The sequence below is a fragment of the Lagopus leucura genome, unplaced genomic scaffold (genome assembly GCF_019238085.1).
Source record: "Lagopus leucura isolate 7727_CA_CO unplaced genomic scaffold, USGS_WTPT01 Super-Scaffold_100001, whole genome shotgun sequence".
NCBI classification, from domain to species: Eukaryota; Metazoa; Chordata; class Aves; order Galliformes; family Phasianidae; genus Lagopus; species Lagopus leucura.
This window is the reverse complement of record NW_024962262.1, coordinates 66,670,199-66,808,489: the sequence shown is the minus strand read 5'-3', so window position 1 is coordinate 66,808,489 and position 138,291 is coordinate 66,670,199. Positions and strand designations below refer to the sequence as shown.

The window sequence follows — 138,291 nt, the reverse complement described above, 5'->3', positions numbered from 1 at the left end:
AGCGATTCTCCTTTTGTTCCTCCTGGAATCTCAGCAATCCACTCCCCGCCCACATGCCTGCCATCTGCTCTGGGCTTTTTGATGCCGTAGCTGTACCCACGTCAGAACAACTGCACACAGCTCATCCTCAGAGACTTGTTGAATGTTGCTTTCTTTCCAGTCTAGAAGGAGAAACTGTGGGAAAGGTGTGGAACTCTCTCCTTTTTTGCTCTCTGAGAGTTTTGAAAAACACCTCTTCTGTAATGATACACAGAAATCATCAGGCTTACAAAATCTTCTTCTTCTTCCTTCCTACACATACACCCCTTTCCCTGACTTATTTAGAGAATACAGCCTATTGTTAGTGCTCATTGCTATTGTTAGTATGTTGGTATTGTTAGATTTTATAGTGTTTCTCAAGTTTCCTCCTCATTCCATTGGTGGAAAATCATAGACCACTTCTCTGACCTTTTGAACCGCTGGCTTTTCTTAGCTATCAGCGTAAGTCCATGTGCAACGCATAAAGAACAGCGGGAAAATGTATGTGCATGTTGGTTTATGAAAGCAGGATCAAGTGGGTGAGAGAAAAAAATCACATGAATATACATATATGTATTTGTCTTCATTAGGCTTCATTATCTTTTCTGCACGCTCGGCTCCACAAGGGTACCCACTTATCCTACACAGTGCCATCAGCACTGCTAGGGTCTCCACAAACTTTCATTGCACTAGTGGCTTCGACTCAAGCTACCAGATGGATAGCCCATCTCTGCAAATGGGTCATTTTTCATTTTTTTTTTTTAAGTTAACCCATGCTATTTTAAAAAACTTTTCTAATATCAATTACAATTAGCTTACCAATAGTATTTGTTTTCAAAACATCATTACTTTAGAGTGGGAACTTTTTGTGTTTGGCACGGGAAGGAAGAAAGGCATGTTCTCCCTGCAAGAGTGTCATAGCTCACCTGGGGTACTTTCCATTGCCTCAGTTACTTGGAAATTGCATATTTCTGCCTGGCAAAAGGCTGAAACTACAGAAAAAAATATGGAAACAGAAAAGATAAAAGGTAGAAATACCCTTTCTCCCCTCCCCCAAATTCAATCACCTAAAATGGCTTTTGAAAAGCTTTTCAGAAAAAAATCCCTTCCTCCTGAGACTACGTTACAGGAATTTCTGACTAGGAGAATTATTCTGAAAGTTCAGAATTGAAATCACAAATTGAGTAGAATATCTCCTGCAGACTTTGCAATGGAAATATTGTCCCCATAAGTTAATAACATATTTGTCATTGCTTCCTATCCAGGCCGAAGAAAAGGAAGAAGAAAATAAAGGAAAAGAGTGGGAACAGAAAGCTGAAGGCTTTTTTGTAATACAGTGTTGTGATTTTCCTCCTAACTGCCAACAAAAGCTACAGTTTGAATCTTGTCTGATAATTCAGCTTCCATTTCAAAGCAGCTTACAGATTAGCAGAAGTGCCACCAAAACATAAATAGTAACAAAGAATAAGAAAAACAACAGAAGGAGAAGATGCAAAATCTCTATAAGAAAACATTGTGCATCTCACTGGCAAACAGCTCAGCCTTTGAAGTACAACAGTCTGTTGGTTACCTTTGTAGCCACCACACCCAAGAATCACAACAGTTCAAGAAAGTGAAACAAGATCTGAACTGGGCAGATCATTTACATCACACCTTTTCTAGCAATACTAGGAAGCAGAGCTTTCTGTGAGCTCTGGCCTTATATTGCAAAAGGCAGGAATAAAAGAACTAAGCATCTTTTCAGTCTTTTGTGGTGCTTCATCACATATCTTGTAGTACCTCTTGTATGTTGAGACCTGCCTTTTGTATTTGTTCATTTACACCTGTATTTATGGCTTACCTCATCCTCATCTTTGATCTTCCCTATCTCCAGCACCCAAAATAAATTCACTGTTGCGTGATTCAAATCATGTCTCCATGGTTCCCTGGCCAAGTCTTCAGACACAATTTTCTGTGGTAATCTTTTTTTTTTTTTTTGCAGGTGCTCTATTCTGCATGGGATGAGAGGAAGCAGAGGATAAAATGCAATACAGTTCATCTTCTGTTGCTTTTGCAGCTTTTTTATCATCTTTAGAATAAATTATTATATTTTCCTCTTAGATAGTTTAGTGTACATTAAAAAAAAAAAAAAAGAATGCATTTATTATAAATTCAGAGATGGTATAGGCATGGGGACCTAGTGGTCCCTAAGACTATGTCTTGAGGCAGCATCTTTAAAAATCTTTTTGACACCTAGGGAATCTTCAGTTCTATCTTAAAAGAGCTCAGTGATACTTCCTCTGCTTTCCTTTTGAGAGGTTCAGGAGGCAATAGGAAATACATGTTGTTTTCATTCTATGCCTAATATGGGAAAAATCAGAAGGCATAAGAGGGTTTGCCAGAGCAGATTTTTCTCAGCTCAAATCAGTAAAAGTGGGAAAAGAAGACATGGCTTTGCTACTGCCTGCCGGGTCCGTTGTTCTTCTTTGTTAGCAAACTACAATATCAGTGTTCATAGCACAAGAATGCAGCCAACAAATCCTAGACATACCATGTATTTCATGGGTTTAGCAACCCATAAAAGTTGAGAGTATCATCTGATTTATCTCAGCAAATGACTCCAGCTGTTCTTGGGAACACGCTCTTTTAATCAAAAGAGGTGTTCCCTAAATTAAGTCTTGATTTGAATCTCCTTCCCAGAACTATGTGTACAATATTATCTACTTCTTAAAAGCATTTTGAATGCTTTGTTAATGCAGTATGGTGTGACTTTCCTGTAATCACTATTTCTTCCCACAGGAATCTAGCACGCTGATTAGTAATTGCTATATTGTCAAAGAGCACACAAGCTCATTTTCTGACCCGAACAAGCTATTAGAGTTTCATAATTGCTGAGCACTGTGCATTATTTTACTATATTAACCTGTTGCTAAAGAGACCGCTGAGGAGAGAATGACTGATCCATAAAGGGACAGATGAATATTCATTTTCCTGAATTATTTTACTTGCTGCTGTGTGTGGCATTGCTTCTTTCAGGTACGAATGCCATGGAGGCCTGTACCACAATACACTAATCAGGAAATAATGACAAATAGTGATGTCGCCCACACACATGAAGTTCAGTTTTGCTTGGTTTTAAACAAGGAATTCAGCCTTCGCTGCACTGCAACAAACTCGCATGGCTGTTCCATGGTTCCTCTCTGTTCCCTTTCCTATTAGCATTCCTCTTTGCTCCTCAAGCCTAAGCCCTATACGAGACAGATATAAAAAATCTTCAGGCTTGTCTCCAATGGAAAAAAAAGCTTACTGGTCTCCACAAGCTGCCATAAATCACTAGATGACCTTCCTTCTGCCAAAAAGGAAATCAAAGAAGTAGCAAGACAAATATGTATTGTTGACTGGTTAATACCCAATCTTAACTACTAGGTGAATGTATTGAGAGAGCAGAGTAGGGGTTTTTTTAGAGCAGGTTTTTGTTTTTTTTTTTTCCATCAGAAAATGCTTGTTTGACAAAACTGAAGTTTTCTACTGGTACATATGGCTCTCATTAAAATATTTGCAGAAGATGCTGAAATGTTCTGTTCTTACCTTTTTACTACAGCCTTTATGTTACACTGCTGTTCTACATAAATGCAAAATGAAACCTAAATGAGTCAGTCCAAAGGAAACATCTTGTCCTCAACGTTTGTATTTCTCTCTGTGAAAAACTGCGTCATAATTGCTTTTATTCATAAGTTAGAATGAAACTAAATTTTAAAGACGTGCAGCTTCTCAAGGATGAGATATCTGGTTCCTGGCTGCTCCTACTTTTGGTGCAGTCATGAGACAGACACCAGTGAGTGCTGAGCAAACCACAGGAACAGGTCTGGAGGAGCACAGTGTATGGCATGGCCTGAGATATCTACAGTGTATCCCAGCTAGAAAGCGCCACAACAGCTCCATTCTGCAGTATCCTAGGAAAGGGACCTTTTAATCCACTGCAATTGTTTTTCATGTTTTTAATTTATGATCTTTTTCTGTTCCAGGGACTTTTTTCACAGCCTTGGCTTGCTTTCGCTTTTTGGTCTCTTAGATGCTTCAGTGAGTGAAATGCTCTCTGTTGGTGGTCCACATGTAGGTTAGAGAACAAGAAGGGATGCTTTGCCCTTGCCTAGAGGTTGGTAGACTGCCTCAGATATCTTTGCAGGAGACATATTCAAAGCCCTGCAGGAAGGTGAAAATATAGATGATATAAGACTAGCTTATTTCATGGTTTATAGCTTTTATCAGTATGCAAATGAAATCTGGTGAGTACCTCTTTCAAATATTCACAGTAAAAGTATTCATTTGGTCGCATTATAAAAAAAAAATCAGTAATGAAAGAGATGGGTACAAAGTAGTGAGAGTCAAAGACAGATGTGACAAGTGTAAAAACTGTTTCACCTTAACCTTATGGAGATCAAAAACTGAAACTCGGCAAGTGGATTTCCTTCCCTTTGAGATGTCCATGGTCAGGGGTGGCCATGTAAACCCTGCTGTTTATAAGCAAGAAGGGGACTGCCTTCTTGCACGGTATTAGTGATAGGGTAAGAGGGAATGGCTTTGAACTTAAAGAGGGGAGACTGAGGTCAGTTGTTATGAGGAAGTCCTTTCTCCGGAGGGGAGTGAGGTGCTGGCACAGCTGCCCAGAGAAGCTGTGGTGCCCCATCCCTGGTGGCTCAAGGCCAGGTTGGATGGGGCCCTGGGCAGCCGGAGCTGGTGGGGGGCAGCCCTGCCCACAGCAGGAGTTGGGGTGGGTGGGCTTTGAGCTCCCTTCTGTGGTTTTACGTCTCTATGATTATTCTTGCTGAAGTGCGTGTTTGTGCCCCACCGCAGGAGCTGACAGGGCTAACACAAGGCCCAGTGCCAGAAATGCAGGCCTCTGCCACCAGGTGAGAGGGGCTTGCCCTGCCACTCCTCTGCCTGAAAAACCTGGCAAACCCAGCCGGCCTACGGTGTCATCTGTAATGTGTATTTTGGAAGCAATACCATTTCCTTTTGATCTAGTACATGGACCTTGCAAAAGTACTGCTGAGGGCCTAAACCACTGTGCTGTTCCTTTGAGTACACATTTGCTTAAACAAAAATAGTCTTGTTTTTTTAAATTACAGCAGTGGTCAAGTCATGTGGGTGCCTTGTATGTTCTACTAATGAAGATTTTCAATCTCTCAGTGCCTCTCTAGTTGCTGTTTCTCATAACTGTGCATAGCCACAAAATCATTACATGGCTCACACAAAGAACAAGAATCTCTAAAAATTATAGTGTCACAACAGAGAAAGAGAAAGAAATAGAGAACATAGGCAAGACTCAGATAAAAGCCCCTACCCCTTCTATCTTTTCTGTGAATTATTATAGAAGAATAGAAGTCTTGAAAAGATTTAATAGAAACGTCTTAGCTTTCAAATAACAAACCAGTATACTAATGTGCACCCCAGGCCAAATTCAGCTCTACATAAGTGACTGGAAAACTCATGAAGTCAGGAAATTCATGGAGTGAGACTTCTGCCTAAATTTGGCTTCGTGTGTTGTATGGGCTGCTTCATATTTTTTTCCCTTGGAGTGAAGATACAGACCTCAACTCAGATCTGTTACATCCCTTCAAAAATAGTACACAAATTCCCTGCAGTAGAAGCTCTGCTACACCAAATAGAGCTTTATGCAGTGCTCAAGTGAAAAAGAATAAAAAATGCTGTAGACCTAACACAAGCAGGAATGGATATGATGCATATCTGATTTCTTGTTTGAATTCAGCAGGCTTCTCTATTCTAAGAGTACAAATGCATCTTGCTTCCTCAAGCATATGGCAGCAACACATGCAATTTACATCCCATATGGGGTCTCTTTCAGGCAACCGTCAGACTATAAAATGTCATGAAAAATTGCTTTAGATCCACATTGTATAGTGCAGATACTTAGCATTCCCCTTTGTAGCATTGTCCATAGCTCCGGGAGAAGTGCTTTTAATGTAATTGCTTGTCCTGCATTACTACCTGGGAGTTAGGGAGCCCTGAGATGCTTCTGCCAGCACACTGTGAAAAATGTAGGTTTCCTTCAGATGCCCGTGATCTAATTTAGCAGCAGTTGAAACCCATTGGTGTGATAAATAATGAGAAAGAACGGGACAAGAAAAGTGACACTGTATGGTTATTACATACTGCACTTTATCACATGGTCTCAAAGCACTTTGTAAACAGACAAAATTATCCCTGTTTCAAAGATGGGGAAACTAAGGCCCAAGCAGGTAACTTTTTGGAGCACCCCAAACTAGTGGCAGAGCTGGAACCAAAGTCAGATTCCCAAGTCACAGTCATCAAGTACCTACTCTCACTGCCTCCTTCTCACATACTTTGGTCCTGTTTAAATAGATCACCATAAATAGCTCAGTCACACACACGTAAATATGTGGGGGAAAAAACCACCCAGAACAGGCCTTTTTATTTCCTCAGCTGCCTGCACAGTCGTGCTTAATGGGCACCACTGTATAGGCACCGCAATAAAAAGAAAAGTTCCTAGCAAAATGATCAGATGCAGATTTTAAAGATTAGTATCAGAGAGACCTTCCTTCCCTGATGAGGACTGCATGTGTACAGTCAGTGGGAAACTAGATATCCAGGCAAACAAAGCTGAAATTTCTGATGCAGCAGAGGATGCAAATCAACAAGGCATTAAAGTAAATAAACAGAGGCCTGGAAAGTGAACAGAAAATGTTTGTGCTTAATTATAATGAAGACAGAAGCGGAAAGGGATAAGACAGGAAAGGAAATTGCTTTATCAATGCACAGGCAGTATCTTTAATTATTTTTGATACTAAGAAGACCAGGAGGAGGAAGTAGTCTGCTACAGTGAACTATTATGAACACCATGTTGGGCACAGAAAGTAACTCATGTTGTAGGAATTCACCTCACACAGACTCGGAAATAAGGCAGTCAATAGCTGGTGATGTCTGAGAGTAAGATACAAAGGAATTAAAATTTTTAATTTAATAACATGACTTCCAGACTAATGAGTTGCTCTTATGACTGCAAAAGGATACACAGGGTTAAGATGCAGACAGAGGTGACTGGAGTGTTACAGAATTCTCCTTTCAGAAGAAGAAGGGAAAAAAACAGATGAAACAGTTTACAAGCATTAAAGGAATAGCCAGAGGAATAGAAAGGAATCTTGAGGAAGGCAGAACTGCCAAAGCAAAAGAAAGAAGTTGTTTCAGCTAGGGGTGCAAAAATGGATGGAACAAAAGTCGGTTAGGAGGCTTAGGATCTAAGGAAGATGTGGGCTGGTATTTGGGAAAGAAGTGATAGCATCTAGTGTAGGTGCCACCCTCCAATAAATGTATGAGCACTGAGCCATTGTTTTTCACATTTCACAAGAACAGAAGAGATTTTTAGTTGCACAGTAAAAGCCCTGACTTGAAGGATGCTATTTCTCTTCACAAGCCGAGCTTTTATGATATCTTTAAACCATCCCAAGTGACACCACCATTAGTACAGCTGTCTTGACATGGCAGTGCCATAAAACTGAGATAATTGCACAGTGAAAATCCAAGTGTTTCACTATGGCATGTTACTTAGCCAGTTTCAAGTCAGTCATTTGCCTGCTGTAGTATGGCTTTGCCGAACACAAGGCTGGTCAGAGACATACCAGGCAGAGTTGCTCACACAGGCTGCATAGAGAGAGAAAAGCCTGCAATAATGGCTCATTAGCAATAATTTGCAAAGATGTCTGGAGAGCTGAGGCTGGACAGGAACATCACATCCATCTGCTCTGCCCACTACAGCCACTGAAATTCCTGCAGTGATTAATCTGATATACTTCTTTTACCTCTGCTAGTTATCCCATTCCTTCTTATTGAACCCATGTATTAATTTACTCTAGGCCTCACCTTCAAATTTGCAGTCGGTAAGTTTCTGATGCATGTTTTTAATACATTTTCTTTAGTTCACTCAGGCAATAACTTCCCCAGTGCCAGACACCTACGCCCAAACCGCTGTCTGCAGGAGAATTTCCACTCACTCCAGCGAGCCAGGTCAAGCCACTGTCAAAGCCTCATTCCTCAGAGGCTCACACTGGTTATAAAACTGATAATGACAGGAGGAAAGCAAGCCTAGTGCTCAGACACAGTAATTGCGCGACAGTCCATGAGAAAAATATTCCTACTATATAGCAGAGCAGGCAGCATGGGCTGACTGGAGAGTCCAGAAAGACAAACATTGTTCTCCTATGGAGACCTATAGATGACATCTCTTTGCTTTAGTCTAGACTGGAATTAACCTTATGAATTCAGGTAATTATTCTCTGTCCTGACTCTCGTGTGAATGGCTGTAGAGAGCCTTCTCCCCGCTGTCTCCAGCAAGAGCAGATTTCAGACTTTAATTGAAAGGGAAATGTTTGCCAAAGGTCAGTTCAAGTGGAAGAAAAGCCCCTTTTATTGTGGCTGGGGGGTAGAGCTGAGCAAGTAATTATCCCAGGGGAAGCATGGAGAGCCTTGGTGATTTATTTCTTAGGAGCAACCAGTGAATTTTCTCCCTCTTAGTTATTTTTGTTCAGCCTCTTTGAAATCAACAAATTTCTAGCTAGAACATACCTCATTTCAGTACTTACGCAGCAGTTCTCAAGGTCATCCTTCTTTTTCCACACTTTTGCACATGCATGATATGTCACTGTTCATAATTTTGAGATCTTTGCGTGGATTAGTGCGCAGTGATTTTTGAATAAATGGTTGGAGCATTTCATGTCACTTGTTGATGACAACCAGTCACTTCAAACACAAAATGGCATTCAGAGACCTGAAGGGAGTTGTTCTTCAATTTTCCTCTGAAGGCGCAATGTTGTTTTTGTGGCTACAGGCAATGGGCTAACAGTTTATATTCATTTCTAAAGAATTGTTTATATTTTAAATCACTCATTTGAGGCTTTTGTTCCACACTGTATTCCACTCCAGTGTGCTGAAAAGCTGGGAGATGAATTGTGCTGCTGAGACTAAGAGGTGGGAATGGGCAGAGGAAGAAAAGTCAGTCCATTTGACTGACAGTTTTCATAATTCCGACCATTCTGAGAATGTCTGAAAAACAGAAAGAAAATCATGGCTACTGGACAGTCCCCTGACAAGCACTCAGTGGCAAAGACTAGAAATGGCTCTAGGCCAATGATCAGGCCAGGAGCCCAGGGTACCAGGCAGTTGTGGACTTGGATGCTTAAGGAGAATCTCCAAGGTTTGTAGGCTCTCAGCTCTCAGTATGCTCACTATGTGAACACCTATCTTAAGGGATATGTATGCAACAGTAAATGCTGCTGGCTGCCCAGCTGGAAAGTGGCTTACCAGAAAAAGATTTGGGGGTCCTGCTGGACACCAAGCTGAACAAGAGACAGCAATGTGCCCTTGCTGCTAAGGTGGCAGAAGAGATCCAAGGAATGGAACATCTCCCCTGTAAGGACAGGCTGAGAGCTGAGGCTGTTCAGCCCAGAGAAAACTCCAGGGACACCATCAATATCTAAAGGGGATCTATAAGAAAGAAGGGAACAGCCTTTTTAGCAGGGTATGTTAGGATGATAGGACAAGGGGAAATGGCTTCAAACTAAAAGAGGGGGATTTAGACCAAATGTAAGAAAAAAGATTTTTATAGTAAGGATAGTGAGGCACTGGCACAGGTTGCCCTCTCTGGTGGAAGCCTCATCATTGTGAACATTCAAGATCAAGCTGGAGGGAGCTCTGAGCAACCTGATCTAACTGTAGGTGTTCACTGAGGGGGAGCTGGACTGCATTACCTTTAAGGGTCTCTTCCAACTCAAATGATTCTATGATTTTACAATCCTTGGCTGCATGAGGCAAAGTATTGCCACTAAGTGAAAAAAGGTAATCCTTGCCCTTTACTCACTAATGGAGGCTCTAATGGAGCCTCCCAGAACACAGGCACAGACATAGGGGGGGGAGTTCAGTAAAGGGGCACTAAAGGACTGAGGCGTCTCTTATACAAATGAAAGTGGAGATGTCCAGACTACTGAGCCTGTAGAAGAGGAGAGTCAGGGGGATCTTATCAATGTCTATAAATACCTGATGGGGAGGTGCAAAGAGAAAGGAGCTGGGCTCATTTCAGTGGTGCTCAGTGCCAAGACAAGAGGCAGTGAGCACATACCAGTACACAGGAGGTTCCCTCTGAACACCAGGAAGAGCTGCAGGTGACAGAGTGCTGGCACAGGCTGCTCTGAAAGTTGTGAAGTCTCTCCCTTGGAGATTTTCGAAAGGGAGGAGTAAGAAAATTCATCGTGTTCCTGAGTATTAGCAACACAGGGAAATAATTTTATTCTGTTGCAAAATGGGACAAGCTCTAAAAGTTGCAAGTGAAGAAACTAATCTGGCTGACCAGCAACAACCTCACAGAACCACTGTTGTGGGAAGTTCCCACAGTCAGCTGCACCAAAGCAGCACTGATATGTCTTGCTGCAGAGAAGGGAATGCAGAACAGGCGACTTCTTGATGTAGTCAGAGCTAAAAACCTCAAATAGGCCACAGCTTGCTGCCCCCATCATTCAGAAATTCAGAATCCATTCTGCCACTGTATAGCTCTGATTTGGATTGGTATCACTACCCTCTCAGACTGCCAGAAATGCTTTGCCTGGGCAGAACCAGTTATTCCTCTGTCATGTGGATACCTAAAATCAATGTGTGTGTGGTCCATACAATGCAGTGTTTCAAAGAAAAAAATTTTTAATGCTTTTCTGGAGCCCTTGATTACAGTGCTGCAAATCCTAGTTACCACCTTTGCTAAATCAACAGTATTGTTGGAAGAATAACTATAATTTCCTGGTTTCTTATTCCCAAGAAGGCAACCGGTAAAATAGTTCTACTGTACTGCAACTTCCTATAGCTGTTTTTGATTGCATTTTCCTCCCTGGTGCTACAATAAGAATTAAACTCCTGTCTCTGGTGCAGTTTTCAGCTGCTCTCCTGCTGTGAAGTGATGCTCTGAAATGCCCAGTGATTCACAGCTCTGATATTTTGTGTCTAATGGAATTATTTCTGGATGGAATTGTTAGCTTTCCTGAGAGAGAGGGACTCATAAAGCTGGCAGGAGACAAATTATACGTGTCTTCCTTCCTCCATAGCACTTCTTAAAATCAAATTACTTGGCTACACTTTTTAAAATTTCTCCTACTGCATGAATGCAGAAGTAATTTAAAGTAAAACATAGGGGCACTGCAATTATGCAAAAGACAGGAAATTTGGGGTTACAAATGGACCTGAAAAAGGCCAAGTTGTATCCCAGCACAAAGGAGTAAGAGAAGGGGATCTCAAAGATCTCTCTGTATAGATTATGCTATCAGCAACTCTGTATTGTAGGTTTATTTGTAGCCTACAAGGTGTATGTGATCGATTGAGCCATGAGGTGTGTTACGTAACTGCTGAATTGGGATTAAGACGTGTTATTGTCAGTCAGACTTTAAAATGCTCCAAATTCCTGCTGCAGTCCCTGCCCCTGCTCCTGCCTGAAGTGGCTGTGCCCTGCAGGAGCCCTCTGGAGAAACACCCTGAGAAAGTTCTTGAGGCATTCTCCAACAGGGCCTTGTGCTCAGAAATGCCCCCCAAAGAACTGTGGGACTTAACTCAGAAATCTGAGCTGCGGGGTGGGCCTTGAAATCTGCTGATGACTCACTCAAGTATTTTGAAGCGCTGGGAGGCATTTATTTTCGGTTAGTTAAATCCCCAAAGTAAGCTAATATCCCTCCAGTGATATCAATTAGGATATCAATTACCTTCAGAAATGGGTGCTCACGCAGAGGAGTGGTGGGTGCTGTGTGATGTTCCCATGGAAGGGCTGGGAGCTGCCCACATACTATGTTCCATGCATCCCTGCCAGCAATGGTGAGTCGGGGCATGTGAGCAATGGGGTAGGCATGGTAAGCTCTTTTGCATCCTATCATCTAGACTGTCCAAGAGTGGGAGCATATGATGTTCTATGAAGAACATCTACTTCACGTTTAGTCTTTGAGTGTTTCAGATGAGGACATGGAAGACAGAAGTCAGCCAGATGAAACACCATTGAACTTATTGGATCTTACCTAGATCCAACTTATTGGAGAGGGACCCATGAAGGCGCTCAAGGCTGGGTTGGATGAGGCCCTGGGCAGCCTGAGCTGGTGGAAGGCAGCCCTGCTCATAGCAGGGATTGGGCTGGGTGGGCTTTGAGTTCCCTTCCAACCCAAATCCGTCAGTGATTCTGTGATTCTATGGTAAGTTCCATGGTTTGTGCTAGTGAGCAGTTTAGCTTTCTTCTTCCAATGAACATTATTTTGAGCTTAAATTGCTAAGTTCCACCTGCACCCCCCCATCCACTCTTTTACAGCTATTGCTGCAATTCCTCACAGCTTGACTTAAGTCTCAGCTGAACTCATTAACTTTGGCCAGCAAAAGTTGCAACTTCAGTGCTCATCCCTCTTTCTGGATATATTATGTTTATGTTACAGCCTACTATGCAAGGGTGCCAATCCCCTTAAAATAGGCCCTGAGCAGCTGAATTCAATAGTCTTCTAACATGACAAGGAGCTTTCCAAGGCACTTGGCTGTGTCTATGTGGTTGTGAGAGATCTGCTTTCTGAATGTAGTTGTATCAGATTGCTTGCCCCTAGGGAAAATCCACTACAGACATAGGCAGGAAGGGGTCATCAGCATTTACAGAGGCCACAAAAGTTTGGAATTTCTTCAAAGGGCTGGTAATAAGACTGTAAGAACTAAACAGCCTGGCAAATAGCTGTATTTCACTAGTCATGATAGTAAGTGCTGAGCTGAGTAAAATGGTTCTTAAGGCTTAGGAAGTGTCTATGAAAACACAACCTTGGGCAAGACCCAGAAATTTTCGTCTCTGCATTTGAAAAGCAGCTGGTTAAATAGCTGTGGCAAAATAATCAAGAAATAAATGTTTATTTACTTAATATGTTAACTGAGCGGTTAACTAAGTAATGGGAAACACAGAAGAAAGAAGAAACCTTTCCCCTCGTGTGCAGAGCAGCATTTTTCAGCCTTTCCATGAGTATTACAAGTTCCTGGAAAAATGTCCTTTCTAAGCTTACTGTTCCACATATTTTTAGAGATATTAATTATTTGTAAATGCATTCCGTAGGCCTGCTGTTACAGTGCTGTGTGTCAGATTTGTAATGGAGAGAACAGGAAAAAAAGTGTTCTTATTCTTTGAAAAAGCATTTTTACTCTTTCCCCACTGTCTCATGAACTTTCAGATGATGATGTAAAAGTGACCAAAGAATCCCAGCACTACTGGTAACAAGCTGCAGAACAAGTGCTTACAGTGCATAAACTGCTAACAAGCAATATTCTATTTCTAACTCTAGGTGTAGGAGAGGAGTAATCATTTACTCTAAAGGAGCATGAATATACAGCAGAAGCATGTAGGGTGAAAAAGTATAAAACTCTGGAGCCACTCGAGGTAAAATCATAGAATCATAGAATTGTTACAGCTAGAAAAGACCCCTAAGATCAGCCAGTTCAACCAGCAGCCCATCACACCATGCCCACTGCCCATGTCCCTCAGTGCCACATCCACACGGTTCTTGAACACCTCCAGGGACGGTGACTCCCCTTTCCCCCTGGGCAGCCCAATATCCCACTTGATGTTGTATGTTCTCCTTGCTGGCCCAGGGCTGTTACCAAACAAAAGAGAGGGGCTTTGGGTGAAGGAAATTTTGGGCTATCAGGAGACAGGCACAAGACTGTAAAAAGAGAAAAAAAGAATACCCTATCTTCCAAGTGTGCACAGCAACCAAAATGGCACTTCTACTGATTAAGGTATAATAAATGTAATGAAAAACCCTGTAAGCTATTAGTGGCTGCTACTGGTTACGCATTTGTTTTAAGCCTTTTGAATGCTGGTAACTCTTCTTTTCCCTGGAAAAACTTTCCACATTATTACAGTCATTCCTTTAAACACTGCATAAACACATAGCATAATAATGGTGCCTCACACGCTACTACAGCTACCACATGTCAATCCCCGAATGATTAAATTGTTCAGGTGGGTTAACCCTCATAAAGATGTTCTGATGCTCAACAAAGAGTGTGAGATCTTTCAAGCAGAACAGGAAGACTTAAGGGCACTGTATTTCTGGGTCCCTGCAGCAGAAATGTGCTTGCCTTTTTTATGCCAACCTGACACCTCTAGGGAGTGTCAGAACTACTCAACATGCACTATGCAGACAGTCTGCAGTAAATTTGACCCTAGGGATGTGCTGGCTCTCAGCACCCATCACAGTGACTGTATATTGCATGTGCAGAAATGGGTAGTGAGCTCAGTGCTTCTACAGGACAGTAGATGCTCTGCACATGTGCACAAAGTCTGCCCAGTACTTCCAAAACTATCAGAATAACTGAGGGTGGGAGTGGTTTGTGCAAGACAGAGCAAGGACTGTCATTCTTTCCTGTAGATGGAGGAATAGAATGATATGAAATGCACTCCCAGAATCACAGAATCACAGAATGGCCAGGGTTGGAAGGGACCTCAAGGATCATGAATCTCCAGCCCCCTGCCACATACAGGGCCACCAACCTCCCCATTTAATACCAGACCAGGCTGCCCAGGGCCCCATCCAATCTGGCCTTGCACATCTCCAGGGACGGGGCATCCACAACCTCTCTGGGCAGCTTCTGCCAGCACCTTACCACTCTCATAGTAAAGAATTTCCCCCTGACATCCAACCTCAATCTTCCCTCCCTCAACTTAAAACCATTTCCCCTTGTCCTGCTGTTATCTACCCTTGTAAAGAGTTGATGCTCCCTGCACACACTGGTTTCCATTGTTTATGTGCTATGCAGTAGATCTATACATGTGTTTTAAAAATTGCAAGGGGATTCAGATGTACAGTAACCTGCTCACATTCCTTAGCATAATGCGAGTTTAAGAGTTTGTGGTAACCCCCATAAACTTTAGCTCTAATTGGAGAAGAGAAAGGCGAAAGAGTGCCAGATAATTCTTCTGTTCTCTGTAAAACATGTAACATAGCAACTCTGTTACTATAAATCTGCCAGACTTCACTGATAGCACATTAATCAACACAATAAAACTGACATTAATGTCTTTTTTTTTTTTAATGAGGGGACTAATAAAGTGAGTTGTCTCACTCTCAAGTAGCATTAAAATCAGGCTAGAAATGTTATCTACAAGTCTAAGCACTGGAAGTAGTTCATTGGCTCCAAAAAGACTATGTAGTCTTTCATAAAGCAGGATCTAATAATCTAATACAGCAAGAAATACAGCATATTGCATACACCTTCCCCCGTATGCTAAACTGGAGAGTAAAATATTGATATTTACCAAATCCCCTACTCTTCCATCCTTACTGCAGCTAGATTTCTGCTGAAGTGCAAGTGATCACTTGAGTTATTGAAATACTTGTGATGTTGTGAATGAAAACGTTAACAAGAGACACACAAATACTTGTAAAAACCACAGATCAGTTATAAGAAAAAACAAATGCATTTTTGTTTTTATTTCAGTGTTATGTGTGGCCCAGCAGTGGCCTCCAGTTTTGAAATGAATTAAGTAGTGTTTTGCAGACGATCAGGAAAGGGAATTAATTTGCAATGTCTCAATTTTTAAAAAATCACAGTAATTGAGTATTTTAGCAAGAAACACACTGACATATACTTGAAACTATTAGTGACAACAAAGGTGTTTTTAAAGTGTACAAAGCATTAGCTGTAATATACACGCGTCCAGCCACCATCAAAACTACAAACATCACAAATCTGTTCACTGCCAAGAGAGATTAGCTGAAACGTGTGTGATGTTCCAGCACCAAAGGTGAAATGCGGCAAATTCTTTCCACAAAGGAGCAGTATACAATGCCATCATATGGTGATCCTCAGTCTTGCTTAGAAAAAATAAGCTGAGAACTTGATATTTTAACCTAAATTCTGTTTAAAGAGTGATTGTTTGAGGGAAATGAGCAATAGAATCAAAATCAAAGAGACGTTAATGTCAGAAAAGACCCCTAAGATCACTCAGTCCAACTACCACCCATCACACCATGCCCACTGCCCACATCCCTCAGTGCCACATCCACACGGGTCTTGAACACCTCCAGGGATGGTGACTGCACTGCCTCCCTGGGCAGCCTGTGCCACTGCCTCACTGCTCTTTCTGAGAAGCAGTTCTCCCTTATATCCAACCTGAACCTCCCCTGGTGCAACTGGAGGCCATCCTCTCTTGTGCTATTGCTGTTCCATGGGAGAAGAGGCTAACCCCCACCTCACTACAGTTCCTCCCAGTCGTTTTTCTTTGCCACATCCAACTCTGCAGAATGTGCTCTGCAAGTACTGCAGCAGTATCCTCCTGTGCTACCCACAGGAATGCCACAGAGGAAGGTGATGCTCATGGGATCTGTACATTTTCTGTGCCAATCAGCAGAGGGATTTGGAGGTTGGCTGGAGGACAAAAACAGAAGCCAGAGCACCCAAGAAGTGTGGGTAGTCAAGGCAACAGTAAAGCACTGCTGGCCTGTGCACCCTCCCACAAATCAGCCATTATGTGGAAAGGTTTCAAGAGTTTATGTCTTTCATATTACACAATGCTAGCTCTAACACATCTAAGACTACAATATATCCATGATGCTGGCAGAGCCAATCATTAAAGTGGAACCCAAAAAACTTCCAGTGATGCTGATCACTGGAAAGGTATCTGAGAGGCTCTAAATGAGAAGTGACTTTCGCTGTGGAGTTTATTGCCTCAAACATTTTCACAAACGTAATACAATTCTGCACACTTCAGCAAAGCTAGCCCTACAATTTTATTAAAGAATCATTCGTTGCCTTGATCCTTTCTGAAGAGGATCGATGTATATGCAGACCAGAATATTCTGCCAATGAGGAACATTTTTTTCTTGGCTGGGATCCAAGCATCAAAATGTAGGCTTTTGTAGCTGTGGTGAGTAATCTGTCAGCAGGGAAACCATGACAGCCTAGAGGAGGTAGAAAGGAAAAAAAAAAAAATCCAATCACATTGGAAACAGATATTCCATAAAAATAAATAAGGGAAAAAGTATTTTCTAGCTCTGGAGTTTTGTGTTGAGAATTATTGGCCTGACAAAAAGTGCACACTTAGATTTATTTGCTAGAATTTCTGATGAAAAATCAGGAAAGAGCTGAAAATCACTTAGGATGTCCTGTATTGCAACTGATAGATTTTCTCAGTGCAGACAAAATATATTAATGGATGGCCAAGCAGAAATTCAGACAAAGCACACTTAGAGCAAAATCTGAGGCCTTTTTGTTGTGCTATCTTGTATCCTCAGCTTCACCTAGAAAATGAGGTAGGTACCCCAAAAACATACAGGTTTGCTTGCAGACCTTCCATTCAGCAGAAGAAGTTCAGCAGAACTTCCATTAGCATCATCAACAGTCATACCTGAATAAGGACTTGGAAATTTATCCCAGTTTAGCTATACGTTCTGCACTAAAACATGAAAAATCCTCACTGAAATTGAAAGTGTGTCATCTACTCCTCCTGCTTTTCCCCTTATATTCAATACACATTCCAACAAACCTTTCGTATGGCCGTGAAATGAGAAATGGGAACATCAGGTGAATAAAACAGTGATGAAGCAGCTTTGTTGTGCTCCTCATACCTGCACACGCCACAAGCTGCTGTGCTGGCTCAGTTTTGACAAAGTCTTACCTGGTTCACACTGTTATGATTTCACAGCCATGTCTAACTATAAATCATTTTTTTTGGTCCAGAACTGGATTTGCAAGGGCCCTCCATGGGTCTTTCGTATCCCACCCGCACTGCTCAGTATGACAGGTAGACCCAGGCACACAGTGGGGATGGAACACAGCCGTGCAGCCCCCACTGCCACCCATTTCACAGCTGCTCTCAGCCTGGTTTGAAATTACAGCTGAGCAAATAATTCCTTTTTCAGTTTGCTAGGTGAGCTGAAATGGGTAGAAAATAATATATAAACAAAGCCCATACATTTTGGGTTGGTTTTTTTTTTTAGCTTCGTAAGTACGAGTGAGTGATGTGGCTTAATAGCACTGAGGGATGTGGTCAGTGGGCATTGTGATGATGGGTTGGTGGTTGGACTAGGTGATCTTAGAAGTCTTTTCCAACCTTAATGATTCCCTGATTCTATAATTGTGACGCTTCTCTTATCCAAACAAAACGTGTAGCTTGAACCCAAAGTAAAAGCATTTTTTGTTTGTTTTGCTTTTTAGTGTTTCAGGGTAATTAAATACTGTAAAAATTTTTTAAAATATGAGCACTTTTCATAATTTTAAGGCTGAAGATCATGCATGGAATCTTTGAAGAATTATTTGTCAATAATTTTAACTGTGTCCAAAATCTGAGGTTTTGGTACATACAGTACTCAACTACATATTCACTTGGAGCACACCCAGAGTTCAGCTGAGAGCTATGATTATGCCATTTCCATTTTGTTTTTTTTCCATCTCAAAGTTTTCACTAGCTTTTGTCAACATGATGGTTCTAAAGCCAGCAGTAAATAACAGGCTACTGAGATCTGGAAGTGGTTTTGTGACATTCCAGAAATGCTGTGAAAAAAGTTATGGCTTGTGTTAAATGTCAAGTGTACCCTGATGGTTCCCATGGATCACACAGTGTCACCCATACCATAACTTTGCAGGCTCCTTCAGAGCTTTGCTCTTGCAGTGCTTTATCAGGGAAATTTCCTATTGTTTTCAGTGGAAGTATTCTTGAGAGAAAACTGCAGAATCTCTAGCACTGTCTTCTCCAAGTGCTTGGGAAACTGCTGTTTGTATGTCCAGTCCCTGGGACCTCAACTTTTCACATGCTTTAAAATGGAGCAGCTAAGTTCATTTATGTAAACCCAGCAATTCAAATACAAAAAAATAGTACTAATAAAATTCAGTTCATATTGAAGGTTTGCCTTAATGATAAAAACTGGAACAAACAACTGCAGATTATTATCAAAATAGATCATATCTGTGTCCAGAAGTATTTGTTCTACAAGTGTATGTTGCCTACAATCAATACTGTGATGTACCGTGGAGTGCATTCAAAACTTATGCACTCATATTTAGGGTTTATTGAAGGACCATACTGCGTGCAAGTCTGTAGTGTAAGGCAGAACAGAAGCTGACCCTAACCTCCAAATATATATATATATATATATAATTATTTTTTTACCATAATTGTCCATTTTCTGTTTTCTGCCTCCTGGAAAACCAGTGATCTTGGAGAATAAAATACTTCATCATCAACTTCTTCGGGTTTTCTGGGTAAACAATGTAAAAATGTCCAGTTGGAGGCAGCAGATTTCACAATCTGTAGATCAAGGAGAATAAAAAATTAAAGAAATATGCTAGTAATTAATGAAACCTTTAACTGGTAAAAGAGTTAACAAAATTTATATTATCTTCCACTCTAGTGACTTTGAAGATGAACTAAGAATAATTCTGCTGACTTCAAAAGACCTGCTCATATGTGAATAAGAGGGGAAAATCCCCATTTAAGTCAGTAAGAGTTCAATGCTGACTTCACAAAAGCCAAATTTTCACTCCTATTTCTCTTGCTCCAGTAGTAAGAAGTAAAAACCCTGGTGACCTCGTGGATCAATAAAGTGCAATTTATATTCAAGTGCCATACAATAATGTCATACTATTGATAATTCCAACGAGAGCACATTAAACCATGATTTAAAAGGCTGTGATATTTTTTCTTTTGATATTGTTCCTCATAACACAGTGATCTAATATCAATGAACAATGAAGTTTTAAGCCAGTTCAGAGACTTACTCATTAATAGTATTTTATGAACTTATGTTAAAATACAGTGAATTAAACCAGTAATTCTATCAGCAAGGAAAATGTCCTTTTTATCTTGGATGATTTACGACTTTACATTTTTTCTGCTTTTGCTCTGACAAGCATTTCAATGAGATGATTTTTAAACATATATAATCAGTGCTTTATACACTGGCAGACGTACACAACATTGCCTGAAACGCTGCCCAGGTTATGGACTTTACGACAAAATCTGTGAGTTGGTCATCCTAAGTAAAATACAAAGAATCTTTTCTGATGCCAAACAAGAAAGAAGTAAAGGATTAGCTAAACCTGCACTGGTCATGTTCTGGAGCTAGATCTCATTGCAAAGCTCTGAGAGAGGCTAGGACATGTGACATAGATAAGTTAGCTTTGTTATTTTTGTGTATTTTCTGGCTGAAGTGGTGTTTGCATGTGGTTTTTCTGCAGCTCCCTTCAAAGAAATACCAAACCCACGTTTTGCTGATGTTGATTCTTACAAATCTGTAAAAGGATGAAGCAAAGATGTAATCTGAATTATTACCTGCATCGTAATCTGATAACCTTGAAATGCCTTCAGTCTTCTTCTCTTTTCTTCTTCTTGCCCCATGCTTATCCATGTATCCGTAACTAAGACATTGGCAGTGTTTGCAGCTTCCAAAGGATCTGTGGTGAGAAGCAACCTGGTACCATACTAATGTGAATAAAATAAAGAAGATCAGGAAATCATGAAGCTTCAATTATAGCAAAAATAAACTATTTAAACTACCATGCCAGGCTGTTTATTAGGGTCATACCTCTTTGGAGTACTGCTCAGTTATTTTTGTTATTCTGAGGTCTGGCTCAAAGCCCTGCCAGAAGAGATGATAGATTACACCATGGAACATGTGTAAGATCTTTAATGACCATTAACACTAATTAGGAACATACTGATTGAAACATTTTCTGTCAGAAGAGACTGTCTTTCGGCACTGTAAAGCTTCAAGAAATTAGGTAGACTTCATTGCAAGTTTACTTTGGAGATAAACTGGTGGACATTATTCTGATAATGTAAGGAAAATATATGTCAGTGGTTACAGAATACAATACCTATGCATGGTTTAATTTTTTGCTCTAAACCAATTCTTTGTTTAATACTCTATATAGCATTACAATGCAGCATTCTAAAAAGCTGCACCATCAATTTGAACCAAGACGCAAAACTTCTATCAGTCACAAATGGCTCTCACATTTGTGGTGGGAAGGGGATTTTGGTGCCTTTGGAATATTTTCTCAAATTGAATGATCATCTTCTGCAACTTACAGTACAGTCGAGAATTCTCCTCACTCCTTCTGAAGTTGAAGTGAGAATTACTCCTGTTTTGCATCAAAACAACTGAATCACGATTCTGAACCTTGGTTCTACAAGCTGACACTTGAGATACAAACACTGCTAAGTGAGGCCCTTGGGAAGCATCGAGCTGGCTGAGATGGGATAGGCAAAGTTTGCCTTAATTTCTCCATGTGTGCAGTTTTCATACCTTGGGAGTTGCAATGTGGAGATGCATTCCCAGCTTTGCAGCACTTGTCATGATGGAGTGGAGGACATTGTTTCCATCCCCAATCCAAGCAATGGTGAGCCCATTCAGACCACCATAGTGCTCCTGCCAAAAGAGTCACACATTCCTGGTGTTATGTCCTAAGAGAACAGAGCAAGGCGATGCCATGGGGAGGAGTGGTTGGTCAAATTGGTCTGGTGCTAAGACTGACTGTTTCAATGCTAGCTGCTGTTAATATAAAACCACAGGTTTAATTGAACCTGCTACACACACAAGATGAATGGTGAGAGAATGCTCCCCATGTCTCAGAAGAAACGCTGCAGCTTTCTCTGATGAAGAACACATTGACATGTACGCTGTATGGTGAGGCCTAGGCTGGGAGGCACAGCAGTAAATTCAGCACTGAAGTGGTATAGCTATGGCTTAGTGCTCGTAAATATTGGTGAACATTAGAAATTCAGGGGTTTGCTCTCAGCTGTACAGCCAAGGAACACAATGATCTTTAGAGTGTGTATATTACCCTCACCTGAAACAGCCCCACAGTGTCGGCTGGAGCTTTGCCTAATGTCACTCACAGCCTGTACATGTATGGCTACTCTGGCTCTCAGTCACCAATGGATAAGGCCTAAGGAGGAACAAGAGTAACAGCAGCTCGTATTTCCAGACGAGGATAATTTGAAGCCTTTCAGTAAGGCTTGTTCTGTATATGCACATTTACATGTACTTAAATTAACATCAGAAACATTGTGAAGATATAACCAAATATTTCTATATACCTGGCTCTGTACTACTCCACCTCAACTTGAAACACTGAAGGCATGATGGAGAGCCTTTTATTCTTAGCTCAAAATCGGGCCATGAAACTGTTGCCTTGTATGAACTGGAAGCCAGACAGTGTTTCAGCACTTTGTGTGACATAGCTCAATGGCTGTCAGCTGGGATAAGCATCCACACTGCAGAGCTGTAATGACAGGTTACCTTGCAGACAGACTCAGCAAAAACGCCAAATGGCTGAACAAGAAGAGGGCTGAAACTGCACTCCCCTCTCCTGGCAGCAGCTTCTCCTGAACAAATAGCTGTGAAGTTGTTCCAGAACAAACTTACTGTCAATTCTGCCGGTCTTAAGTCAAAAATAGTAGCATGTGAAATATTTAATGACATTAAATGTAGTTGAGATCTACATCTGAGTCCTGTGCTGCCTGCAGTTTAACAACTAAAACTATTGTATGGTAAAACAATAGGTTTTCTTCATTGACAGGTTATTAGACAGCAACAGTCTAATGGGCAGAGCTGTGATGCAGGGGCATTCATAGGAGAGAACAGCAAGACCTTGTGGTCATGGAAGCTGTGATAGCATAACAGCTCTGCAAGCCTTTATGAATCTTTCAAAATCTTTCCACATCTCCTATCAGTGATGCTCCTAGGAGAAGGCAAAAGTAAGGCATTTGTTTAAGGAGTTGTTTCCAGCTAGGGGTTAGCGATAGCTGAGACACAAACCCACAGCCAAGAGCAAATGAGACAACCCTCAGTTCTTCTGATCTCACTGTTTAAAAATAGGCATCACAGCCTGTAATGCTCAAAGCACTGAGCAGTGAGTCACAAATATATGGCTATGTTAAATAACCTCCACCTTATTACCAGCTGCTACCCTGAATTAAAAGAAGCACAATGCATATTAAATACTTTTCTGTTTTCCCAAACTACTAGCTGTTATGGATGAAATATGAAGAACTGAAGATGTCTGTGTAACAACCCTCAAAATCTGTACTGCAAACTGCAAATCTACAACTGCAGTGACTGCTACACAGAGTGTGCATAGCTGAGCTAATCATAATGAAGATGTTTAGCTAATGGAGAAAGTCATAGCCCAGGCAGAGTCAAGCTGTGTGTGTGCTTGTGGAGCCTATTTTACATCCCATGCTAAGCTCTCTGCTGCCACTGTACACTGCTGCTGCAATTCCAACCTCTTCATTTGAAGTCAGCTCACTGTGACTGTGACTGTGATGCTTATCCTCAGAGCACACATCCTATATTGCATACATCCCCAGCTACCAAGAACATGAGAAAGATAAAATAATTGTACTGGCTTAAACCAGGAGGCTTTAATGCAATACAAAAACTGCTGTATATGAGACTTACTTTTTGTTTTTCTATTTTACAGTATAGATTTGTTCAACCACACAGAGGAAATCCTGTTAAAAGAGTTTTGCCATGACCCTAATGATCCAGGTTAAGCCATAATCTGTACAATACATTCAGATCACCAGAGCCTCTGAAGATACTTTTCCCTTGCATCACTCCCAAGGTTTTCCAAACTGTGTTATACTGATATAGGCATTTTACCTTCTTGGGTGCTCTACACTTTCTCTTCATTTTTGTAACCTGACTTTGAACTTCTAGTAATGCCACACAGAAATATTTAGAAGTTCTGGAGCTCCTCTCCCTTATGAATGACTCTTCAGCAAGCTGGTCACTGTTGATGAAGTGGAAAAAAACTTGGCTTTGTTAATCTCGAGGAAAATCCCTGCTAAATAATTAATGCCCATTTTAAAGTCAATTTTCTCACTCTCACGCTTATTCTACTGTGTTTCATTCCGTTCTTAACCATAGTTGCAGTATATCAGTGTATCAAATCGTGGGGTAAAAATAAGCATGCTCACTGTTGTATATTTAGAGAAGACTAGTTTAATTAATGAGGGACTTTCATGTCTGACTCCACCTGGAATTGCTTCCAGCTGGACTGAAACTGACAATATTTTAAGTTATCTCTGAAACATTTGGCTTCAGCAGTTGTAACGACCCTCAATTAAAACAAGCTTTTGAATGATGAATCAATAATCTGTCAAAATATTTTAATGGAAAGCTTGTCAGAGCTTTAGCCCTTTGGGAGACATGTATGATCCACTGAATGAAAAATGGGGCCAGGTCTGTTGGCTCTCAAACTGAGCTGAAGGCAGATGCTGCGTCAGTTGTCTTATGTATTCTTAGCTTGGTGTTTGGCACAGCATACTCTAGAGAATCAGTCTGGATCTTAGTTGGGATTCCTAATTGTGAGAATAATTATGATGAATGGTGATGAATTTGAAAACTCCATTAACTAGAGCTCTTTGTGTTACAGCTTGAGAAAAGGCTGAGAATGTACGCTATCTTTCTTCAAACTGGGCAATGCTGCAATTTGTGACAGTATTTAAAAAGGAACCATTGATGTACTTATTATGTTAAATGTTTCTCCATGCCAACCATTTCTTTCTGAAAAAGAAATTTCCCTTCAGACCAATGACATAAAAGCTAGTGGCATACAGATCCACTCTAATTACCAGTCTGGCTGTCCTGCATTCAGCTACAAGTTAGCTGATTTGGCCAGTGGCATTAATATCAATTGAATCAATGTCAATGCATGGTGTGTCCCCAGAATACAAACTGTGTGATGCTGCAGGCCAGCCAAGCTTTGCAGAACAGAAATTGTGAGTCACAGGTTCTGCCCCGGAGACAGAGTGGCAGCAGGCAGGATTGGGAAGCAACTGGTTCACCCCTTCAGCACAGTCACAGGCATAAAATGACTCTCCAGGTGCACAGCAACAGCACATCAACTCATAAGCTTTAAGAGCCACATCCCCACACTCTCCCAGTCAGGTTGCAAAATGTTCACAACCATTTCTAGTGGGCTATAACTCAAGAGCAAACTCAGCACAACCAAAAATTTTAGAAAGCAATAAGAGGTATGGTAAGGAAAACATCCATGGGATTCTAGAAAGCACGTGGCAAAATTAATGGGATTTAGGAAATGGAAGAATAAAAATGTGCTAAACATGAAAAGGGTCAGTGTGTACGTAGAGCTCCAGTAAGAAATACAGGGGGATAAATAAGGAAGAGAAAAAATTACATTTGGGGTAGGTACTGACAGCACAGAGGGATCAGATCCAGATCCAGGCAGGAAAGAACTGAAGAAGATAAGGAAGAGATTTTTGAGAGAAATAAGCTTCATAAATTCTGCAGTAACATGTAAATTTGGGGCTATCAGTCTGTGTCACTATTGCATTTTGCATGTATGCATAAATCAAATAAATTGCCTTTGCATCACAGAAAAGCAGTCCAAATGTTATATGTGAACTTCTAACTGATTTAAAGAATCAGTGATACTATTCAACATCCCCATGTTAATCTTCTTGCAGGTTGTGCTCAGATAACATCTTTCTACCCTGTAGAGAATCACATGAGAAGTTTGATTGCGTAAGTAACAACCAGACCCCATGACTCCTGCTTCTTCAAGCGTTCATTCTGCTTCTGTGAACTGGTAACGTTCATTATATGGCTGAAATGCTGTTTTACTGCGAGCAGCTGGCTGTAAAACTAGTCTACATCTCAGTGTGCTTTGCAGAAAAGAGCAAAGTTGGCATGCAGTGCCAACACCCGTGGTGTGCTGCTGAGAGGGCCTGCCTCCCCTCTCCTCTCCTTCCTGGATAACAAAGTGAGGGTGGAAAGCAGATCCTAAGCCAGCAATGCAGCACGCCCACAGCAAAGTGGGGTAGCCATGCAGTTGTCCTCTAGAGAGCTCTTGCCAGGAGCTAAAGAACATGATGGAAGGGCCAAAAGTAAATCACTCCTCGAGATCTATGTCTGCAAATGCTCAATTCATCATGATCCCTGTTCACGTTGGATGCTTCTTTTGTTTGAGCACCAACTGTTAAAGTCCTGTTTTCATATCATGTCCAATAGGCAGAAACACTGTTCAAAGACTCCTTCCCCAGTATTTGATGCAATACAGTCACTGCCACTGCTGCCACCCTGGGTATTTAGACCAGGGGAAAATCCAGTTTGGATGTTCACCTGGAGTTTCTACCACAGCCTCCCCATTCCAGGACACAACAGAGAAGCTGAGGATGCCTATCACAGGGCACCTACTCATTCTGCTAATCTCAACAGTTTTCTCCCTGTTGATCACTGGAGAAAGATCAGTGGAGAAAGAGTTCCATCCCTGGAGGGTAATTGAGATGCTCAGCAGTCTCTTTTCATTGACTAGAGATGTGGTACTTCAGTGCTGTAGTCAGTGGCTTGGAGCTATGTAGGATGAAACTACGTTTGTAGGCAGATATCAGTAGTTACGTAGATTATGAGTCATGATTATGAATGAAATCTGCTTTTCATAATTGTGAAAATGCTAATAACCCAGGGGTAAATGCTAATAACCAAGGGGTAAATGCTAACAAGCAAGGTAAGATAGAAACCTCCCAAAACACAGCCGTAATGTACTCCTGGTTTATAATTGCACACAATGTTGAAATAAAAAGATGATACGTGGTGTTTGATGATGATGAATTTCTCATTGTGGTTTACCATCTTACATAGTTGGAACAGCTCACTGAAGTTGGCTTAATAGGATCTCCAAGATGTACCATATCTTGAGGGATGCAAAGCATTTTAGTCTCAATTTTACTGTTTTTTGCTGGTCTCTTCACTTTTTAGCATTGAAAATTGTAAGACAAGCATGAATCAAAGTAACGAGAAGTAATTTTCTCTAAACATATGAATGTTTCTGTATTCACAGTTTAAGGCATGAATAACTTGTTATTTCTACCACAAGATCTTTTCCACATACCAAATGTCCCATAGCGGAGCTGAGAAACACAGCTGAATGAATCACAAAATTATCCCAACTGTCCTTTTTTCAAGCAGTATGATTTTTGTTCATTCAGAAAGTAAACAAGGTCAGAAGAGTTCATCAAAATTGTTAACCAGCCCTGTAGTACACTAGTCTGTTTTAATAAGCTAGTTCCTTGATTGATTGTAACACACCGTTGTCCTTCCATTCACAGATAAACATCTGGCAGTCTATGTGTAAAATGCTATCTACATGCAAAATGCTACATCAAACCAACATATTATTGGATTAGACCTAAAAATATGATCTTCATTATCTATTCTTTTATGTGAGCAAAGGTTAAATAGGTTTAAGAGCCTGAATATAAGGGATTTGCACTTGTAACATTAATTGGCTTTTGGAAAAACAAGTTTGATCAATTTCCTAAAATATGGATAACGATTCCTTTTGTTCATGGGCTAGGGCAGAATCAAGAGTGAACTACTGAGCTTTTTAGAGCCAGTGACAAAATTCCTGTTGGCATTAGTTGAGCCAGCATCTTGCCTTTATCTTTGTGTGTAGCCCTCCCTGCAAATTTTCTGAATTGCAGCCTAATTCCAATGAAGTATTTAATTTTATGCTTAACTTCAGTCCCACTACAGTTGATAGAGCAAAGTAATTGTTTTAAATTAAGCAGGTTCTTAATTACATTCCTGGATAAAGATCTCTTTAAATAACAAGTGTCATGTAATTACCACTTAAAAAAACGTGCCACTGAATAGTTTTGAACCCGATTTTTCCAGCGATGTTAAGCAGGAATTGTATTGGTACCTGAAGGGTTAGGTAATCAGCTAAAATCTGGAGAGGATGGTATAAATCAGACAATCCATTGATTATTGGAATCGTGGCTTCTCTCATCATTAGGTCCAGATCATTATGCTTATAAACTCGAGCCAGGATTGCATTTGTCATGCTGGACAGCACCCTGGGGGATGGCAGAAAATATCCAAGTCAAACATAATAAATACATCCCCAGTGCATCCTTCAGAATGCAGCATATAAATATTAATGAAAAGTGGTAATGAATCAGAAATGTTCAGCTGTCTGAATTATTTATGATGCCCCCATAACACACTTAAATGCAGATATTTAACAAGCTGCAAAAAGTAAGCAGTTTTTCTTATTAAGAAACTATAGCAAGTAAATGAAAGCTCCTGATATTTCTTCTTAGCTTTTGACTGTAGCTACAGATAGAGCATCAATAAATACTAAGGTAAATGAACTAGGATAAGAGATTGTGCAATATTGTAATATTTGAAGAATTTGATAAGTTTGAATAAGATTTCTTGAGTCTTTTACCAAAGGTAAAGATGTTCTGAGTGTGTCTCTGTATGATATCTTGACCTTTGTGAGGATTAGGACTACGGATTTGTCTTAGATTACCACAATTACTTACTGATCTTAACAAAGATAGAAACAGAAAGCTGACAATACCAGCCTGTTCTTCCTCCTATCTGCAGAGCTGCACACTGATACACATGGTCTCAGAATTACAGTAATGTCTGAGTTTGAAATTCAGTATATGGATAGGGACAGGCAGGAGTCACTGTGACACTCTGGCTTTAGCCTCATTTGCCAAAGTGTGACAGACTCAGAGATTAGCATGGTGGATTAGCATAGCATACTTAGTGTGCCCTGAATTCTTTAGATAAATTAAATATGGATAAGGGCTCTGCATTTCTCTGCATTTCTGTTTTAATCAGGCCCCGAAGCATGACTTTGAAGTAGCATTTTGTGTGCGTTAATGTTATCTCTAATAGGACCTTAAAACAAAAAAAGGAAGAGACTGGATAAGAGAGTGTGAAAAAACACTGCAGTATCATTTTCTGACTAGCCAGAAAGGATTCTGAGATCTCCTCTTGTAGAAATATAGCTTTTAATGGCACGGCCTTTACACACACACATCTCCTGATGGAGTAAATCAGTAACAATTTTTTTCTACTGACATCAGTCATGCCTCATACAAGCAAACCTCTTATAAAATGTTACAAGATTCCATGCAGACCTCTCTCTGAAGACTGCTGGTAGCAGCCATGAGTGAAAAGAAGAAACTGAACAAAGTATTTACTGAAGGTAAGCTATCGGAATGATTGTGTGACTGTTTCTCTTCTTAGCTCACAAGTGCTGTCATTTTTATTTGTTTATTCTAGCTTGAAGGATGTGACTGTGGAAAACCTAAACTAGACATCAGAGATGAGATGTGTGGCCCATGTTGTTACCATCTAATAGGTGGCTAACTAAACAAGGTACACTTAGTCCTGCATCATACAAGAAAAAGAGGCAATTACATTAGAATTATCTTGGACGTTTTTAGGTCTGCTGACTCCTATCTTACGACAGATAAAGTATTTTAAGATGTCCAAGTAGTGAACACTGATGGATTTTCTTCTTACTCTAGTAGCTACTAGAACTCTTGGATTCTTACTAGCAAGTTCTCAGTCTTTCTGCCAGCATTTCTAGATGTCATATTTTATAGTAGGAAGTCCAGGTGGAAAGTGAGTTAATACTATGCAAAATCAAAGCCAAATTCAACTCAGATAGAAATCAAACCCTCATCTAAGGACATGAAATCACTTGTAATCAAACAAATTTAAAGGAAACCAAGGCAGGGATTGTACAGGGAAAAAAAAGATGTGGCTAAAAAAGTCTTTAGAAAAGATGAAGTTTTGGAAGGTGAAGAAGAGGCTTATTAGGTGACTATGGATTTGATGGAGTTATCAAGGTTCCTGTATTATCATTAACTACAAGTCTCTCCTCTCCTCTCCTCTCCTCTCCTCTCCTCTCCTCTCCTCTCCTCTCCTCTCCTCTCCTCTCCTCTCCTCTCCTCTCCTCTCCTCTCCTCTCCTCTCCTCTCCTCCTTTCTTTTTCTTTTCTTGCAAGATCTTGAGCCTACAAACTTAATCCTCAAAATCCCAGAACTTGGAAATACATGAGTACATTGGAATGCTGCATATGAATCTTTTCAAAATAAGTTTCATTTCTACCAATAAAAGCTGTGAAGTTTTGCTCAATATCAGTTAAGGATTTCAAAAATAAAGGCAGTAAGGTCTTTCAGCGTGGTTGTCTCTGTTTTTTGTTTGTTTGTTTGTTTGTTTGTTTGTTTTTAGCACAGCACTGTGATTTTAGGGCATTTGCATTCATTTGGGGTAGAATATTCCTATCCAGAGTTTGGAGTATTCTATGTAATTTTTGAAAGTATGTATTAATTCTAAAGGTTTAATTATCTGAAAAAACTGTTTCATTGTGATTGACAGTAGTAAAGAGGCATATCCCCATAGATTCAGATGTTCATCCCCTAATTATGCTCATGGGCTTGTAAAATCATCCTAGGAGTTCTTCAGTACTGAACCTTATGGCCACTGAGCTATCATGGTGCACAGTGGAACTTCTCAGTGGAACTTCTCTACAGTAGAAAACACAGATACAGTACTTAGGTATTTCATTTCACCTAGGATATTAGATGTGCTAAACAGCACTGAAAAGATACTTAATGGGTGGCAATTGCTACTGTGTTGGTATACACATAGACATCTTGTGAAGTATGGAAAAGCTGTATCATGACCATCTAATAAACGAATAAAATATACTCACAGAAGAAATGCTTTCCACTCTTACATGCAGCAATTATGATAAAAACTGAGGACTTTTACGAAGTCCTGTGTGCCCTTTGCTGAAAGTCTCAATCTTAAGTACTTCTAAGGCCTTCAGAGGCCTAGACACAAAACCATAGATATTTGAAATACTCTCTGGGGTTACTACAAGCATTCTTTCATCATTCTCACCTAAACTGAATGAGGATGGCATGTCATCCTTCATTCACATGAAATGCCAAGGAATTAATAACAGATTGCTATTGTGGGTAAACTACTCAGTCTTGGCTATGCAAAGTCAACAATAATTCTTCTAATGAGAGCAGGAGTGAAGCAGAGTACGTGGGGCTCTGTAATGACTTTGGAAAGCCTTCACTCCACTGCAGTACACAAGTGATGTGACTCAGCAGAGAAGCAGAATCCCTAGGTCAGGATCTTGAAAGAAGCTTGATCTGGAAGAGGAAGCTGTCCCAGAGAATTTGGGGTGAGGTCTTGCATGGAAAGTTGGTATTGCAAGAATCTTCTCGACAGAACGCAGTCTGCTCTGGAATGGCTAAAAGAGTGCTTCTTTTTGCCTTATTTCTTGTGTTTCTCATCTTTCTCCTTTTCATGTGCACAAGCAAAGATCATTCAAGATACTGCAAACCAAAGACTTACTGGCCTTTTATTATCTTATTTGAGAAAAAAGAGTAAAAATTCGCCTACAAAAAATATGTCCTTCTGTGAATCAGAAGACGGCTGGATTTGCCATAGCATTGAGGTCTGAATAGCAGAGAGCATTCAGACAACAGTGCTGCACATCTGGTAGGATGGTGCTTGGTGAAGTTGTAGGGCAGCACTGTATAAGGACCCTGACCACATCCTTCCTCTTCCTGAAGGTTTGCTTGATGGTGCCCAGGGTCCAAGAGATGAGATCGGCCCCTCATTGCTCTGATATTAGAGGGGATGGGTTGACAGTCAGCACTGCCAAGAGCTTGCTCACAATGCAGGCTCTACCTCTTCTGTCCCAACCTCCCATCTCCCTGTTACTGCACTCTATCAAAATCCCCTCTTACCCTTCTCTGCCAAGAGACTCTTGTGTTGCAATGATCCAGTGAAAAAGGAAGAAAAGGGAAAATTTTGGAGAATAATATTTACCTACATCACTTTGGGGGAAATATCTTTAGCATATTTTCCATTTGTCTTTAATCGTAACCATTATATATATTTGACTGGAAAAATCCTGCAGTTGCCCTATCCCAGTTGTAGCTGGGATGCTTGTGCTCTGAAGCTTTTGAATGAGACACTTAGATGAAGCTGTAGCTACTCTGCTTAAACTGGGGCAATATGTCATGAAGAATGAAGAATCTCTTTGAAGGAAAGTATTTCAATCCCCTGGCTGTCTGTGAGCTCTGCTGAACTGGCAAGGTGGGCACACTGAGTTCAGACTCTTTGTTTAACTGTGGGTCCTTTGTAGGCTCATGAGTTTCCATGATTTTTCAATCATTATTAAACACGTAGTTACAGAAACAAGGAAATGGGTCACACTTCCTCTGAAACATCTGAATGCTACAGTTGCAGCTGATTTTGGTATTGGCAGTGTAATGTATCTAACAGGAAGTCAGCATGTTTAAGCTCCAACAGACTGAAGTTTTTGACTTTCTGCTATCAATACCCATATGTCCTCCACTTCAATAGTTAAAGACAGGAAAGGAAAACTTAAAATGTTCAAATGTTTTATATTTTTCTTACATTTTCCTTGTGTTTCATCAGAGAAACACATCATTCATCTGGTGTACAGAGCTATGGATTCTGTGAGCTGACCTGTAAATATTTATGAAATTTGGAGTGCTTGCTAACATTTTCCATAAGGAAAATATTATCTTTCAAGAATCTTCAAGACAAGTTTCAGACTGATCAACTATTTCATTAAACATCTGCCAAATATGTAGCAATCAGTTAAATAACATTTACCAACCTTGCTGTATCTGTGAGACTCTCATTAGTGCCCAGGTGAATGTCTTGTTTTGTAAGGAAGGAAGGGTGTCCTCCAAGGAGAGCAAATCCTGTAAGGAGAACAATAAAAAAGAAATTAAGAACCTGCCTCTACAACGAAGACTCAAAATAATTTTCATGCAGTAAAACTCAGCAGGGCATCCAAATGTTTCAAATGCTCAAAGTCTGACACCACGAGATGCAAATAAATAGGACAAAACCACTCAAATATGACGCTTTGCTGAAATATTTAAGCGTGAATTGTGATCTCTGTTAATAGAAACAGCCATTCAAGCTGCAAGACTACATATTGTTGAACGCATCACCATGGCTCCCTGCTAAGTTAGGTAACCCATTTATCATGCTGAATTTCTACAACATTTACATTAATGGACTTAGTGTCACAGAACTACAAAAGACCATCTGAGTCATTAAGTCTAATTCCACATCCTTGCAAAGATGCATCGAGGATATTCACTCGGATAGAAGACTCCAAGTTTCCACACACATCATAACAACCCTAAGCTTGGTCACAAATGACTGAGAGTCTTAAAAAACTGCAGTGTGTCAGAGAAAGATGGAATGATCTCAGACACTGTCGGTATCCTTTCACCCTGCAATAGTAAGGAAATTGTACGGTGAGCCAATGTACTGAATGGATTAGGTCTGAAAAATGAAACACATTCTTGAATGGGAAACCAGGGAAGGATCCGAGCACCATTTAAGAATATAAAACATTTGGTGCAACTTAAAAATTGCCTGATGGATATTTTGGACAGACAAACTTCTCACTAAAGGCAAATCTCGGATTCTGTCCTGACTCATTCCTATTGCACCTCCACAAGAAAGCTAACACAGGCAACCAGCCAACACAGAGAAGCAAAGATCTTTTTTCACCACACTTGAGTCTCCTTGCCCTAGCCTGGTTTAAGTGTAAAGCCTCCCTCCTCTAAAACTCTGTGTAAAGTCCATCGTGTCCAAATACTGAGAGGGTGAGCCATGAGGGGACTGTCTTATAAACTTTCACAACTGGTTTAGCAATGGATCCCACACCTGGGAAAGTACGAAGCAGAGGATTTGAACTGGGCTATAGGTAGCCCTGTAGCGTTTGCTGTGCACTCAGGGATGTGGTGTTAACAAATTTCCTGCTGTTACAAAGGTGGGAAAAAAGCAAAAAGGAAATTGAAAGCTGCTTGGGCTGGTTGCAGCCATCAGATGGCACTGAAGACATCGTGAGGAGTGCAGCTTCAACAAACACGTTGTTGAAGGCTCCTGGAAAATGATTAAGTCGATCCTGCAGCCACCCTTCAAAGAATGATCAAACCAGTAAGGAACAGGGGAGCTTTCAGAGCTAATGGCAAGCGGTGAAGCTCAGACTGCAGGTGTGGGCCCTGCTGCTGGGCCCCGAGCACAGAGCAGCCCTTATGGCATTAAGTGCTGTGTGGGCACCAGGGTTGAGGTGAGGTGCTCCGTTTTGGATCAGTTCAGTCTTTAAAACGAATACCATCAATTCATTGCCTTTTGACTGCCTCTATTTCCTTGGAAGTAGGATTAAAAAAAATAATGATGGTTCATAACCCCACCTGAAGGGCAATTCTCTGCTCCATCCAGCCAATGTACACTCATTCCAGTGAGTGGGCCTGCCCTTAATTTCCGTTTGCCATCATTAGAGATTGTCCCAAGTTTCAGAGAGACCAGATTCAGATTCAGAGAACTTCTAAGGTGGAAGAAGTTTTTCACACAGAGGGTGGTGACGCACTGGAACAGGTTGCCCAAGGAGGCTGTGGATGCTTCATCATTAGAGGCATCCAAAGCCAGGCTGGATGTGGCTCTGGGCAGCCTGGTCTGGTGGTTGGTGACCCTGAACATAGCAGGGGGGTTGAAACTAGGTGATCATTGTGGTCCTTTTCAACCCAGGCCATTCTATGATTCTGTGATCCTGTGATTCTTAGACATTTCCTGTCAGACTTCGTATGCCTTTTATTTTCAAAGTTCTATGTGATTATGTCAGTGATTTATATCATGAAGTTCCACACAAGACAGCAGCTCTTCACTTCAGGCTTTTAAATAGGGATGCTTCAATAGGTGTTTCACACTCTGGGCAGACTCCCAAGGACTCATTGTATTTTTCTGTAAGTGATGCCCAGGCAGAAAAAAAAGGAATCTGGACATTTATTCAGAACTGCAAGATGTCAGGCAGCCTACTTGGAGCTACCACCTTGGGTCTGTATATATAGCAAGGTCCTAATGTGTTGGTTTTCTGTTCATGAACTGGCCATCTGTGCAGGGCCCGGGAACGTACTTCCATCCCAGACTTTCCATCTGGAAATACAGGAGCCTGTGCTCTAGCTTTGTGTACAGTTACAGGAGAAGAATCTGTTTTAGATTATTTCATCCAGATTATCAGTATAAAAAAAAAATAGTTGGTGACTTTTGAAGATATGCAGGCACTTACTCAGCAAATTAGTGCATACTGGAGTGCAATGTAAAACTGGAAGATGTAATCCTCTTTGTTGTCACAATCTGGTGATTCCCAAAGCCACATGCAAAGTGTCATATCAATCCTGATATCTTCAGCAAACTGTATCAGACATTCATACTAGAGAGACAGAATAATTTACTATCTCATTACCACAGGTTTCACTCCTGTTACGTTTTTTCTTTGTTATTTTTTTTTCTTGTTGTTTTTGTTTTTCAATAAATGGACCTCAGGCTGTGGCACATTATTTATCCTACTTATGCAAATTCTTTTATTTAGGTCATCAATTCTGGTGGTTATACAGACCTGAGTTAAACTAAATAGCACTAGTAATTGCAAGGAAAACAAAGCATCCTCTTTATTCCTGTCATGTGATACTATACCCACTGCATTAGAACATGGAAAGTAATGCAGTTATTTCTGTGGCAGTAGCCTTCAGGCAATTATTTCTTCTTCCCTTCATCCCTATGGTAAGAAGAGTGAGCTGGCAGTAGTTCTGCTGAAGCCAGTGGCTGTGAACTTCTGTAAACCTGTCAGAATCTTCTGTATTTTGGTACATGAGGAAAGAAGACAGACAGAGCTTCTCTACCCGCAGTGTTCCATTTCCATTTCTACCTGGTTATGTACTGTCTGCATTCAGCATTTGTGTAATCATCTGGCAGGACTTGGGAAGAGACTTCCACAGAGATCATATGTGGCAGCAATCTCCTAGACACTGCACAGAGCAGATGTTGAAACCAGTGCTTTTCAAGTCTCCTTTAAACTGGAATACATTAATTTTTATCTAATTGTTACTGAGACCTGCAAAGCTTGTTCACATCAATCTGATCACCAGAGCCACGTCCCACAAGTGACCTATTTCAAGGTCTTGAAGGTGCAATGCTTGGGAAATGCTATTTGAGATGACTCCTGGATTCTATAAGCAAACACTCCAATCTGCTTCAGTGTACACTTTCCCTAGACATTAGAAAATTGGCACAAAATTAGCTTATTCAGCTAAAAGGAACATGTGTGACCCTACATTTGTTTTGAGTTATAAATTCCAAGGGAGAATTTGTGTATATTAAAAAGCAGCTGAAATATATAGAGTTTCCATGGACATAAAAAGTTTGAGTCTGCCTTTGAAACAAGCTTTAGGCTTAGAGGACTTAATACCAAATAACTGAAGGTGTGAAGTTAATGTACAGGAGTTAACTCGCATTGAACTCCCTTGTGAGCACTCTCACTCAGAAGCAAATTGGTTTTATTTCATTGGAGAGTAATCCCTCTTGGATGAATTTATGTGCGCTAACTCCCATCCTTAAGTTTATTCATTTGAACTTTCCTGAGCTTCCCTGTTCCATAAGCCTTCAAAACCAAGGACTAAAAGTGTTTGCCTTTGAATACAGAAGCAAGAAGGATAAACAGATTCAGAGAATTCATGTGTACCTGCCCATGTAGGAATATGGCAGGCAGCTGGAAACTGGCCTAAAAACTCCAGTATTAAGAGGTGGGTTGCCTTAACAAAGAGAGAATGCAAGATAGAAACACACTGATAAGTGCTGCTTGATCGGGAGAAATGGAAAGGAAGAAATCCGTATAAAGACCAGGATCCGCAGACTGTGTCAGAGGATATAAAAGCAAATTCAGAAGTGGTTGCAGATAGTCTATATACCTCTTCCTTGCTTTTTTGTTTTTGTTATTTTTTTGTTTTGTTTTGTTTCTTACCTTTTCCCTTACATCTTGTAAAAGAAGATGCATATTCAACAGGTTTTCTGTCACTTAACCAGGGAGAAGCTTCTCCTTCTCCCATTGAGTAAAAAATGCACCCATAAGACAGTCACCAGTTCGTAGTTATTCCTGAATTTCTTGGTGACATGCAAACACATGAATAATTGATTTCAGTGGTCTCATTGACTTCAGAGCAACTTCTATGTAATTAAGGATATGCATGTGTTCCCTGTGTTTGTAAGATTATATCCTAAAAGAATAGTGTTCCACTTCTGATCTTATTAGGCTAATACCCTGGAGTTTCCATCAAGTTATCTTCCTGTGTAGGTAATCATGTTAAATTTCTTCTCTCCCTAATTTACATCAAGGCATTACTATGATTCCCAGTCTAAACACATACTCTGAAACGTGACAATGGTAATGCATAATACATTAGAAAGACATTTGTTAGGGCTTGCACGAGATTAAATTAGTGATGCTTACTAAAATACAAGCTTGCAGATGTGTATCACGGTGGGAAATTACATCAGCAACACTTTGGCCTGTTAGTTTATTTCTGATCTACCATGTTGGAATGGTCTGGTGATATTTCAGAGGCCGATGTTCATGTGACATTAATATGCAAGGAGAAACACAGTTGGCTACCATTCTTTTCCTATATTTGCTTGAAAACTTTAGGCATCTCTTGAGTAAAAAACTGCTAACTAGAAAATTACATAGTGTTTTTAAGTCCATACTCCCAGTGTACAATTTCAAATAAAATGTGACTGTGCCATCCCTCCAATTTACCTGTTTCTGCAGATAATCTTGTTCTTGTGCTTCTCTTCTCAAAAATCATGGCCAACGATTTTCCTTGCATCAAAGGCAAATACTGGACAACGGGAATGGAAGGCATTTCAATTTTATAATCATTACATGATTTCCAGTGTGAAATACTTCTTTCACATATTGATTCAGCATTAGAAAAGTTACACTTGTTAAAGATTAAAGAGAAATAACTAATTCTAATGACAAAAAGCAACTGTACTTTGGCAGATGATTGGAACTAGCATTAAGTAGAACTCTGATGCTAATCTTATTCCTATGCAGAACAGATAACTGTTTTCAATTTCCTACATTTAATGGGGCATATACACCACATGTGAATGGATGGGGTTGGCCAATAACAGGGAGTTACGTGTGCAAAGCTGTTTAATTTTTTTCATTTCTGTAGTCCTCTGTATTACTTAAAGAATACTTCTGAACGTTTTACAGGAAGGTTTTTTTGTTTTGTAGTGTAGAATCATAGAATCACCAAGGTTGGAAAAGATCTCTACGATTATCCAGTCTAACTGTCCCCTATCACAAATATTTCCCACTAAACCACAGTGCATGGTATACAGGATTTAAGAGTTACAGTGATTATATTTAGAGAAAACCATTTAAACTGCTGATTTCCAATATCTTTCAGAACAGTATTTCAATATCTGAGTGACTTAAATATAATTAAAGCATTTTACCTCTCCTTTGTCCTTTATCCTCTGTTTCAAATCTGAGGCCACCCATAGCAAATACTTCAGTTCATCTGCTGTGTAGTTCTGGAGAGTAAGAAAGTCACGACCTTTCAGACAAACATTCATTTGATTTGGTGGCCCATGGCTGTGGCAAAAGAGAAAAAAACATTTTGGCTTCTAACGTGAAATTGTACTCATGCAAAAGTCAATAAGCAAGCAGCTGAAATCTGTCCCACTCCCCTCATTTGACCCAGCTGGATCAGCTTGCTGAATTGCTTTAACTGGCTTTGCTAGCTTTCACAACGTGCCACCATGCAGTATATTGATCACACTGTACTGTAGGCCTTCTGATGTGTGTATGGCCAGACTGTGTGCTGCTTAATCAGACAAAACCAAATGCAGAGCCATGAAATTGCATGTAAGTAGACTATAAACTGCCCTTTGAGGTACAGAACATGGGCAAGTGCTTTGTGGATGGGTAGGACACAGACCACATTCCACTCCCATGTACAAAAATCATGGCAGTCCTATTTATGTTTCTTGATTACTTGAGGGACCTTGGAAGAGGATAACCAAATCACAGAATCACAGTGTTGCTGTGTGCTCTGGCCCTTCTCCTGTCATACCAGAGGCATTCAAAGCATACGCTGTGCATTTACTCAAGGAGTGCACGGTGCCTCCAACTAGATTTATGACTTTAGAATCACATGAAATGGGATGTTGATGATCACCCAGAGTACAATTTCCACTATTTTAGATGAGATGTATTAATAAAACGGTTGAGTCCAAGCTCGTGTTTCCATGAGCTTAAGATAACAGATAAAGTGACTGATTAGCCCCTTCTTTTGCACCATACCGATAGCCATCCTTTGCATAGCACACTTTGCAATGCATTCTTGCTAAAGCTTTGGACAGGTACAAGCTTACTATATTTTTTAAAAGGTAGCATTTTTAAACTGATCAGATGAAATGGAGTACAAACCAATGCAAACATCTGGTTCTGCAGCTACTGGTTCTATATTTCCAGGTGGGTGCCTCTTAAGCTCTTAATCTCAATTACACCACCTACCCACTGTCATCTCCCATTAATTTCTGCACGAGAAGACAGTGAAGCACTAAAACTGGTTACTCTGAGAGGATTTGGAATTATCATCCTTGGAGATTTTCAAGACCTGGCTAAGCAAATCACAGCTGACCTGATCTGCTCTTGTCAGGCTACAGGAACACTGGACTATGGATCCCTTTCTGATCTCTGTGTTCCTATCGTGATTCTGTTTTACTGCTATGACCTTCAGAAATGTGTTCTCTTCCCATGGCCACATCTTCAGAAAGAGGGGCAGAAGTAGACAAATAAATTCCAGACAAGAAGCACGAGACAAGACACTGAAGTTAAAATATAACAGGCAGAAGGTCAAGTAGTTGGCATATTTCGTTCTGACCAGGGAAAGAAATTACTTTGGATTACTGGCATATAGTTTGATAAATATTAGGTTATCTTGTAGGATCAACCACAGTGTGCTTAACTTATAATATTTGTAAAACAGTGATGATAGATAGCTTATACCAATGTTACAATATAGTGTAAAAAATCCCTAAGAATTATATAACTGTTATATAGAAAGCTTAGTAAATCAGATTATTCTATTTGAAATCTAGGTTTACTGCAGTTGTTTTCCATACTTGCCTTTCTATCATCGCTACCAACCAGATAAAGTTTGCACCAATTGCCAGCAGTGAAAATTCATAAATCCACAAAAAAAATTATCACCCAGGCTTCAGGAACTCTTTAAGACTCTCACAGATAAGAACTTGGAAAACATTTTTTTTTTTTTTAATCAGAGGCAATGTAGAAATGATGAATAAAAATGCCTCTACATATTAGGCTGGGTATGTAAAATTCCTGTGTATTGCTTTCTAACACTAATTGTTTGTTACATAATGCTGTTAATTCCATTCTTACTGACACCGACACGAAAATATAGGTGGGTGGAGAATTAGATTTCAAGTCTTTAACTTAATTTGACTCTTGACACGTGACAACTATTAGAGGTGTCTTTCAGAAACACTGTCATATGGGTACTTATCTGAAGCCATGAGGGATGGGCAAGTTGATGCCCTTGAAGAATCAAAAATCAAGTTACATAGACAAGTCTCCTTGGTTACCTGAATGTTATATCAAATAATGCTTTTCCTGCATGACTCAAGTTTAAGTAGAAATAATAATAATTAATAATAAACAAAACAAAACAATCCAAGAAAACACACTGAAACTGAGATTCACCTTGTAGCTTCAAAGAAATAATCTCCTCCCACTACTTGTCAAAAAACTGCTTAAATACATAAGGATTTTCCATACTTCATTCAGATATTAATCAACTGCAGTACCTGCAAGTACACTGAACTCAAGAAGGAACATTCATTCTCAGTGGTGCAGCTAAATCCCATGGAAAGAATTAATAAAATTTCACAAACATTAAAAGGAAAATTCCTCTAGTCTCAGCACTGCTGCCTCAGAAGGAAAGAAAAGGGCACTCAAAATGCTAGAGAAACCTTTATCTGAAACTGTCACTCCTTCGCAAAATTAAATTGCTTTTGTCTCCAGTTTTCTGATTAAATGTCACTAAATGCCAGACAAAACTAGAAGATAAGCTTACCAAAAATGTCGTGGCAGATGCTTGTTGTTCTGTGTTAATCTTGTAATATGGTAAAAATTCTTCAAATTGAAAAGCATCTTCTTGCACAACTTTTCTCTCAGTCCTGTAGACAGAGCTAACAGAAATGAAGTTGCGTGGAGCAGATGAGTTGTGCTGCTGTGCAAGCAAGTGTGGTGCAAAGAACAGACAACCTTATGTTTGATTTTAGCAGTGTGGGCTGAGCCTGGTTGGGGCCAAAACTGAATCTTTCTTTGGTCAAATTCTACAGATAAAGACTTTTCACAGTGACCATTACACAACTCTCAGTTTGTGCTCTTCTGTGTGAAACCATCATATTACCACTGTGTCAATATCATTTTGCAGCAATTTGCTGTTTGTGAAATATTTGTCCTAGGAGAAAAAGGTGAAAGAATTGTCATAGCACAGCGAGAGCAGAGTAGATTGGTGTTGGGGGCCAGGATCATGAGGGAAGTTGGAGGAGTTGGAGTTGGAAGGAGGATGTGGTGAGGTGGAGGTCAGCCTCTTCTCCCGGGCAAATTGTGCCAGGAGAGCTTCAGATTGTATATTAGGAACATTTTCTTCTCCAAAAGAGCGGTGAGGTAGGGGCACAGGTTGCTCAGGGAGGTGGTAGATTCACCGTCCCTGGAAGTGTTTAAGAACTGTGTGGATGTGGCACTGAGGGACGTGGGCTGTGGGCATGGTGAGGAATGAGTTGATGGCTGGACTAGGTTATCTTAGTGATCTTCTCCAATCTTAATGACTCTATGGTTCTATGATTGTGGTGGCCAATGTGAGGAACTGCAACACGCACAGCCTTGTCTTTGCTGACAATCTGAATCTGTTCCTGCTGACTTGCACCCAGCTCTTCATCCAAAAGTTCAGCTCCAAAGCTCAGCCCCTCACTAGCTCCCCTCACTAGTGAGATGCCTTCACTCCCAAATCTACTTTTATTTTAGAAATGGTTAAAAGAAGGGAAGAGATACCTGAAAACCAGTGAATGGACGTACTCTGACCCTGAACTGATCTGGGAGGAGAATTTCCGTTGGCAACTGACTTTCTCTGCCATCTTTTACGAATGTAAAAAAAAAAAATTGCTTTTCCTTTCTTCACTGTGTTTGAGTGACTTTCTTGTAGAAACTTTACTGCTGAATCCTTCGAGGAATATTGAAAATTTTCATATTGAAGGTGAACCTCACTGCTTTAAATCTGGCTTTAGCTTAAGACATCATTTTAATGATGATTTTAAGAAATAAAAACTGAAAAAATAAGAAAAAGCAAGGGATTCCATCAAACCTGGGCAGCTTGGTCTAATGGCTGGCGATCCTGCACATAGCAAGGGGGTTGAAACTAGATGATGTGGTCCTTTTCAACCCAGGCCATTCTATGATTCTATGATTCTATGATGAAATTGTAGCAGTAGAAATTCCAGTGGTATTCAAAAGGAGTACAGTTGAAAAACTCATAGAAGTCACAGTTTAATAGAACAGATGAGTTTACATTTGTACTGGATGACAATATTGACACGATTTCTGTATCCAAATCTACTTTTCTCTCCATCAATATCAGTTTACAGCACTTTATTTTCACTTTGCCGATATTTCTCAACCCATGTGCCCTGGAACACAGAAATCCCAAATCAGTGACCTCGTTGTCTTCTTTACGTTGTAACTACAGACTTGTGTGCCCTGTGACGGGCGCTGCAGACAAAGAAGATCGCGCTTGAACTCTGGTTTGCACGGGACGGCAGCAGCGAGCTGCCGAGCCACGCCGCCGCACCACCGCCGGCCGCTAGGAGGCGCTGCTCCCCACCCACCGCCGGCGGCTCCTCTCGTCGGCGCTCTCTATGGCCGTTGCCCGTGGCAGGACCTCTGTTTACTTCCGGCAGGCCGGAGCGGCTGCATGGGGCGCGGGGCCGAGCACTGGCTTCGCGTTGCTATGGCCGATCCAACGGAGGAGGAAGAGCTGCCGGTGCCCGGTAAGTCGAGGGATGGGCCTCTCCTCCCGCTGCTGCCGGCTGGGCGGGGGGACAGGGACACCTCGTTCGGCCGGTGCCCTTCCTCGTTCCGGCCTGCCCGCCGTTTCGGCCGCGTGCTGCCGTCCTGTGAGGGGAGGACGCGGTAACGCTGCCGACGGGTGACGCTGGGGCTGCCTCGTTTCCTCGCCCGCGTGGAGCGGTGACTTGGTGTGATGCGGACTGTTGCGTGCTCAGATGCTGACCGTGGCCGGCTGGCAGGCTGCAGACTCAAAACTAAGTATCGTTCTTGTGAAGGCAGCCTGAGGGAGCCGGGCTCGTTCAGCCTGGAGAATCTGCAGGGAGACCTCATTGTGGCCTTCTGGTACTTGAGGGGAGCTTAGAGCTCGGTCTGAGGGTGACAGAACAAGGGGTAATGGCTTTTAACTAAAAGCGGGGAGGTTTATGTTAGATACGAGGAAGAAATGCTTTTCCCAGAAGGCGGTGAGGTGCTGGCAGAGCTGCCTGGAGAAGCTGTGGTGCCCCATCCCTGGAGGCGCTCAAGCCTTCCAGGTTGTATTGCAGGACGTGTTTGGTTGTTTCTATGATAGCCTTATGATCAAAGGCAGTTGAGACAACCAGTGTTCTGAAGGCTGATTTTCGGGGGCCTTTTTTAGAACATACGTATCTTTTTGAGTGTGAGGAAGAGACGTCAGTTCTTTGAGTTGCCACTTTTTTGCAGTGTGCGTCTCGCTCTAATTCAATTTGGGAAACTTGATTGAATTTAAGTATAAACATAAGTGAGAATCCTTTGTCTCAGCTTGCTCTCAGGATGAGCTTTTTATTTTACTTTTTGGGGGTAGTTTTTCAAATTTCTTTTTCCTTTCTGTACCTAGTAGTTTTTGTAGAGGGAAGTGAGAAAGTGCATTTACTTTCAAATGAATTTGTATGCCCTTAGAACACAATAACACCTGATATTTTAAGAAATTTGTGGGGGCTGGGAAGAATCAGAAGGACTGAAATGCGAGCATAAAAATCATGTAGCTATGGTGAAGCAGAACACTTCTGCCATTATTATTTTATTAAAAAGAAAAAGATAGGTTACTAAAACAACTGGATTAATAGGAAATTGCTATTTTAAAAGGTATGAGGTGAAATTTACTTTCACTAAAATCACCACTGGCTATCTGTGTTTTTAGAATCAGGGGCTGTTTTTACTTTTGGAAAAAGCAACTTTGCAGAAAACATTCCTAGCAAGTTCTGGTTCAAAAATGACAAGCCGGTCTCTATATCATGCGGAGATGAACACACTGCTGTTGTTACAGGTCAGTATTGGAAGTAGCATATTTGATTATACATATAATACATATACAAATACATGTTTATACATTTGGACAGCTTGGAGAGCTACAGTATGTATTTGAATTCTGAGGTAATGTGTAAAATGGGGAGAGGAGAAGAGACTGCTTATACTGGGGCTGTTGGATGCCTTTGTAGTTAATGTGAAGTCCAGGAGCTGTTGTGAGTGAATCTGTAATAATTGAATACAGCATATTGTATTTAAAATAAGCACGACTTTGTTCACCTTGAGTGTTTCTTGTAAGTCAGATGGTGTCCAGTGAACAATCATAAATGTACAGGTTTGTACTGTGGAAGTGAACAGTGTCTACTGAACTCAGTCAACAAGCTCACTAGGAATCTGCCTATAACAATCTATAAAGTTGTTTCTCTGAAAGGAAGTTCTAAATGACTGGTTTACTGTCAATTGAAAATAGCCCTTGCAAAAATAACACAAAGAACTTCAGAAAATCCTACTAAAATAAGAAATAAATTGCAAAAGTATTCAGAGAAGCTCAAATGCAATACATTGAGCAGTCTTTCTGCGTGTTCCTTTTCATCTCTTTGAAATGCTGGAAGCAGTAGTCATTGAAGAGTTTGCTCCATTTGTTATATGAATGAGACTACTCTTTTGTGATGAAAACTTGTTAATTATATTGATAACTGACTTCTGGTAGAGAATTAGACTTTATCTTGAAATTCCTGTGCACGCTTCCAGGAATTCCTTCTTGAAGTGGATTTACTATTCATCAATGCTGTGTGCTGGGCGTTGCCCAGGATATATATATTATATATATATATATATATATATATATATATATATATATATATATATATAAATAATTTCTTATATATGTAAGTAATTTCTTATATATATAAATAATTTCTTGAGGTTTTCTTGCCGTGTCCCCAAGTAGAGTTGAAAATGCTGGATTTTCTACAATGAATAATTCCAAGCATGATAAAAAAAAATGCAGATTTCATGGACTGCAGTGCAATTTGAACTGAAATTATACAATGAATTTTTCAAGCCTAACTTCACAGGATGCATGAATAAATTATGTTTTGAACAAAACTTCACACTTCTTTTTGGATTGAACCTATTCCGTTAAGTTGCCTGTTGCATAAAATTAATCAGAACGTAACCTGGGGCACTGGAAATTTTCCTTTTTTTTTTTTCTTCTTTTTTCAAGTATCCTTTCATATGCCCACACCAGTACGTGCTCAGTTCAGACTGGTCAATTGAAATAGCCCCCTTAAATTGTCCCAGCATTCACTCTTGCCAGCTCTGTTAGCCCAAACAGCAACAATCCTCTAATTCCTGTGTCCCTGTAAATGACTGCTGCAGTAAAGCTTTAGAAGGAGTCAAGTTGCATAGGGTTGCATGCAGTACCGTTTCTCTGCTAACTCTTATCTGTTCTCCCCAGTACTTCAGTGTATTCTTCAGATGTTAAAAATGTGTCTGTAGCAGGCCTTTGGTACTGTGGTATGCAGATAAATCGTGAGGGGTGCATCTAGATAATAAGTGCTTCGTTTTCCCAGAGCATTTGTGGAGAAGGAACTGCATAAGCATAAAATAAATAAAGAAATCCTCGATACCAAGTGTTTTTTTTGGAACATTGAGAGTAGAACGTAGAGGCAAAATTGAAGGTAAAATATTGTGCAAAACTGAACAAAATGAGAGGAACTGCACGAGTCATGCAAAATGATAAAGACGGAAGAGAGGACATCTATGACCCTCATTTGTTCTTCACAAGTATGCATGTGCACCACGCATTTCTGCTGTCAGATGGAGTTGGATGATAGAATGGAATTAAAGCCTTTTGTGAATGTCATTGAACTGCAATAAGACCTGGAAATAAAGAGCTCCAGAGGTGCGTGGTGGTAATGAGTTTGCTGGAAGGATGCAGATTTGGGGATAGACAAGGAGCTCCTTGAAATCCAGCTGAACCTGACTGGAAGAGAGAAAAGTATCTCAAGCAGGTGTGTATTAATGCCTACTTCATTTTAATTTCAGTCTTTATTTACCAGTGGCATTTCCCACACCATTTTATTCCTCTTCTGGAGGACATGGTGGGAACTGTGTATTTAGAGGACAGAGATAGATTAAAACAATAGAAATGTGTCAGATGTACACTAACGTGTTATACTAACATGCCTCAGTGGTCATAAGTAAAACAGTCATGCAAGCTTATTCAAAACATTCCTTATAACTGGTTTGGGATGGGAAAGACAGCTGTATCTAGCACTTCATTGAAATGAAAATGAAGAAAATGTGCAAGAGGTAATATGCAGCATTCTGATAAAATATTCAGAACACTTCAAATACTTCTTTCATGTAATCCAACATCAGTATTCCCCCATTGACTTTTAGAAAGAAAAATGTAAACTTAAGCGTAAAAAAAACCTCTACTGCTTGGCTTTTCATGACAGGAGTTACAGTCCAAAATAAGTTCTATTGACTCACTGTGGCTGTGTGTTGGAATAGTGAACCAGTGATCATATTTCTTGCCCCCATTCCTATATTCTTTGGCCTGAGAATACTGTTTACTTCCTGCATCTTTTGTAAGTGCAAGTTTTGGAAAGCAATTTATTGATCCTGTTGGGAGATAGTGTGAAGTAAGTGACGTTAATCATGTTTTTAAGAGTCTTCCTAATGTCATTTGATTAATAATTTTCTACAGACCTCTTAAAATTAATGCCTGTCTTATCGTTTATAGGCTTTGATTGGGGCATACGAAGCGGATCGCCCACGTTTGATCAAAGAGACCAGTTCTATTCACAGGGAGGAAATGGGGGAAGGTGCATCTTCTGGACTCAGAACTCTGGAGAGAGTTGAAGCTCCCAGTGCAAGAGAGCACAAGGAAAGAGATTCATGTGGACACAGAACGAGATAATATGTGCATAGTTTCAAGTTATGTAAAGCACTAAATATTCAGCAATGTAGACCAAAGAGACATTGGAATCTCTCTGGGTCTTTAGACACCAAACTCCATCTCTTCTCCCTACCTGCTGGCAAGCCATCAGAATATGGTTCAGAACCTTTTACAGTTAGCTGCAAGAGGAAAATAAAGAATATCACTACATGTTTGCATTAGTTTTTGGTGTGCATAGGAGCAAGCAACATACTGCACTGCTTTTGTTTGTATGATGCTAAATATCTGAAGCATGACTGTTCTTACCTCTCAGTAAAACTTTTGAGAATACTGTGACTTGTCTAAGAACACTGATATCATTCCCATTTTCATGAGCTGTATTTGAAATGTATATGAATTCTTGTTTACTCGTGAAATAGCACAAATAAAAAAAAAACCCAACGTGTTGTTTGAAATTTTCTTCAGATAAAACTTCACAGTAGAATCTAGAAATAACTATTTGAAGTCGCTGTGTACTCTACCTGTTTCAGCTCTCTTGCACACATATACCATGTAGAAACCCAGAGGGAAAATGCATGGAGCACAGATGATTTAAACAGATGGCTGTCTGCCATTATCATTGAGTATTTCAGCTTCCTCTGAATTCCTTAACTTTTAGCCTGGCTTCATGGACCGGAGCATCATGGGACAAATGGAGTTGTAAGCAATCATGGTTGTGATAGCAGCCACCATATGGACTATTTACTAGTTAGGAGATGCTCTCTTTCTGAAGTCTCACAAAATTCTCTGTTCTGAAAGATGTAAGCATCTAGTGGCTTCTCTTAATATATCCAAATTAGTGTTGGCGAAACATCCACTGGTGATGTGCTTATGTCTACATGCTTTGGGGAGGTAGCCCAATCTTGCATCTGGGGAGGTGCAGACTAGTGTTAGGTGTATGTTTGCATCACCAAAACAGTCCAAGTAGTTTCTTTATATCTTGCTGCATCTGTTCTTTTCCCTAACTTACTGTACATGTCTTCTGCCCGCTATACCAGGTGGCCACAATCTGTACCAAAGTAGATGCAAGAATCACAGACTCTTGGAATGGCCTGTGTTGAAAAGGACCACAATAATTATCTAGTTTCAACCCCCCAGCTACACGCAGGGTCACCAACCACCAAACCAGGCTGTCCAGACAGAGTAATTTGAGTTTGTAAGGTTTTTAAATGATCCTTGCCTATTTGCTGCTAACGTCGTTCCCTTCAGTACGTCTGTGGTGATGACTGCAGATAACTCAGTACTCAGTTATGAAAATAGGGCATTTTGCAAAGCTCTACAGTGTTTCTTGGCCTGCTGAGATTCCATCAAATGCTTGTTTTAAACCTGTTTTGCTATACAGGCCTAGAAACACTGCTTCATTATAGGTGTTTGGTAGGGTTTGTGTGTAGTGCCTATTAGTTTTTATTCACTGTCTGAATTGCCTACTTCTCAGTTTTCTTTTTTCTGTTACGCTGCTGAGTGCTGAAAGCCTGAAATTATCAAAGGCTGTCACTCAGCTGGTAAAGAATATAACAAAATTCTGGTCGTCTGTTAAGCTTCTTGTCTTATAAAGCAGTGTTTGAGAACTAAAAGATTGCTATAAGAAACAGCAGATTATGGGATTAAAAGCGTGACCTGCTGGAATTCTGAATGAGTAAAAGAGAATGTGATTTAATTGAATTATGTCAACTTGATATCGTACTCCCACATGAGTTTACAGTGCTCGGCCTTTAAAATGTATGTAGTAGAGCTACAAAGATGCATATGACAGTGTAGGATGCCACTTGCTGATAAAAATTCTCCCCCTTAAGATGTGTTTTGTTTTCAGTGATATACCTCTGCATATGTTTTGGCATGGTTGCATTACCAAAATCAGGGTGGTGATATAAATGCTATTAGTGAAATGTGGTAAGCGTAGCCTTGACCTCAGGCTTTCCTCCATTTCAGCTTTACTGGAAAGACATAGTGTTGACATGTAATTGTCAAATCTAACAATTTGATTGAGATGTTAGGTAAGAGTTACTGTTTGATTTTTTTTTTTTTTTTTAATTCCTATTTTTATTTTAAATTTGTGGTAATATTTGAGAAAACAAATGGATTTTTGTAACTGTTCTTACTATGTTTTAAAAATCTCAAAATCATATTTTTAGGAGGAAGTTTTTCACCCAGAGGGTGGTGACACACTGTAACGGGTTGCCTAAGGAGGCTGTGGATGCCCCATCCCTGGAGGCATTCAAGGCCAGGCTGGATGTGGCTCTGGGCAGCCTGGTCTGGTGGTTGGCGACCCTGCACATAGCAGGGGGGTTGAAACTGGATGATCTTTTCAACCGAGGCAATTCTGTGACTCTATGATAGTTCAAAGTCTGTTTAAATCACATTCAGAACATTCACAAGGAGCCGATGCTAAGGAAGTACAGACTTCATATTTTGGTATTATTGTGTGGAATTGCTATTATGCATTGTGATAACTGATGGCTAGGGTGACTGAAATTTTATTTACGTGACAACTCCATGATGGAATCTAACTCACAAATGCAGAGCATCAGCAAAAGTAGATGATCTTGTTTTAACAGTTATAATGGGGATTTTGGTTTTGGATTATTTTTTTGACAAACCAGCTTCTGTTGTTGGAGGTGGGATTTTGCTTTTGGATATGATGTTTGCAGTTTTACAAGAGCCATTAATTTAAAAAATGAAGTGATATGAATAAATTTAAGGTATTGTTAATGGTGTGATGTGACACTGATCTGCATGCCCAAAGAGAAAACTTATCTGTTCATTTACCTTCCTCTTGGAAAAGTGAGTTATTCTGAATGAAAACAATTCACTGCTTGTGATGTCAAACCTCAAAATTCAAAATAATTCCAAGCATTATTCCTGTTGAAGATTTCTAATCTCATGTTTTCATATAGGCACACACAAAACTCCCTGACTGCATGGTGTTTTTACACATTCCTTCTTTATAGACAGAGTACCAGATTAATCCACAATGAGAGATGCAGAGAAGAAGAAAGGCTCTTGTCGTAGACATATTTGTCCAAGGGAAAACCCATCTAATTTGTGAACACATTTGAAAATTTATCATAAATTATGTTGTAAAGAACTGCAATTTGCAGGTCATTTTAAGACAGGACATTTAGCAATTGAATATTTTCTCCCAGTAGACAGCAAAATAAGCTGAGAATCACAAATGTTTGTTTATATTAATTAAATTGCTGCATTATTGATGTCTGTGTCTGAGGTAGAGGTGTGGGTGCTCAGTTAATGCACTGTTATTTTGTCAGTACGTCTATAGAGACTGCTAAATCAGTCTGAGAGCACTCCTTTTTTATTTTCTGATGAGTGCTTTATCTGAGCAGTAGCTTAAGGAAAGGATGCTTGTTCTCTTTTGTCATTTCTTCTGTGTACCTGTTTCTGACTAAGTACATTTACACTGCAGTACTTGCTGAAAAATCAGGTCATGCACATGGCATTGCCTACTTCTAAATCTTACATTAAAAAGTTTATAATAAATAGCATAATGTATGTATGAGCACCTCATCTTGTATGAGATATTCAAATGCTCATGGATTCTGACTGTGCCTTCTCTTGCAGGGAATGGTAAACTTTACGTGTTTGGCAGTAACGACTGGGGCCAATTAGGACTAGGATCAAAGAATACTGTCCACAAACCAACATGTGTTAAAGGTTTGTTTAATTTCTTTTTCTGTCCTTTTTTGGTTTGTCGTTGTGAAGAAGTGCTTTATTTACTGCTCCAAAATAACTGATTCCGATTTCTTTGTTCATCACGTGCAGCATATTACTGCTTAAACTCTTAAAGACAGTTTAAAAGGAAGCCCCACTGCTTTTCCATCAGTTCCAGGTTCTGGGTTGTTTTGTATCTGAGAGTCATTTCAACTATATAGCATCCAGTCTTTTTAGCTCTTTTTAGCAAGTCTGTGATTTGTCCAAGTGGTCATAAACGTAGATATGTTTGTATAAAGTATAAAAAAGCAGTAAAATAATGCCCATCTTCTTACTTACTTTGTAAAATATTTTCATTATATTGTTACCTTTTGAATCCTTCCTTGCCAGCTTTATCTTGTCAAGCAAAACTGAGTCAATATTTTTTCCTGCCTCCTTATGTATGTCCAATAATACCTGTCCCATTAACACACACCCCTTTTCATCAATTCATGCTTATCCTCATCCTTTCTCTTAGAGGATCAGCCTGTTAGCTTATTGTTTAAAAATGAATTCACCGTGTTTGTTCAAACTTTTCTTCTTGATTTATTTTATTTTACTGTTCTTTATCTGCTTCTCTATTTCAGTTCAGAGGGAGAATGAAAATTCTCTCAGGTTCACGTCTTCTGTCAGCCATATGAGAGACTGATTCTTACTTTGGCTCAAATGGATTGGGTGTCAAGTTTTGTTTTACTGCCAGGTTGCAACAGACAATAGAAGACAGAGAGAAGATGGCAGCAATTCAGAACAGTCCTGGCTTCCACTGAAAAAAAGTCACAAGGGGGCTATCTTTCTTTTCCTGGCAGTAGGCAGCAGAAGAGTGTTCTGGAGCTTTTCTCACTAGCTTTCAGGCATTAGTTAGCTTTGGGAATGGAGTTGTGAATGCAACATTTCCATTTCTGCTCCAGCTGTAATAATTGTGGCTGCTCATTTTCTGACAAAATCATTCTGGGACTTAACTGAAGACTAATGAAATTGGTTATGAAAAACTGCCAGCTATATATATGATTGATTAGCCTAAGTGGGAGCAAGGTTAGGGAGCACAAGCTTCTAGTGAGCTGATCAAGATTATTGCTGGGAAATGAAACAGCAAACTAATATTGTAAGAAGAAACCACATATTGGAAATGTTATGATTCCTGCCTGCTGCTGAGGGCAGGTGTCAGGATATGTAGGATTCTGAGTTTGGACAATTTCTATTTGTGTATTTTTGACATCAGAGACTTCATCCTTAAGCAAATAGATTTATGTCGTGGCTTGGTAGGAAAGAGAAAGGAATTTAATCTGAATGTTATGGTGCTGATGAAGATTGATTTGAAGGGACTGAAAAGGATTTTGTGAAAGGAATTATGTTGTTGTCTTTGTCAAGGACCAATGCAGTGAGTGGAAAAAAATTAAAAATATATTATGTAAACATAATGCTTTTTTAATAGCTTGAGTATTGTATATTGAAAATGGACATGGCTGAGTAAAGAAAAAATGCTGGCAAAGATTAAAAACTGAGGAGAAGATGAAAAAGTCAGTGAGATTATTTTTTCACTCTTTCTGAGCTGGAATGCACTTACCATGGGCTAAAGCCAACACTGTTCTCTGTTTCCACCAAAATAACTCTTGATACATCCTCTTGTGTACGTTCCCAGTCTTTCATAGTGACTAGACTGCAGAGAATATTATGCATGGATGGATGGTAATTCAGCACCACTGAGGTGGGGTGATGTATTCAAAACCTAGACATAGGACCGGCCTTAGGAACTGTGAATTTAGTAATTCGTAGAATGGCAGTGTAGAGCAAAAGTCTATCAAGAAAAGCTGTGCACAGTGAGGAAGGTATGGATGATAAGACCAAAAAAAAAAAAAAAAAAAAAAAAAAAAGGAAAAAAAAAGAAAAGAATGAGTTTAAAGATTTTAATTAGCGAGAGAAGCAAAAGTGTGAATTGAAAACGTTACTGTTAGTGAAAATGGAAGAAAGCTCTAAGCATGCATTTTGTTCTGCAAATTGATGTATTCTTTGAGGCATAGCCTACTAATAGTAAATTCTGTGGAGTGTGGCATTGGAGTAAAGTAACCATCATCAAGTCACCAACCATCACCCTAACCCTAATCCTGGTTACTAAGTCATGTGCTAAGACCAAATGGCCAGCCAACCTTGTAGTCGTTCTGTTGGTAGCAGTATGAAAAACGATCAGTTTTCTCTAGAGCATTGAACATTGTGTTGTTGAGCCAGCTGTCAGCTTGTTTGTAACTTCCCTCCTCCTTTCGCTTTCATTCATAGCTTTAAAACCAGAAAAAACAAAACTTGCTGTTTGTGGAAGAAACCACACTTTAGTTTACACAGGTATGTAACAAATTATGTACATATTGAAGGTGGATTTTTTTTCCTTATTTTAAATGCAAAAATTATATTGCTAACCCTAGAACTGCACATGAATGATAAAAAGGAGAAGAATATGCTGTTAAAATTTGTTGGTTTTTTTTAATATCCAGATCTTTGAATGCTTGAATTATTCTGCAACACATTTCAAAAATCATGGTCTATAGGAATTCACTGGCTTTTATCTGTACTTTTATCTTTTTATCTGTATTTGAGGCATGGTTAACAATTGCCAGTATTTCATGGAAGCACTCTGTGTGCACAGGAGTATTTTTATATATCTGTACTCAAATTTACCCTTGACAAGGAATGCATTCTTATGAGCATGGAGTTCTGTATTTAAGTAAAAGCAGTAGAACATAATATTTTGAAGCCTTCGAAGTATGTTGCATTTTATTTAGACACGACAGTCTGCTATTTCATTGACAAGTCACTTTATTAAACTATAAATAAATAAATTGTAAATTTAAACAAAAAAATGTTTTGAGAGAGCAAATTATCATCACGACTCTAAAATTTATGTAATGGAATAGCCATCTTTGTTCTTACAGTGCTTTAGAGGTAATGTTATAAAGAGAGTTGTTGATTATTATGGGGTTTACATATGTGGATACCCAGAGCACAGTAAATAAGACTACTGGAATAAAACAGAACATTTTAATGGCAGTCGAATCTGCTAGAATGCACAGGGTAAATATTAGTCACTTTTAGTATACTCCCTAGCTGAGTAATTTGTGGCCATTTTTATATTAGGGACCATTTGTAAATTATATGTCAGTATCAGAAGTATATATCACTTTTGTGTCTGGATTTATGTTATTTATTGACCTTGTGTTTTTCATCATAGATGATCACTTTAAATGTGAAACATGCTGAAATTAAAAATACAGATTTGGAAGTTCTTTTAGGTGAAAGGTATTAATCATCAACTTTAACTTCAATTGTAAGATTCTAAAGAAAAAGTAAGATCAAGCTAATTAAATTGAAAGTGATTTAAATATTAAAACGAGTAAAATATTTTTAATAAAAATGTAAGTAAAAATGTATTTCATTCCTGTTATTCAAAACTGTCAAGTTACACATCTCTTTAATTTTCTTGTCCATGTCATCAGTCTCCATTTTCCCCTCACTGTATTTTAAATTAAATAAATACTTAAAATTATATTTATTTTTCAGATCAGACTCCAAAATGTTGGGAAGCACGTTCAGTCTATGGATTTGTAAGGCCTTTAGAGTGTTCTGATCTAAATGCCTGCAGGAAAGCCTCCCTGCTAGTTATAGCAGGAACATTCAGTGTCAGCCCTAGACTATTTGAGAGCAATAGACCCCATACTTTTCTGTAAAAAATTAAATGACTTGCTGCAATTTCTCTGACTTTTTGCTACCACTGAGCATATCCTCATTCTGTGTATTACATGTGCTTTTCTGTATGCAGAAAATGGGAACGTGTATGCTGCTGGAGGTAATGGTGAAGGTCAATTGGGATTAGGTGACACAGAGGAAAGGACCACATTTCATTTAATTAGTTTTTTTACCAACCAGCACAAGATCAAACAGCTCGCTGCTGGATCATACACCTCAGCAGCAGTAACTGGTAAGAGCAACAACTAAGAAAATCTGTTTATGCCTTCAAGCCTGGTGTTGCAGAGAAACATTTATTCTGGTTTCTGTCTGCGTGCATGTGTGTATTTTCTATGCCTCCCTGTCTTCTTTCCCCACTAAGCCTTGAAACTTTTTTTACAGCCAATAGCATATGTCAGTACAATATGTTGAGGGGTTGCTTCTGAATAGCATCCTATGGTTTTTGTAGGTGTGCAGTGAGGTCTCAGTCTGTATTGGTTACTAAGAATCCATACAAAGGAAAGACGGTATAAATAGACTCAAAGTGGGAAAAACTTCAATTAATTTCAAGGAAAGCCAGCTAAAAAAAAGGAAACTGAGCTTCTCTAATTCTACTTCTTACTGCAATTATTTTGCTCTACTGATAGAGGCTACACAGCTGTGTCATTACTAATTCTGAGAGCTGCCTGAGCAGTGTCTTCAATGGCAAAATTACATGGTGATGACTTGATGCAGTCTACACGATTAGAATACATTTGGCTGTTGTATGTGTTTATTAACCTGTAATTTCTCCAGTCCTGTTAACAGGAATTGTTTCTGTATATGTTTAGGATAAGTTATTGGGGCTGTGATTTCAGAATGTGACAAAGCATCAATGTATAAAGAAGATATACTTTGCTTGCTCCTCTTTCTTGTATTTTTTGTGACAATTAGCATCCTCATAAAATTTGTAAATGAACTTTGAATGAGTGTGGTTCCAACAGACATCTCAGTAACATTGTATATGATAGTTCTTTAGTCACAGCCTATGTCCCACCAATAAGAAATAAGCCAAGGCCTTACCTCTTCTAGAAAATCTTAAGATTTTTCATATTGTTCACTACTTTTTTTTTGGTTCTTGCTGCTGCCTTTGGTCTTTGTGTCAGCGGAGGCTGGTCTTAATAAACTTGGAACAGCTGATAGTTTAAGGAAAACAAAATAAAGCTGGCCAATATAATAATCTCTGAAAAGAACCATAAGATAATGAAAAAATAAGTGAGATGTGTACCGAAGTCAGAACAAAGTATAAGTTTGGAAGAACAAAAAGTAGTGAGGTGCTACCAGAAATGACACTAAGTCTTCAATTCACTGTTTTAATGCTGGCATCTGGCAACTGAGTTGTCTTATGTTCTCATTTTTTCTCTTTTTGAAGGAAATTGTGTATGTAGTTTTTACTTTTGCTATTTATTGTGTAAGAGGATTTGATCACTTCTGAGTTACTTTTGAAAAGATTAGGGGATAGCCTCATATTTCAGACTATTGTGTTGCATTGTGCTAAACATCACTTTTTGTCTCTGAGATTTTGACATTTAACAGTGTTGTACATAGAGTTTATGAAATGCTTCTTGAATAGTTACATTAACTTTTTATTAGTGTAGTCTTGCTTTTAAATCTATTAACTTTCTGTGTCTTTACTTTAGAGGATGGGCAGCTTTTTGTGTGGGGTGATAATTCAGAAGGTCAGATCGGCTTGGCTGACAAAACCTACGTCAGTGTCCCTTGTCAAGTAGATGTTGGAAAACCCATTTCCTCTATATCCTGTGGATATTATCATTCTGCCTTCATAACAGGTAAGCTAATGAGAATAGAGGCTAGTGAAGGCAAGTCAGTGGTACTGAGATTGTAGTCTTTATGAAGGTAGCTAATGAGACATTCGCTGCTTTTGAAACTATGTAAGCAATAGCAGTCAGGTAAGAAAGCCATTTATGTGGTTATGTGTCACACAGGGAGATTTTATATAGATGTTCTCTAAAATGAGGTTCCATATTACTTACTTGGAAAAGTTACATGTCATCTTATCTATAATGTACTCTATATTTAATTAGAAATTCCATGAAAAAATATTGCTGTAAATATTCTGCATGTGCACAATGATTTACAAAAAAATGTTAGGAAAAATTGCTGTCTTACTACAGATAGCATTAGTTTCATGAAGATTATGACAACTGTTGATTAATACTACGGTTTCAGTAGTCCATTTTTTCTTGAGATTATTCTTGTTCCTGTGTTGATCAAATAATCGTCTTTCCTAGACATAAAAATTTGGAATAGAATAACTATATTTTGGAGAAAAAATAATCTTGTTTGCTAGCAGTGCAATATTGTTGTAAAAGTTTGATGTTAAGTCTTAAGTTTTGAAGTCAATTAAAGAGGCAATATACAGTACAAGAAGCATACACTACAATGAGCTGATGTCTGATCTCCAAGCCAACCCACCTCTTGACTGCTTTCCACTTCTGTATTTTTTCACCTCTTTTTTCCTTTACAAAGTGATGCTGCCACTCATCTTTTAATAATGCTAATGTGATTGAATTAGTCCGTCAGTATGGATGGTATTAGAAGTGCGCAGCTATGAATTCCTCTCAGCCTTATAGATTTACATTATTAAGATACACAGTTGTGTCCCCTCAGAGCAATTGAAGATTTCAAAGGATCAATAGTTTTAATTGTAAAGCCTTTAATGGGTACCCAGTAACCATTCTATCAGCTACTTTTCTCAGCTTACTTGATAAATATTACCTTCCCATATTGTATGGGAACTGCTGAGTCACAGCCTGAACCTCTGATTGATCACCTGAGGCGAGCACTGAGTCAGCCATGGGAGCACAGCTGAAGGCAATTCACCTGTGCTGCAGGAAGGGGTGGAACCTGGCTGCGCCTCTCCTAGACCCATTTAAGAGCTGACTACCAGTGGGGAAGGATCTCTTCTGGAGATCCATTCTGCTGGAGTTTTGTAAGTGAGCCCAGGATAGGGGTAAGCTTTCCCTCTATTCTGTTTTTGTTAGCATAATCTGCTTTGCTGAACTCTTTTGTTTATTTTGTAATTATAACATCTTAATATTCATTGATTGTACACCACATACAATATCTAGCTCTCTGAGAACGTGCTCTTAACAGAATGAGACCTTCTTGAGATGACCAAGTATTAACTAGATGTTATGCTGGTAGTATGCAACTTCTATTACAGATGTTTTCTTACTGTAAAGCATTTAAGTACCTCTGACTGGTCAAGCGGTCAGCAACTGCTAGAAATTCTGTAGTTTCCTGATCTTGAAATAAATGGAAAAAAATGTCCGTACTGAAATTGAGCCTCTTAAAATCTTTTTAAGATGGTAAACTGGTTTTTAGCTGTGAAAACAGGAACTTGTTCAATGCATTACTGTTTAAACAAGCCTAGTTCTGAGGTGGGAAGTCTTAATTTTCAGTCTCCAGTATCTGCAAATCCTACAAAAAAAATTGAGCCTGACTGCCTTGTTGTTCACCTGTTTTATGGTGAAAGGGGAAATATTTTTTGATATTTTTTCCCTGTGCCCTTGCTGACAGTTTTCTTTGACTGATACCTTAAATAGAAGTTTAGTTTTGGACTTTAGTGGAAATAAGGGAAATAATCTATTGCATTAATGTAGGTGTATAGCCAGACAGAACTTAAAAACAAAGCTTTATGCATTTAAGTGTACCATAATTACCCATTATTTTAGCTGTGATGCTAGCCATAAAATTATGAATTTGGAAATTCTGTGAGCTGAGTCTGAATACATATGTAGTTATTCTTTTTTTTTTTTTCCCTCACAGTCTAGTTAGGAAGGCAGTATGCTGTTAAAGAGTTTTGTGTGAAAAAGGAAAAAGATACTTTTATAGTTCACAGAATTTTTTTTATTTCCTGTTGAAATTTGTTGTTGTGTACTTGCTGCACTAGCTCCAAACAGTGGTTGACATCCTCAGTATTCTGCCTTTCAGGGGTGGTAAACATAGCAAAATGGATAATTGTGTAGTACCTGTAATACTTATATATAATAGAGATATGGGTTTTTCTCCCTAAATTTCCAGTTGGTCATCAAATTATGCCTTAAAGTATATTTTCAGGTTTGCATAGCAGGGGTTTTCCGTGTGTTTTAGATGTACAATTCAACCATGTACACTAGAATTGGTAGTAACTGATGTTTAATACTTAACAGTAATTCAAGTAAGTATGTAATCAATATTAGTTCCCTTGACATCTGTGCAGAGGGACTTTCATAGATCACAGTTATTACTATGGAAGAAACTGTTAATAGAGAGCTTTCAATACCTGTTACTTACCAGTTATTACAGTACTGTAGTATTACTGCAATTTGTCTTTTTAAACACGACTTACGCTTTGAGAAGTACGCTATCTAATGTATGTAGTATATATAGCATAGGTAGTACACTACCTAATAAAACATGGTTGAAGGATATATATAACTTGATATATGTTGCTGGGTTGAACTGATGAGCATGGCACCATAGGGCTCCTTTTCTGAACGTATGTATATTTGGCGTAAACTGTATGCTGGCTAGGCAGGCTGATAGGATCACAGGAATGTTTGGGTTAAAATGGATGGTTAATGAGGGCACACTAGAACACATAGTGTAGTCACAGAGTGCCCTCTCCAGGGCAGGATGTTCATTAATAACAGACAGTCAAGGAAAAGGAAGTTGTGGTGTACGGATTCCAGCACTATGCACATTTGTCTTCTATGAGCAAAGATAGCTTTCTGTTGGTGTGTTCTTTTTCTTGACATCTTGCTGTGAGCTAAAGCATAGTGAAAGCAGAAATGTACCTCACTAAGGAAAGTTCAACATGTGAGGATGACAGAGGGCTCATACGACAGTAGAAAATAAACAACCAGAAGACTTACTTTGAATGGAATGTCCTTAACATGCACATATGCTGTACTGAAAATGTATCTGTGTTTGATTCAATCTTTTTTGTGCCTGATAGCTATTCTCCATAATTTCCAGACTACCATATGACTTAAAATGATGTGTAATATGTTCCAGAATTACCTTAGTAAATGGCCTTCTCTTTGGCAGCTGGATTATTAAGTTTAAAAAAAATGCAATAAACTTGTCTAGTTAGGAAGTCAATGGAAGTTTGACCATTTTAATCTCTAATCCTGTTAATTAGATTGTGGTTGGATTAATATTTACTGTGCAGTAGTGTTCAAAAAAAAAAAAACAAACACTGTGATCTCTTTGAAGAGAATTGCATACATAGTTAGCAAGTGCTCTGCAGGGTTCCTGAACTTGTTGCTAGAAATATGAGGGCTGTTCTGAAAGTAATGCTTCCTGTTTTATTACATTGGTCCACAATGTCAGAGGCAGATGTTGGTGGTATGACAGTAGAGGTTGAACCTTCCCACCAGTATTCCATAACATCTTGTTGCCGTGTGACAGATGGCAGCAGAAGGGCAGTCTGACACAGTGACAGTGTGTATGAAGCAAAGGTGCATCACTGAATTCCTCCGTGCACCCACTGACATCCATCAACACCTGCTGAACGTTATGGAGACCAGACAGCAAATGTGAGCACAGTGAGGTGATGGGCAGTGCGTTTCAGCAGTGGTGACAGTGGGTTCTGTCTGCTAGTGCAGTTTTACAAGTGTGGGGGGGCTGCAGGCTCTTGTTCATCGCTGCTGCATATGCATAGCTCGTGGTGATGTTGAAAATAGCCACAAAGCTGAGAATTTTTCTGTCAAATAGTGTTGTTGTGCTCTTTGTATATGTTGGAGTTTCCATGGAAATAAATAGGAGGCATTTCTCTTGGAGTGACTTTGTTACATGACAAGTCTGAGAGTATTAAAATATTCACACTTACCTTCAAAAAGTACTTGTTTTGTTGTTGTTTTTGTTTCTTTGTTTGTTTGTTTTTTACAATGACTAATAAAACCTGACAGTAGGAGCACTGATGCCTCTTGAATCAATCAAATGTTTTGGTTACAGTAAACCTCAAACTGAGGTTGATTTTTTGCTGTTAATTAGGCTTAGTATTTTAGAATTTAAAAACTGCACATAATTTAAAGTATCAGTTACTGAAGTCTATTCAGAGTGTTTCTGCACATAAGAAAACCAGGATTAAAATAGAAAATCAGACTGAACAGAGAACCATAAACACAGTACATAGTTTAGAAGTGAAATGAAATATACTTTTCTGTAGCTGAGATAGTCTGCTCTTTATTTAAAAAATAGACTATAATGACTACAAAACACCACTTAGAGCATAGAAGAATGTGACAAAGGTATTTTTTTCATAGATGCATGCAGATAAGTGAGTTGTTGTACTATTATTGTTTTCATTTAAAGTAATTTGTGTGTGCAGGAAAGAAAAAATATCATTAGTGAAGGAGAAAAAATAATATGTTGAGAATGAAAGGAAAGCTAAGAACAGCTGGGAGGTTGTGTTTTAGTGGCTCACAAGTATAGTACTTGAAGGACTCCATCATATTTGAAAAGTCATGGATGCCAGGCAAAATCCCTGTGACTAGAAGGGAAACATCACTCCTGTCCTTAAGAAAGGGAGAAAAGACCTGGGGAGCTACAGGCCAGCGAGCCTTACGTGTGCCTGCAGAGGTCATGGAGCAGATCCTCTGGAACCTGTGTTAAGGTACATGTGAGATAAGGAGGTGATCTGAGATAGCCAGTATGGCTTCACCAAGAGTGGATTGTGCCTTACCAACCTGATGGCCTTCTGTGATGGAGTCACAGCATCAGTGAACAAACGAAGGGCGACTGATTTCATCCACCCAAACTTGTGAAGACCTTTGATATGGTCAAGCACCACATAGTCTAAATTGGAGAGATATGGATTGAAGGCTGCACTGTTTGGTGGATAAAGAATTGGTTGGATAGTTGCAGCCAGAGGATTATGGTCAACAGATCTGTAGGGATCAGTGATGACTGGTGTCTCCCAGGAGTCCATCTTGAGACTGATGCTACTCAATATCTTTATCAGTGACCCAGATAGTGGGATCGAGGGCACCTTCAATAGGTTTGCTGATGATGCCAAGTTAACTGGTGCAGTTGACATGATAGAAGGAAGGAGTACCATCCAGAGGGATTTAGGCTTGGAAAGTGATTCCACAAGAACCTAATGAGGGCAAGTACAAGATGTTGCACTTGCGTTGGTACAATCTCAGGTATGTATACAGACTGGGAGAAGAGCACGTTATGGGCTGTCCTGCAGAGAAGGACTTGAGGATTCCAGTGGACAAAAAGCTGTTGATAAATAAAGCCATGAGCCAACAGTGTGCTTGCTCTTGCAGCCCAGAAGGCCAATTGTATCCTGGACTGCATCAGAAGAGAAGTGGCCAGCAGGGAGAGGGATGTGATTGTCCACCTCTACTCTGACCTTAGGAAGCCTCTTCTCTGCACAAGAAAGAGGTGAAGCTGTTGAAGTGGGTGCCAAGGAAAAACACAAAGGTGATCAGAGGGCTGGAGCATCTCTCATGTAGAAGGATTGAGGGAACTGGGCTTGTTTAGCTTGGAGAATAAAAGACTTAGGGAAGACTCATTGCAGCTTTCCAATACTTGAGAGCTTATAAGCTGGAGAGAGACTAACTTTTTACATGCTTTGATATTGATAGTTCAAGGGAGAATGGCATTAAACTGAAAGGGGCGGATTTAGGTTAGATGTTACGTGGAAATTTTTCACTTGGAGATAAGGCCCTGGCACTGCTGCCCAGAGAATCTGTAGTGCCCCATCCCTGGAGGTGCTCAAGGCCAGGTTGGATGGGGCCCTGGGCATCCTGAGCTGGTGGGCAGCCCTGCCCACAATAGTGGAGTTCGAACTAGATGATCTTCAAGGTCCCTTTTCCACCCAGTTTTCTATGATTCTATTAGCATAGTAAAGCTCAGGAAAATCCAATTAAAAGACACATTTCTAAATTACACTGGTTTTAACTTTCTCATTCTCAGAATTAAAAGTTTGAGAAGGTAAAATTTCTTGCCTGTCTTGGCTTGTTACATCCAAATTTTAATAACACTCCCTTATTTTGAATTACATTTTTTTTATTAACTTGATTTTGTTCATTTGGCTAATCTCTTTGCTTTTTAGGATGTATGCTTAGCTGCATTCTTTCTGCTTTACATTTGTATGCACTGGTTTACTTTTAAATCTTCCATGTCTTCTATTTCCATGCAAACTTATTCTTTGGTCATTGCCAGGTGAAATTTGATTCCCAAAACTTAAGTTTTGGTCCCACAAAGTATAAGGTAAAGCAACAAATCCAAGAGCTACACTATGAAAAAAAGCTTATCAGGCTCTACCTTTGCTCAGTGGAGAGTTGGACTTCTCTAATGGGCAATTCTGAACATCTAAGCAAGGCTTTTGCTTTGAAACTCTGTGAGCTCATCTGTTTTCATTGTCTTTGGACAAGAAACAGCATTTCTAAAGTCAGCTGAGCTCTCATATCAATAAGGAATTTGTAGCTTTTGAATAAGAAACTCTCAAGCATTTGTTGTACATAGTGCAATAGTAATGCTTCTGAATTCTGCAAAAGCAAGTTTATGAATGCTAAACATATCCCTCTGATAGCAAAAATACATGTTGTGTGGACTCACAATTGCACATTTTCCCAAAAGTATTTTATGTAGATACTTCCGATGACTGAGTTTTGTTACTTGAGTGTAAGTATATGGTTTCTTATCATGTAGCTTTCTCTTCCAATTTTCCTTGAACTGGCAGCTCCTACCCTGGTCTAAACATTTTGTTGTCTTAGATTCGCTCCATGTGAGAGTTCTGTTTATCCTTGTGGTTCATATCCAGGTGAGATTACAAAAAATTTTTTTCTTAGAAAATCGTGCTTTATGATTTTGGGGCAGGTAAATATTTTTAAATACTATGGACCATGATTTGCTTTGAAGATGTTATTCCACAGATATCATTACTCTTGTCTGGAGAACACTCAGCTATTAATTTGAAACTTTTCCTGACAGTAAGGAAGCATTCTCCCCGAAAACCTCACTCTGGCCTATTTACAGTAGTGAGAGGCTCCTTAGCTCAGAAAGTCAGAGATGTGCATAGAGGCAGGAATATACAAATTGTAAATATTGCAATGGAAAGTACATTTTATACATTCTTTCTGTAACTATTACAGAAGGGTATACATGGTAATTCAGACTCGCATAGCAGTGAAAAATAAAGAAGGCGAGTGGGAAAAGTGAAACAAAGGACACTTTGAATGTACAATAAATTACCCAAACATGGGATTGGACAGATTTTGAACTGAATGATTAGAAAGTCTGGGTAAATGAGAAGGATCTTTTGTGTAATTATTATGTAGAAGATAAGAAAGGTGCTGCAGGAATGTATTTGTAAAGACCTCTCAGTATTTTCCTGAACTTAATTTTGGTTGAGTTATTGCTGTGGAATCGCTGTTGTTGGACATGTAATTCATCTGCAGGAATGTATTTGTAAAGACCTCTCAGTATTTTCCTGAACTTAATTTTGGTTGAGTTATTGCTGTGGAATCGCTGTTGTTGGACATGTAATTCATTTATTGTTGTCTAGACCTCACACAGTTTCTTGTCAATTACTCATTTTTTCCTTTTTTTTTTGTGTGTGTGTTATATTCACAAGAAAGTGTTTATTTTCAATCAGTATTTTCTGTTTTAATTGAAACACTTGCAGACAATCCCTCTGTACTCATTTTTATCAGCTGAGAATAATAACCTCTCCAAAAAGGATGTGTATGGTTTTATTTTTCTCCAGTAGTGTTCCTTGCAGACTAAAGACTCTTATCTTGGTGAGAGATTTGTATTAAAATTTTGCTCCTCCATATCCCATTAAAGCACAACTATTTAATCATTCTACAAATATGTTCAGCTGTCCTGTAACATTCATATACTTTTCTGTATTACTGACTTGTGTCTGCAGCTGTCTTGACAATGTAACCTTACTTTTCTGTTCTATATTTTTACAGGAGATGGTGAACTCTACACTTTTGGGGAACCTGAGAATGGAAAGCTGGGATTACTGCCTGAGCAGCTTAAGAACAGTAGAGTCCCACAGCCAGTACTGGGAATTATGGAAAAAGTTAATAAGGTTGCTTGTGGTGGAGAACACACAGTGGTGCTTACAGGTATGCAACTTAAATGCTTTTTTTTTTTTTTGAACAGCTCTATAATGTAGTAATCTCAATTTACTTTGAAGAGCTTACTTATGTTCTACCAAAAAGTAGAACTCTGTAATGCTCCTAAGCAGAAGACCATTGTACACCAAAGAGGTCAAAGTCCATGTGATGGTTAACCTAAGTAAGCATAGGTCTGTGCTGCACTGTGCTTGACCTTCTGTGCTGTGCTTATCCTTTTGCTTGAGGATCAATTTTACAAGCTAATTGTAAAAGAAGAGCATAGCATGCTATGCATGGTTGGGAGCCTGTTCGGTTCCATACAGCTCAGGATTCTTGTAGTATGAAGAAACATAAGATTATTATAACCTCTTTTTATTTATAGCATTAGCTCTAATAGATACCATTGGTGAAATACTTTACAACCTCTGAGCATCTTAACGTGATTGTAACAAGCTAGTATCTCCTTGGGCAACAACAGTGATCAATGTCTCTTATGTCTGAGGAGCTTGAAAGAGGTATCAGCAGTGTCAGGAGAAAGTGTTAGAGGGAAGCTTCCACTCTGTAGTAAATTTGCGTGACAGAGTATGTGATAATTAGCCATTTCTCAGCTAGCTGTCTGTTAGTAATGACAGAGATGCATAATCTAATGGATGCCTAAATGGTTTAAATATCTCTTGTTATAATACAGAATTTATCAGTGACTTTGAGCAGAATCTTTAATGTACATATAAAACTAGAACAGATACAGCGCAATAAACATTTAAAAAAATACAAAAATCATCAAATAAACTTACATATATTAGTTTGCAAGGTTGTGTTTGTCTTACCTGGAAGATGAAATGACATGTATTACTGTACTAGAAATCCTTCAGTACATTTTGAAATATCTCAATCAGCAGATGTGAATGGGAAGTTTCCTATGTGATTAGAGTTCTTTCCATCAGTTTCAGAGGGTATCAGGGTGCTTGTGAAAAATAGTTTGATTCATGCCTTTGGGGTGATGCCTGGTTCAGTAAGTACCAGAAAAATTGTTAGTTAACTAATTTTTTGTGTATTTAATATATACTTTTGAAAGTTTTGAGTGAGTAAACTAGAATACCATACAACAAAATGCATAAAAAATTGTAGTATATTTCTAAAGATTTTAATGAGAATCTCTAAACAACAACTAAAAACTTCTAAGGAATAGTTATTTGTCATAATTTTGTTGGAATGCTGAGTCCAGAGAAAAACAAGAATATCAAAGGCTAGGAAAACATTGTCTTTAAGGAAAGCTTTTAAAAACAGGACTTATGAGACTAAAAAAGAGAAAGCTAAGGAGGGATGTGGCACCTCTCTTCAGTCACATAAACTCTTTCTTAGAGAAAAATAATCAACTGTTCTCTGTGTGAGACCTCAGAGTAGGACTTTGGTTGCAATACAGGTTAAGGTGGGAGCTAAATAGAATTTTCTGTCTGCAGGGAAAGACATTTAAAGCTTGGGGCATTGCAGTGATGGTGGTATCACCATGTGAGGAAGAAATTACGATATAGGACCCAGGGAAGAGTAGAGAAGTCAATGTGCCTTCCCATTCTATAAAGCAATTTGTGTTTTTTCAGTAATCTGAACAGCCTTCCTTGTGAACACCTTTTTTAAATCTAATTATGTATCTTACTTCTGGGAGCTTTTGGAAGCTCCAGTAATTCAGCAGAAGACTCTTTCCTTCTTCTGCAGCTTTCCTGGCCATCCTATTTGAGCTCATCTGCTCATCAGAATTTCTGTTTTCATTAGATTTGATAACTAAAAAACACTATGGAAGTGGAAAAAAGGAGTTTGACCTCCTGTGCAGATGATTTCAAAATTATTAGTTTTAGCTTGTGGAGAATGCCATGACTGGTATACAATATTTGCAAGTAATCTTCTCCCAAATGCAAAAGTTGTAAAAATAAATAGGTTTTATGAGTCCTTAAATCTGTATTATGGAAATGCTAAGTAGTCATCTATTGTCAGCCTGACAGAGTGCCTTCGTGGTTATGTAAGCAAAGTTCCTAAAATATAAAATGAAAATCTAACTGAGGGGAATTTTAAGTAATTTGATGTGATATTGTACTGCAAGCCACTGGAGAGAATAAAGGTGGAAGCAAAGGGCTGGAAAAGGTTACGTGTAATGATGAGAGAAGCTGGAGGATTCTAGGTAAATCAAAGCTCCTTTGGGAGGAGGAAATAATAGTAGTCAATGCAAAAAAATAATGCAAACATTTGTCTACATTTTGAAGCTTTTGTCTCTAGCATACAGTCTCACCCTAGCAGTATTCTGCTGTAAAATAAATTTCTTTGCATGAAATCAGATTATCATTATTGTGAAAAACATTAACATAAATTTGAGGCCAGCATGTGTATAAATCCTAGAATTATTTTGAGTTATAAAGTGAAGTTCAGCAAAAAGAATTAGATTATCATTATTGATTTTTTTTTTTTTTAACCATAAACTTGAAGCCAACCAATAGATACTTTGTTGTAATGGTGTTTCATGTGGTACAAATTCATTAAAACAAATGACTTCTACAGAGATTTTGTAGGAGGTTGTAGACTTAGATGACATCAGCGTTATAGTTACATCTTGCAGGAAGTGGAACATAGAGGCAAATGAAATGTAAAACAAAACAAAAAAAAAACAACAACAAATATAGTGAAGAAAATACCCTAGTAAGTCAGTGTGTTACTATGTAGAATTCATTTACATATGGAAATAGATGCTGTAGTTGAAAGTACATAAGAAATACAGTGCTGGCTTAGCTGGCAGTAGATCAGTGTCGAGCACCATTGAATCCATTTGAGTCAAGAGAGGAAGAAAACAATATCCTCTGACAAAATATGTGTGCCAAAAGATCGATAGTTGTGTTAGGAGTGAAAGGTCAGAGAATTTTTAATGTAATTCTGCTGTTATTATTATTCAGTGCCTAGCAGAATTATGGAGAAGATTATTCTGTAAGTCACTGAAAAACACATGAAAGACAGTGCAGTCGTTGGTAAAAGCCGACAGTGAGCAGGAAGTCCTGTTTAACAAGCTTAATTTCCATTATGACAAAGTTACCCACCTACTTGACCAAGGAAACCCAGTAGGTGTGGTCTTTTTGAATTTCAGCAAAGCTTTCAATACTGTCTCTCATCATACTGTTTTGGAGAAATTGTTCAGAATACAGCCAGCTACAGTGAACTGTTATCTGATGGATGGGTGTGAAGGGGTTATAATAAATAGAGTTACGTTTAAATGGGGTCACCAGTCACTAGGGGGTTCCCCAGGTCTCAATTTTTGGGGCAATTCTCAATGTTTTTTAAAATGGACACAGGAATCAAATGTATACTAAGGAAGTTTGCAGAAGTCACTGAATTAGAAGGAGCTCTTGAATCCTTTGAGAGTAGACAGGCCTTGCAGAGAGATCTTAACAAATTAGAGGGCTGGGCAATGATCAACCACATGAATTTTAACAAGTGCCAGATTCTGCATGTGGGATGAAGTAATTCTTGTTCTGTGTACAGACTGGGAGGTGAGAGACTGGAGTGCAGTCCTATGGAAAGGGATCCATGATTTTTTTTTTTTTATTGATGGCAAGCTGGATCTGAGTCAGCAATGTGCCCTGGCAGCCAAAAGGTACTTGGATGCATGAGGGCCAGCACTGCCAGCCAGAGAGAGAAGGGGTTTTCCTGCCCAGCTCTCTGCTGTGTGATTTCACCTTGAGCAACATATGCAGCAATGAATGCCACTGTGTAAGGACATACAGCTATGAGAGGTCATCCAAAGGAAGGCTACAAAGATGGGGAGGGGTGTACAGGATAAGATGTATGAGAGTGGCTGAGGCCCGTCGGTGTGCTCAGTGCAGAGCAGAGGAGCTGAGGGGAGGCCTGATGGCGGCTGCAGCTCCTCACAGGGAGCGCAGGGGCAGCGCTGAGCTCTGCTCTGTGTGACAGCGACAGGGCCCGAGGGAACGGCATGGAGCTGCGTCAGGGGAGGGCGGCTGGGGGTCAGGGAAAGGGGCTGCACTACAGGGCGGTGGGCGGGGAACGGGATGCACGGGGCTGTGGGCACGGCCACCAGTGCTGGAGTTCAGGGAGTGTTTGGACAGCGCTCTCAGACATGGAGTCTGATTTGAGGTTGTTGTGTGTATTGCCAGGAGCTGCATTCTGTGATCCTTGTGGGACCCTTACAACTTGGGTTATTCTACGATTCCTTGATTTAAAAAATGAGAGTAGTGTACCTGCATTATAGGCTTGATATCAGAAAAATAACTTTGAATAAGTACTGACGTATGTATTGCATCCCAAGATGAAGTGACCTGACCATAAATTCAGAGTTCTGATGAAAGATACAACTTCAGAGAGCACTGGAAACATTCGTATCTCTTTTAAGCTCAATTTATTAAATTACTGAGTTCCTAAACTAGTGCAATTTTGAAGAAATTCTAAATTTCATATATCCTTTGAAAACAGATGCTGTTTGGCTTTTTAGTAACACCATGTATGCTAATACAGTTTTCATCTTTTTGTGGTCTTTCCTGTTTTTCTGGGAGTGTCATTTTACTGTTAAATAACAAAAGTGATTGGCTATTGTGTATTTCTCCATTTCATTTGTCTCATTTGACATAGGAATAGGATAGGAGAAAATGTGATATGTAGAAACTGTTGTACATCCTGGTTAGTTTCTTGTCATCAGTCCTACTTTGGATCTATCAAATTAGAAGAAAGCATAATCCAGTTATCTTACTGAATATGAGACAAGTTTCTTCCTGACTGTCATACATAATTAATCTACTCCAGAGCTCTTCATTTAATTTCTTTCTTATGACTGTCATTTCTACTTTATTAGTAATTTTGTATAATAAGAACCATTGTTACATGAGTTATTTGACCAAACTACTTTTGGAAGTCTCTCCAGTGGTGTGTCAGAGTAAATAGTGGAATATAAGTATGAAAGTAATTCCATTTTTTTAGTGTGAAATTACAAAATGGGAAACTTTTTTTTTTTCCAGAGAATAAAAAATAAAATACTGCTGTCATTGATAATCATAATAAGGATAAAAAAACAGTGAACTTTTTAAAATATACAATGTTTTAGAAATTTTGAGTATGGTATTGGAAACCATCATCTCTACAACTCTTACTGTTACTTCTGCCTTTAATATTGGTATTTAGTATAGGGAGTAAAGGGAAGAGCAGTTAAATTCAGTTGCTGCAAAAGCTCCCTGTCTTTATCAAAGGACAAACTTACTCATTTCATGACAGTCTGTCTATCAGTTCAAGATCATACCCTCATCTCATGATTTCTTTTACTCAGGTACTAAAAAACTTGTTAACCAGGATTCTTGCAAATGATTCGTATTGAAAATGAAAACTTTGGGTATCATCACTTTCAAAAGAAATTTGAGAGAGGCAATCCAAATTGTGTACTTTTTCATTAAAGCTTTTAAGAGGTTAGAATAAAAACATCTTTTTAATCTAGAAGGGAAGAAACAGGTGATTTGGAGTGGCCTTAATATGTCCTATGTCCCCTGCCCTCTTTTTTTTTTTTTTTTTAAGATGGTGACAGATTTGTAATAGTTATCTCTATAAAAGGATGTGTTACCTCCGTTTATGCTCTGAAGGGAGGGAAAGCAAAGATGTCTCTTCACAGGAAGATGTGGAATAGTCCTTCAAGAATACATCATTTGACATTACAATACAGCACATTAGTGTGTTAACATGTAAAATGTTGGATTTTTCATATTCTGTCCCAAGGTCCTTTAAAAGGACCTTTTCTTTATATATAAAAAAAAAAAAAGCCAAGAGAACCTTTCCAAAGAGAATAAAAGGAGGAAACAGCTCTCCTTTCTGATGATAGAACTGAGATACTGTTCAAACCATATAGGATTATCTAGATTTTTCAAACCATTCTTAAGTCTGTATACTATTTATACTGAAATCCCCCAATCCTATTACCAGCTGTGGTAAAACTGAGCATTATGTCAACAGCTGATTTTTACAGTAACTTTTTTCACCAGAAGCTGTTCAAAACTAAAGTTGTAGTGTAGCTGAATGGCTCATTGACAGTGATAACGTCCAAGTGAAATGAAATGAAGATATATGGAGATCTGTGGGCTTATCTGTGTTTCTGTTATTCTTCTGAAAATTCATCATTTGTATGTAACCTTAAATATGTAAGTAGGGATGCTTGGATCTGAAGAAAAAGACTCTTGGTGTGCCCTCAGTTCTCTCAGTAAATAGTCCATGCTAAAAAGAAAAAAATCTGAAAACTGTATTCTTGCTTAGGAAAATTTCATGTATAATGACAGCTGTCACTGAGGTTAAGGAGTTGGTATGTAATCCAGAGGATACCTGTAAAGGTAGACTAAACCCTTTCAAAAACAGTTAATTGGAAATATCCCTGCTCTTCCAAATATTTATATATTTATTATATATATATATATATAATATAAATAATATATATATATATAAATATATATACACATAATGTTTATGTGGATTTTTACACATATATTTCTATATATACATTATGTGTATATATATATATTTGTATATAAATATATATATTTTTTTTCAAAGTCAAAGAGAAGCAGTCCCAGTGCTCAAGAAACCAAGGACTTTCACTTTCTTTCCTCTGAGTGCTGTTAATATGACTGAGCCATCCTCATAGTTCACTGAAGAGTTGGATCTTCCCCTCACGCTGCTGTGGTCACGTGTCTTTCCTGTCACCTTGTCATTCTGGTGCTGTCTTCACCATTCCACAGGAAACCGTATCAGTTAATAAGCAGAACAAAACAAATCTGGCTTGCTGAGCTGAGCTGGCTTTCTTTGCAGGTAGGTGAACTGCAAACAAAATGTAAGCAGGGATTTAATGGAGAAGTGACATCTGTGCCTTTGGTGGCAGTGCGTTCCACTTGTCTCATCTTACCGTATCACTATTAAAACTGAGGACAGAAGGGAGGTAACAATGCAACTGTATCCCTTTTTGGATTAATGTTATTTGCAAACCTGCTTGCAAAATCAAACTCGGAATGTAGTTCAGCTCTGTCTTTTTGTCATGAAGTCTTTGAGATTTCTTTGCAATAGGCTTCTGTTTATCCCTGTTTTTGCTAAGTGTTGTTATTACTGAGGTCTGGCCTCATTTAAGAATGTAGTAAAATTTTTGTTTTTCTATACCTTGGTACTGACTAATAAAAATGTTAGGAGAAAAATGTAGATAGCAATGGTGCAGAAAAGCAGAAGAAAAATTCATTCTTCTTATAAAGGCAATGTAAGTTGGTTTTGGATTGCTCTGTTCTCATTGTCAGTAGCATCCAGGGAAAGAAAATATTTCCTGTACAACTCTTAAGTTCTTTCAAAATATGAAAATGACAAGACCTGCTTCTCAAAGATCAGTTAAGACAAATTACATACTCTTAAATAGGATTTACAGAATCAGCCATCCCAAGGAAGCTGTTTCTTAAACTGAAGATAAGGTTTCTTCAGTTCACTTAGACTGAGCTATCTTTCAGGAGTTATTTATTGGCTCTTACTCAGAATGTCTAAATGTCATAGAAAAAAAAATCTAATACAAAGTTTTACTTTATAAAGATTCCTTCAGACGTTACCTTCTTGCACTGATATTTCCAGTAGAGGGAGCTTTACTATTACATTTAGTAGGTAAATGACTTTGACAAAGTATTTTGCATTTCCAATCTAAAATAGCATGAATCCATATTCTTTTTTTATGCAATAAATTCATTATCTTTGATTGGAACAATTCTGAGAGAGGCAGAAATGGCAATCTTATTTCTAGAAGGAAAACTTCTGTATTTACTCTTATGGTATTAAGTCAAGACTCCTTTGAAATTGAAGTTCAGTGTAAATTAATAAGTGTGTTACTGTGGTAGTAATATCAAATCTGTCCCATTCTCTTCTTTCTCTTTCCCTGACAGTAGTGAAAGGTGAGTCTGGGGGAACGGTAACATAGTTTGTTTTTAATATTTTTCCAGTCTGTGGCTGTTCCAAGAGAAACAACAAAAAAGTGACACTGAATAAATTACTTCTGTGGCATTGAATTTAATTGGCTATTAAAGGAATTGTACAATGATTTGGGTTCAAAGGGACCTTTAAGATCATCTAGTTCCACCCCCCTGCCATAGGCGGGGACACTTCCCACCAGACCAGGTTGCTCAAAGCCTCATCCTGCCTGGCCTTGAATGCCTCCGGGATGGAGGCATCCACAACCTCCCTGGGCAACCTGTTCCAGTGTCTCACCTCCCTCACAGTTAAGAATTTCTTCCTAATACGTAGTCTAAATCTACCTTCTTCCACTTCTAAGCTATTTCCCCTCATCCTGTTGCTACATGCCCTTATAAAAGTCCATCCCCGGCTTTCCTGTAGGCCCCCTTCAGGTACTAGAAGGCTGTTATAAGGTCCCCAGGAGCCTTCTCCAGACTGAAGAGCCTCAGCTCTGTCAGCCTGTCTTTGTAGAGGAGATGCTCCAGTCCTCTGATCGTTTTCATGGCCCTCCTCTGGACCTGTTCCAACAATCCTATGTCCTTCTTCAGTTGGGGGCCCTAGTACTGGATACAGTACTCCAGGTGGTGTCTCATGAGAGCAAGGTACAGGGCAGAATCACTTCCCCTGCTGGTTGCCCTTTTTTTGATGTAACCCAGGACATGTTTGGCCTTCCAGGCAGCAAGTGCACCTTGCTGGCTGATGTTGAGTCTTTCAACAACCAATACGCACAAATTCTTCTCCTCCTCATGGCTACTCTCATGCCATTCTCCACCCAACCTCTATCTGAGCTTGGATTACCCCAGTCCAGGTGCAGGAACTTCATGAGGTGTTGAACTTCATGAGGTTGGCATGGGCCCACCTCTCAAGCCTGTCCAGAGCCCTCTGGATGGCATTCCTTCCCTCTAGCATGTCAACTACACTGCTCATCTTGGTGTCATCTAAAAACTTGCTGAGGGTGCACTCCATCCCACTGTCCATGTCACCTACAAAGATGTTAAATAACACCGGTCCCAGCACTGATCAGTAAGGAAGTCCACTTGTCACTGGTCTCCACTTGGACACTGAGCCATTGACTGCAACTTTTAGCTTTCCTAATCTGATCTCTGGCTATTCAGACTACTTCTTTGTAGTCCTCCCAGGTAACTTGTTTTTGCTTCCACTTCCCATAGACTTTAGACCAAAGTAAGTCCATGATCTCCTTGGTGATCTGCAGAGGCTTCCTGGCATTCTTGCCCGCTTTCCTCTTTCTCAAGATGCACTAGTTCTGGACTTGGAGGAGATGGTCCTTGAAAGTTGACTGGCTTTCCTAGGCCCCTTTTCCCTCTAGGGCTTTATCCCCTGTCACCCTGCCATGCAGTTCCCTGAAGAGTTCAAAGTCTGCCCTTCTGAAGTCCAGAGTAGCAAGCTTCCTGCATACCCTCTTTGACCCCCTAAGGATCTTGAACTCCACCATTTTGTAATCACTGCAGCCAAGGTTGCCCATGAATTTATTGTTCATTAGCTTCTCCTTGTTGGTGAGGACAAGGTCCAGCATAGCAGGACCAATTACCTTGTTTCCTTGGCACAAAGAAGTACTTAAAAGAGAAAGATTCTCCTTCAAATTGTTGTTCAACGCATTCAGCTTTGAATGATCATTCCTGTTTTGAAGATACTGAGATTCTTGACCCGATGACTGCTCTACAGTATGTTCATGGCAACAATATATATATATATATTTCTCCCAGGTTTCAGTTTTTTGGTTTTTGTTTTGCTTGAGGTAGAACAGTTTTGTCCTTCCCCATCTTTCATAGATTTACATGAAATTTTTGCAAGTTTTAATCAGTACTTTTCTAACTTTTCCTCTGTTGACTAATTGCAAGGGGGGAGTAAAATTCCAAGAAAATTTATTTTTCCGAAAATAGTTGGTGTTTGAATTTTTCTTTTCAGTAATGACCTCATCAAGTTTTCTAAGTTTTGCAGTCTTCCTCTGTTGTGATGGACTGCCAAGGATGGACGCATCAAGAATCTTTAGTGTCTTGTAGACCACATTCTTTTTCCTGACAAATCAATCTATTGAATGGAAAAAAAATGTGGAAAGTTTATTATTCTGCAACAAGATAACACAATTATAGTGTTCTCTGTGTTTAATGCAGGGTTGATTTGATAGAGACAGACATTACTGAACCCTGTTCAGTTACTGTTCGGGGATCTTCCACACCAATTAGTTGTAGTTTAAAGGGCACTATTAAATTTGGAGTCATACGGTATACATGTAGGTAACCAGAAATTAAGATGAGGCTTGAAAATGCGTATATATGTAAACACTGTAGTCTTGACTTAATTGTGGTTCATAAAAGCCCAATAACATTTTGTGCTAGCTAATATATTGTGTATGTGAAATCTGTAGTTTATTTTACAGTTATGTTAGAAATATTACATATTGAACCATCCACAATTCTTTTCTGTGTATATTTTGGGTCTTCATTTCTTGTTTTTTGTTTGTTTTGTTTTGTTTTTAGTTTGTTTAGTTAATTGATAAGTTCATTTTTTGCTCATTTTTAAATTGATGAAATGGTGCTTTTTGATGCTGATGTCTTTTGGCTTCCATTTAGTTAATAAAAGTGGGTTATTATGTAGATAGTGGCATATCTGTGGCTAACTTTGCCTGTACATTTTCAGAAACAGGTGTGTATACATTTGGACTTGGACAGTATGGGCAGCTGGGACATGGCACTTTACTTTTTAAAACTTCCGTACCAAAGTCTGTGAAACACTTGAGGAAATGTAAAATACATAACGTTACATGTGGGGAGAGTCACACTGCTGTAATAGCAGGTATGTAAATGAAAAAATTCTGAAATGCGTGCTTAGTTTCTCTAAACTGTTGAAGTATTTTTGAAGTATGCATTATAAAATGTATATTTGAAGTATATGCTATAAAACAAGGAGTAGAAGAAGGCATATGCGAAGTTATTAGTTGTAAAGGTTAACTAAGATAATGACAAAGCCAGAATCAGTTTAAGGGATTGCTGCATAGTTCTGTATATGATATCTCCTGGGGAACTGTGTCCTCATAATCACATCTTGTTAACAAGTAGTCTTGTTTAGAAGCTTTTGTTTTGCTGCACAGTTTCAGTGTTACTGTTTCTTTCTTATTTTTTTCTTTTCATAATTGTCTAGACTAACTCTAATCTTAGACAGTCCTTTGTCTGAAAGTATGCATATTTTTAGAGTATATCCATCTGTTGGGAATCTAAAAATAATTGTTCAGTTTTTTTCTTCTGGGAGAGAAACATTCCTTACTTTCTTGGCCTGTTACTTTGTAATGTTTTTATGTTTTTGTCCTATTGAATCTCTGTTTTTAATAACATCCTTTTTTCCACATACAGAAAATGGCCTCATGTTTACTTTTGGAGATGGGCGACATGGAAAGTTAGGCCTTGGAGAAGAGAATTTTGCAAATCAGTTTGATCCTGCTCTGTGTTCTAATTTTTTGAGTTTCACGGTCCTTCTGGTAAAACTTTTTACATGCTTCACAAACATCAAAATGTTTGTATTCTTACAGAATATTATTAACAAGAGCTGAAATCTCATTATAAAATGTTTTTTCCTACAACTTTGAACCACTATTTAACCTAGAGAAGTGAAGGCTTGGAGGTAATTTTATCAATGCCTAAAAATACCTGACAGGAAGGTGCATAAGAAGAAGTAACCAGACCATTAGGTGGTGCCCAGTTGCATAACAAGGGCACAAGGAGGCTCTATCTGACCATCCAGAAACACTTCTGTGCTGTGTGATTAACAGAGCACTGGCACAGGTTGCTCAGAGATGTTGTAGAGTCTCTTTCTTGGAGATTTTCAAAAGCTGCCTGGATGTGGTCCTGGACAATAATTTGCTCTGGATGTCACTGTAGTTATCTGTTGCTTGCATTTGACTTGCAGCAAAATAATTTGCTACAATTGTTTGAAAATCAGTGGAAATAGCTTTGCTTTCTTCTGTTTCATAGAATCGCTCAGGTTGGAAAAGACCTTAAAGATCATCAAGTCCAACCACAACCTGACCATACTGCCCTAACTCTAACAACCCTCTGCTAAATGGTGTCCCTGAGCACCACATCCAAACGGTTTTTAAACACAGCCAGGATGGTGACTCAGCCACCTCTCTGGCATGCCTATTCCAGTGCTTAAACGCCCTTTCTGTAAATAAGTTTTTCCTGATATCCAACCTAAACTTAGCCTGTAGCAACTTGAGGTATTTTCCCTTGTCCTGTCACCAGTGAGAAGAGACCAACCCCGCTCTCGCTGTAAGCACCTTTCAGATATTGGGAGAGAAAAATAAGGTCTCCCCTCAGCCTCCTCTTCCCCAGTCTAAACAGCCCCAGTTCCTTCAGTCTGTTCTCATAGGGCACAAGCCATTGCCCTTCACAAGCGTTGTTGCCCTTCTTCGGACCTGCTCCAGCACCTTAATGTCCTTTCTGTACTGAGGTGCCCAAAACTGAACACAGTACTTGAGGTGAGGCCTCACCAATGCTGAGTACAGAGGTAAGATGACTTTCCTAGTACTGCTCGCCAGGATGCCATCGGCCTTCTTGGCCTCCTGGGCACACTGCTGGCTCACATTCAGCCAGTTGTCCATCAGTACCCCAAGGTCCCTTTCCATCAGGCAGCTTTCCAGCCACTCCTCCCCAAGCCTATAGGGTTACCTGGGGTTGTTGTGGCCAAAATGCAGGGCCTGACACTTGGCCCTATTGAAACTCATACAGTTAACCTTGGCCCATTGATCCAGCAATCCAGTTTCTATGGTTTCCTAGCCTTATCATATGTTTTGTTGAATGCAAATAGATTTAATGTAACTAAGGAGAAATAAACATAGATTATTAATCATTAGGAATAGTAATTATGTACTCTTATTTAAAGTCAGTAGAAACTAGATTTGAAGTAACTTCACATCTCTTATTTTTTATTCTGTTTTCTTGTAATCTACATCACTGGTGATGATGGTAAGAAAGTAAGATCCTTGCGTTGATACTTGCAAACGAAGTAACTGAATTTTGTTTTGTGCTCTAGGTTGCTTGTGGTGGTTGTCACATGCTGGTTTTTGCTACTCCAAGACCAAAAGAATCTGAAGAAATACTCTTAGAAGACTTATATGAGAGCCGTCTGATTTCTACTGTCTCTAAAATGAGCGGAGATTCACTAGTAACAAACACGTTACAATTAACATCAGCGCGAATACGACGTCGAGAGAGGGTAAATTCAGAGCTGTTGAGAGTTGCCGTACTTTTTATGGGAAACGCTTTTTAAACTGAAGTGATAGCAAACACCTACATAAATATGTCTCATTAAAATAAGAGTATAATGTTAATTTGCAGAAAGAATGAGTATTCACCCTCTTCCCAAAATTGAAGGGAGTAAAAGAATAGGTATTTGCCAGATTTTGGTTGTTTATGTGTATGAGAAAGGCTTACATTTATTCTAAAATACCATCTATTGCTTTGCATTTTTCAAAATATCTTAGAAATGTAAAAAGTAAATAAATAGGAAAAAATAAGAACCTCTGAAGCCTTGAATTGCTTGAGCAAGTTTCTAGTTTAGTAGTAGTTCTGTAGTTTTGTAAATGTAAACTATAACTTTTTCTTCTTTGTCTATATTTTAAGACTGCTTAAAATTATTCTGTAAAATCCATTTGAAATATCCCTTCATATACCTCTCCAGTTTTTAGGACTATAAATAATCAAAATGTTCAAGAAATCAGTATATATTTGTTTATACAAAGGTACAGTGTTGTATCATTAACCAAAGGAAAGCACTGCTGTCAAGTATGGGAGGTTACTTATGTTTATTTTTTCAACTCTTACCCTCAGAATTTTCTCAATGTGTTTTTTAATCTTCTAAAGGAACGGTCTCCAGAACAGATTATTCAGATGGCACGAACTCTGCCTCCACTGGGAGAATGCTTCTTAAAATCTTCACTGCATGTGACTAGTAACACCAGTCCAATATGTTTTTCTACAATAAATATTCCTGAATCTGAGCCTGTGAAAGAGAGACGTCATGAAGAAGGTGATTTGTCTCCAGGTTTTGCTGTTATTTTCTGAGAGCTGTGTAGTTTGGCTTTGCTTAAGCATAAATGAATGCTCAGTTTGAACACAAAAGAAGGTTCTGGCTCAGCCTTAACTCATAGGCATGTATCAGAATGAGAACATAGAAGTTGAGAAGCACATAAAAGAAATGGCTTAAACTTGGATCATGTTTGGAAAGCATGCTTAAAGATTTATAAGTTTAATTGAAAGAAAAAACAATGGCTAAATTATACTTACGTTTCCTCAGTCCTGTAGAAATACGACTGCATAAAATACTGTGAAATCAATAGCCACTTTCTCTGCTTTCATTAAGAAAAAGAATTACAGAGGAAAAAGTGATGGGGAAACTAAATCTTAAAGACCCAGGAATGCCTAATAGAGACCTTGAGTAAGAAAAGAGGTCTACTAATTCCTATAAGAGCTTTCTTCTTCCTTTGGAAATGCAAAAGTACTTGTTTGCTCTCTGATATCGAAGATAATCAGGATTCAGAGTATCCAATCACATGACAAAATCTGGACAACAGTGATACTGGGCTGGACTTGTGCACAGGTTCTCTAGTACTGTTCTGTACTTACCTGAGTTCCATACCATGTGTGATTTCCTGGAAGGAGGAATGCTGAAGACTGCAGTATGCAGTGTTTCCATGTGAAAGTTAGTTCAGATTCATTGGACAGCCAAATTCAACTTGAAAGTTATTAATTCAGTCGGAATTAAGGTGATTGTTTGTAGAGTTGCTAGTATGTCCATGTTGGTTCCAGGCTAAACGTGGTGAAAATTGAATTGTCTTCAGAGTGCTCTGAGATCTGAAACCTCTGGGTTTGTATCATATGAAACCTAGTGAACTTGACATGAATCTGAAAATGCTGTAGGCACATTTTTATGTTGCTGCATTGGAGTTACTAAATTTGGTATCTCTATCCATTACACAGGTAATATGCAATGTAGAGAATATGACTGCAGATAATTTAGTCTAATTGTTCCACTAGAATTAAAGAGATCATTTAGAAAAAAAGGCAGAAAAAGCTTTGTCCCATGTAATGTTTGTGCTTCAAAAGCCTGCATAAAATTATCAGTACACTGACACTAGGTTTTTGAGCTACACCTAATTTTAATACTGATAAAAATTAGGTGAAGTGTTTTTGCTGTGTTTTAGACTGGGAGAAATAGTAATCTCCAAACTTCAGCCTGATGTCAGTAAAACAGGGATAATATAATCTCTTATACAAGAGTGGGATGTGCTGCTTGGTATGTATCATTTACTTAAATGCTAATTGTTTGCATTTACCTTAAAGAAAAGAAGCATCAAAAAGATGAACCTGCTGAAAGCTCTCCAGAAGATTCAGATGCTGAAAATAACGACAGAAACCTTGGAGATACAGCTGACATCCTAAATATGGTAAAATATTCTGCTAAGTAATCTACGGCTTAGTTGATCTTGCGCATGGGGAGAGCAAAGCAGCTAAGTCATGTTTCAGGTTCTAGTAAAGAATGTTTATCTAGCCTTAAACTTCATATTTGACATCAAATGTATTGACATAGTTTATAAATGAATAAATGAATGTGTTTCTTGACACTGATGGAGATACAGAGAAACCTTTCAAAATGTTATCCTCCATCTTTTCAGTTGAAATAATGTGAAGTTTTAAGTTACTATATGATAACAGTAGCATATATTATTTAATTATCAATTTGATAGGTATTATGTGTCTTGAAAAATATTTTTATGTTCTCCAATGAGAAAGTATTTTCAGAATGTTGAAATGATGTTGTTATGCAACCTTTTGTAGTTTATATTCATTCTTTAACAGAGATTTCACTCTTCGCAGACACATATGATGAGATTGAACTCCAGTGACCAGTCCTTAAAATTATCACCAATTCAAAAACAAAAGGTATCGTAACTAATTACGTATACATACGCTTATACTGATGCTTAAAAGATCTGTAATTCTTGTATGACCTGTGAACTTCTTTGTTATCCTTTGAGTTTTAACAAACACTAGGCAAATTTTATAGGCCCCTCTTGCTGATGTTTGAGTTTTCCATGATGTAAAATTCTAAGAGGCTAACTGAAGTGAGAGCGGATTTGTGCAGATACATACAGCTTGTAGTGCCAGCATTATCTGATATGACAGAGTATAATAATCTGCCAGTCTAAGAAAACTATTATGATCTTGTCATTCACTTTATAATTTCTGGTAGTAACCTATATGTTTGTTGTTTTAATAACAGAACTATTTTAATTGATGTTTGGGACAAAGTATAAGTAAAGATTTTATTTACAGAAAATCAGCAGAGTATATTTAAAGGAGCAATAATGCTAGTCTTTGTTATAAAATTAGAATACTTTTGAATTACTGTCCTGTTTCACTTTTAAAATGATACCAATCTTCCAGCATTTTGGTATATTTCATTACCCTTTCATTCTATATTAAAAAACAAACAAGCATTTTGAAGAATTTTCTAAGTAAATGCAAGTTTTAAAGCAGAAAGTCAACAGATTCTTAAAATGTTTAGAAAAAGCATAACAGTGAGTGCATCAGAAGATATCCCAAGTAGAGGATGGTGTAATAGAACTTCAGCTTTTTCCTCTGTTCACACTGCCTCCTTCACACATTGCATGTACTCTAGCTATAATCACGGCTAGAGTTCTTACATTCACTTTGAATGCTTGCATAGTGAAAAAAGAGCACAGATTTGCCATCAAAAGCATGTTGCATTCTTCTAATATGTGTAATTCTAAATCCATTTCATTTATAATACTCCACCTTTTATGCTATCTTTTAGTTACATCACATAAACTGTTTCTTTTCTTGTTGTTTCTGTAGTATTTTCTTTTGCTGTCGCTTGTTCTTAATGCTTTCCTTCTTTCTTTTTAATTTTCTGCTTCTCATGTGGAATAGAAGAACAATAAAAATCTGAAACTGAAAAGAGATGGTAAAGGTGGGCTGAAAACTGTTGATTTTGATTTCATGCAGAAAGGATCAGAATTAGATTCTGGTTCCTTGCAAAAGCAGTCTTCACTTTCAAAGTTGCCAGAACAGAATGCAGATTTAGAGAACAGTAATGACTTTGTAGGGAAGTCCACAGCCAAAAAAAATACAAGGAAAAGTAAATCTCAGCATACACAAAGTGTTAGTACTTCAAAAAGTGGTGTTCAACACGTTAGCAGGGACAAATGCAAATTAGGTAAAAGGGAAAAAGAATATTCAGAAAATCCTGAAATTATCAGGGAGGGAATAACATATGGTTTTCCCAATGAAAAAACAAATGATTCAGATAAAAAGTTAAAAGTTGTTAGGTCTAAGCAATCCCTTAAAATTGATGTACTTCCATCTGCATCCAATAATCAGCCCCATAATGGTTCATTAATTGTAGAAGAATGCAATCTTGTTAAAAAGCAAGAAAGTCAAGAAGCAGTAGAAAGTAGAAACAAAATGAAGAATGCTGTTGAAAAATCTAATACATGTGAAAGAGGGAAACAAAGCATTGAAAAACAGAGGGAGTTTAAAAAAAAGGACCCATTATTTAAACAAATAGCTGTAACTACATCATCATCTTCAAGTGAAGAAAATAGTAATGATATTGCAAAATATGTTCTTGAAAGTAGGGAAAATGAAGGGTACTGCTATGAATACAGGGAGATCCAGAAGTCAGTGAAAACAGAAAATGTAAAAGATCTGGAATTACAAAAAGAAGGCAGTGAGATTGAAGGGATGCAAGCTACAAACAATGAAAAAGAGTATGTAGAAGCCACTGATACAGGAAGCCTGAATGAGGAAGAGACGTATTCTGAAGCTAAACTTGATGAAGACAGACAGTTAGGAACAAAAAATGATGAGGAATCCAATGAAGAGCAGGAGAGCGAAGACAATGAAGAAGATGAAAGTGAAAAAGAAAATGGCTGTCAACTGAATGAAACAGTTGACAGTGAAGTTGAACTAGGGGAGGAAGGTGAAGAGGCTGAGGTTGAAAAAGATACGGACAAAATCATTTCAGCAGAAAGTGATGAAGACGAAGAGGGAAAAGATGATGAAGAAAATGAACGAGATGAATCGCCAATTGAAAGAGATGGTGAAAATGGGGATGCAGAAGAGGTTGAAGTGAGTCATGAAAAACATGTCACAGCTCAAGGAGATGAAGAAGGCAGATTGATAGATGAAGCAGAAATACAGAGTGAAGAAGAAAAAGAGGATATTGAAGAAGAGGAGGAGCATGTAAAAGAGAAACAAACTGAACAGGAAGAGGAGGAACAGGATAAAAGTGAAGGAAGAGATGAGAGCGAAGAAGAAGATGAAAATATAGAGGAGGAGGAACAAAAAGGGGTTGAGACAGAACAGGAAGGAAAAGATGGAAAGGAAAGTGAAGAAGAAGAAGAAGAAGAAGAAGAAGAAGAAGAAGAAGAAGAAGAAAGGGAGACTGAAGGAGATGGTGGAGAGGAGTTAGAAGAAGCCTTGTCAGGGGGGGAAGAAGAAGAGAGATCCCAAGAAGAATGGGAGGAGGAAGATGGAAATAAGAGGGCTAAGGAGATGAGGGAGGATGGAGTAGAAGAGGAAGAAGAGGGGGAGGATGAACGAGAAGAGCAAAGAGAAGAAGAAGAGGAGGCAGAGGAAGGAGGAGAGATAGAAACTGAAGAGAAGGGAGAAGAAGATGAAAAGGAAGAGGAGGAGGGAGGAAATGAAGAAGAGGAAGGAGAAGAAGATGAAGAAGAAGAGGGAGAAGAGATGGAAGAAGAGGAAGTGGAACTAGAAGAGAATGAAGAAGGAGTAGAAGAAGAGGAAGAGGAAATTGAGGAGAAAGAGGGAGAGGGAGCTGAGGAAGAAGAGGGAGCTGAGGAGGTAGAAGGAGAGGAAGAGCAAGAAGAGGAAAAGGAAGAGGAAGAAGAGGAAAGAGAACAGGAAGAAGAGGAAGAAGGACGGGAAGAGGAGGAAGAAGTAGAGGAAGGGGAAGAAGGAGGAGATGAAGAGGATGAGGGTCAGGAGGAAGAAGAGGAGGATGGAAAGGGAGAAGAAGGAGAGGAAGAAGAAGAAAAAACAAAAGATGAAAGAAGAATTGTTAATAATAAGCTTCCACAAAAGAAAAGCAAAACCAGGAAACCAGGAAGGACAGAAAGTTCTGCTGTACCAAACAGCTCCAAACAAAAAATGAAGTCAAAACAGCGCATAGCAAATGGTTTGCATAATTCAGAACAGTTTTGGAACAATGTGCTGCCTCATTACTTAACACTGAAATAGTATAGACTAGTGGAGATTCATTTTGAGTCTACTCAGGAAAATCTGAAACTACAGCAAATTGATTTTTAAAGGTATCCAAAAGTTTGTTATACATATATTTTAAGTGCCTGTTGAAAAAAGAAGATGCGTGGATTTGAGAAGCTTTTATGAGATAAATCACATTCTTTGTTGATAAAATCATTTAAACAATCATCTTTATCGTATTTGACACAGATTTAAAAGAACTACTAAGGAGGCAGGATGTGTTTGCCTGCAATTATAACTTCATGCTAATAACATGAATTATACATTGTAACAGTTTAATCTTTGCATCTGAATCGGATTTCCTGAGGTAATACATGAATTTTAGTTGCAGCTTACTTGTTAATGTGCCTGGTTTGAAAAAGATGTCAGTAAATCATTAAGGATACGTAATCTAAAATTTTGGTATCACTCCATTTTCATTCCCCCTACTTTTCTTCTGTTCATATATAGGTAGGATGTTTGTTCAAATACTCAGCATAAGTTAGAGGACAAGTTGCCAAGTATAGATGGGATCAGTAGATGAGAGGAAAATGGAAATGTAAGCCTGGGCAAAAGGTGGCTTGGGCTCTTCCAAAGGCCTTAAAGGTTGACTTTATATTTTGGTGTCAGCACGTGATTATGTGCATAAAAGCTGAACATAAACCTCAGAATTTTGTCTACATTGCATTATAATGAGAATACATTCTCTTTAGTGATGATTTTTATTTGCTACTTTTTATGATTTGACATAATTAAGAATTTGAAAATATACACCTGTAAAACATTATTTACTTGTGTATACTCTGCAATACAGAAAAGACTCAATAGCTGCCTACAGAAGGCTAAAATATATTAGTCACCTAACTCTAAGGTTCTCAAGTAGGGAATTATATTTTGTTGCAGAGTGAATTACATATGAGATTTCAGGATCAAAGCTTAAGCTTCTCCTCATTAGAGGAGGTTTGTGTTTTCCCTTCCTTCCTGAAAGTCACATGTGACAAAAAGAAGGTGCTGCAACAAACCAGGGAAGTAAATGGAATAGTAGCAAAAGTGGCACAGAACTCTAAATTATTTTTTAAAAAGAGAAAGTATGCTAATACTTACAAACAAATCTTGAAAGATATTTTTGGTGCTGCATTATTGTTATTAGAGTCTGAACCAGCAAAAGAAGGGATATGAACTCTTGTCATTCAGCATTATTAGTTAAGTACTATGCTAATGGTTGGTCTGAGGAAATTTTGTAAACATCTTAATATTCACTAATTCACTGGAAGAATTGTTATTTAAACATTATTTAAAATGGATACTGGAGAAGGAAAACAAAAATGAGTAAATGCCACAATAAAAATGTTAACAGAATCAATGCTTATGTTGAGATTATGAAACATTTTTAATGTTGTAAGATATTAACATTAAACTATCTTTGGCACAATGTCTCCAGAATTTATTTTCTAAGAAGGCATTGGTAGATCAATGCTTTGCTAGTGCATTCTAGTTCAGTTCAATCCTTCCTGTCTGAATCACCCTTTCCATATACCATGTTTGAAGGTAAGATCAATTTCAGTTGCATGCTGTATGTAATAACTAAAATAAAAATAGTTAGTCCAGTGACTTTATTTTGTCCCTGTGAAATTAATTTCAACCTTTATAAATTTCTGGAATACATTGTCTTGATTGTCTTGATGTGGGTATGGATGGGTAAGTCTTGAGAAAAAAGGTAAGTATAATGATATTATGATAGAGGGGAATACTTTAACGGTTAAATGCACTCCCCAAGAAGACAGCTCACTCTTACAGTGGAGTCCTTAGTTCTTCTGTAGACATCCTGCTTTATCACTGAAGTACTGTGAAATCGTTTACGTCTAAAACTAAGTAGAGTTAAACTGTGTTGTTTTACCTTTCTTAAGAAAGATTAGGATGTTACTGTGACTAAACTTGGAGCAATAGTGGAAAGTATTTTTGTAGGTCTAAAATCGTGTTTCTTGGAATATAATAATCTACTGGTGATTCTGAAATTCAGCCTTGGAAGAAAGCTATGCTGTAAGAATAATGTGTTGTTATGAATAATATTTCCCGGGGGGGGGGTGGGGGGGGGGGCGGAAGTGTGGGCACTTTGATTTCAGATCTACACAGGAATGAATCATCCCATATTGTTTGGGTATAACTTTTAAAGTTTCTTGCTTAACAAATGCTAATAGTATAAAGCTTCCCAAGGTCTCCCAAGAGTCTTAAAGAAGCTAAGTGTGGACATCTCTTCTTTATTCTGTCTGGAAAAAACTCATTGACATTAAAATTAATTTTATATTGCTTTGCGCATCATTCCTGTGGTAAAGGAAAACTAGAGCATTTCTGCAGTTCTTCTGAGGGTTTTCCACAGAACTGTTACATAAATTGCTCACTATGCCAATGTTTCTGGGCTCTGGGGGAATTTGGAACTTCATCAGCGTTAACTAGAGTGGAATTTTGTTTAGTTTGACTCATACTGATTTATAAAGCTTGGTAGCTGTGGTTTTATGGAAATTCAGTATGTCCTTGGTTTTTATTATGGGATAGGAAAAGATTTATGTGCAGTAAGTAAGCTTAAGTAACATGGCAGAAGCACTCCCAAACTAGTTTTTAGTAGGAAAAAAAAATAAAATCCAGAACTAGAGAAAACAGACATAACTACCCAGATCAAAGGTGTGTCGAGCACCAGTACTCCTTCTGTGTGATACTTCTCCTTCCTCAAAGAGGGAGAAGGGTCCTTGGGGAAAACCTAGTGAGGCTCATTGAAAGGGCTTTAAACTAGGTCTGAAGGGTGACGGGAGGTAAAGCGAGCCTTCCTATGGTAAGATGTGGGATAGCATAACTAGATTAGATGGACAGGGTGCTAGCAGGGGCCTTGAAGGACCTGCTGCCTTCAGAAGTGCTGGCAGTGCTGCAGCACGTACAAAATTTTGTGATGATGAGGCAGTGACTGCTGGGGCAATAGGAGACGGCTATGGGGAAAATCAAGGAAAATACTTAAGAGGAATTAAGGAGTTATCCTTTAAAGAGGTGACAGGACCAGCTGCCCTGCTGGAGTGCCTCTACACCAATGCATGCAGTTTGGGAAACAAACAGAAGGAGCTGGAAGCTACTGTGCTAGAAAATCGTGCTATAGTTTCTGTCATCAAAAGCTGGAGGGATGATTCCCATGATGAAAGTGTGGCTATTGATGCCTACAAACTGTTCAGAAGGGGCACACAAGAAAGGAGGGGAGGGGGTGTTGCTATCTGTATCAGAAAAGTAGAATGTGAAGAGCTGTCCCTAAGAATAGCCTTGAACAAGTTCAAAGTGTGTAGGTAACAGAGACTGAGGCAGCAAAGGGAGCCTTGTGATCACTGTCTGCTACAGGCTACCTGGTCGTGTAGAGGCCTTCTACCTCCAGCTACAGGAGGCACTGGGATCGCAAGCACTCATCCTGCTGGGGGACTTCTGTCACCCAGACAGTTGCTGGAAAAATAACATGGCAAGCTGTAGACAATCCAAGAGATCCTGGAATGACTGAGGATAAATTCTTGAGTCAAGTAATAGAAGGCCTCACCAGGGGTTGCAGTACTGGACTTGTTGCTCATCAGTGCAAATGAACTGATTGGTGACATCAGGATTGGAGGCTGCCTGGGCTGGAGTGACCATGCTGTGGTTGAAGTCATGCTCTAGAGGGATGTATGATAGGCAAAGGGTAAAGCTAGGACACTAAATTTTAGGAAAGCTAACTTCCAGTGCTTTAGGGAGTTAGTCAACAAACACCCTGGGAAACTGTCCTCATGGGTAAGGGTGCAGAGCAGAGCTGACAGATCTTTTAGGAAGCTTTCCTTAGTATGCAAGAGCTCCTCCATCACAAGCAAGTCGGGAAAGAAAGGCAGGAGACTCGCATGACTGAACTGAGACCTGTTGGTCAAACTGAAGAGCAAGAAGAAAATGCAGTGGAAATAGGGATGGGTATTATGGGAAGAGTATAAGGAAGCTGCTAGGCTGTGTAGGGATGTTTCAGGAAAGCTTGAAATAAGGAACAAGAAAGGCTTCTACAGGTACCTCAAGCAGAAAAGGAAAGTCCAGGAGGGTGTATTACCCCTAGTGAGTGACACAGGCAGACTGGTAACAACAGACAAGGAGAAGGCTAAGGTACTTAACAGTTTTTTGCCTACGTCTTCTCTGATAGCTGCTTGTCACACAGCCCTCAAATGTTTGGTTTGGTTTGGTAGGAGGGAATTGGGGGAAAAAATGTCCCTCCCATTGTAACTGAAGATCAGGTTCACGACCACCTGAGGAATCTGAACATCTACAAGTCTATGGGTCCCAATGAGATGCATCCCAGACTCCTGAGGGAATTGGCTGATGTAGTCACCAAGCTACTCTCAATGATATTTGAAAATCGTGGCGATCGGATGAAGTCTGATAGTGACTGGAAAAAAGGCAACATGACAGCCATTTTTAAGAAGGGTAAAATGGATGACCCTAGGAACTATCAACCTGTCAGTCTCCCGCCTGTACCCAGATGGAGTAGATCCTGCTGGAAGCTGTGCTGAGGCAAATGGAATACAGAGAGGTCTTATAGGAGAACCAGCATGGCTTCACCAAGGGCGAATCCTGCTTGATTGACCTAGTGACCTTTTATGATGGTTTCACTGCATCAGTGGACAGCGAAAGAGCCTGAAAGTACTGAACTTCAGTACTGCCTTTGATGCGATAGCCCACAATGTCCTTCTCTTCAAATTAGAAAGATATGGATTTGATGGGTGGACTGTTCAGTGGACAGAGAACTGGCTACAAGATCGAGTCCAGAGTGTGGTGGTCAATGGCTCAGTGTTTGGATGGAAATGAGTGATGAGTGGTATCCCGCAGGGGTGAGGTCAGTGCTGGGACTGATACCCTTTAATATCTTCATCAGTGACAATGACAGTGACACCATAGGGATGATATGCCATCCAGAGGGATGTAGACAGTTTTGCAGGTTGACAGAGGTGATCCTGTCCCTCTACTCTGTGCTGGTGAGGCCTCACCTGGAGTACTGCATCCAGATATGGAGTCCTCAGTACAGGAGAGACATGGACCTGTTGGAGTATGTCCAGAGGAGGGCCACAAAAGTAATCCAAGGGATGGAATAGCTGTCCTACAAGGACAGATTGAAAGAGCTGGGGCTGGGGGGAAGAGAAGGGCCTGAAGGTCACCTGATGGTGGGTTTTCAGTATCTAAAGGGGAGCTACAGGAAAGAGGAGGACAGATTCTTTAGCAGGATTTGTGATGATAGAACAAGGAGAAATAGCTTCAAGCTTAAAGAGAGTAGATTAAGGTTGGATATAAGGAAAAAGACCTGTACAGTGAGCATGGTGAGGTACTGGGAAAGGTTGCCTAGAGATGTGGTGGATGCTCTGTCCTTGGAGACTTTCAAAATGAGGCTGAGTCAGGCCCTGGGCAACCTGATCTAGCTGTGCTTGTCCCTCTTCATTGCAGGAGGGTTGGACTAGATGACCTTTAAAGGTCCCTTCCAGCTCTAAGGATTCTGTAATTCTAATCCCTCAGTCTTCAATAGCCTGTATTTCAGAATATGTACGTGTTGTATTTAATAGCATTCTTTGCCCATTCATTTCTTTGACTTAGTTTTTGAAGCACTTCCTGTCCAATACAGGTTTTAGTAAACAATTCTTAGATTACATTAAATATTATGTGAAGAAGTAACTCCTCCTTTTCCTTTTGCCTTAAATCTGTCTTGATACTTTCTTTTTTCTTTTTTTTTTTTGTCTCTGTATTCTCTTTGTTAAAGAAGAAAAAGAGTGTTTATTGTCTCTTCATGATTTATTCCCTCTTGGTTGCCACTGGGAAAAGCTCTTTAACTCTGTGATTTAAATCAAGTCAGAATCAAAGTGATTTACTGACTTACTTATAACTGTTAACCAGCAATCAATGAATTCCACATTAAAGATTACAGATCAATAGCAGTAATACAGCAGGTAACAACAGTACTGATGTTCATAAAATGTTAATAGGCATCTGCACATTTCTGTGTGAACCTGCCTCTGTAACCCATCAGCTCCTGTCTTTATTAACCAGAAGAGCATCAAGCCAAGATAACTTTTAGCTTACTTTCCCCATAAAGGGCTATGCTACTGATCTTCTCAGAGTAGCAAATTCAATTTGCAATGTGTGCAAATCTAGCCATTTGACAAAAGCGTGGTTAAGATACCTTTTCTAGCAATAAGAAGAAAAGGCGAAGATTTAAAGGCAAAGCATTTTGTTTAACACCATCTGACTATGAACACAGATGACCTTTTGTGTACGTCTTTAATTTTCAAATGAGTGTTACGGGAAGCCAAATCAAGTTCAAAAATAATAGAATCTTTGGACAAAAGAATGTAGACAGATCTGCACACTGTAATGTGCTTTATGGTAGCTGACGTATGAGGGCAAATTCTCAACTCATTTCTGAATCAGTATTTTGCTTGCACAAATGGCAGGCTGTACTTCTGTCATCTGTTAATTTCTGAATGTTCTTGATCGGAAGGCACTCGTTGATTTACAGTATTTTAATAACACTTCTTCGTGTTTTAATGCAGAGAGGTTTGCTTTTGCATAGTGAAAACATTTTGGTGAGGTATCTTTGACTTCAAAAAATTGCACTGCTTTTTCTATTGAAAAGAAAAAAAAAACCAAAACAAAACAAACAAAATACCCAAAGCAAGTACACTTAATGGCAGCATTTTTTAAGGATTTATGGCTATTTCTATTGGCTCTTTCCTTGGCAACCTCCTGATAGGAGGGATAAATGCTAACAATTATCTCAAAAACTCATAAGTGATGAAAATAGTTTATTATCATGGTCCTGAGTTGTCAAGTAGACTTTATTATTCTGCCTTTCATAAGTGTCTCAACATTGAAACATCAGACATGGACTGTGCTTTTTTCTGTCTCTGGATGGTGGGTCAGTTGCAGGGCAGCCTGTTGGAGTGTCCTGAGTTTAAATGTTCTGGGTTCAGAGCTCTGTAACTTGTAAAGTACCCCTCCTTTCACACAGAGTTGCATATGTGGTTTGTGTGAAATGTAAAGTATTTGTGGTTGCATATTGAGAGTGTGAGAGAGGGCTAAACAAAGTTAGCTGCAATTAGAATTTTATATTAAAGCTTTTATCTGCTCCTATACCTAGATCAGACTAGTGCTGAAGAACAATATTTCTTACTTCCTTTGTACCGATGATGTGCTGTTCAACTCAGCAAGAGTCTTCAATCTAATACAAATTTGGGATTGTAAGCCACCCTAGGAGAAACTGGATTTCTTAAAAGGGAGCCTGAAATACTTGAATTTTATCCAGTGTCTAGTCAGGTCACAAAATGCCTCTTATAGTTAGCACAGCAGCAGTAATGCTGCAAAATTTAATCTGTTTTATTGGACACTTCATTGTCATTTCTCAGGGGAAAAAAAAGACAAACTTGAATGTGTCTTGTATAAAGTGCACTGAAAGAAGTTAAGCTCTGTTTTAGAGCAGGCCTTCCAATAGCTTTCAAAAACACCAGTATGACGTGATGCGCATGTGAAGATCAGTGGGACTTTTGTTACAAGGTTGGGTGTGCCTTAAAAAAATCTACCCATACAGGAAAAGCTGCAAGATGAGAATGGGCTTAAAGACTGCTGATGCTTGTTCAGAAATTGGTTTTGTATCAGAGTATTTTGAAATAGTGGATCTCCCTGGAGAGACTCAGTCTTGCAGACTGTGGAAACTTTAATAGTGACTCATGGGGCATCCTCTTCAGGAATGTATGGAGAACAGAAACTCATAAAACCTTTCTGTATGCAGTAGTATCATTGATAAAAATTTGTCTTTGCCCATATTTTTACAAAACTGTTGAATAATAATCATTATTAGTAAGGCAGAATTCTAATAAAAAGCACAATATTTTGGAGAGGTATGTAGGACTCTAAGCTGTGTGACACAATAAAAGCGGAAACCAGTGACTGTCCAAATTCAGTTGCAAATAAGTGGGAGGTGCATGACCAACTCCAGGTACTAGAACCTTTTTCTGTAAGAATTTGGAAAATATGCAGAAACTGCATCCACATGTGGGCCAGTATTCCCAAGTTAGTTTTCCTCTTAAGTCTTTTCCCGTTAATAATTCATTTTTTTATGTAGCATATTGCCTTCCAACCACACAAGTTTTTAAAATCATTACATTATATTTTGATTTGAAACTGCTTATTATAGTTCTCTGTTTTGCTTAAGTGTCCAGGATTTATTTTAGTATGCCTTTTCTAAGTGATTAAAGGGTATTTTTGTATAATGGCTTACAAGAGCTTATATATGATGTAAATAGTTTCCTATTAGTTTTGCTATTCTTCACAAACAGCTTAAGAAATCATTCTATGTCTGTCAGGGTTTGTTGTTTTTTTTTTCCTTTTCACCTTGGAAGTTTATATTATTTACTTTCCAAATAAAGCAGACCTTTGGAAGAAGATACAGTTTTGTGTATGAAAGCTATCTGAGCTATTTCAGATGCTGACTCATCTTGGGAAGCAAATAATAAAAATTTGTTCTGACTTGATGGAAGGAGTATCCTTTAGGTAAATCCACTGAAATTATTTTTGTAGTAAATAGATTAAGTTGGATACCTAAAATAAACTTGAAAGTTTGTTGACTACCTCACTGCTTGTAAATGAAAGAATAAGCTTTTAAATGCCTAATTTGAGTACTTTTGAGTACATCTGAGTACTTGTATATTTGAATTTTGTCAGTTATCAAACTGTTAAGCTTTGTCATTAGTAATTGTTAAGGTGGAAGACATTTGTCTGAGGGTTAGAATAACTGAGCTAATGACTTCTCTAGATTAATAGCTATAAAATGGAAATCCAATTCAAATTCCTGATGAAATGATGTTAAGCTTTCATTGTAACCTTTAAGCAACTACAAAGTATGTGTTTTAGCCTTACTAAGACTTTCGTAAGGCAGTATTTCCAGTCACTTTATATTAAATAACTTGATGTCATTAAAAGAACAGTATCAACAAAATGTTATATGCCTGTTCATATATTTCTAACCCACAAGGGATAAATAGAGCTAATTTTATTGTCTTCTCTCATCTGTATGTAAATTAATGGTTAATGTTATTACTTTAAATGCCATCTTAATAAAATGACAGCAGTGTATTTTTCCTTCATAGACAATTCAGGCATTGTGCTTGTGACTTGTGCTAGTGTTTTGGAGATTGAAATGGGGATTTTTGGAAGTTATGATTTGTCTTCAATCCTTTATCAAAAAAGAAGGATGCTCTGTAGAGATGTATTTTGTGATTGTTTTTACCAGTGTTATTTTTAGCAGTGTTTTTACCAATGGGAGCATTGTTCACTCCCATCTGACAGCATTATGGGCTGTGGCCCATAGGTCAACCTCAGTAGAGATGACGCCAATCAACTACGCGTCTTCTACTTCATAGTGAAACTTCTACTAAGTGTGTATTCAGGTCAGCTATTATATAGGAATGTAAGCAGCCACACGCATATAGGAGAGATTTTGGGTATCTAAAGGTAACAGGCTGGATTGGTAATGGGAGGAATCTGTTCTTTATGTGATTAAAAGCTCTGCTAAGCAATTGCAAATTTGGGAGAAGGTAGCCAAGGAAGAAGCATGTAGCTAACTTGTGTTATTTTCAACTGTCTTTAATAATCTCTGTGGATTATTTACAGTCTCCAGGGCAAACAGAAACAAATATATTTTCTGTAAACTTGAACTTCCCAGAACTCTGTTTCAAAGTGGTATGCATAGAAATTACAGATTTCTCTTTGTCGTTGAGTTTTTGCAAGATTTTAGAAGATCTGAGAAGACATAAATTGTCAGTGGTTTTGCTATTTTCTTCCCTAGCAACATAAATTGGTGGTGGCAAACAAAAAATATTTTGACTTCTTGGAGAGAGGCTTGGAGGGAATCCATAAGCTTTCCCTTCTGAAATGCAAATTATGGACAGCCAGGCTGCTGGAGTTTCCATAAGTGATGCAGGATGGATTGATAATGAAACAGTTAAGTCCCTATAGAAAAAAACCTGGTTCCCTGTGGTCATTTGAGCAAGGTCTACCATGACACATCTTCACTGAGATTGTTTTTCATAACAGCAGGTGAGAAGTGGTACATGAAAGGTTGTTTCCTGGTACTGACCTTGAAGAAACTGGAATCTTGGGCTTAAATCGAAACCATTTCAAGTCTTTTCTTTTATGTTCTTTGCTACTGTTGATTTGCTGTATGTGTCATTGGCCAAGTCAGCTTTTCTGTGTATCAGCTTTGGAGGTAAAACTGTTGAAGTTGTTCTTATAGCATTATCTTTCTATGAGTAAGGAACATAAAGTAGAATAAGAAAGTAACCTCCAGCACGTGATGATGGAGAGTAATGCAGAGCTTATACTAGTTAAACACCTGCTTTAATTAGTAGCACCACATTATTCAGAGATGATTTTTAATAAACTGATTATTCATCTTTTAAAGTAAAAAGAATATCTGTAGTATGGCATTCTCATCAGTTCTTCTCTATCATCGGTAAAAGCTCTCCAAAACATGCCTGTAAGTGGGTATGTGAAAGTGACAGCAACAAAGGTGCTATCAGAGTTGTCATTCAAAAAGGCTCATTTTAGAAGTTGAACAGATGAGGTGTTATCCAGAGACACCTCTGCCAAGCTGGCAAGTTTAGTCAGTGGAAATCTGGTCAGTCAGGAAAATTGTTCAGTTTAACAACAGTAGACAACAGTAGGCAGCACCTTCTTTTAGTTCCACTGGTTGCTTTGTCTAGGAGCATTTACTCAGTTACACAAACACAATTAGTGTCACATCAGGTGTTACAGGATATCCTATATGGATGTGAATTGGAATCTGGAATGATTCTGGTCTTTGTAAATCCCATGTTAGGATGTCTTAAATTCATATGGTATCTGAGTGGTGCTTATCAATCTGCTGATGACGTTGACAGCTTATGTGCATCTCCTACGTAGACTCCTAGATTTAGATAGTTTTATTTTTAGGCTTATAGGAAGTGTTTTTATGATAGGATCCAAACCTGCTGTGTACCTGTGGAGTCATCCAATGAAGTTCAACTGTTCTGCATCTGTGAAAGAGCAGTGATTTCTGTAAGCATAGGTGTTATACATTACTCTCTTATGTTCTGAAGGCTACTGTAGGATCTTTGTGTTCAGTTTCTGAACTAATCTATGCTAAAATGGATGTTATGGATGATTATGCTCTGCTTTTTCATTTAAGTTCACAGAACATGTCCGCATGATTCTGCTTACCACAGAGCCTATGCTCTATGTAAGATCAGTATTTTTCTTGTTGATTGCTGGACCAGTATCCCTTGTATCAGCACAGCTGAAGATAATTACATGTGCCTTGTAAAGTGAGATAAACAACTGTTTTCAGCTCCTAGAGAGGTGGTATTTGCTTTTGCTTTCCATCACAGAAACATGTTTTCTTTTCTTCACAGAAATATTACTGAAGAATTGAGCGCATGAAGAGTTTGGCATGTTTAGCTTCATAACTTTCTCAGAAAAGAGAAAAATAAAACAAAAGAAATGTTCACACCCTTCTAGAAACCTGCTGTCATTTTCCTCATCCTTGTTCCAAACACCAGCAGACAACATTCTGCAGTGATCACACAGCAACAAAGCCTTTAAACTTAGTATATCAAAACTAAGACCTCAGTAGTGTTAACATGAGCTAACCCAGAGTCAGATTTTTGAGAGTCCTTATTTAAGAGCAAACCTCAAATAAGGACACCTGCCTTTACACTTGTTTTATCTACCTTGGAGCAATTTCATTTGAATTTTCTTGGTTTTAGTCAAATTACAGTGTATGATGAATTGGGTTGAGGACTATGATATTACTGTGCAGCATGCATTTCAAAATTACTTTCTGGCCATCTTGTCAAAGGAACAAAACTCGTCTGGAGATGAAGAAACAGATGATGATGAAGATGAAGAAGTAGCAGCAGTAGAAGATGTAGAAGAAGAAGCAGTTGAAGAAGAGGAAGAAGAGGGAGAAGATGGAGAAACAGAAGCAGAAGAAACAGTCAAAGAGGAAATGGAGGAAAATCATGAGAAAGAGAAATGCCATAGTAAAACACCTGAGGGAGAGAAAGATGATAATAGCACAGTGGAAACTGTAGAGGTAAAAGCTTTTACTCCTTTTAAGTTATTTTCTGTGGTGCAGTTTGGTGTTCAATAACTTGCATTAATTTCAGTATATGTGTAGTTGGCTTGGAAAAGCAAAGTTGTTTTTTTTTTTTTGGGTGGTTTTGATAGAGGGAAAAATACATACGTAGGTGTTTATAGTTCAACAATTTATTTTTTAGCAAGTTTGAAAGTAGAAATTTCATTGTTTTGTCTCTATAGACAGAAGAGACTACTCAGAAAGAGACCATCATTCAGCAGGGTAAGAATACAATTCCTGAGAATTGGACCATTACATACATTCTGAAGTGAACGAAACATTTCAAAAGATTTCTAATAAATCTCTATTATAAAAATAGTGAACAATATAGTTATGTTATCAATATACTAACAATATAGTATACCATCAATGATTGGTAAAGCAGTTATTGAGAGAATGAAATTTGAGAGGGAAGAATTATTACTAATTGTTAATGTTTTGGAACTGAAAAACACTTTTTACAGTTATATTTTGGAGGATGCCCAGAAAAATAGACTTTCTCTTAGCAGGATTACCTTGCTTAAAATGAACATTTCTAGTTTTAAGGTGACAAAGTGATAGCAATTGGATTATTTCTCAAGCAACTTCTTTAGGTGCCGTGTTTCTTCAGCAGAGAAACTTGTCAGTTGTTTCCTTCCCTGTCAGCCGAAGTTCCCTCATTATGTTCACAACAGACTATTTTCCATGAAATGGGATAATTACTCAGCACCATTCAAAGATGCTAAAGATGTGAGTCTAGATGTTGCCTGCAGTCTTGAAGATAGTTTGAGTATACTGATGACAGATACTCCTTTAGAAAATCTAGGAGTGTGAAGTTGAGTGCCGTATTTGCAAGACAAGTCAAAAATGCTTCCTTTATTTCAGAAGTTCTAGAATGATCAATGATTGCTCTTTCAAAAGAAAAAACAAAAAACAAAAAACAAGCATGGTAAAAAAAGACCACTTGCTTTAATTATGAAGCTATGTCATTTATCTTCACTATTATAATTGTCATAGCTTGTGTGGAATGGATGCTTAAACATTTTTCCATCATCCAATGATGTGGAGGTTTTGATATGAAGTTGTTTTATATCATTCATGCAGGGAGTATGGGAAAATTTAAACACGGTAACAGTGACTCACGTGGAAAGCTTTCCCTTTACCAGGAAATTCTATGGAATAAAGATCAATGCTGAACGATAACTCTTGCTTTTAAAGTCAGCATTTTCAAATTAGATTATATGTTAAAAATCTGTTTACATGACACCGTCTTCTGTCCACAAGATGAAACTACGAGTGTCCAAGTCAAAACATTTTACATGATGTTACTGCTGTGTGCGTTCATTTCCTGAAAATCAAGCATTTGGAGAGTAATACAAGGCTACTGTATAGAGAAGTGTAGAGAAGCTGAGCATCATGTTGAATTGAAGATTCTGATTGCTTAAGATCTACATTGCATTTAGTGACTTTCACTTCAGAAATCATTTGAATAATGCTTTTTTCTGCTCTTAATTTCTGAGAATCAGAAGGAAGTTAATATAAAGGTTTATGTTATCATAGAGAAAGAAAGTACTGACAATCACGCTGTGAACGATTCTTCAGAGAACACTGAGGACCAAATAGCTGGAGGAACAGTTGGGAGAAAAAAGGTATGTAGTCTGATTTTTCATTTCAGCAGTGAACAGGAAGGTGCTGGGCAGTTACTGAGCTGAAGCAAACAACCAAATTTACCTGAACTGCAATAAACAGTTAAACTGCTGAGTAACCTGCTATTTCTGTTTAAAATTTGGTGATACCCCTGTATGTGTTGCTTTTTGTGGAAGAGCTGGTTATTATGCACTGTCCATGGATTAAAATGAGAGCATTTGGAAGCTTGCATATTGTATGGTAACCGTTAGGTCACAGCCTGAACCAGTGATTGAGCATGTGTTAAAGGGGTGTAGTCAGCTCTGGGAGCACTGGTAGAAGCAATCACCTGCGTGACCAGGAGGGGTTACCCTTCTCTAACCTCATTTAAGGGCTGGCAGCTGCAAGGGAAGCATCTCTGCTTAGAGATTGCTTCCTTTGGAGTGTTTGGTGAATTCTGATCCTTGGAAAGGTGTAAGCAGTTCCTTCTTTATTACTGGATTGTGACCTCTACTCTTCTGGGGTTATCCAAAACTGGTTTAAAGCAGCTCTATCTGCTGTTGTCTATCCTTACATACATTAAGCATGTATATCAGCATTTTCCAGTAGAGGCTGTCAGACATGCAGGTTGATGTTTTTTAATAGTTTTTCTCCTTGCCTTTAAAGTTACAGAAGGTCTTATCTCCATCTATGTGCCGCGTATTTCCTTGCTCTTTAACTCCAAAATGAAGATGACAGGTAGGTACAATGAGTGGGAGAAGATATTCATATTGAAAGCTGTAAGTGATACAGCCTTAGAGGAACTGCATTGCAGAATGATGGGAGATGACCATAACAGTTACATAACTCCATAGGTAATGTAGCCATCTGTGGCAAAACTAGACTTTGTAAGGTAATGTACAGTTGGAAGAGTAGTGTGGTTAGGATGATATGTTACAGGTGTTACAGTTTGAAAGATTATTGTGGTAGGAAAAAAAAAAAAGCAATCAAGGAAGCAATGCTCACCCATATCCTAGGTTCATGGTAGAAAACTCTGAAAAGAAGGGATCTCCAGAAAGAAATCCATCCCTAGTGGCAGTCAGCCCTTAAAAGGGGTCTAGGAGGGGTGCAGCCAGGCTCCACCCCTTCTGGTCACACGGGTGAATTGCCATCACCCAGTGCACAGTGCAACTAGGGCTGACTCATTTCTTGCCTCAGGTGCTCAATCAGTGGTTCAGGCCATGACTCAACAGTTCCCATACAGGTTCTTTGGATCTGATTCAGGAGTATAACGCTATAGGCAGATAATAAATAGATTTAAATAAACAGATAAAAATAGGCATTATCTGTAATTTAACGGGATTTAATAGCTACTCTCATTATACCTGGGAAGTATATTATATTCCAAAGGTAACAAGGTTGTTAAAAAATAATCACATAAATCTTGAGCACTTTTACTTGTCATCTATATATTTGTGATGTCTTCTGGCTTTATACTGGCTTATATGAGGGAGAAATAATATTAGGCTGAAAATAGGTTACATTTCATAATGGGGCGTGTAAACAGAAGTCATGAAGCTAGTATATACTTCATGAAAACCACAGAACGTGAGTAACTGTCTTAGGTATTATGTTACTGCAGTAAATACTGTTTTTGTGGAACTATGAAAAGTTGAGAGGCAGTTTTGTGACTAACTCTCGTTATACTAAAAATGTAAGTACAGTGTATATCCTTGACTTGAAATGTTTCTTCTATTCATACATTGTGCTCTGATAGAGCTTTTAATAGATAGTCTTCTAAGAAACAGTGGTAAACTTTGTGATGAAAAAACCAGCAAGTAAATAAAAATAAGATATTCCTATAATTAGCTTGAAAGTAAGTAATATCTCTATACTTCTGATGCTTCAAAAATATTTTTATCATCAGAGTTATTTCTCTTGCTCTTAAAGAATAACCATGCGATGCTTGACCTTCTCATATCAGAATTCCTGATTAAAAAAGGCTATTTAATGAGTTTCAATTAGTTATGTATTGATATATCAGAAATTATTGTTTGTGTATGCAACTGATGGTTTGGTTAGTTTGGTTTCTTCTAAAGGCAAGTGTATAATCTAGTCTGCAAATTTTCATACACAGCTTTTTTAATGAGCCTAGTGAGTACTTCTGAACAGTAAAAGGCTAGTATGTATTGGTAAGGGTTGGCATGACTAGAAAAAAAAAAGCTCTATTAAAATAGGTCTTAGTGCTTCTGTCCATAGAAATGAGATAAAGCCCATTATCACCTGACTCTGTATAGCTTGCCCATAAAAGACAGAGAGGCAGCTCGTCACATCAGGATTTTTTTTGAGGTGACAACTTAAGAGTTTATGAGAGATTAGCTAAACAATTTTCCCACCATGTTTCCCTTCTTGAAAACAGCAAATTAGCTAGATCTTGTATCTATTTCCAACGTGCCCTGGTTTTAAGACTGCGTATATATTCTTAAAGCCCAAAAAGAAGGATCATGAGTCCCCACTTAGATTGAAAATCAAGATCAAGTGGGCTTTTGCCTTTTTTTGCTCTACCTGAGGTTTCAGTTTGTGGTTATTTTGGTTTTTTGAACTTTGAATTCCACAGCTAACTGTTTAGGGCATGTTATTTATGTGGTTTTTGGTTGGTTTTGTTTTGTTTTGTTTTTTACTCCAGTTTTCCCTGTTTAAACGAAAACCACTGGCAGGCCAGAAGAATGTATGTAACAGAAAGGAAGACGTATCTGGAAAGCCACTCCAGTGTGAACAAGAAAAAGACAGGGAAGATTTAGCTGGTGAAGATAGCAAAGATGAGAACCAGAGTCCTACATTGGAGAATTCTAAGGAAACTGTGACTGACCAGGATGAAAGGATAAAATCTTCTACTTGTGTATTACTCTAACGCTGTGACAATATGTAAGAATGTGGCAGTCTTAAAGCACATAGTGCAGTTTTATACTTGAAAACAGTTATGAGTTACTGGAGCTGTTGACTGTTTGATTTTATTCATTTAATTGTTGTGATTTTAAACATGCAGACCATTTTCTTGGTATTTATTGGTAAGTTTAATAGTTGGAGTTGATGTTTATCAGAATCTTATTGGAGTTCTGTGGCCTTAACTGTTAGTGTTGTAAAACAGAATATATTTTTTTATGTGAAGTTGGATACAGGCATTTCATGTTTTTTACTAAATAACTTTATTCTCTTTCAGTCTAAGCATTATGATGCTCTTGCAAAACTCTAAATACTTGATGTAAGATTACCAAACTGAGTAAGAACATTGAAGTTCACATTTTAAAGAGGATGCTCAATTACTTAGAAATACATATGCCTTTTTCTGTTTTCACTCAGAAAAAGAGCAATAAACGCTTCAAGTATTTAACATTGAGGCTCTCGTGGAGGAAATTATTTAGTACGTGCCTGATTTCCAACATGGCAGTAGTTGGAAACTATACCACTAATAGTGACACAAGTGTGTGAGTCAGTATCATGCCAGACCTGGAACTACAGAAACCTCTCAACTCTGGGAGTTGCTGAACGCCTTCACTCCTGCTGAAATCAACATAACATGACAGGATTGCCCCTCACAGAGTCAGACAAGATGAGAAGTGGGTGTCCGTGTTGTAATTTTAATTGGATTCCAGTTGTGTGGTCTTCAAACATCCATGGTATGACATGGATGAGCAGGATGGTTTCTTTTAATTAGGTCAAGAAGGAAAAGTCACAACCCCACTAATCTGGTTACCAGGACTCCCTCTACAAAGAATTAGATTTCTGAATGTTCTTAGATAAATAAGAAATACAACTCTTACTGTGATGAATCTGATCCAGTATTTGCTTGCCCCTTACTCAAATATGCATAGGTTTTATGAATAAGCACAAACTCTATGAAAAAAATACAAAGGATTAATGCTAAACTGAGTGCTAGTCAGAATACTTTGCAAGGGACAGATGATCATTATAGAAAACGTAGGAATCTTTTTTTTTTTTTCTTTCCATTTCAGTGGCATACGAACATATTATGCCTTTGGCCATGTTTGCTTTTTGGATAATGAGTTGTTTTCTTTTTTCTAGTTCCAAAGTTGCTTAAACTGTATATGACAGAATCGTGTTATATTTAGCTGGAAAATTGATGTAGCTTAACACTTAGTTCCTGTAAGTATATCAGGTGTCCAGATGCCTTCATGGGGTCCTTTCTGCCACACAAAGCATTGCACTAAAAACCTGGATGACCAAATTTATCATCTTTACCAGAGTTGCTTAAACAAATCATCTTTAACAGAGTTACTTAAGATCCTTTTATTTTGATCTGTTACTTTCCTCTTAAGTTCTGCAGTGAACTTTACATGAGCCTTTTCCCAGAGTTCACTCTATTTACATATTTTTCTTATTTTCTTGAATGCACATCTTGTGTCTGTTCTGCTTGGGTACTGCTGTGAATATTAAAGAAGTGGAAAAGGAGAGACAGACCAAACAGTATCTTCATAAATTTAAATGAACTTTAGTTACTTTTTAGGGGGAAAAATTCAATCACAAATTATTACCATAAGGACAGTTTATTATTTTAAATGTGAACTATTTTAGTGGAAAATGTTACTTTAGAGTGGTAATTACTGTTACATCTGATGCTACTGAAGTTTACGTAATGGAATCTAAACTGATGTACTCCAAATTTAGCTTAAGGGACTCTGACATTTACCTGGTCCACATGAGATGATCCAGTTTTCTTAGGAAAAAGCAGGAGCAGATTAATCTATTCAAATATCTTTTTTTACGTTTCTTCCTTGGTAATAAAAAAGATTAGACATATAAAACAAATTACATGTATATGTCTATTAATTAAAATCTTCAACAAGCTCATAGTCGTGATTACAAACATTTTTATTATTAGAAGGCATTTGTTGACTGAACAATGGCGAGGAAGTTGTAGAAATGCTTGTAGTGTATTTCTATATAGTCTGTTACTTTCCCAAAGATAACTTAAATATTTATTCTTTGATTTCACAGCCCTATCTTACAACAGATCATGCTTCAGAATTCCAGGTTTTCTAAAACTTCATCAGCAAAAACTACCACTAGGTGGAGTTTGTGTTCTTCGAAGGTACAGCTGCATCATGTCAGCCTCAAGCCAGCAGTATTCCTTCTGCTGGCCCCCAGAAAGCAGTTAAAGACACTCTATCAATTTTTCTGATTCAGAATTCTCTGAAAGCTCCATCTCTTCTAGATTCTAATTTATTTTTTTCTTTAAGATCCTCGGGTACCTTAGCAGTTGCATATGGTAGTAGTTTGTTTGTTTTTTTTTTTTCCCATAAGTTTCACGGGGAGATCGTATATACATCTTAAAAGTAAATTCATTTGTATTTCTAAATGTGTGTGTAGATGTTCAGTGTGCAAATTTCAATGTGTAAGTTCAGGTAAATGTTTGATCTGAAAAAACCTTTGTATATCTTACACAGTACTGGTCAACCAGAGAGGTCTTAGACATCTGGAGACTTACACAAGTAACACCCATCTAAGAAGGATCAGGAGGATCCAGGGAACTGCAGGTCTGCCAGCCAGACCTCAGTATCAGGGAAGGTCATGGAGTACATCATCTTGAGTGATTGTGCGACAAATGCAGGACAACCAGGGGCTCAGGCCCAGCCAGCACGAGTTCACAAAAGGCTGGTCCTGCCTAACCATCCCTGTCTCCTGCTATGATTGAGTGACCCTCCCAGTGGATGAGGAAAAGGCTGTTGACGTTGATGGTAGTCCACCTGGGCTTCAGTGAAGTCTTTGACTCTGTTTCCCATAGTATTCTTCCAGAGCAGATAGCTGGGGGCTTGGACAGATGTTCTTATTGTTGGGTTAAGAACTGGCTGAATGACCAAGCCCAAAGAGTGGTGGTGAATGCAGTTAAATACAGCTGGCCTCTGGTCATGAACAGTGCTCCCCAGGGGTCAGTACTGGGGCTTGTCCTGTTCAGTACCTTTAAAGATGAACTGCAGGAGGGCATTGAGTGCACCCTCAGTAAGTTTGCAGATGACACCAAGCTGGCAGGAAGTGTTGATGTGCCTGAGGGTAGCAAGGCCCTACAGAGGGATCTGGACAGCCTGGATTACAGGGCTAAAGCCAATGGGATGAGGTTCAACAAGACCAAGTGCTGGGTCCTGCATTCTGGCCACAACAACCCTAGACAATGCTACAGGCCTGGGGCAGAGTGGCTGGAAGACTGCGTAGAGGGAACAGTCCTGGGGCTGTTGATTGATGCTCGGCTGAGCGTGAGTCAGCAGTGTGCCTGGGTGGCTAAGAAGGCCAATGGCATCGTGGCTCATATCAAAAATCGTATAAATGAGCAGTACCATGGAGGTGATTGTCTCCCTGTACTCAGCTCTGGTGAGGCTGTACCTTGAGTGCAGTGTTCTTGGCTGCTCACTGCAAGAAAGACCCTGGAGCATGTCCAGAGAAGGGCAACCCTTGTGAGGGGGCTGTAGCACAAGTCTTATGATAATCTGAAGGAACTGAGATTGTTCAGTCTGGAGAAGAGGAGGCTCGGGAGAGACGTTATTGCTCCCTACAACCACCTGACAGAAGGCTGTGGCAAGGTGGAGGTTGGCCTCTTTTTCCAGGTAACAGCAATACTGTCTGACACAATGGTATAAGATGTGGAAATGCATAATGAAGCAAACATCTGTCACTGAATTTTTCCATGCAGAAAAACCTGCTGACATTCATTGACACTTGGTCAGTGTTGATGGAGATGACCACAGTGAATGTGGTCAGGCACTGGAATGGGCTGCCTAGGGAGATGGTGGAGTCACTGGCCCTGGTGGTGTCCAAGAAACGTTCAGAGGTTGTACTGAGGACATGGTTTAGTGAGAAATATTGGTGATAGGTGCATGGTTGCACTGGGTGATCTTAAACGTCTTTTCCAACTTTTATAATTCTAGGGTTGTTTGTGAGCACAGTGAAGCAGTGGGTGGAGTGTTTCAGCACGGCCAGCAGCAACAGTGAGTGCAGACTTTTATAAGCAAGACGTGCAGGCTCTTGTTCATCACTGGTGAAAATGTAGAGCTAATGGTTGTAACTGTGATGAAAAAGTGTCTTGTAGCACAGAATCTGCTCTATCAGAGCTGATGTGGTCACTCTGTAGTTTCCATGAAAATAAACAGGAGGAATTACTTTTGGAGTGACCAATGTCTATGCAGCCTGAGACAATTCCTCTTCACTCAGTGCAGCCCAGGCAAGCCAAAACTTTGGACACCTGTGAACTAGATGATCCTAGAAGTCTTTTCCAACTATAATGGTTCTATGAAACTGTCACGCAACTGTTTGTTAGGTTTGGCTAAGAGTATGAAAGCTTAAGAAACTCCTAAATGAAGCTCAGCTGTATTAAAAGCTGTTAAATGTGTCATTTATCCTTTTTTTTTTTTTTTAATATATAATGGAGAGGAGCAGAATCTAATGAGCAACTGTTCACTGCTAAGAAAAAGGGACATCTTTTTTGATGGTTCACGCACACATTCAGAAAGATCTATAATTAAGTTGAAGTGTACCGTGCTTTAGGTATGGCATTTTATGAGTAACTGATCCTCTCAGTAAGGGATAAATCAGAGAATCATAGAATCATTTGAGCAGAAAGAGTCCTTTAAAGGCCGTCTAGTCCAACTTCCTGCAATGAACAGGGACACCTGCAGCTACATCAGGTTGCTCAGAGTTCCCTCCAAGCCTGACATAAGTGTCTCCAGGGATGGAGCATCCACCACTTCTGTGGGCAACCTGTGCCAGTGCCTCACTTTATTGTAAAGTATCTCTTATATCCAGTCTAAATCTCCCCTCTTTTAGTTTGAAACCATTTCCCTTTGTCCTATCACAACAGACCCTGCTAAAGTGTCTGTCCCCTTCTTTCTTACAGCCCCCCTTAGATACTGAAAGGCCACTCTCAGGTCTCCCTGGAGCCACTTATTCTCCAGGCTGAACAGCCCCAGCTCTCTCAGCCTATAGGAGCTGTTCCATCCCTTGGATCAAATAGATAGATAGATAGATAGATACTATTTCTTGCAAATGCTCCATGACTTCAGTAGCACAACTTCTGTAAGGCAGTAGTTGTGCACCCAGGCAATGGTCTGCAATATCAACAGTCACAGGCAGCACTGGAGGTCCAACCAGAAAAAGACACTAAATACATTTTGCTAATGGCATAAACAGGGAATTTGCAAGCTCTCTTCAGTTCCTATGCTCTTATTTGATATTTTAGAAGTTTAGAAAGCAATCAAAAAAAATAAATGATGTTCTCTAAGCCTTTTAAACCATACCTCTCTCTAGAGGATCAAGTGCTTTATCTGTAAAGGAAAGGTCTCATCTGGAGATGATGTCTGGATGCAGGACTTGAGCAGATGCAAAGTTTGAGGACAACGCTGAGTTGGAGGAGCTGTTGACTCCCTCAAGGGTAGAAAGGCCTTGCAGAGAGATCTTGACAAATGCCAGCGCTGAGCAATCGCCATCTCAGCGTATTCTATGATGTAGACAAATATACATACATCATATATATATAGAGAGGGAGAGAGAGGGAGAGGGAGAGAGATACATATGTATACATACATATATATCTGTGTGTGTTTGTTCGTACATAATCAAAGATGTATGATCTGAAAATACCATTTAATACATACATTTACATAGAACCACAGAACTGTAGAAATTTTTGAGTTGGAAGGGACGCTTAAAGGCCATCTGGTCCAACTCCCCTGCAATGAACAAGGACACCTACAGCTACATCAGTGCTCAGAGCACTGTCCAGCCTGACCCTGAGTGTCTCCAGGGATGGGGCAGGGCATCCAGCACATCTCTGGGCAACTTGTTCCAAATGCATGGAACATTTCATGGGATTTGAATCTAACTCCTACTGCTGTAATGCTCTTCTTACTCCATATCCTTGGTCTTAGGAATTATTCCTTCCTACAAGAAAAGGGCTCAAAGGGCTTAGTGATTTCCAGAAGCACAGGATTTATTTCTATCTCTACTATTCCTAAGCAGGTTTCTGATGACTGAAATTGAAAAGGAGAGAAAATGCTTGTTAGGCAGTATTTTATACACCCAAAGATTATAAAAATATATCAAATGAACTTTGTGTAACTTTTTCCTTTTTCTTCCAGGAAATAGTTATATAACAGGCAAGCTGTGTCCAACTTTTGTCCCTGAGGAAGATTTTAAGTCATGCTATTGACATCAGAGTAGTTGAAGTGAATTAATATAGTAATAAGCCAATGTAAGTCCTGACAATCACATGCACACAAGCTCATCTTATGTGACTATCAGTAAAATTAGCAAGAGCTCACTTGAAATGTACTTATGAATACAACATTAACCAGTCCATCAACGGTGTCTTTTGACATCTACAATTTTAACATTTATTTAAGGACACCAGAAATACTTTCTTACACCCAAAGCTCATTCTGTGCTCAGTTTCCATTAAAACCACTGGCCTGATGCCCTGCTGACTGGGAAAGGGGTGGTTCTTGTAGCAGTTGAGTTACACTACCACTCCTGATACCACTATCAGCACTCTACATCCAATACCTCCACCTACAGCTAGAAGGAATAATGCTTAGATTTATGATAGCCACCTTGCAGCATGGCTGCTTAACAACACAGAAAAGTTTCAAGAAATCTTAAGTGATGTGAATAAGCAGGAGAAAGGAAAATTATTTGAATTAGATATTAAAAAATAGTATGGAGCAAATTGAAAAGTACCCCAAGGTTGTGTAAGAAAATGATAAACATTTACAGCTTTCTCTCTTTTAAGTATAGCAATCTATAACTTTCCTAAGGGTGTTTTTAAGAGCTATGTAATTTAGACTATTCACTGCTCACAAGAGTTACATTTTCACCTTGTTACATCTAAATTCCTTCAAGAACATAAATAACATCCTAGTGAAGTGTGTTGAGACCACTGGTAGTGGGGAGAATTGGGGAAATTAAGGCTTTAATAGCAGATCTGCTTTGCTTAATTTCTTATCTGATGAGATGTCAATGAAACTTCAGCCTATTTGCTTCTAAGGCAGTGCTGGAATTGCATTTTAATCACAAAATATAATTACCAGCCTCTTTCAGATAGTAATGACTCAACAAAAACATTGCAAAATCTAAATCTGGCCAAATTGTTCTTTTATTTGTGTACAGAGAAATCTTTCATTTTTAAGATCATTCTCATTTTATGTGGAAACAGTTTAGACACAGCTGTTTCCAATTAAACTCATCAAAAGCTGAGATCTTACCAGCTAGAATTCAAGACATATTAATAGCTTTAACAAAATAAAACATACAGAGCTTTTGTTCTTTAATATACCTATTGTACATTAAACTGTGCATCTCCTGATGCACCACATAATGTTCTTAAACTGTTACGCAGTATTCTTTCTCCTCCGTGTTCCATTTCTGTTTTGTCACTGGAGTGGACAACAAACTGGGAGTCATCTGAATGGAAGAGAAACACACAACTGATATTCCCCATAAATTGCTGGGTATGTATGCTGTGTATATGTGACTGATGCAGACTTCGTGCTGAAATTTTCCACGGTGAAGATTTTGTTAGTGGAGAAAATGAGGGAATGTTAGTCTAGTCACTTTCCTTGTGCTGCTGCAGGACGGGAGAGCATGAGGCCACCCATAACTGGCAAGATCCAGGGAGACGTGGGTCATACCACTTAAATGGAGAGCACAGCAGAAGGATTTCTTCTAAAGAAGAGTAGCAAAGCTGTCCAGGAAAGTGGTGGAGTCACCATCCCTGGAGGTGTTCCAAAAATGTGAAGATGTGGCAGTTAGGGACATGGTTTAACGGGCAATGTTGGTGGTGGGTGGTGGTTGGATTAGATGATCTTGGAGGTCTGTTCCAACCTTAAAGATTCTATGATTCTGTGATTGAGAGAATGCTGTCCTAAAGCATTCCCTGAAATACACAGCCAGAGCAGTGTATTGTTAAGTTTTTGGGTTTTCTTCAAGGCGTGGCTCGTTAAATGAAGGGCATTGCTGCACAAAATAAACTATTTGATAATTATCTTTGTTATTCAAACTTACAGAACAAGAATTTCCATTGAACTACATCTTTCTGATATTTATATCCACTGATGAAGCTAAAAGCCTTCCAGTGCCATCCTCCAGTGCTCTGTTTTCTGTCCATATCTTAGAAAAAAACCCACCGCTTTCTAGGAGAAAATGCAAAATGAGCAAAGTCTCTTCAACAGACACACTATCTTCAGTGGAGATGTTTTGAGAACAGCACTGAGTGGAGCATCTGCTCTGCTGAACTGAAACACATGTGCTGGCAGCGTGGTTTGACAGGTATTTGTTGACAGCAGCATTATGGTAAGATTGAGAAATTCCATATTTCATCCCCAAGATTGAGCTGTATGCGACACACATCCATCTGCCTCCTTCTAGCCTTTCTTGGCATTTTTTTCCTCTCAGTGATTCCATTACTTCATCGCAGCAGTGCCCACTCAAGAGCTTCTCTTCCTTCCTGTTATCACCGCAGGTCAATCCCAACCTTTCCTTCCTTTCCAGTTTCCTCCTGTTGGACTCGACGTCAGAGTCACAGAAACCTCCCAGCACTGGAATGCACCCAACCTGCATTGGGCCCTGCTTTTGTCATCTTCTTATCATGACTAATAAAGTCCTACTGGGGCTTCCAAAACTTAATTACATGCAGCTGGGTTGTTGCTTTGGATTTGTTTGTTTGTTGTTTATTTTTTTTCCATTTATTTTTCTTATCATTCTTTACTATTTGGTGAAGAAGTCTAATCACATTGTTAAACTTTATTAAAAATTATATGTTACTGAATTTCCCCCTCCATTAAATGATGCTTTTGTATTATTAGGAAAATCATACCTATGAAACTCTATTTAAAAGAGCATGAAAGAGAAGCTACGTGCTTAAATTAACTCATAGGCATATAAAGAATACATCTGTAAGTCTTTTACAGAACTTTTTGCTTTGGGACTTACTGTATGTTAAACTAAGACATTCTCACACACCTTCATCCTGTACTGTCACCTAATTTTATTCTTAAGGAGCTTTATTTAATTGAGGACTGCATTTCATTTGCCTCTAAATGGCCAAAAGCTGTTAATCCTCAATGAACAGCATGGAGGTTACTTCTTGTGCAATGCCAGTAGTACCTGGGACTCCATATAACCACAAGCTTAAATGTTTGGAATTTTTGCTAAGACTCTGAAAGCTGAACTGAGGGGAAAAATTGACCGAGACTATACTTCAAATTCAATAAATGTTACATTTGTTTAACGCATTCCCAGTACCAAACATTTTCTCCTATGAAAAGCTCCCTTAAGAAAATGACTTTACAAAAATCTGATTTGTTACAATGTAGGGGGGAAAAAAAAAAAAAAAGGTTTTTTAAACTGTTTTCAACTTGTCTTTCAAGGCCCAGTCTTTTGGGAGACTTTCTATAACTGCCATCCTGACCAAGGCACAGAATAAGTGTTACATTGCACAGAGAACTCTGGAGCCAAACCACATCTGAATGAATGCACACCTCCGAATTGCAGAATTGCATCTTCTTGTGCTGAATTGCTACCTTGCTGCATAGATAAATTGCAGAGATTATCACTATTTATTACAGACCTCTAACTTTAATCTTTCCTATGACATCTGTGCCAACAATAATAGCCTAAAGCAATCTTTTTTCCTTATTCTTCCATTTCCAAACAGAGTAACGTTGGTCTTTTTAGTCACATTTCACATGGATATCTCTTCTTTCTGATAAGTTGATAAACTGCAATTTAGTACTAGAAGGCACTACCATCATTTTTGCTCCTTTCATTCACTCATTTAGTTAGTCTTAAAGTGATAAAATTTAAAACCTTAGTTTTAAAGTGATAAAATTTAAAACCTGAATATCACAGACCAGCCTACTCCAGCTGCATCTGCAGTTGGCAGAGCAGGATCCTATGGGAGAACAGCTGGCGCTGGGGTTCCAGCGCCCACACTGTGCCCAGGACTGCATTCCTGGGGCAGGGCTCAGTATGATGCCAGGTATGGTGAGTTGGGGTGCAGAGGAGTGCTTTGCTCTGATTAGAAATTAGAAAACATCCGGGAGGAAGCTCCCAAACCCAGCCCCCATCCAGGCTTTTATTGTAATTAATAGTGAGTGTCCATTTCTTAAGCTGCTTTTGTCTAAGGCTCAAAAGTAGGCAAAATCATTGTCTAATTCTTGCTCGGTCTCCAGATTACCATTTTCCTTTTAGATGACAGTCTTCCCCCTGAAAATCAATGTGTCATGTCTTTAAAGAACCGTTCCATTACTTAGTGCCTGTGCTTTGCTGCAAATAGTGCAGCCCACGGTGAGACCCAAGAAGCCCTCCTGGGCTGAGCCTGGAGAAGCAAAGCTCTGGAGAGACCTCATTGTAGCCTTCCAGAAGGAGCCTATAAATAGGATGGATACTGACTTTTTACACATTCTGATAGAGATAGGATGAGGGAGAACTGTTTTAAAATAAAAGAGGGGAAAATTAGGTGAGATATTAGGGAGAAATTCTTTCTCCAGAGGGTGGTGAAGCGCTGGCACAGCTGCCCAGAGAAGCTGTGGTGCCCCATCCCTGGAGGCACTCAAGGCCAGGTTGGATGGGGCCCTGGGCAGCCTGAGCTGGTGGGGGCAGCCCTGCCCATGGCAGGGGTTGGGGTGGGTGGGCTGTGAGGTCCCTTCCAACCCAAACCACTTTGTGATTCTATGATTCTGTGATCCCCTTGTCCTGTCCTGCTGTGCAATTCCCAGAAGTGCTTTAGCTAGGCCAGAGCTTTACTGCACCTTCAGCTGCTTTTGGACATAGAATGTACTGCCTCTAACAGACAGAAAAATGGGAGGGGAAAGAAAAAAAAAAAAGCCAATACCTAGCTGTACTAAAGCTGCAGGGCTGACAGAACTCAAACTTCAATCAAAAGCGTTGGAACATCTGATGCTTTGCCTACAGCCCTCACTTCTGTAGGCTAAGGCTGCTGAGGGAATTTGCTTTAATCTGGAAGGGGAAAAAATGCCTCTAGCTTTTGTGGTTATGGGAGGAACTCTGACAGCGTGACCCCGAACACCCCAGCAGCTCAAAGGCAAGTTCAAGGACTCCAACCTTTCTCTTCTTAACCTCACGATTCAAGGCTCTGCTCACGATTTTCGAGCCCATCTGCACAACCACTGTCCCCACTGCTCCCCGGGCCCCGCGGGGCGGGACGGAGAGGGGCGGAGCGGTCTCCGCGCCCCGGCGGCGGCGGGAGGAGGAGGAGGAGTCTCCGGCGGAGCCCGGGAGCCCGCTCCGAGGATGTCTCCGTCCCACTCCTCCTCCTCCTGCCCCTTTGCCGCGCAGCCCTCAGCCGGGAAGGGCCGTCGCCGCCGCGCAGCATGGCGAGCCGCTGCCTGCGCCTGGCCGCGCTGCTCACCCTGGCCGCCTGCCCCAGCCGGGAGTACGAGGGTAGGGAAGGGGCGGCGCGCAGCGGGCGGCTCGGGGGAGTGGGATCCCGGGCGGCGGAGCCCGAGGCGGGCGCTGACCCCACGCAAGCGGCCGGGCCGCAGCGCTTTGTGCCGTGCGGGTCTCGTCCGTCTAGGAATGGGGATCGGGGTGAGCGGGCGCGGCGGAGCGTTTCGTCGGGATTTGGTGTCTGTGTGGCATTGGGCATGGAGAGGGCTCGTCTCAGTGTAACGACTGGGACAGTAAATGGGGCCGGGTCCTTGTGCGCCCGGTGCTTGGGGTACAACCTTACTTTGTTTTACTTCTGCTTGTTTGAGCGGGTTTTAGCAAAACTGGAAATAAGCGGAAACATAGGCCCGCTTTTATGGCAGAAGAAAATCCACGTTTGTCTGTGCCCGCTCTTCTAAAGCAGCTGCGTCTCGTCAAGTTAGAGGTTGCTGCCCTTGCAGGCTGTGCAGGTGAAGCCGGTGTAAAGCGGAGCTGTGCGGTCATCACTCAACAGGTGTGGTCAGCAAAGATCTGTGGTCAGAGCAGAGCCTGGGAGGGGGTGAGGTGTGCGCCCAAGCGCAGGTGCCTTATGGCAGATTGGCACTGCAGAGAAAACAAGTGGGGAAGGTGTCAAACAATTCCCAGCTGTGGGGCAGTTATGCTCACTGTGGTGCTGTGCTTTGCAGCCTGAGCTGTCCTCACTGCGGCGGTAGTTCTGGCTGTGTAGGGGCACGAGGTGGCATGGCGATGGTGTTTGAGTCCAAGTTAGTTTTTGTGTTGTTTTTGCTGGCTTGTTGCAGCTATCTGCTTTCCAGAGTGATAGATGCTGGAGCACGCATTTGTGTTTTTTCTTTACAAAACATTAAGGTATTGGACGCATCAGCTGCTAAGTCAACAAGGACAACAGAGGTTTCTATCCTGGCATTTCTCGGAGGACCGCTGTGCTGCCAAGTTCCCTTTATTTTCTTAGGAAGATGACTGAATGCCTTACTTTGCGGTTTATGTCAATGTTAGTCTTCAATTAGTTTGCAGAGGATGCTAATATCCTGTTCTTCTCTTTCTTTCTGAAAGGCCAAATGGAAGTTCTCCAGTCAAAAACGCGCTTCTTGCATATCATCTTCAAGCTGTCCACACAATAGTCTGCTTGTTTCAGCTTTCAGTCATTTGCAAGTCCAGTTTCCCCCTTATACTTAATGTCAGAGGCTCCAAACAGTTCAAGCTATCAACAGCTCTATTTATGAACTCTAATACTGAGTTAAGGTTTCACGCTCCCTTTCTTTTGTGATATTTGGTTTTGTTTTTACAGAGGAAAATGTGATCTTTGTTCAAATCTTTATTCTTGCTATGAAATCCAGTGAAACTGTTAATAGTTTGTTTTTTTCTCCTCTCTGTCACCGTTTGTAACTGTGCACAGCAGGTAACAGAAAATCCATAAGGAAACTCAAATAGCTTCATAAAATAGTTTCAGTAGGATGCATATGTGTGTGGCTGCCTTGAATACAGATGATATGTGCATATACTTTAATGATCTGTTACTAGGAGATGAATACCTTCTTGTAGGCAAAGCCAAAGAGTCTATTCTAGAGCCAGACAAAGTGCTTATTCTTATTACTGGATTGTTGTTCAGACATCAGAAGTAGTTTAATCAGTTCTTGAATTCATAATTTGATACAACTAGAATTTTCAGTGCAGAATGTTTGTGCACCATAACCCAAAAGCTACCTTGGAGAAGTGTACAAATTTTTTTTTATTATTTATTTTCTAGGCACTAAAGAGAGTCTTTATTGACTCTTCCTCCTCAGATTCCTTTTTGCCTTCCCTTAGAGACCTTCCCATTTCTTTTTTTTTTCTGGTTTTCAGAGCTGTGAAAAAAACATAAGTTCTTGTTATGTGTAGCTCAGGCAGAACACCAGTGACGTTGTAGTGCCAGGTGAGTCTACACTTGAATGTAGGGATGTTGCTTGTTCAATGATCTAGGTATGTGGAAGTGAAATTCCTCAGCACTGCATGGTGTAAGATTGCTGTACCTGTGTTTTTACATGTTTAATAGACAGCTGTAAGGAGAAGCTAATACATAACAAAAGTAGTGGGAAGTGGTTATGCTGCATTAAAAAAGCAGCTTTGTATTAGAATAGGACATTGTTGGGTGCAGAGATGTCATTAAGGTCATCTGAAGCATATGTGATTTTATAGAGCTGTTTTCAAAACCTGTATGAGATGTAAATAAATGAAAAACAATATAGACATGTGATACGCTTTTAAACATAAATATGTATTTAAAAATGAGCAGATGGAAGTCTGGTTGTGGGACGAGTAGCTCTGTCATTGTGGGGCGAGGGGTCCTTTGGTGAGTGCAGCATCCTGGTTCTGCAGTCGTTGCGCATTTGAGTTTGTATGGCAGGCTGTAATAAACCTGGCATTGCAGTTAGTGCCTTGATTCCTGTTCAGAGCTCCTCTCTCTTAGAGCGGACTGCAGAGCAGGCAGGGAGCCATCTCCAAGCCCCTAAAACAGCTGGTGGCCTGTATTGCCAAGGGTGGGGCCTCTTGTGTCAGCTGAGGCTTTTCTTGGTATTTGTTTGTGTTTGTTTTTTTAATGCAGCTTGCTGTCTGCCCCTTAACCCTAGGTGACTACTTTTGTAGAAGCATGTGCAAGATCCCCTTCTGTCCTTAGTTCTGTGTGTACCGGTCCTCTGAAGCCAAGTGCACCAGTACTGTGTGTGTGGAGAAGGCTGACCTGGATGTCCCATAGGCTGTCTAAAAAAGGCACTACCTGCCCTCAGGTTGCTTGCTGGCCAAGTAAAAGACAAAATAAAAATCACACGAATGCAAGCAGATGTCCTAAGGTGCAGCTTTATCCAAAGAGTTGTCCTTTTGGACCAGTTGGCAACTCTTAAATAAGTTCTAGATAGCTGGATGACTGCATGTGCACTAATAAGCAAGACTTTCAGCAGCAGGGAAGCCCAGCAGAAATAACATTTGTAAGTGACCTTAAAAAACAGCAGATAGCTTGTTTATATCCATCAAGAATGTTGTCTTCTCTTGATGCTGCATTTGTGTTTTCTTACATGAAGTGGTCCATGCTCATAAGCTGCAGTACTTTCCAGTGAAAATTCACACCACTAAGTGGTGTCAAAACATTGTGCTTTTCTTTCTGTGTTGTCTGTATCCTTCTCAACTCTCTGAAAGCTCAAGGCAGTATACATGAATAGTAGCATTAATGAAATACACTTTTCCCCTTCCATTATACTAATATGAACAGAGTGGATGACAACTGGATTTCATTTGTGGCTGATGAATGTGCAAGGAAAGATATTTGGCATGCTGTTATATCAGCATTCTGTTTAATGAACCATTGGATTGGAAATTCAGACTCTTCGTGTATTTCACTCGGGCAAGTTTGTAGGCTTGCTTTAATCTTCCTTACTTTCCTCCTCTGTAAATGAAAATAGCAGAAACATACACCACTGTGAAGTAATTGGAAATACCTATGTAAAACATCTATTATGTAGATACTGATTTATAGTAGGAGTAGAGTTTGGAGATAGATGTGGAGTTCAGGTTGTGCTTTCATGATGAACTGCTGATAAAATTTCCATAACTGACCGAAGTCTGGGGAGTGCATGAGGAACACCATTTATAGGGTTGTACTGTAAAAATATAAATGATGAATCCTGTTTTCCTGTTGTTGTTTTATTTTATTTTTGACTCCATGTTGAAATTTCTCGCAATTCAGACAGGCCATCTTGGAGGGGTCACTGAAATAATTGGTAATTCCTAATTGATTGTCTCACAGATTATGTCTACAAATATACTTACATTTTTAGGTAGTCCTACATCTTGAACCCACATCCCATGCTACCAGACAAGAAATTAGGCAGTACAAGGGTCCTGAGACCATTTTCATCAGGAGAGATTATTTCCAAAGGATGATTTCGCAGCCTACTGGTGTAACTGGAATGGAGAGCAATGAGAGGAGGACCCCATCACTCTGATGAATGTGCAAGGAAAGATATTTGGGCACTTCCATCCCTACATACCTCCACCCTGATCACACTGCTTGTCTTTTGTCCATAAAGTTTACCAGTAATCATAGGATCAGAGAACATCCTGAGTTGGAAGAGACTTGCATGGACCGCCCAAAATCAAACTGAGAGCACTGTCCAGACGCTCCTTGATCTCTGATACTGGTGGCCGTGCCCACAGCCCTGTGCATCCCGTTCCATGCCCACCCTGTGGTGCAGCGCCCTTCCCTGACCCCCAGCTGCCCTCCCCTGGCACAGCTCCATGCCGTTCCCTTGGGCCCTGTTGCTGTCACACAGAGCAGAGCTCGGCTGGCTGGCTGACTGGCTGTGAGTTCTTTGCTTCTAGCTATTAATTATATTTAAAAGAACACTAATAAAGCTGTTCAGACTGAAGATTTATGCTGCAATATCTTGGAAGTAGCTCCAAATGAGAGATCTTAATTGTAATGATTCTGATGTTTCCTGTAACTAAGAATAGCTCTGTGAGGGCTCTGCTGCACGCACAACTCTAGCTTGTTCTTCTGCGTATCTCTCAATGAAGAAGTAGATTTAGATTTACTCAAATTTAATGAATATGAAAAGCTTATCTTTACTGATGTCTTCTGTTAGTTTTTCTGAACAACACTTTTTGTTGTTCAGAAACACAAATTTTGTTGTGTTTGAGGAAGTAAATGATGTCTTGGCTGTGTACCTAATGCACAGGAACATGAAAGCAACATTTATTGTTTATTATTAACAAAAGTTAAGTTCTATCAAGTGCAAAATAAGGATGATTAGAAATCCTTCCCCCACCTCACATTATTCTTTAACTAGTGTTTCTTGGCAGCTGCAGGTTTTTTCCTGAGAGAAATGTCTAAAATTACATCTTCCTCCTAAGTTCTGTGAAGGTGGAACGAGAATGCATTTAGCATGAGAGTGCGTTCAGAGCCTGGTGTCAGCATGCCCAAGTGACTTCTAGTGCATCCTACATTGGGGCTGATGAGCTGGGAGCTGCTTTCTTTCCCCCCGTAGTGCACACTGACACCAAATAGGCAGTGGGGGTGGGTCGTGCATTATTACTGGTGCTGAATGGTGCTGTGCCATTCAGCTGGCTTTCTGCAGCACATCCCTGGAGATGGAGGCACTCCCAGCTGTATCAGATCGCCCAGCCTCTGCCAGCTTGTGTGATGGCAGCTGGGGAAAGCAAGGCATTTTTGGCAAAGGTTTTTGCCGTTTGAGCAGATACCACTCATACAACTTCATGTTTTGCTTAGTGAATAAAAATGTGTCTTGTGTCTGAGAACGGATGACATAAGTGGGATTTAGGCTACAAGCTGCTTTCAGATACCAAGTTTTGCTTGACGCTTAGGGCCTAAAAATAAATTAGTGAGAATATGTGAAATAATGGGTGTTCTGGATTGCTTTTGTGAGATGCCAGAGGGTCATTTTGTGCTTTTTTCAAGGAGTAAAAAGCCGAACCCAAAACATGCAAGATACATATAATAGTTCTTGATTGTATTGATTCGTTTGGAACTGGTGAATGAATACTTACTTCCATGCATGTATGTCTTTGATTTGTACAGTGTTCAGATCATGACAAGCAGCTGTGTCTCTTGCGGAAGCACAGACAAAACTTCAGCAGTTTTGGGAAGAACATATGGCGATACATTTTATGTCACTGCTATCTTTTGCTGCAGTGCAGTAGATAAAAATATGCATGTGTGAGAATATTTCATGTATGTAATTTGGATGATTTGGAAGCTTGTGTTGTAGAGAAACTTTGTTTTGAAGCTTCTGAAATTACTATGTTGCTGTTAAAGAAAGAAACCCTTTTTTCCCAGTTGTGTCAAATCTTAAATTTCACGCAGCTTTGAATAGACAGGTTTTCTTCCAATTTGAGATGGAATTAAAGAGATCTGATTTCATTCTTCCCTATTTTTTGCCCCCCTTCTTCTTTTCAGGAAATGTTCCTGCTTTTTAAGGTGCCAGATTTAGGCCTGCCGTACGTCTGTACACTAAGAATAGTGCTGCAGTTTGGAAGTAGTCGTGTATCCAGGCTTCTCCAGCAGTGCCTTGTCATGCTGCATGGCGTACCCAAAGCCTACGCTTAACCAGTGTGGGCTGGCAAAGGGAGTCTCTCTGCAAAGTCTGTCTCCTCTGTGGCTGCCCCAGCAAAGCTGTAACCTAGTAAGGTCTGTGGGCCTTACTGGTGGCCCACTGAGGTCCTTCTGTCAGACTTCCTGACAACGGCTTGGCCAGATAGGGTAAGATGTTGCTTCCAGCTGCCACGCAGTTGTAAGCCTCTGCCGATTACAGTTCTCTTTAAAGTTTGCAATTTTTGGACGGTGCACTTAAAATAATGACTTAATTTGCATCTTCCCATCCTGAGTCTGTTCGCTGTGGCTTTCTGGTTATAATGTGTCACATTGGTAAAACAGACCAGAGTTAACATGACTCTATCCAGCTATTCCTGAAGATTAAAAGTATGTTGGCTTGCAGACAGTCACTGCTCTAAGCTGCCCAGATGTGCTGGCAGTGAAATGATTAACTAAAAATAATAATAATAGAACAAATAACAAAAAGGTCTTCCCTCTAATTTACTTTTTCTGGGAAATGAGTAGATGTGAGTGGCAGAGAAAGTGATCGCATGTTGAAACGGGGGTGTGTTCTTTATTAATGTAGGAAGAAAGAAAGATGTGTTCTTGAAGGTGTTTTCTGTGAAGGCATCTGGCTGGTAATTTGCTTCAGCTTTGTATCACTGATTTTCATGTTTTTAAGGGAGCTGGTTAACCTCTGCCTGCATCCTCTTTGGGGATAATTTATCTGGTGGGAGAGGACACTTGGAAAGCTGTGGCTGAATACATTCATATGAGGAGGAAGTGCTGTTATTACTGTTATGTGTGCTGTGCATCATATTAAGTCAAAATGGGTGAGTGTGTTTAGTTAGGGAACTGCCACAGGAAGCTCCTGCAGCTCTTCAAGACTTAACCAGTACGACTTGTGCATGGTTGCTGTTTGGGGTAAACCTGTGTGCTCTCCTGACTTGTCTTTCTGTCTGCATCATTGCTGCTTTGGATGCATTTCCTTGTTCAGAAATGCCTTTATCAGGAATCACAGTTTGATTTTCTCTCTGATACTTGGCACTTGCCATAATTGCATAGAAAATTGTAGCTGTGAGAAACAGGAGGTAACTTTAACTGTAAGCATGCATTAACTTCTAGTTTAAGAAAGTGTATGATCAATTTCATCAAATTCTGTGTAGTTCTCTAATAAGAGAGGTCAATGCTTGCATAAATGACAGCAGTGCTGTTGGTGTATCACCACTGCCTTTTTAATCTATCCACCAGTGCACTGACATTTTGCAGTGGTTCACTGCCTGAGAACTTGATAATGTGTCCAATGGTCTCTTCAGAAAATATGAGCACTTGAATTCTTTTATTTTTTGTACTTCTGATTGGTGATTTTGTGTTTGTCTACAACTGGGTGTTGAAACCAAGAATGTTAAACAGTGCCTTTAAATGGCTTCAAAGTATTTTGCACCCTTAGATACTAGTAATGGCAGAAGGCATGCACTGCAGCACCAGAAGTTCTTTTGTTATATTATTATTCAAAATCATCCTTTTGCAATAATTTTGCCTGCCGATTTGCTTAGGGACATCTGATGACATTGATGATCAGAGGGCTGGAGTACCTCCTCTATGAAAAAAGGATGAGGGAACTGAGCTTGTTTAGCTTAGATAATTGAAGGCTCCGGGGAGACCTCACTGCGGCTGTTTACGAGGGTGGATAGTGATAGGACACAGGGGAATGGTTTTAAACTGAAACGGGGAGGTTTAGGTTAGATATTAGGAGCAAGTTTTTCACACAGAGGGTGGTGATGCACTGGAAGAGGTTGCCCAAGGAGGCTGTGGATGCCCCATCCCTGGAGGCATTCAGGGCCAGGCTGGATGTGGCTCTGGGCAGCCTGGTCTGGTGGTTGGCGATTCTGCCTTTGGCAAAGAGGTTGAAACTAGATGATCATTGTGGTCCTTTTCAACCCAGACTATTCTATGATTCTGTGATCTGAAATGTGTGGCATATTTATAAAATGCCTTAGACATTTAGGCATAAGATATATTAAAACACATATGTTGCTTGTATGCAATAAAAACCAAGTTGGAGCTCATTAAAAGATAACACATTTGGTTTATGACTGTCTGTTTTTCCTGCTGGAAAACTAAGCCAGTTTGCCAAAGGAATTAAAAATAAGTCCTTCATTTTACTAACAAAGTATTTTCATATAGGTAACCCCTCACAATGAAAGTAGGTTCTGATTTATATGTTGCTGATGGATGCTGTTTTTGAAATATAACTCAGTTCCAAGTTTACTCTTTCGGCTGTGACAAAGTTATCCTTTGTTGCACAAAGACAGTGAAAAGCAGGAGGATGGGGAAAAGAAAAATTCTGTATTGTCTCACATGACACAATAAATCAATGTATTGCTAATGATTTTTGTGGTGTTGAGGCTGATGCTTCTCAGGGTGCCACTTCACACCAAGAAGGGTTCTCCAGTACGTTTTGGGTGTGATTTAAATGAGGCACAATGGTAAGTGAGACAGACAAAAGGCAGAAACACGCCAGGGAAAGGTGTAACAAAGACCTTGCGGTTGGGTGAATTAGCTGCTGCACTATTTAAATAAGCTTTGACTGAAAAGCCCAGCAACTGTTCAAGCAACAGCAACAACTTACAGAATCACAGAATGAATCACAGAATGGCCAGGGTTGGAAGGGACCTCAAGGATCATGAATCTCCAACCCCCTGCCACATGCAGGGCCACCAACCTCCCCATTCAATACCAGACCAGGCTGCCCAGGGCCCCATCCAACCTGGCCTTGAACACCTCCAGGGACGGGGCATCCACTACCTCTCTGGGCAGCCTGTGCCAGCACCTCACCACTCTCATAGTAAAGAACTTCCCCCTGACATCCAACCCCAACATCTTCCCTAGCTCAACTTAAAACCACTTCCCCTTGTCCTGCTGTTATCTACCCTTGTAAAGAGTTGACTCCTCTCCTGTTTGTAGGCTTCCTTTAGGTACTGGAAGGCTGCAATGAGGTCACCCTGCACCTTCTCCAGGCTGAACAAGCCCAGCTCCCTCAGTCTGTCTTCACAGGGGAGGTGCTCCAGCCCCCTGATCATCTTTATGGCTCTCCTCTGGTCCCTCTCCAACAGCTCTCTGTCTTTCTTGTACTGGGGGCTCCAGAACTGGACACAGCACTCCGGGGTCTTTCAAGAGCAAAGAGGGACAATCACCTCCCTGTCCCTGCTGGCCACCCCTCTTCTGATGGAGCCCAGGATACCATTTGCTTTCCGAGCTGCCAGAGCGCACTGCTGGCTCATGTTAAGCTTTTCATCTATCAGGACCCCCAGGTCCTTCTCTGCAGGGCTGCTCTCAAAGACCAGTCCTTCCAGTCTGTATGGATGCCTAGGATTCCTCCAGTCCAAGTGCAAAACCTTGCACTTTGCTGTGTTGAACCTCATCAGGTTTATCCAGGCCCACCTTTCAAGCCTGTCGAGGTCCCTCTGAATGGCATTCCTTCCTTCCACTGTGTCAACTGCACGACTCAGCTTGGTTTCACTAGCAAACTTGCTGAGGATGCACTCTATTCTGTCGTTGATGTCATTGATAAAGATGTTAAAGAGCATTAATTCCAGGACAGCTGGGGGGATCTGGGGGACGCTGCTCATTACTGGCCTCCACGTGGACATAGAGGATGGTGATTAATGGTTCTGTCTGCGGCCTTTTAACAAATTTCTTATCCATTGAGTGGTCCACCCATCAAATCCATATTCCTCCAATTTGGAGATAAGGATGTGGTGGGGGACCATGTCAAAGGCCTTGCTCAAGTCCAGGTAAATGACATCAGTCGTCCTTTCCTATGTCCATCCATGCCAACTCTCCCATCTCAGCCAGCTCCTTCAGAACCCTGGGATGCACGCCATCTGGCACCATAGACTTGTACGCATTCAGTCTCATGAGGCGGTCTCAGACTTGCTCTGCCCTTACAGCAGTGGTGGGGGATTTACCGCCTCGTTCCCCACTTAGAAGTTTAGGGATGCAGGGCTCAGGGACGTGAGAAGTACTGGAATCCTGGCCGCCCGCGAAGACTGATGCAAAGAATTCGTTCGGTACCTCAGCCTTCTCTTCGTCCGTTGAAGCCAGTTTTCCTTTTATGTTTATCGAAGGAGGTACACTTGCTTTGGCCTGTCTGTTCTGGCCAATGTAGCTGTAGAATGTATTCCTATTGTTTTTGACGTCCTTCACCAAGTTCAGTTCTGCCTGTGCCTTGGCTTTCCTTATCCCTCGTCTGCAAGTCCAGACGGCATCCCTATATTCTTCCCAGGTGACATGCCCTTGTTTCGTGAGCTTCTGCACTCCTTTTTTCACCCTCAGCATGCCCAGCAGGTCCTCGCTGAGCCACGCCAGTTTCCTACCTCCTCTGTCTGCTTTCTTATTCAGAGGGACGGAGAGCTCTTGTGCTCTCAGGAAGGCATCCTTGAGTAGTAGCCAGCTGTCCTCAACATCTTTGTTTTTAAAGGTAGCATCCCAAGGGATCTCAGCCCACAGTCCATTGAACAGCTTGAAGTTCGCTCTTCCAAAGTTCAGGGTCCTGACACCACTCTTTGCCGGGCCCACATCCCTCAAGATCATGAACTCAACCAGGGCGTGATCGAGTAACTTTTATAACTTACATTATGGTTTATATTTGCTTGAATGGTTCTTTTAAAACCACGCTATATAAGTCACTTGTAGTTTCTCCTGAGGTAAGTGTTGTGAGGAATCACTGCCGTATCAGTGAGATGCTCTGTGTACGAACAGGGGAGAAGAAAGACTTGGCAGGCTCCACCACGCTGCAGTTTGCAAGTTCATACAGGACTGCATGTCCTCCAGGCTTGTAGTTCTCAGACATCTGCCATGCGTATATTTTGGCCCTGTAACAGTCTCATGAAGACTATTGAAGTCTGGAGCACATATTACATAGAGGCACTTGCTGATGGGATGGTCCTTCTAATAGTTCTTGCTGGGAAAGCAAGGGTTAGGTTCTCTTGAGATGGTTGAAACTTACTCCTAATGTATTTTCATTTTCCCAATGTAGCTTCTTTCCTTTCTGGGAAACCAGCTGGATTACGGCTTTTGTGAAACAGTACTTTTCTGTCACATCATGCTTGAGGCATTCACCCAGTTTCACATTGGCAGATGTTGGCACATGGCAGGCTGCTATGGAACTGGTTGCTTTGCAAGCAAAAGATGCCAGAGAGCCACTTAGTGCCAAGGGGCAAAGGAGCGAGTGCAGGATGTAGCTCGTGTGACTCCTCACCTTCTGCTGGAACTTGTGCAACAGTGGCTGGCAGAGGGGCAAGGCTTACTCAAGTGGCTGCACCCCCTGTCCCCAGGTACTGAGCAGAGCTAGGATGGTGAGTGGGGCCCACTGTGACACAGGGGCTGTGGGGAAGGTCAGCTCCCAGATGGAGCAAAGGGACCTGGCAGGGTTGCAGGCTGGTGTGAGCGTTACGGGGAATGGGAGGTGTCTTTGGTCTCTAACCTCCAGCTGGATTTTGAGTTGAGTCCCATCTCATTTAAGATGTATAAGATGTATTAATTCTTAATAGTAATTGAAATGATTATTTCCTTTTCTGTGAGAATTTTTACTTGCATTGTGCTTTTTTTTTTTTTAGTGGATTTTTTTTGTCTAGTGTGTTACGTGCTCCCTTTTTGCAGACATGTCAGGCCTGTGTGAGAAACAACTAGATTGTCTGTCTGACTTTAACAAGACCAGAAATGTCACAACAGAGTGTTTCAAGCGTTGATGTTTCTCTAAGTGTGAAATATGGTAGAGTTTTATACTGTCTTTATGAGGTAGAAAGGTCTGATCTTTGGTATATGACCCCTTTTTAATGAAGCAGTGAAATATTTTGATGCTCAGAGAAGAAAAGTGAGTGATATGACTAGAATTCAAACAAAGCTGTAAACCTGTCATATAAAAACATCTCTTTTGCTCTGAGTTTGACTTCTTCTTTCTAAGAGCCTCTAGTTGCTGTCTTCAGGATGTTTATGGAGCTTGAGCAGTTTTTCTGTACTGTTGGCAGCTGAGATTGGTAGAAGTAGCTGTAAAAGGACAATATCCTAATTAAGTGAACTCAGTAATTTGAAGCTGTTTACCTATTTGCTTGCTGGAGTTGGTCATTCCTGCCAGACTTTGCTCATTAATAGTAGATGTCAGCCTCCCTTTAATAAAAGGATTCCAGGTTGCTGCTGAAGGTGTGACGTGGTTATGAAGAGAGGATGAGAAGTCCACAGCATCTACTGGAAGGACTGGGAAAAAATAATTTTCCATTTTCTTTTCAAGTGCATGCCTTTTGAAAAACATATGGATTGGCTTTGTACACATTTCTCCACACTAAGTTTGCTCTTAACAGTCCCTTTCTAACTGCTCTGGATATCTTTACTGTTTCTGGTAGTTGCAGTGAGTTTTCACTGCCCTTTTCTGCCACGTGTGAAGAAGTAGGGCGTAAATTCTGGAATTTGGCTGTGGTGCATTGAGGTCTTGCACTTGTTTAACTGATTATATTGGTATTTCCAGGTTTCTCCTTTGTATTAAACCAGCAATTAGGGTTCCAGAGATTGAGGAAATGTATTTTATGTTGGCTGATTTATCTAGCATGGGGCATTTGAAGATGCAGGTTTTCCAAGCATTGACTTTGGCTGTAAATTGCTCTCTGTATATTTCTAATATAAAGCTAATGTTTCTCATAAGTCATGTAATTCCAGCAGATATAATTTAAAAGAATCACCGATTGATCAAAGCCTGCTGTATCCAAAGCCATCAGTACACTATTGGTATTTTTATAATACTCTTGTGACTTCTGTGGTGTATATCATTAGTGAAACTGAGATCTCCTCATCCATATTCTCACAGATGGCCATGGCAAGCAATTTCAGAAAGAAACACATTTGTCTTCTCCTTAGCAATGTGAGTGAGAACGTGGAGAATCTTCTCAATTGGGAATTCCCACTGAAACGAATATTAATGAAAAATGAGTTAAAGTTTGGTGGGAGCATCTCAAATGTTCCTTTAAAATCTGCATTATATATTCTGGCTGTAGCAAACTCTTCTGAATGTCCCTTAGGATATAATTAACATTCATTAATTTAAACAAAATGAGCAAGCCAGTTCTCACCAGTTGGTTTATACGACTTCTGTGCTTTTGGCTGTGAACTCCATGTTAAGTACTGTTTGCTTTGAAGCAATTTTTAATACTAGTCTTCAGGGTGAAATTAAATTCCTACCTTCTGCGTTTTGACAGCAGTTACTTTTTTTTGTTTCTAGTGATGATTAGTTTGCTATTAAATTTTAAGTACCTCTGTACCTGGTTGGTTGCTTTTTGTTGTTTTTTCTTTCTGAGTTCCATCTATTTTTCCATCTTCTTTACTTGGTTTTTGACCTGGTCTCTGCCATACATGGCCCTTAGTCATTTCTTCAGCTCTTGCTCTCTAGTGCAATGCCTGTGGTTTTGCTTGCATGTTACCTTTGCTAAGCAATAGCAAAAAATGGGAAGTCCTGGAGTCCCTAGAAGTCTCTTTCCCTTCTGAGGGGTCCTGCAGTATTAATACCAAGCGCTCTTAATGCTTTCATCTGTTTGTATGTGCCATGGATTAAATAGCATCATCTAGAGCATGAATTTTGTAAACCAATGTTTATACTTCATATTTCTCTGAAAAGGAATTCACTCGCATGGAGTTGGAACTTAAAGTAAACTGTGATAGACTTCTGTACTATAGTTGCATTTATGCATAGGAAGTGAGACAATGCAAGCTAACAATTAAAGCCAGGAAGTTCTGCTTGAACCAGTTATATGTGTGTGTGTGTGTGTGTGTGTGCGTGTGCATATATATATGTGTATATTTGATCATTACATAGATATTTTTTTAAAGTTACACTATATATATTATATATGTGTTTTTCTGAAGTGGTGACTTAAGCAGAGAAGATAAAGAGAAGTTGTGCAGGGGAAGTCTTCAAAGGAGCTCAGTGCAAGCACAGAATATACAGTAGCTCTGTGTTGCTTTCAGACACAGCAGGACTCCAGTTGTAAAGGAGTTAGATGAGATCACAGACAAGAACTTGAGTCAGTAACTTCACATTTTTCCACTCTCCTATTGTTTCCTGGGGTCTTGCAAAGACTTTCATATGGAATATAGATAGTCCCTGATGTTAGCTTTCAAGTATCAGGATTACTGTCTGATGGTTAAAACTGGGATTTGTCTTTGTTTGCTTTTAGACTCCATGTAAAATGTGAAAAATATTTGTAAAATGGCAGAACTTCCAAACAACATTCACGTTATTTATGTGAATTGCAGATAGAAGAGAAAAAAAGCAGCGTACCTATTGCGATACTATTAAAGATTAGATATTGAGGTGTGCCAGTTTCCACTGTCTGCATTAAAAGTGAATAAAATTTATTTCATCTGTCACCAGTTCAGAATAGATCAAACTTAGTTTTCAATCAGTTCCTTTGTAAAGTTATCCCAAAGTCCACTCTATGCCATAGAATATTTTAATATAAGGAAAAAAGAGCATATTGAAATATACTCACAGATATTATTTCTCTGGATCTTAAAAGTTAAATACATATATATGTATATATATATGTATATGTATATATATATACATGTGGTAGTATTTTTTGCCTCCTCAAAGTCCAAGGTTGCCCAAGGAGGCTGTGGATGCCCCATCCCTGGAGGCATTCAAGGCCAGGCTGGATGTGGCTCTGGGCAGCCTGGTCTGGTGGTTGGTGACCCTGCATATAACAGGGGGGTTGAAACTAGATGATCTTTGAGGTCCTTTTCAACCCAGGCTATTCTATGATTCTATGATTATGATTTCTAGATTTCAGCTCCTAATGTATGTGGTGGTGCACCTGCCCGCAGTGTACTCTGTCTCCTTGTGCTTCATCCTGGGAAGAAGACTGTCATTTTTGTTTCTATAGAGCTTTATGACTAATATGGGCTTTATTCATTATAAATTTTTATTTCATAGAATATCCTGAATTGTAAGGGCCCTGTGGCTGTCACCAGAGAGCAGAGCTCAGCGCTGCTCCTCTGTTCCCTGTGAGGTGCTGCAGCTGCTATGAGGCCTCCAGTCAGCTCCTTTGCTCTGCACTGAACAAACTGAGGAGCTTAGCTTCGGCCTCTCCTCATGTATCTTCCACTCTAGACCTTTACCCAATTCTATAGCCCTTCTTTGGATGCTCTCTGATAGTTTTAATATGCTTCCTGTATTGTGCTCAACCACACAGCACAGAGCAGATTGAGACAACTCCTTTCCTCTCTGGCTGGCAGTGCTGGCCCTGATGCATCCCAGGGTGTTATTGGCTCTCCTTTTGGCTGCCTCTTTGGCATCCCTTCCTTCCACCGTGTCAACTGTACCACTCAGCTTGGTGTTTTCAGCCAACTTGCTGAGGGTGCACTCAATTCCAGCGTTGATGTCATTGATAAAGATGTTAAAGAGCACTGGTCCCAAGACAGACCCCTGGGGGGTCGCCGCTAGTTACCGGCCTCCACCAGAACATAGAGCCATTGATGACCACCCTCTGTCCCTCTGTCTGCAGCCTTTCAACCAGTTTCTTATCCATCGAGTGGTCCACCCATCAAATCCATATCCCTCCAATTTGGAGATAAGGATGTGGTGGGGGACCACATCAAAGGCCTTGCTCAAGTCCAGGTAAATGACATTGGTCACTTTCCCTTGTCCACCAGTGCTGTCACTCCATCATAGAAGGCCACCAGATTGGTTAAACATGACCTTCCCCTGCTGAAGCTGGCTGTCTCGGATCACACATTCATTCCTCATGTGATCAAGCATGTAGTCCAGGAGGATCTGTTCCATGATCTTCCCAGGCACAGAGGTGAGACTCAGCAGCCTGGGGTCCTCCTTGCTCCCTTTCTTGTAAATGGGAGTGATGTGACCCTTCCTCCAGTCATCCGGGACCTCACCTGCCAGCCATGACTTTTAGAATATGATGGAGAATATGATGGTCATGTTGGGAAGTTCCCTGCCATCAGGTTATCGTCCAAAGTCTGACATAGTTCTTCACCCTTTCAGATAGCTTAGAGACAGACTAGTCATAAAATCATAGAATGGCTCGGTTGGAAGGGACCTTAAAGCCTAGCTAGTTACCATCCCCTACTGTGGGCAGGGCTGCCCCCCACCAGCTCAGGCTGTCCAGGGCCCCATCCAACCTGGCCTTGAGCGCCTCCACGGATGGGGCACCACAGCTTCTCTGGGCAGCTGTGCCAGCGCCTCACCGCCCTATGGGGAAAGAATTTCTTCCTAATATCTCACCTACATCTCTCCCCTTTTAATTCAAAGCTGTTCCCTCTTGTCCTATAAGTATCAGACCACGTAAGAAGTCAGTCTCCCTCCTGTGCATAAGCTTCCCTGAAGTACTGGAAGGTAGCAGTGTGGTCTCCCCAGAGCCTTCTTTTTTCCAGGCTGAGGGAACCAGAGTTATTCAGCCTCTTTGTAGGAGATGTGCTCCAGTCCTCTGGACCTGCTCCAGCAGCTCTCAGTCTTTCTTATGCTGGGAGCCTCAGAGGCAGTATTCCAGGTGAGAGTAGAGCAGAGAGAAGCAGTCTCCTCCCTAAGACAGAGACTCTTAGAGTCTCTGTCCCTCCCTGCTGGCCACCCCTCTTTTGATGCAGCCCACGATACGATTGACCTTCTGGGCTGTAAGCACACTGCTGGCTCATGTCAAGCAGCTGTTGCTTGAGGGTGGCTGTTGACCTGAGTAGGCAGTCCTTTGAATGTCCTATGGGGCTCCGGCCGGCCCAGCTCTTGGAAGATGACTTATACGTGCGCATCTGATCTCATGCCACTGGTCATGGCTATCTGTAGGCAGTACCAGTCTCTGAAGTTCTGGCAGAAGACAAGGGTCTGCTAGTAGGATGGAGATGAGAAGTTCTCAATCAAGCTATGAAACCTCTGTGGAAAACAGGGCCACACATATGTAAAGAGTAAAATTGCTGTGACAAGCCAGTGTAGAAAACAGGATGGGTGAAGGCATGCTGCAGGGATATAAAACAGCTGGAGTTTCCTTCGTTGCCAGTAACTTTGTGCTTAGGTTATGTTATTGCAGTCTGTTTGAGCAGCATCAAAGCTGTAAATGATGGAGGTGAGCTGATTCTTGCCAGGATGGGGCAGAATCTGGGTTGAGCTGTAGGCATATATGAGAGCAACAAAGAAATGAGCAGTACTTGTCCATGTCCAGACCACAAACAGCATATGGACAGAGAGCCTCCTCTTTTATTTTGTCAGACAGTGTGAATTTTTCTGTATCAAGAGCTGTCTATATTTTCCATGCACAACTCTGTAATTGCTGCAAATAATGAATTCTTTGCCTTTCTGTTATACTTACACTCTTAGACTTAGGCTTAGAGTCTCTGTGTGCTCAGAATCTCAAATAGCTTCATGCTGCATAATAATATACGTTAGCTCTATATCACATAGCTGTAATGGAGGGTGTTGACTCTTCTTAAATATATAGGTTAAGGAATGTACATTTTGTTCATTTGAACTGAGCTATGTTTCAGGGCTCATGGTGCATTTTTTCCTCTTTTTGCTAGCAGTTTGTGATATTGTGACTGTTCCTGATCAGGAAGAGAGATGCTATCTTTATTTTTCTAGTATTATTTATTGATGAGTTCCTTAAGCAAAAATGGAACTTGAAGTTCCTTGTAGACTGAATAAAAATAACGTTTTTCTCCATTCTCTCCCTTTTGGCTTCCTGCTGGCATGATATGTTGCCATTCTAAATATTCAAGGACTTGTTTTGTTCATACGTCTCTTTTGGGTTTTTATTTTGTTTTGCTGTATTTCAGCTTTCTAGCAAGATTGCCATCAGATGGAACCTTGTAAAAGGAAAGGGCATATGCTCTTGGGTCTTCTCTTGACAGCTTATTTAAAAAAAAAAAACCACTGAAACTGACTTCTTCCTCATTCTTGCACCTAGATATTTCAGTGTTTTTGGACTCGTTGCCAGATTAAACAGACTAAATAAAACCTGACCATTCAGTCTGAAAATCAGCATTTCACGATGTTCATGTACATAACATTCTGAGTTTTCTCTTTGAGACAAGCTCCTGGCTTGACCCCCACTGCCCATGTGTTTGATGAATCATTGTGGTACCTTGTGGACTGTGCTGCTCAGCAATCAAGGGAATGTGGTCCATGTGGAAGGAAATGAAGCACAGCGTAAGATGAGTGATACTTCTGTTGCAGACATACCAATGTCAGCTCCCAAGTATGTCTTTATTAGCCTGTTTAGATATATTTTTTTTTAACAGAAATCAACACTTTATTTCAATAGCAGAAGCTATTTTATCTAGTTCTTATATTTTACAAGTCTATATTAAGCACAATGTGATGTATATCATAAGTGGTGTGCCTTCCTCGTCCTGACATTAAACCTGTGGTTATACATTTGCAGTGAGGCTCGATAGCAGGGAGCAGCCTCTGGCTGCATTAAATTCCCTGGGCTGCGCACATGTGTTGGCAGGGGAGTCTGTAGCCTCTTGTGAAGTCTGCCAGCTTTTCCTTGACCGCTGTGTTAACGGCCTTCTGCCTGGGTTGGCTCAGAGCCACCTGAACAACTTCCACTCCTATTGCCAGCCTGCAGGGAGGAGAGAAATAACACAAAGCAGTGGTGGAAAGTGTTCTGCTTTGGATTTGCTGTATCTAAGATATTGACGTATGTACGTAAATGGGAATGAAGTTTAATGTTATTTTCAAGAGCATTTCTTGGTTAAGCACTAACTTCTGCATCCATGCTCTTTCCATCTCACCAGCAACTTTTGTGAGAGTAAAGGGTATGGACATAGCCTGCCTTATTCTGAGTATGTGATTTCATTGAAATAAGTGGGAGATTATGCTAGTAGTATTGTGTCACACAGTGTTTGCCAGCTCTATCTTGTTAGCTGACTGTGTACAGGAGTAGTTCTCTCAACATGTGAAATTCATCTGAATTCTGAAACATATTCTGAAACACCTGTAGTTCTTGCTGTCAGCTGCAGTTTCTTTATAGTCACATAGTCACAGATGGCAAGGAAAGAGGAAAGAGATTGTCTTCTGGGAAGACAACCTGTGCCTGCATTTTCCTAATCAGATTCATGATTTCTGAGTAATTGGGTGGTTTTATTCCACAAGGCACAAGCTACTGCTGGCTCACAAACTTCAGACATCAGTGACCTCTTTTGAACTTGCTAATTATGAGGCTTTCTGTTCTGCATTTCAATTGGGCTGTAATTCTTTGAAAGAGCTGTACTTTGATGGAATCCTATAGGAGGCATGTCTGTTGAAGCAAGTTGAAACCTGTACTTTAAAACATGGTGTTTGCATCTTAACCAGTAGGGAAATATATAGCCCTGAGGGCAGCTTCTTGATATGAGTTTGCTTTCTGTGCCTTAAAGAGCTTACACCTGCAAGAAACTTGCAAGTGGCTTGTGGGTGTGCATGGGAGCTCAGGTCTGAGCTATCCATGTGTGTATTTTTGTAAGTACAGGCAGGGAAGTTGCTAGACATCTCTGGAACATCCAGGCTAAAACATGTAGAATTAGTGGAAAACCTGTTAACTTGGTCTGGATAATTGAGCTGCATTTGATTTCAGGAATATACTGATGTTCTCTGAGGATCCAACTTCTCATTTAGTCACAGCTCTTGCTGAATGCAGGATTGCTGGGTTTCTATGCTTTTGTCTGCATTGCAAAGATACTTAAGTCTACTGACTGAGTCAGACAGGAGAATGAAAAGTGATGCGGCCAATAGGAACATCCTCTGAGGAAAGAGGATCTTGAAGACTGCTTAAAAGGAGCAGTCTGTATCAAGCCACCTGTAGGAAGGTTCAGTGCTAGTCAGTATCTGTTGAATCAGCTGACACTTCTGCTGCTATGTATTGTGCTTTGATGCCTGTGTCAAAATAAAGTTTACATTTGTTGTGGGGGATTTTTTTATGCCTTACAGACCAGATGCTGCAGCACACTTGACTGTGCAGTCGGCTTTTAAACAAATACTGAAATGCCTCTGAAGCTGATAACATCTACATATGAGCCTTGCAGAGCTGGAAAATTAAATTCAGCCAGTAAAGGATGAGATTAAGAAACCAGCTTTCCATCTTTGCTACCATCATAAAGTGAGTGCAAGTGTTATTACACGCAAAATGAAGCTCTCTTATGTGAAGGTTATGAATGAATTCCCAATCACTGTCCTGTTTTGAAGAAGAATAGAGAACACGTGGAATGACCCTCTTCTTTCCTCCCAGTAACAAGTATTGCTCTTGTCTGCACACCAGACAAGAGGCTACCTAGGCTCATTTATCTAGCTCTGTTTCTCTGCATGCAACGTAACTGCATTACAACTGATGCTGGAAATTGGCCTTAGCACTGTATTTTTAGGGTTGGTTTTTTTGTTTGTTTGTTTTGCATTTCCCAGCAGCGTTCCAAAATTTGAAAGGCACTGATCTTTTCTGAACTACATATTTAAGTGAAGTGGTGCTATGTTTAAGACTTCAAGGTTGAGTAGAACATAAAGCTACAACTGGCATGTTGATTTTAGCTGCTGGCTTTTATGTGAATTTTAGGTCATCTTTGTAAACCTTAAACAAAAGATTGTGATAAAGGGAGGGGGGGGTAAAAAGCTTTAGAAACTCCATGGTGGAAAGTGGCAAGATAGTATTTCTTGAAAACATCTGAGCTGTTACTAATGGGCAGGACTGTAAGTTTCAACTTGCCTAGTACTAAACAAGGGAGGAGTATATAGCTCTGTTCTGAATAAAGCCCTTCCTATAGTGCGTGGTAACCTCTTGTACTTCAGTGACTGAGCTTGTATGTCTCAGGGAAGTAAACATTTAAAAAGCTTGTGTTTGTTTCATGAAGAAGACTGTTGCAGTCTGTAGCATATTTTCAATTAATCAAAGTCAAAAGTTGAGAAATTTGCTTATTAGTCATGGGAAAAACAACTTTGCCTGGCTAATCTGCCTCTTACAGCCCACATTCCTTCCTTTTGTCAATTATACAGGATTTGTAACAGAATAGGACATCAAATGCTGTTCCTGTACACACCTGTGTATGCAGTATCTGCCTCGTGGGCGAACATTCTTATGTGCATCACTAAGTCTGCCCACATGGAGCCACTCGTGTAATCAGTGATATCAGACAGTGGGGGCACAAGGCTTCGTTCCCTTTGCCCATGCAGATAATCCCAGTGTCCTTGGCATATTCTTGTGCTGAATAACTCAACTAATAGTTATATGGAGCCGTAGGCCTTAATGTTTTTGATATTGTTTGTTGGTACCTTGTTTTTCTGTTTAACTTTTTAAAAGAAACCTAAACTGTGCTGATTTCTCTTTTTGTGCATTTTTATTATTCTAAGTCTTTGCATTGCTTATGAGGCTTTGGGCAACCTGGTCTAGCAGAATGTATCCCAGCCCGTGGCAGGAACTTTGGAGCTAGGTGATCTTTAAGGTCCTTTCCAACCTAAGCCATTTTGTGGGAGTACTTGTTGGAACTAGAATCATAGAATAGAATCATAGGTTTGAGTTGGAAGAGACCTTTAAGATCATCTAGTTCTGACCCTCCTATAGACAGGGGGCTATAGACAGGGACACCTCTCTCTAGACCAGCTTGCTCAAAGCCCCATCCAGCCTGGCCTTTAGTTAAATGATCCAAAGAGAAAATGCCTGTCTTTAGGTTGGAGAAGGTGCCAGGTGTTTGTTTGTTTGTTGTAGAAACAAGACAGCTAAGCAATTCTTGATAGCTTTTCCAGTTCTGGCAAGTATTGTGGTAGAACAGAATGAGAAGTTTGTTTTCCTACTACAGGTTATTACTGTACAGTAACCAAAAGGTGTTTTTGTGGAAGTTACCTGTCCATTAGAAGGACATGCCTGCCTTAGGCTGAAATGGTGTACCTTAAAAAATCTGGTGGAATTTGGGATCTTGTTTTCTGGAACAGTTCTTTCTATCTGCTAAGAGGTTGCACAAAGGAGTAATATATAAAAGCAGATGAACTCTTAAGCAAAACTGAGAGAGAGACAGCAGAAGTTCTCTTAAAACTCCCTCTGCTGTCTGATAGCATGTCTTCCTTCTTTGGCTAAGCAAACCCTGCAAACTGATTGTTGCTCTTGACTGTCAGACCGTGTACTCTTATCTCAAAGCTTTTGCTGATTTATTAATAGGGAAAGAGGAGGGTGATCAGATCCAAGGAACATAGTATTTTGCTCAGTGCATGTTTGGCTCGTCTGTAATTAATACACCTTGTATTGTTTGCAAATGTGGACCTGACATTGGAATCCGTGCTAATTCATGAATGCAGCTATATGCTCCGCTTCTCTCCCTTTCTTTTTCAGTGGACCAAAGCCAGGAGAGCAAATACTGGGCTGTGTGTGTGGAAATAGTCGTCATGAGAAAGCTGCCTTCACTGAGTGTAGGCTGTGGTACTGTAAGAGCAGAGTACCTCATCAGATGCTTGACATCAAACATCAATGTCTGCATACAGTTTTGAGTGGATTTAAGGTCAAATAAGTGGCCTCCTTAAGGCTTGGGAGACCACTTAAGGAGATGTTTAACTGTTTTTGGAATTGGTGAAGTCTCTAAGGCAGACATCATCACTCTTGGAGGAAATGCAGCAGGCACAAAACACACAAAGACAAAATTGCTCTTGAAACTTTCAGATTGAAGCTCAGTACAAATGAGCAACTATGGTGTGGTGAGCATCTCATTAGTTTGCCAGGTTGAATCCTAAATGTAAATGTTTGGAGAAGGATCAAATTTCTCTTAATGAGTTCTACTTATGCAGGGATTTTTATTTCCATCAGCATGCTTGAACACTGTTACCACTCCTCCTGCCCTGTTTTGCAGCCATATCCATGGATTTTTTTTAATTCAGCACAGACTATTGGGTGGGTCAGTGATGGACAGTACTGGGAGTTTTCTATTAGCTTGCCTGCAGTTGCATTAAAACACTCTGCCCTAATAAAATGTAAGAAAAGAGAATGCTTCCTTGTGTGACCTCTGGTTGCAAACATCTAGTGATCATTCTGTGATTGAAGAAATCTCTTTTCCTTTTTCTAAAAGGATCATCAACTTTCATAGATTAATTTCATAGCAGATACATGTTAAAATGTTATTTTGTAAGATTTTTCTTGTAGTCTGCCAAAACAAAATCCACATCCAATTTCTGTAGGATTCTGCTATTACATGTCCCATGATGGAGGGTAGCAAGTAGCTTGTTGCTTATCATCCTTGGGAAGACCCAGTTTTTATACTGTGATTGTTTTGGCACTTGGAACACAGAACAAAACTTTGCCCTTTCCTGATTTGGTGGTTGATTTCAAACGTATGTAAGTGCATACGATGTATGTAAGGCTAAATAAAAGCTAAAATAGCAATTGGTGTCACTCTCGGGGTAGTAGCAATGAGGAATTAGGCTCCTGGTCAGGGCTGATGGCTGCCAAAGCAGGGGCTGCCTGCTGATGTAAGCCAGCTTTGCTAGTGGGCTGCTGCTTTTGCACATTTAGCCAGGTAAGGATGCCTCTGTCAAACAACTTGGGTGGGAGACAGGCAACATAAATATGAAGAAGACCATGTGAGGGTCCAGCACTACTGTTGTGTAAATGTATGGTGGTGTAGATGCATCTGCCTAGGGCTCTGTGCTTGGGGCTGGTTCTTCATGGCACAGCCCCACTCTGCTGGGCGACGTGAGAAGACATCACAGGAAAAATGGGAGTGAGACCCACCAAATGGAAAGCAGGGAAAATCTTCAGCAGCTCCCATGAGCCAAGTCTGTTTTGATTATTAATAGTAATGAAACATTGCCTGTTAGTAGAGAAGCCCAACCACTTTCTAGTAATAAAATGATCAGGAAGTGGAAGTTGTCAAATAATACCTTTCTGGGTGAGTTCATTTTATTTGTTTTCATCCCCAGTGCATTGTGGCAAATGTTGAAGGACAGAGCCTTATTTTAGAGCAGTGCACATCTTTATAAGACCAGTTTTTACTGGAGGACTTTCAAAAACATTTAATTATTTTTTTTTGTCTATGGGAAGGTATTTAGGTAACAGCTGACATAAACCTAACTTGCACTGATATTTAAATGCTTAACTCACTGCACAGCAAAATTTGGACAACTTTAAAGAGTGTTACCTCACTGTTTTCATTTTTAACTCTCAAGCTAAGTAATTAGCTAAAGTATCCCAATTTCTGACAGAATAATTGATGCTTAGAGGGTTTTTCATTTTACATATCAAGGTTTTCATGAAGCCCTTGGGGATCCCAGCGTGGCTTTTTATATCGTATGCTCCAATTTCAAATGCAATGAAGTTTATGTTGAGAAGTTTTTAAGATGACATCAAAAATTCAACAGCAGCAACAAAAATAAGGAATCCAGAGAGACAGTTCTCAAGTGGTAAGAAGTTTGTGCTATATAAAACTCCATATTTCATGGGAGAACTAGAAATTAGCTTCATAAGAACTGAACTCAAAGCCTTTGCAAATTGGTAGAAAAGTGCCCAGTGATAACAATAAGCTTTGAATCAGAAGAAATGTATTTTTTTGCTTATTTTATTGAATGTATGACTTTATTCTTTCCCATGCAGGGTTCTAAAAGGTTCACATAGCTGCAGTATTGGTGTAAGGCTTAGGTCTGGAGGAGGGTGCACTTGTCCTTCTCTTCCCTGCAGCTCCCAGGTGGTGCTGCTAAACACCACAAACTGGTCCTGAGTGCTGGGTGCTTGTGCCTGATGTTCAAGTAGTAAGGCAAGATTGAGTCATGGGCAATGCAGAGTCTCTTCTTCAGGTGGCCCAAGCTTTCAGAAGCAGTGCTGCAGTTGAGGGAAGTGCCTTTTTGCAGTAGGACCCAATGCATGCAAGTTTCTTCCATGGAACAGCTGCAGATCCTAGGCTGAGTTTCTTCTTTGGAGTTTTGAATAAAATGGCAGGCAAGTAGATCAGGGCACCTGCATTTGCCACGGATTTCAGCTCATTGGCTTAGCCTAACAGTTGCTTTGTGCTGTCCTATGAGGAGGAGAGGGATTGCCTCTGCCTTGGCTGGTGGGGTGGAGGAAGGGTGCTGCCTTCCTGCTGGTGGCTTTAACTGGGAATTTAGAGCCAGTGGCACGGATGGAAACATGTATAGAGAGAAGGAAGCTGAAAGAAGTTGTGATGTGGGAATGATGCATTGGTTGCACAAAAAATACTGAAGTAACAAAGTGTGTTTTCCAGAGGTTGGTAGGGTAGGAAGTAAATTTTCAGTGGTTTCTGAGCAGTTTGGATGTGGAGTCTTTTGGCAGAAGACTGCTTGATACCAAACTGTGTTCTTGGTATGAGTGTAACTCGCGTGCTCTGGTTTTGTATGAAAATCACAGAGATTTTGAGGCTTGTTCTCGGCTTACACACTTCTCACTTCTGCTGATGGGCCTTATGGCTTTTAACAGCCATTTACACTATTGGAACCATTTTATAGTGAATTCTTTGGAGTGTCCCTCCACTTGTTCCTCTGCTGTTCAGTAGATCATGGAAGCTGAGCTTTCCATAGCAGAGGAGCTGTGACTGGAATTGTGCATTGAGGCATTGCACAGCACTGCTCTAGGAGCAGTGAGAAAGATTTTTATTTCGCTTGATTATTAAATCAATTTACCCCTTCCAGATTCACTATAAATTGTTCTGCTATGAATCTGAGCTTCAGAGAAGCCCATACTGATGCCATTGCATAGATCATTGCATTCTAATCTTGCATGTCTTTTGGCGAAGCTTTCTTTTATTAATTTTTATTTCCTTTCTTGCTGCAGTTTTTTTCTCCTTATTTTTCTATTGTAGGATCTGGAATTTCACCCCTTGAAGATGATGAAGATGCATATGCACGCAGTAGATATAAAGGTGAATGTTTTGCTTATGTGCCAATAAGGATCAGCTGGTTGCTGGGAGAAAGCTTTCTTCTTTTTTCATAGATTATAAAATCTTGCAGATCCAGCTCCATGTTGTTACTGCTTTTTTTTCCCCCCTCCATGGATTTGAGATCAAGGTTTACTTTTTACCTTTTTTTTTTTATTATTTTT

At 39.7% G+C, this 138,291-nt stretch overlaps 3 protein-coding genes and 1 long non-coding RNA gene across 4 annotated transcripts in view; 3 read left to right on the top strand and 1 right to left on the bottom strand.

Moving 5' to 3' along the window:
• Window positions 1–16,916: 16,916 nt before the first annotated feature.
• Window positions 16,917–40,953, bottom strand: OTC (ornithine transcarbamylase). The gene is made up of 10 exons (XM_042868521.1): window positions 40,877–40,953; window positions 38,229–38,367; window positions 37,519–37,600; window positions 32,524–32,611; window positions 27,748–27,901; window positions 21,321–21,443; window positions 20,598–20,651; window positions 20,345–20,494; window positions 19,184–19,321; window positions 16,917–16,976 (listed from the first exon to the last, which is right to left on the bottom strand). Exons 1-10 carry the CDS (start codon window positions 40,951–40,953, stop codon window positions 16,917–16,919), a joined length of 1,065 nt encoding a protein of 354 aa, XP_042724455.1.
• Window positions 40,954–42,763: 1,810 nt separating this feature from the next.
• RPGR (retinitis pigmentosa GTPase regulator) lies at window positions 42,764–85,196 on the top strand. The gene is given in 16 exon segments (XM_042867548.1): window positions 42,764–42,851; window positions 44,027–44,152; window positions 50,657–50,749; window positions 53,057–53,119; window positions 54,591–54,749; window positions 56,176–56,325; window positions 64,477–64,635; window positions 75,283–75,438; window positions 75,993–76,117; window positions 77,671–77,853; window positions 78,501–78,666; window positions 79,980–80,083; window positions 80,514–80,579; window positions 81,205–81,252; window positions 81,591–83,049; window positions 83,083–85,196. Coding segments are annotated over 16 exon segments (3,972 nt in total). The 5' UTR covers window positions 42,764–42,775; the 3' UTR covers window positions 83,922–85,196.
• Window positions 45,026–47,479, top strand: LOC122177817. The gene is made up of 2 exons (XR_006178164.1): window positions 45,026–46,148; window positions 46,886–47,479. It is a non-coding gene; the product is annotated as an uncharacterized LOC122177817 (long non-coding RNA).
• Window positions 85,197–112,094: 26,898 nt separating the features above from the next.
• The window catches only part of SRPX (sushi repeat containing protein X-linked), a 43,994-nt gene continuing 17,797 nt past the window's right edge, over window positions 112,095–138,291 (top strand). Inside the window, exons 1-2 of the mRNA XM_042866803.1 lie at window positions 112,095–112,164; window positions 138,053–138,112. Of these exons, the coding sequence (XP_042722737.1) occupies window positions 112,095–112,164; window positions 138,053–138,112 (130 nt within the window). The remainder of the gene's footprint in view (window positions 112,165–138,052; window positions 138,113–138,291) is intronic.

Excerpts from the sequence above, each read along its gene's own strand:
- OTC (XM_042868521.1), bottom strand. The coding sequence starts at position 40,953 with ATGCTTTTCAATTTGAAGAATTTTTACCATATTACAAGATTAACACAG. Across the intron at positions 37,601-38,228 it reads GGATAAAGGACAAAGGAGAG|TATTTGCCTTTGATGCAAGG; the intron begins GTAAAATGCTTT and ends CCCGTTGTCCAG. Across the intron at positions 20,652-21,320 it reads TCCACATTGCAACTCCCAAG|GGCTTTGAGCCAGACCTCAG; the intron begins GTATGAAAACTG and ends CTCTTCTGGCAG.